The sequence below is a fragment of the Ursus arctos genome, unplaced genomic scaffold (genome assembly GCF_023065955.2).
Source record: "Ursus arctos isolate Adak ecotype North America unplaced genomic scaffold, UrsArc2.0 scaffold_15, whole genome shotgun sequence".
In the NCBI taxonomy this organism is placed as follows: Eukaryota; Metazoa; Chordata; class Mammalia; order Carnivora; family Ursidae; genus Ursus; species Ursus arctos.
This window is the reverse complement of record NW_026622819.1, coordinates 43,125,766-43,269,944: the sequence shown is the minus strand read 5'-3', so window position 1 is coordinate 43,269,944 and position 144,179 is coordinate 43,125,766.

Here is a 144,179-nt window from a genome sequence, read left to right as displayed (position 1 = left end):
TGTATGTTCTAATGTAGCATTTGGACTTTATTTTGAAACTGATTAGGAGCGACTGGAACCACCAGGATCAAAGGACTGCCTCAACTTGTTCATATTCACTTTTTAACACACCTGTGTAGGGCAGCCCAGAGCTTTAGTTGAATTAATGAAAAAATGTAAAATCAATGAATCTCTGTCATTTAGTCAAGAAAGTGAATTTATGAAAGATAAATAGCACTCAATCAAATAGAACTTGTGAAATAGATCAGGAATGGAGAGGAATTAGGATAATTAGGATTTTTGGCTATTTTCCTCCTTTAAAAAAATAACCACATGTTAAGATTATGTCAATACCTACTCATTACAGCAAATGTTAACACATAAAAATGTAAAAGTTCAAGTCACCTAAAGACCTTACCCACTGAGACAACCACTATCAATACTTCCGTGGCTGCTTGTTTCCACATCTCCTTATACATACTGTGAAAGTTAATAAAGGGAAATCTCACTAAAGGGGACTGAGGATACTAGAAGCGTTGCTGGGGGGGGGGGTTGCTGGGTGGGGCTGTTAGGGGGAGCCCTACCACTCAGTGTCAATTACAGGAAAAACTGTCAATTACAGACTCCTAACAGAAGAATCTCAGCAGAAAAGAATCAAGTACCAGCCCCCAGGGAGGAAAGGTGTACATTGCATCTCCTATAGGAAATCAACTATTCCAGCAAATCAATGAGAAACTGTCATCAACTGGACTCCTGCTTCTCTCCAATGCACTTTTGTTCAAATTAACCCCTCCCAACTTCCTCCTTCTTCTCTGTAAAATAACGTTTCTCTTTTGTTTGTTGGACTTGCCTATAGTTTTGCTATAACTTGCTTGTCCCAGATTGCAATGCTCTGCTATCCCCAAATAAACCCATCTTTTGCTGTTGAAATAACTGACAGTTTTATTTTTAAGGTTAACAGTATGTAGACATTCACATATCTACATTTATTTGAATGAGATCATAGCTTATGTGTTTTATCATGGATGTACTTTGTATTCCTTTTGTTGGGGGTAGAGTAGAGAAATATTGAACACATTTATCTACCGAACTAAGTGTCAAATGGAGGAAGACAAATGCAAGATTCAAGAGAACAGACATGGAGATGCAATAAGTAAAATCCAGAATATGGAAATCTCTCCAGAACAAATTATTAGTTTCTCCAACAAATAAATTGCACAAGAAGCAAAAATAGATGGGAACAAAAGCTTATAGCTCACAGAAGATTCAATAGACATGTCAACCAAATGCAATGTTCAAATAGATAATGATTTGGATAATGTTTGGATAATGATTTGAATAAACAAAAAGAATTTTAGAATCATGGGATATTTGGGCCCTGATAGGATATTTGATATTTTTTAAAACTCTTGTTGATTTTTTACATGTGATAATGATATTGTGGTTGTTTATATTTTTATTTTTTTTAAGAGTGGGGAAGCACAGCCAGTTCTCAGAGGGATGCTTTTATTTTGCCAGGTTAATGGAGACATCTTATTTAAATTGTCTATTGTTCAGTCTAAGAGCAAGTGAGATGTTCAGCCCACTGACCAAAGGCTTCAACCTTTTCTAAACTCCTAAAGCCTTCTGAAGATTTGGAATTCCATGAAATTTAAAGACTTGATCAGGTGAGTTTTGCAAGATATCACTAATTCTGCAGCAGGATAAACTTCTATTTCTTTCTTTCTTTCTTTCTTTCTTTCTTTCTTTCTTCCTTTCTTTTTTTTTTTTTTTTTTAAAGATTTTACTTATTTATTTGTCGGAGAGAGAGAGCACAAGCAAGGGGAGTGGCAGGCAGAGCAGGCGGAGGGAGAAGCAGGTTCCCTGCCGAGCAAGGAGACTGATGTGGGACCTTGGGATGGTGACCTGGACCAAAGGCAGATGCTTAACTGACTGAGCCACCCAGACATCCCAGGATAAACTTCTGTTTCTTGTTTATACCATCAAGATTTGAAATGAGGGAGGGAAAAAAAGAAATATACATTTTTTCCCCTCACTTTTTCTTCAGGTACTAATCAAATTCAGCTCACTAACTTTGAAGACCAAATCTTTCATTTTTCAGTATCTCACTCTACATCAGAAATGCACTTTTGAAAGAAAACAGATTATTTTATTTCTTGTCTAATAATCTTGTAATGTATTTATTTATTTTTATTATTTTTTAATTTAAATTTTAGGTAGTTAACATACGGTGCAATATTGGTTTCTGTGGTAGAATTCAGTGATTCATCACTTACACACAACATCCAGTGCTCATCATAACAAGTGCCCTCCTTAATACCCATCACCCATCTAGCTCATCCCCAATCTACCACCCTCCATCAACCCTTAGTTTGTTCTGTGTTAAGAGTCTCTTGTGGCTTGTTTCCCTCTCTCCTTTTTTTCTTTTCTCCCATCCCATATGTTCATCTGTTTTCTTTCTTAAATTTTACATATGAATGAAATCATATGGTATTTGTCTTTCTCTAACTTATTTCACTTAGTACAATATACTTTGTTCAGCCATGTCATTGCAAATGGCAGGATTTCATTCTTTTTGATGGCTGAGTAATATTCCACTGTGTGTGCGTGCGTGTGTGTGTGTGTGTGTGTGTGTGTGTGTATCACATCTTTTTTATCCATTCATTAGTCAATGGACATTTGGGCTCTCTCCATAGTTTGGCTATTGTTGATAATGCTGCTGTAAACATCGGGGTGCATGTATCCCTTTGAAATACCTAGTAGTGCAATTGCTGAATAGTACGGTAGTTCTATTTTTAACATTTTGAGGAATCTTCATCCTGTTATCCAGAGTGGCTGCACCAGCTTGCACTCCCATCAACAGTACAAGAGGGTTCCTCTTTTCTCCACATCCTCACCAACACCTGTTTTTTCTTGTGTTGTTAATTTTAGCCATTCTGACAGGTGTGAGATGGTATCTCATCATGGTTTTGATTTGTATTTCCCTGATGATGAGAGATGTTGAACATCTTTTCATATGTCTGTTAGCCATCTGGGTGTCTTTTTTTGAAAAGTGTCTATTCATGTCTTCTTCCCATTTCTTAACTGGGTTATTTGTTTTTTGGGTGTTGTGTTTGATAAGTTCTTTGTAGATTTTGGGTGCTAAACCTTTATGAGATAGGTCATTTGCAAATATCATCTCCCATTCTTTAGGTTGCCTTTTAGTTTTGCTGATTGTTTCCTTTGCTGTGCAGAAGTTTTTATCTTGATGAAGTCACAATAGTTCATTTTTGCTTTTGTTTCCCTTGCCTGTGGTGACATGCCTAGTAAGAAGTTGCTACAGCTGAGGTCATAGAAGGTTCTGCCTGTGTTTTCCTCTAGGATTTTGATGGTTTCCTGTCTCACATTAATTCTGTTTCAGTGAATGGGAATAAAATATCCTCAGAGATGGAAGAGTGGACACTGGGAACAGAAGGCAGGGAACAAGTGGAGGGGTGTGTTCTGGTTTCTTATGGACTCAGAGAGGCAGATGGCACAATCATCAGCTGGTATATGGGAAGTGGTTCTATCTGGGAGCTTAAGCAGAGCAGACTCAGAGGATCCTCTGTCAGGACAGCAATAGGCTGTCAACTGGGAATGGAAATAAAGGATTGTAGAGCAGCACTGAGGGTCTCTGCTGAGAGGAAAGAGCATGGACTGTACTTAGATTGAGGCAGCACAGTTAGGACTTCAGCACCAAGTCCTAAAGTCAGCAAAAGAGAGTAGAAAAAATATTAGATTTTCCTAACTGTTTTTATCCTGATGGCTTTTTCCCTTTCCTCAACGTCCCCAGGATTTGGTCTTAACCATGCACTTTATGACTATTGTCTACATTGCTATTCAAGGAATAGTTACAATTCACTGAATATGTGAATATGTGCCAGGCACTGTGCTAAGGATATTATGGGCATTAATTTACTGCATCCTCACAACTGTATGAGAGAAGTGATATCATTTTATCCCTTCAGTTATTCAAGAATACATTCAAGATAGTAATGTATGTCAGGCATTGAGTATATTGAGTAGACAATGGTCAATAAGACTAATAGATTCCTGCCTTCATAGAGCTTGTCATCTAATGGGAGTGACAAACTAAAGAATTAATAACAGGAAAGTGTGTGTTTAATTATATTTATGATAAGTGCCACAAAAGTAAAAGAGTGCTGTGAGAGTTTACAACAAGGAGACTTAACTTTCTCAGAGGTTTCTGTGAGAAAATAATATTGAAATAGGGACCTGAAGCATGAACAGCAGTAAACTGGTGAAGACACTTGAGGGAAGAACATTCCAGACAGAGAGAAGTCAAAGACCAGAGGGCTCAAAAGCCCTGAGGTAGGACTGATGAGCATAGGGGTAGTTCAGATGCCCTCTGTAGTCGTTCTTCATGTTGTGGGACTTCAACCTAAGGGCAAGGGAAAGGGAAAGGGAAAGCTAAGGAAGAAAGTAACATCATGCTTAGAGTGAACAGAAGTCCAAGAGAGAAAGGACAGAGTGGGTGGAGTCTAAAGATATTCAAGATGCAAATTTAACCAATGGAATTTGGTGACTGACAAATTTAGGGTATAAGACAGAGAAAGGGGTGTCAGGAATGACTTTCAAGTCTGGCACAAGAAACAGAGGTTGAGAGCAGTTGTGTTCCATGTTGAAGTTCATGCAGGTAGCTAGCCAGTGGGAGAGGAGATTCTGAAGCCCAGACTCAACTCAGTTTCCATTACTGGGCAATGTTGAATACTTATGGAGTGCCTGCAAGAATAGCTTTCCGCAGTGTTCTCATGACCCCTTTTTAATTCAAGGCCGTAATAACAGCCAAGGTCCGCGAGGTGATAGATGCAAAACTAAAAAATGACAATATGATGTGGTGAATGGACAACGTTCACTCACTGTTTCCTATTGAGGAGGTCTGCAGCACACAAATCACAGTCATGTTGAGAGTAACCACCAACACCTTCGTGGAAGAGGCAGCCTGGGTGGCTACACAGTTGAAGTTTAAGAGCCCTACTGTGAACTCAGGCTCTTCTCTCAATTACTTTCTATGCTAAGATCAGACACAGGGTGAAGAGAGGAACCAAAGATTTAGAGAGATAACAAAGCTAACCAAGATCCAAGGCTCAAGTGGAGTGGCCTGGGATTTCCAGTCAGTCTGTGCATACAGCCAGCGGAAGAAGAAAACCAGGGATTGACATCCAAATGAATTTTTGATGTACCTACTATAAGCCACAGACCAAAAAGATGGAAAAGTCCTAGAGCATAAATCATTTCATTAAATGATTTCATTAAACCCTCCTATTACTTCAGCCTTCACATTCTGCTACTTTATGAGCTGAATGGAACATAGAAAATCATCCAGCCCAGTTCACCCATGTTACAAGACAAGAAAATAGACCTCTGCTGATTTCCCCAAGGACACACAGCAAATTAGCAAAAGAACAGGAACTAAATTCCTTGTCTCCTAGACTCTTAGGGCAGTGTTCTTTCTTTTTTTTTTAATAATAATTTTTTATTATATTATGTTAGTCACCTTACAGTACATCCCTAGTTTTTGATGTAAAGTTCCATGGTTCGTTAATTGCGTATAACACCCAGTGCACCATGCAATACGTGCCCTCCTTAATACCCATCACTAGCCTATCCCATTCCCCCACCCCCTCCCCTCTGAAGCCCTCAGTTTGTTTCCCAGAGTCCATAGTCTCTCATGGTTCATTCCCCCTTGTGTTTATCCCCCCTTTCTTCTTCCCTTTCTTCTCCTACCGATCTTCCTACTTCTTATGTTCCATAAATGAGTGAAACCATATGATAATTGTCTTTCTCTGCTTGACTTATTTCGCTTAGCATTATCTCCTCCAGGTCCCGGCCATGTTGCTGCGCTGTTCTTTCTGCTGGGCCAGCCTATCCTTTCTAGAATACAGTCTGCCGGGTTCATCCAAAGTAATATTCCTGAAAATAATTGATTCATGCAACGAATACATGTTGAGAGGCTCATTTATGCCAGACAGTGTTTTAGCAGCTGGGAAAACAACAATGAACAAAGTAGATGAATATTCCTGCCTTCTTGGAACTTTTAATCTAGTAGAAGGGCAATAGCCAAGATAAATAGGTATAGTCTAGAGTATGTTAAATAGTGATGCATTTTACGGATCAAAATTATTGCAAGGTAGGGCATATAAAGTATCATGGGTAGGGTGAAATTTTAGGTAGAGTGGCCGAGGGAAATCCTACTGTAAAGATGTCTTTGGAATAAAAACCCAAGAGAGGTGAAGGAGCTAGACATGCGCATACCCAGGAGAGGTCATCCCAGACAGAAGGGAGATGAGCGAAGGGACTTAGAGATGGGGGCATGCCTGGGGTGTGGGAGAACGGCAGGGAAGCTAGTGTGGCTGACCTGGAGAGGATGAAGAGGAAAGGATTAAGATATGAGGTCAGAGGGGGAAGGGATTCCACCCCATGTGTGGCTTTGTGAGTCAAAGTAAGGACCTGGATTTTTATTTTGATTAAAATAAGAAGTCATGGGGGCCCCTGGGTGGCTCAGTCTGTTAAACGTCTCCCTTTGGCTCAGGTCATGATCTCAGGGTTCTGAGATCAAGCCCTGCGTTTGGCTCTTGGCTTGGCTGGGAGCCTGCTTCTCCCTCTGCCTGCTGCTCCCCCTGCTTGTGCTCTCTCTGTTAAATAAATCAATAAAATCTTAAAAAAAAAAAAAAAGTTACGGTAAAGGGGCAGTGCCAGGTGACATTGGCCAGTCTGGTGTGTTGAAAATAGGCTAAAGTGGGGGAAAAGGGCAGAAGCTTGGCAATTGGTTAGAATCCTGTTGTGATAATCAAAAGCCGATGGTGGATCAGGGTAGTAACAGGATTTGATGAAAAGTAATTGAGCTCTGGGTATATTTCGAAGGTAGAACAGATAAGATTTGCAAAAAGCCTGGAAGCAAAGAATGAAAGAGAGGAGTTAAGAATTATACCAAGGCAACTAGAGGGAGGGAATTGCCATTAATAAAGCTTTTTTTGTTGGGGGAGGGGGCGATATCATGAACTCATTTTTAGGCATATGTCTAATTTAAAATGCCTAATATACATTCAAGTGGAGATGTCAGGTAGGAAGTTAACTATGTGACTCTGGAGTCTATGGGAGAAATCTAGGCTGGGGATATGTACTTGGCTGAATAAGGATAATATTTAAAGCGAGGAGACTCGATGAAATCAACTAGGGAGTGAGCACACATATAAAAGAGAAGCCATTCAGAGACTGAGCCCTGGAGCACTTCAACATTCAGATGTCAGGGAGATGCAGATGATACATACAAGAGGTACAGAAAGTACCCAGAAGTGTGGGAGCCAACCAGGTGAGTGTGGCATCCTGTGAACCCAGGGAAGAAAGTCCTACAAGGAGAAAAGGATGAAGCCCCATGTAACATGTTGCTGCCACCATGCACTATTAGGACTGCAAAGTGGCCACTGGGTTTCACAGGGGGGAGGGGGTGGTGGTCACTGTTAACTTTAGTAAGAAGAGTTTTTGCAAAATGTTTGAGAAGGACAATCTGATTGGTGCGGGTCAAACAGAAGGAGAGAAATTGAAGACAGGCGGGTTCGCTATGTCTCTCAGGGAAGGCTGCTTCAGGAGAGCTAGACAAAGGGTGATATTGACCAGGGGGAAGAGGAGGGTAATAATAGCTTGTCCGCATGCTAATGGCTCCATCAGGGAGAGGGAGTGGCACAGGAGAGAGAGGGGAGCCTCACTGGAATCAAGTCCCTGCATAGGTGAGAGGTTCATGATGTTCTTTCCTGAGGACTTCCTGAGGTCAGGAGCTGTGAGTGAAGATGGAGAAGGTGTTGGGGGTTTGAGAAGAAATGAGGAAGTGTGAAATAATTATCAGGGACAGTGGGAAGGAGAACGGACAGGGGAAATGTAGCAGGATTTCTAGGCAGCGTTAAGAGCTTACTTAGTGATCACAAGTTTAAAGAAAAGTCAGTAATTGTGGTTAGGTTTATTTTGTGGCCTCGTACAAGTTCTGACCGAGTAGGTGAAGGGTTCCATTTAACCAAGATTATAGCTTAGGCAGGTGAATTTGATGAAAGAATATACATTGGGGGATTCAGGACATGGGAAGGGGAACTAAGAGGTGTCAAAGAGAATGAGTATAATGATCAATTATATAATTTAAGCTAGGTAGGGAGGCAAGTGAGGCCATGAGGCAAGGGACTAAGACAGTACAAATGCAAGAGTGTTAGGAGTTAGTTGGACGCTTAGGTAGTCAGGGCCAGGGTCCCCAACAAGAAAACGGAGCTGGGACAGCTAACACAAAACTGCACCAGCATCCTGTTTTGCAGCTTAGACATGGCCAATCCTGTAACAAGAAGACCAATGGATTGAAAATGCAGGTGGATTTGAAGGGTGGCTGGAGACAGGGAATCTAGGGAATGTGCTGGAAATACAGAAGGTAGTAGATGGACTTGAAATTGAGATTTGGGGGTATTTGAAATGAGAGGAACTGATGAGGTCTAGGTTATGACCATGATGATGAGTAGATGAGAAAGGACAGGACCATTAGAGGGGAGGAGGTTAAGGAACTGTGGGCAAGAGTGCTGGATGACCGTTGCTTGAAGCGACGGGGCGTTATTCAGAACGAGGATGCTGGGACACTGGAATTAGAATGGCATTCCTTACCATGTGCTCCACATCTCCTTCAGAGCAAGGACCACTCACTGCTACCTATTTATTTTTAATTGAGTTGTTTATTCGGTACTGGGTCAGGTGTTACTACTGTTCACTGATACCCATTTCACCTCTATTTCTAGAAAAATGGAGAAAGAAATAACATATATATGTGTACACACAAACACACCCATGCACACATATATATGACTCCTCCTTGATGTTAGGCATGGCCATGTGAATTGCTCTGGCTAATAAGGTATGGGCAGAAGTGACATGGGTCGCTAGAAGGGAACATTTACTTGCCAGAGTTTGATCTGCCAATCTCACTTGTCCCCTGCCATGTTGAGCTTGGAAACATGTGTTGACAAAACAGTAGTTGTCTTGTACCTGACCATGACATGGAAGCCAGCTGCCTTGGACCCAGCTACGCTTGCAGTGAACTTTGTGTGAGCAAAAAATAAGCCGTTGTTGAGATTTGGGTGTCATTTTCCAATAATGTGTAACCTAGCCTAAGCTGGTTGACATTTGCATCACTCTATAGCTGGCCTTGTGCCAACTGTTGAGGCCACAAAGATGAAGAAAGTACCTTCAGTGTCCTCAAGGTGGCAGGGGGTGAGGGACACGGTGGAAGAGACGAGGTCTCACACCAGGGGCAATGAAAAAGAGCAGCTGCAAAAGCGGTGAAGGGAAGCCTTTGCAAACAGGATTTGGGTCACAAGTTTTCTCACTTTTGCTTGGCATTTGGAACCCTCCACAATTAGACCTTATTTTCACTTTTCTTTTTTTTTTTTTCCCTCTTAAGTTTATTTTTTAATTTTTTTTAGTAGTCTCTACACCCAGTGAGGGGCTCAGACTCATGACCCCGAGATCAAGAGTCGTAAGCTCTTCTGACTGAGCCAGCCAGGTGCCCCTGCTCTCATTTTTCTGACTCTTCATTTGAGCTCTTGGGCTCCACTCAACAAATATGTATTGAGTGTCAGGTACTGTGCCAAAAGTTAAATGCAGCACTAAATTAAACAGACAATCCCTGTCCTCATGGGATTAACAGTTTAGTGGGAAAGTATGTTAAATAATGAATTTACAACTGGAGTGAATGTTATGAAGGAACAATGTACATCAGGGAACCTAACCTAGTTCACCCAGGAAATGAGCAGCAGATGTGGACGGGACACATTTCAGTCAGTGAATACAGCTTGTGCAGATGCCCTCACGTGAGAGAGAATAGGGCTTGCTCAGGACACCGAAGGTGATCTGTACACCTGAGGGGAGAGACAAAGGAAGTGAGTAGCAGGAGTTGAGGCTCTAGAGGTAAGCCGGGCAAGGGCCGATCACTGAATGCTTTGCAGGCGCTGAGATTTTGATCTTGAGCCTAAAGACAAGGGGAAGCAATCCAAAGTCAGATTCTTAGTCATATTCTCAAATTTTCATTTTAAAGATCACTTTGGCAGTAGAGTTTAGGATGAGTTTGAAAGGAGTAAATGTAAATGCAGAGAGAAATAGGAGGAAACCTCTATCGCAGGCAGAGAAAGAAAAGGTATAACATGAAAGGATAACTCGGAAGGGGGCTGAATGGAAGTGGGCAGCTACAAATTACATTTTGAAAGCAAAATTCAATTTAACTCGTGATTGCTGTTGATATGAGAGGTGAAGGAGAGGAAATTCAAAGATAATCCCAGTTATCTGAACAACCAAAGGGACAGTAATGCCATTGCTGATAAAGGAAGGCAATTCTCGGTGGGTGTAGAAGAGGGCATTCAATTTGAGGCATGAAAAATCTGAAATATTTGAGTGCACACATCTCTCTTAGGATAATACACTTCTCTGTACTTTGTGTCTGCATCCATGTCTGCCCCTTCTGTTTGATTGTTAAAGCTCTGAGAGCAGAAACCTTATCTGATTCATCTCACACACCAATTTCCTACCACCAAGCCCACAGGACTGAACTATGTATCAAGTATGCATGAGGACACCCAGACCCAGTGAACGAAATGGACAAATCTGGTTGTTTGAGGCCACATTAGGAGAAGCAGTTCAACTTGTTTCCACTCCAGGATCCATTGTTGGTTTCCTGGCTCTCACATTCCTCTGGCTTTGGGATTTGGTTCACCTGAGGTGAGCACACAGGAAATGGTTGTTTATTTCTCCGGCCATCTGAAGTATTTGTGCTTCTTTGATCTGATGGATTGGGCTGAAACAGGCACTGAAAAAAAAAAAGTTTGTATTCTTAGTAGATTTCTGATACATTCTGTTTCAAAAAGCTGCAAGTATCTGTGGAGTCAGAGCTCTTTCTGATAATGCTTTACTAAATATATTCTTTGTCTCCGTGAAGACCTTGAAGGTAAAGAGAAAAAGCAGCTAGTTCAAAATTAGTGCATCTATTGTTATGTGTACAATGTAGTTCGCAGGCTCCTTTAAAAATACATATGCGCTAAAGGATGACTTAAATATTGCCATTAGTACAGTATTCTTCAGCTTAGGGCTTTGGTTCCTGCTAAAAAAAAAAAAAAAAAATCCATCTCCCCTCCTCTCCATTTTCTCCTCTCAAAAGTGCTGAGATGTGCCTTAAGCTATTTGCATTCATTTACACATGAGTTCAGATAAGATCTAGAGTCTCTTGAGAGCAGGATTGCTTTAGGAAAACCATCTGGTGTTCTAGTAAAGGTGGTAGGGCTCAGAGTCAAAGGTCTGGGGGCCTTGCACTCTGCCTTGTACTTAGGTGGCTTTTGAAGAGATGAATTAACTTTTCTGGGCTCAAGTGTGTTATCTGAGAATTGGAGATTCTAATCCCCACTTTGCACATTTGATCCCAACAACAACCTTTAACAGAGAGTTTTAGAATGTCTGTCCAAATCACTACTTCTGTTTCCTCCCATTTCCACCCAGCCAGGAATTGATTCCCAAGCAGTTGTGTGTCCTCTTAGTGATTCACCTCACTGAGTTGAGCAGGCGAGATAGACCCTATATCTCAGCTGGACCAATCACATTCACTCTTTGGATTGTGTTCTTTTTTTTTTTCATTTTTTCATTTTCATTTTTTTTTAAAATATTTTATTTATTTATTTGACAGAGAGAGACAGCCAGCGAGAGAGGGAACACAAGCAGGGGGAGTGGGGGAGGAAGAAGCAGGCTCCCAGCAGAGGAGCCTCATGTGGGGCTTGATCCCAGAACGCTGGGATCACGCCCTGAGCCGAAGGCAGACAATTAACGACTGTGCCACCCAGGTGCCCCTGGATTGTGTTCTAAAGGTGACTGCTCATCTGTGTTCCTGGGCTGCAGCCACCCACGAGCCATGGTGTGTCCTTATGCTTTTTGAGTCAACTGAGGAGTCCTAAAATTGAATCTGCAGAGAGAGAGAGAGGATGAAGTAGAGGTTCCAAGAAGAGTTAAGAACTAGAGACCAAGGTATGCCTTGGTTTCTGCGAGCATTTCAGATCTTTATTCCTGGCTTTTCCTAATGTCTAGGAGTGACATTCCTGGGAGTTTTCTCAGACATTCCTGTATTTTTTTTTTTTTTTCCTAATTTGAGAGAGAGAGAGAGAGAGAGAGAGAGTGCGCATGAGTTGGGGGTAGGGGCAGAGAGAGAGGGAGAATTAGGCTCCCTGTTGAGCAGGAGGCAGATATGGGGCTCGGTCCCATGACCCCAAGATCATGGCCTGAGCTGAAGGCACATTTAACCAATTGAGCCACCCATGTGCCCCCCCCATTCTTTTTTGTTTGTTTGTTTTTAATTTAAATTCAACTAGCCAACATATGTCAGATGTAGAGTTCAGTAATTCATCAGTTGCATACAACACCCAGTGCTCATCACATCACATGCCCTCCTTAATGCCCATCATCCAGTTACCCCATCCCCCCACCCTTCTCCCCTCCAGCAACCCTCAGTTTGTTTCCTATAGTTAAGAGTCTCTCATGGTTCGTCTTCCTCTCTGATTACTTTCCATTCAGTTTTCCCTCCCTTCCCCTATGATCCTCTGCGCTGTTTCTTATATTCCACATATGAGTGAATTCTTACAATAATTTCCCTCTTTCTGTCTAAGCTAGCACAGGGTGATTTCTATTCCTTGCAAGCAAAATGTCCTTATCAAATTAATACACAGTGTAGGGAGCCACTAGGGCTGGGGGAAGGATGCCCTGTCCTGTGGGAGGGATTAGGCAGAAAAATAGCCAATTAGAAAGCCTGATCACCACTATTCAGTTTCCATCTACAGATTTTACCCCAAGTACCTCAAAATATTCCAGTCTAGTGGACATTTTTCACTCTAATCTTTTTTTTTTGGCTCTCTGTAACATTCAATGTCTTAACCAGTCTTTTCTTTTTTTCCTATAGTGGCATTATTATCTTTTTTTCTGCTTTAATATTTTTATAGCTTTACTGAGTTATAGACAATAGGTGGCACATATTCAAAGTAAGCAATTTGATGATTTTGATATGTGTATACACCTGTGAAACCATCACAAAATTCAGGGGATGAATATATCTATTACTTCTAAAAGTCTCCTGTGCCTGTTTGTAATCTCTTTCTGTTCTCCTTATCCCAGGATCCCCTGCTCTTTCATTATAGATTAGTTTGCATTTCTTAAAATTTCATATAAATAGATTCATATTGTATTTGCTCTTTTTAGAAACCAGTCCTTTAAAAATATTTAAGCACTTGGACTCTAGGGATATGGCCAAGAACTGGACGTAGTCCTTGCCATCAGAGAGGTTCAGTCTACCAAGTAGGTATTGAATAATTGCAATAAATCCTGTTGTGTGTTTTTATAAGAGGAGAAGGTTTATATGTGAAGGAGGTTTATAAGAGAAGGACTTAACTTAGGGGCTTATGAGAGATCTGATCTGAAGGTCTAATAGGAGTAAAACTAATTAAAGGTCAGAGTGGAAGTGGGGTGCAGACAGAGGGAACAGTGTGAGAAGGTTCAGAGGAAGGTGAAAACATGGCATATTTAAGAAACAGAAAGAAGGGCAGTATGGCCTGGAGATCCTCAGGGAAGGAACTATAGGAGAGGAGAGCATGTCACCGTTGTTTCTATAGCATAGATTCTCTTTCCTCCTTACTTCTAACCCCCAGCCAACCTTCCCTATAGTTCCTTATCTTCTTTCATCTGATTTGCTAAAACATCTCCTCCCCAGACAGGGAACTGCAGTACCTAGAGTCACACAGCTAGCTGGGATCAAGGTGAGGTTCTAACTCAGTTCTCCAAACTCTGAGTCCGATACCTCTGCACACCCAGATGGCAGGACAGAATGTCAGTTACCCAGGGCTTTGGAGCACCTGACACTATAGGAGACTCTGACATCATAGCAGAAATCGAGGTGAGTGGATGTGTCAACTGTCAAAGGCACAGGGTCAGAAGAAGTGTTTCACTGACATATAGATAGCCCCACGCCACTTGGCACTTGATTACCTACTGGCAGTAAAGCCTATTTATGCCATCCCTTCCATTTTTCTTCATTTTAATGAAGTAATTAATGCTATAAAAAGGTATGAAAATATAAATGTAAGAAAGCATGTTGCATGATTAATAATATATGCATATGCATGGCAGGGTGTTTTTTTCTGGCATACATATGCATGCATCATTAATTGAAACATAAGCATTTTGTTTTACTGCCAGGGTATCAGTACAAGTCATACTGCCTATATGTCAGCTGCCAGCCTGCCTCTAGGGTATGTGACACTGGTCACACAGGGGACCAGTAAGGGTCAGGGACCAAGTGCTGATTCAGAGGACTGGGGTACTGACTGGTTTCTAGACTCAGCTCTATACTAACTTGCTGTGTGACTTCAGTTATTTTTCTCTGGGCCTCAGTTTCTCCTTTTATTAAATTGGGGGTTGGTGTTCATTGGTAGTTTACATCAATAAAGGCAGTACATCTCTATATTCAAATAAAATCTTAAGTAGAAACTGATGTATAAAACAGAAGTGAAGACTCTAGTTAAGCTTGGAGCGGGGCTTCCCTCTAGTTCAAAACTCCTCCCTGCTCCTCCTGTGCCCCTCGAGGCTCTATAAATTAATTTGAAAAGTACTGGGCTAGATAATTGGAAAAGTCCCTGGCAGTACTTCCTTTCCTGTGTCAGGACTGTCAGCTACAGAGGGTCACATCAGGCCACATAATATGGTGGGGAACCAGGATAAGGAGTTGAGAGACCTGAGTTCACTTTTGGGTTCTGTCCACTGTTAGCATTGTGACCTCAAATCAGTCTCCTACCCAGCTTGCGTGGCTTGTACTTTTTATCTGCCCAGAAAGAAAGTAATCCTTGTCCCCTCTTATCATGGAGAGATACCCAACAAGGTAGTAGATATCAAAGTGCTCTGAATGTGAAGTGTACAGTCTTTTAAGAAGGGTTAAGGATGTGGGCTCTGACCCCAGCTGCTCTGCCCCTAACTAACCATGTGATCTTGAGCAAGTGACTTAACCTTTACTGGATGGTGATGTCCTCATCTATAAAATGGGCATCATAATATTATCTATGTATAAGTTGTTGAGCTAATTACACTTAAAAGCAGTGTCTACAGACAATTAATGTTCAAAATTGTTATTATTTGTATTATCATCAACGGTGGTGGAAAGCAGCTAGCTGGTCACTGAGGATGAAGGAGCCTAGGTTTTAACTTTGAACCCACTACCCCCTAAATGCAAGTCCTAATCAGATGAAGAGGCCCACCTGTGGGAGTTCTGTGGGACATGAGAGAGAGGAGATCAAATGAAACATTGATATTAAAACTCTTTGGGAAATTAGCTCATCTTTACAAATATCACATTGAGATACGCCTTCCAAAGACAAACATAAAAGAAATGACAGGATTGAAAAATGATCCTGAGGGTTAGATGGGGGAAAATCCCAGGTTTAACAGGACATTCAAATGTCTATCAGTTTTGGTTGAAGCATGATGAAAATAGGCACTGCATTTTAAGGTAAGCTTTGCACAGGATTTGCAAAGGGGAGATGGCAGATAAATTGTTTTACTTCCCCCACCCCCAGTCAACCCTACACCCGCAACTCCCCCCCAACTTCAGCTTTTGAAGTTGGAGAGGCTGAGAAACAGACCAGACACCAAGAGGTAGTTTTTAGAGAGAAACTGTAATGTGCCTTGAGCCTGCCTGCCAAGGGGGATGCCCTGCCAGGAGCCTGCCCTGCACCTGAAGCCTATGTAGAGGGGCTTTAAGGAGACTATGTGGAAAGTTTCTTTGTCTTTCTTGGACTCTGAAGGATAGAGAAGTGGGGGAAAGGATACTGCAGTGGACTGCTTGCTTATTCCTGAGGAACTGGTTGGCCAGCTCCTTAAATGGAAGAGCAAAGAAGAGGTTATGGAGGTGGAGGTCAGACAGTCGTCCCATAGGGAGGTTCTCAGGAACAGAAATCCCCCATCCATTCTAGTGGACTAAAGGTAGGCTAAATGGAATAGACATTGGAATGGGATCACCTTAGACATTTCCAGGAAGGCTGCCTGAAAGATTGAAAAGGTCTTACCCCAAAGAGGTTTGGAATATTGTACTCAATTCCCAGGGATTGAGCAAGGAACTACAAGTAATAAGGCAAAATAGAGATTCATTAACCTTCAAGGGATCTATAGATGCAAGATACCCATTAATAAAAGCTCTCTGTGATCATTTGTTTTGTTTCTTAAATTCCACATATGAGTGAAATCGTGTAGTACTTGTCTTTTACTGACTGACTTAGCATATACTCTCCATCTCCATCCCATTACAAACGGGGAAGAAAGGAGAGAGGCAAGCCAAGAAACAGACTCTGAACTATAGTTAACAAACTGATGGTTCCCAGAGTGAAGGTGGGCAGAGACACCAGTGAAATAGGTGATGAGGACTAGGGAGTACACTTGTGATGAGCACAGGATGATGTATGGAAGTGTTGAGTCACCATATTGTACACCTGAAACTAATATAACACTATATGTTAACTCATTGGAATTTAAATAAAAACTTCAAGAAAGTAAGATAAAAGCTCTCTGAAGCCCCCATCCTTTCCCCCCAGCAAAGAAGACATTCAACAGTGACCATCTCCCAGGGAGTGCAATGTCAGCTCACAACAATATCAGTCAAGCCAGTACTTCCCCGCTCCGCTATACCCTACACCCTCAGTCCTGAAGAGTCAGACCTATTGGGTTAGCAAAATAGAGGAAGAGTTGAAGCACAGGGGACAGAGATTGGAAGCCGTCTGCCATCTGTGCCCCCATCCATCATTTGCAATTTTCGACCTATAAAGGGTGTAGATTGCATATGGAGAGAAGTTTTTCTTTTAAATTTGAAATTTTAACTATTATATGGAACTAGATATTTTACTCACTGGATTGAGATTGTGCATATAATCCTTGGAAAAGCCATGAGACCACCCTGGGCAGGGAAAAGCTATACCCCTGTTTAAAGGGACAGAATAAGATAAAAATACAGTTGCTTGATGCACACATCTCTTAGATCTTGCTTTTCAAATTACCAGGTGATGAACTACATGTTATGAAAGTCAGGTCTCTTCTTTGCCCAAATGGACAGAAAAAAATGTGTTGCTGTTGTTGTTGCTTTCATTTGAGAATGAGTGAAAAAAAATCAGTTTCAGCCCTTAAGCTGTGTAAATCATAAGGCTGTAGCCAAGATGTCCAGGACCCAGCATTCAGTTTTGAACTCAGGGTTGTTCTGGGACAGGGCTAGCCTTGCATAGAGATTAAGTAGTTTACCAAAATGATGTAATATTAGAGGGATTTGAGGATTCCATCATATCCCCTCCCCTCTACTTAAAAAATATGTTTTTAATATCCATTCGATGCTTACAACATTCTTTTTGTTTCAAACATTTGGTCTCCAAGACAATTAGCATCCCCATGGGTGAGTCACGCTTTGTCATTCCCAGTCACTGATACCCCAGGCTGAGAGGACAGAAAGCACTTCTGAATGCAGGCTTTGTCGTGGAAGGGAAACAAAAGTGCATGAGGGAAGTCAAGGAGTCCCCTTAAAGGAGAAAATGCTCTGAATTTGATAACTGCTACGGACAAGCTCTGTCAACCACCTTCCAACGGACTCTGCCCCAGAAGTTAAGCTCTGCCCCAGAAGCCTCCTATCATTTCCTCTACTTTTCTTTTCTTTTAAATTTTATTTATTTGAGAGAGAGAGAATGAGAGAGAGAGAGCATGAGAGGGGGGAAGGTCAGAGAGAGAAGCAGACTACCCACTGAGCAGGAAGCCCAACACGGGACTCAATCCTGGGACTCCAGGATCATGACCTGAGCTGAAGGCAGTCACTTAACCAACTGAGCCACCCAGGTGCCCTCCTCTACTTTTCTGAGAATTTCTTTAAGCCATGATAGAGGAGTTGAACTGAACAATTGTATGGTAGCATCAGAATATCAGAAGCAAACCTGAGGACCGTCTAGAGTCACGAAGGTAACTACATTTCATTTGGCATGTCCATCTCCCAAAGTGATCTTGGCCCACAGGGTGGAGGAGTATATGAGGTCCTATTCCTACTGCGGAAATCATGATGAGGTCTATTAATGGAAGTAGGGAATGGAAGCACATACACCATCTCTTTCCCGGTCTGGATCTCCACAGTCTGCACCCACCCCAGTTTCTTCTCCTTCTGCCTGCTCTCTCCACACAGCCAAGGTCATTTGACTTCCAGTTTCCTCCTCTGCAAAATGGGGATAATTGTACCCATGTTATAGAACAATTGTGAGGTGTAAGTGAGCTAATGTGTGTGAAATGTTAACACACATCTGCCTTATAAAAGTGCCAAATAGATGGCAGTTATCAAATGTCACCACAGCTTTCCAAAATGTGATGTATTTCCATATTTTAGGTAATTTTAAGATGTTAAGAAAGGGTTCCAGCTGAGAGATACAATACCACACAGCTGTGAATTGTCAAGCTAAGGTTCAAAGTTAGATCTTTTTTGCCTCCAAGGCCTGTTTTTTCTTCCATGCAGTTTTTCTACAGTACATTTACCTACTAAACTATTCCGCCTTCTAGGAATTGAAATCTTAATTTTTGGATTGTGGTCTTGGAACTGGGACCCCATCACTTACCTGTCATTTCTTGGATGACATGCATCTACACTTTAGAGGTTCACCTGTTTTTGGAGTTCTTGTTACCACTAACTGCCTTCTACCCCATAATGAAGCTCCCAAAGTTAACCGATAGTCTGAACTAGGAGCTGATATCTGTCCCATCACCTCAGATACTCAACTCCTGCAAATGCACCTGTCTTCCCAGCTGCTATGCCAGTAGGTAAATCTAGGTGATTCATTCAGTGATTACAGAGTCCCAACTACCTGCTAGGTATTCTAGCATGCAAAATACCAACAGCAAACAGTTATAGCTCATGCCCTAATGGATCTTATAATCTAATGAGAAGGCAGGCACTGGAAAAAGTCACATCAATATATAGTTATGAGCTGTGATAACTGATATGAAGGAAAAGTACAGGGTAAAACAGCAGAACCTGGACTAGTTTGGGGAGTCACTTTTTGAGTCCCTCTTTGACCACATGTCTTTACTGATATTTTGGGACTATCCATTCTCACCTCATGCTGGTGTTGTAAGGATTAAATGATAGGATGATTATAAAGCACCAAGCACAGTTTGTGGCACAAAGAACATTCTTAAAGGTTAGTAGTGGCTGCGATTATGATCATTCTCATCTTCTACGTGAGAGGCATTTGCACCTCCTCAAGGAGGTAGAGCCATTAGTCAAGGGGTTCTCAGTTTCCCTCTCCTGCCCTAGTTAATTGGGCCTTATGTGGTTAAGTCTCAATACGCACAATACAATATGATAGTGTCCATTTTCAAGAGCCAAGTGAGGTGAGTTTTTCAAGGTCACTAGGGAAGTAGTGGCAGAGCACAAAGCCTGTCTACTAACTCCCCATTTAAGGATCTTTTTTTTTTTTTTAAATCACACTGCACCTCTTGTTATACTTCTTCATTTCAAGGTGATATCCCAATCAAAACACATTTTCAGAGGTTGGCAAAATAGCCTAAGATATAACGATCTAGTCTCCAAATATGCAACATTTTTAGGAATTGCTGGTTTTGTTACTTCTTTCTTTCTGTTGCATAACCAAAGCCTCCAGCAGCCCAGCCTCCAATCAGCAGCTCCTGATATCTATGGTCCCATCAGTTGTCTGAACCCAGAAGGTTCTCTCAGGGGATTTTCTCCCCAGGAATCCTATTGGGAAAGTCAATGACAGGTTGAAGATTGGGCTGTGCAGATCTAAAATACAATTTGATGCTTGTTTTTAATTCGTAGCATCAGAACCAAGCAGGGCAGAAAACAAACGTGAAATAAGAAAGATAAAAGGATGTAGATTAAAAGGGGGGGGGGGCGGGACAGGAGGAGCCTGGAGTGGTAGCAATTGCCACAATTCAGAACGGCTGGCACAGATACCATCTGTGTGGTGGCGGCAGCCTTTCCCAGATTCCCTTGCAGCCCCCCCAGATAAACATGCACGTGGGCCTCGCCTGACTGACAGATCAGGGGCTTTCTAATAGTCAAAGAATCAAAGCTTTGAGTGAGACTTGCTTATTCAAGGAGAAGAAATATCAATTTTTATTCCTTGCAGCAGCTTGAGATCCAATTCTACTTTATCGTTGCTGTACTTAAAGGGAATGAACAAACCATCCAGCTAAACACAAACTGCCACATTGCACAGTGTGAGAACCCCCTCCCAGCTCTTGGTGCTACCGGGTGTTGAAATTCACAACCTACCTTGCCTCAAGGTTTGCCCTTGATCCACAACCTCAGGTCATTTTGTACCCTCAAACAAAGTAAACTGGGCTTTGTCAAGAGATCCTATACCGTTCATTCATTAATTGATTAATGTAGCTACTGAGCATCTATCCACCTTTGCCGGGCACAATTCTAAGCACGGGAATACAGAATAACCCAAGAAACAAAGTCACTGGCCCAGTGTCCTTCTGGAGCTTACGTGTTAGTGCGCTTGGGTGAGTCATCAGTCTTACATTGATTGAACATCTTTTATCTGCTAGAATTTATGCCAGGTGCTGAGAAAACAAAAATTAGTGAACACATGGATCCTATCATCTAGTGATACTCAGACTCAAGGAGATCACCGTATTAAGTGGCAGGGAATGTGTGGGAGACAGGTGGAAGAGAGAGTAACACATTTAGCAATATATGGGAAAATGTATATATTTAAAAAAAAGTTTCTGAAAGGGGCTTGGATTCATCTTTCTGTTTCGGAGTTATTTGTGCAGAAAATTGTTCCAGTACTTCAAAATGCTTAGAAGAGTATCTGGCACACATAAGCCCTAGATAAATTGTTGTTGTCCGTGTTATTTTTAGCTAGGCATAGTATTAGGCACATAGTAAAATAGGGAATAGTAAACCTAGAGGCAGCTGAACCGATGAGGAAAATAAGACCAGAGAAATTAAGTAACTTTTTCAAGCTGGAAGTAGAATGCAAATCTCCAGACACCTAGTCTGGTTTCTCTCCAATACGATGCTCTTGCACACAAGACGAGCCTAGCAGTGGAATTCATTGCATAGGTCTCTATTTTTAAAAATGAATAATGAGTTTTTAACACGCTCTTTGTAGACAGGCCTAGAGAGTGAATGTGGCTGAATTCATCCTTTCTCAGCTGTATCAAACCTAGAAAATTCTCCTGGAGTAATGCTCAGGGAGAGAAAGCTTGGGGTTCTGTCACCATCTGTTCTAAGTAAATGCCACCACTGGTCTTTATTTAGCAATCGCCCTTCCTAAGATCTCCATGCTCGGGTGTAGAGGGGAAGGGGACAGGGCACAGGGCAGTGAGCCACAGTCAGGTGGGGAATAGCTGACGAATAAAACCAGAGCCGTCCACGGCCTCTGACAAAAGCCCAGAGCCTACTGAGTACACTATAGCTTGGGTTTGGAAAAACCCTGGAGACCACAATTCTTTAATTCCTGTAGCAGAAAAACACAGTTTGGATATTTAAATCCAAGCATATCATGCCTGTGGGCTATGTTTCCAAAGGCAAATATTATTGAGCGAGTAATTCCATTGCTCTATACCGTGGGTGGCAGTAGGTTGAGGGGACTGGGAACAGAGCCAGGACTGGGAAATACGGCATAGCAGAGACTCGGGTGAGGGGGAGGAATGGGGTCAGAAGCCAGGCGATCAAGTCACAAGTATTCCAGGGTAGATAATGTAGGGGGACCACAGTTTGTGCATACATGAACCCACCAGAAATGAAGTCTATGAAGTTCAGTGGCTCAACAAGGAGGTAAAGAACCTGGAAACTGAGCCAAGCCATGCAAACAGCAGCACTGTGCCAGCAGAGAGCAAAGGACCACAACATGGAGACTATTTCTGACCCAGGCTCACCTTCCCTCCACTTCTTTTTGTCCCAGTGAGAACTAATTGTAAGCAAGCCTGACCAAAAGCCCCTGGGATGTTACCTTTTAGCCATCATTTATTTATGTGTCCATGCTGGAGCAGGGAACATACAGAACTCTGGCTGTGGCATATTTGTGATGCTCAGCCTTGATGCAAAATTTGCAAGGAGTGAGGTCTTTGTAAGAAGTGGAAAGGGAACATTTGTTCATTCACTCAAGCGTTTATTCAGCACTTTCTATGTGCCAAACACTATGCCAGGACCTGGAGATCAAACTGATGGTCAAAAGCAGCCATGACTTCTGCCCTCAGACAGCATACAGACTTGTTGGGGAGAAGAGATAGTAATAAAAGATTTACAAAATGAGGGGAGTGGGAGAAACAGGCTTCCAGTTATAAAATGAATAAGTCATGAGAATAAAATGCGCGGGATGGAGGATAGAGTGAATGGTATTGTAACAGTGTCGTATGGGGACAAATCGGAGCTACACTTGTGGTGAGCACAGCATGGCATAGGCTTGTCCAATCACTATGCTGTACACCTGAAACCAGTGTGACTTTGTGTGTCAGCTACACTCAAAGAAACAAAACAATGGTTCATAAAATGAGAAAGAGACAGACAGAAGCTGGGGTGTGAGCGCCAAAGGAGATGTACCCAGTGCTGTCAAGGGAATATGAACTAGTCTAGGTGGTCAGAGGAAGCCTCCTGAGGAGGTGCCAATCTGAAGTTTGTAAGAAGAAACTAGGATGGAGCAGAGGAAGAGAATATTCTGGTTCTTCTGCCAATGGACTTCAGCAGGAAGGGGCATTGTAAGAGTAAAGGCCTACTTTATTTCAAAATTAAATTGTATAATTAATGAATTATCCATAGAGCAGTTGCTGTTTAACACTAAGAGGTAGCTCCTGTTATTCCCACCTTACGGATGGGGAAACTGAGGTTTAGTCAGATAACTTACAAGGTCCTAGATCCAAACCTGGAGGCTACATCACGATGGATTGCCAAACCATGAACTTTTCATATAACTCAATGCTTCTAATCAGAACTCTATGTGAAAACTTACCAGAAGGATTTGGGGTGCCAGCCCACTTTTTCCCCTGTAGCAGTATTCTAGTTAGATCTCAACTGTAGATTGTGTGTGTAAGCATAAATACATACAGTGTAAATTTTTCAACTTTTAGTAGAATACGCAAAGAGTACACACACACACACTGCTCATGTTTAAAGCATCCAGGTATTAAAAGGCACCCAGTCCTAAACCATGAGGAACAAATTTAATCTTTCTTCATTGGCTTGAACGGCCCTTCAGGATCTTAAAAATGTTCAGGTCATCATAATGAACATCAGTTATCAGAGTAGGGTAACTGCCCTGATGTCTACTTAATGGAGTGTTACCAAGTCATAAAATGCCAATATTTTAAACCCACCAAGGTCTTTAATTATCATTTTAATCAATTGAAGGGTTTGTGAAACTGTTCCACAAGAAACGTAAGTCTATAGGAAGTTAAGATGTAAACCGGAGGAAAAACATGTATTTGGTCAAATAAATGCTAGAAACACTTCCTTTTATTTTAAACCATCATGGCTCTTCTCATAGTCTATAATGCAGTACTGAGAATGTGACCCTGCAACAGGGGGGAAAGAATACACAGACTTTCCTGAAATTATTTAGCTACAAAATGGAACATACTATTCTTTCCTGGAATACAATTTCTGTAACAGAGCCTATTCTAAGCCACTTGTTTCATACACAGGTATATAGGCAGAGAGACTAGTTCTTCTCTTACCCAAGATTATTGCCAATTTTTTTCACAGGTAAGACCAGAATCTCTGAGAACTCAGGATGGATTTTAGGCATTGCCCTGATCCTTTCACACGTCGTTACTCGAACTGACAAACCATATTTTTGTGTGCGTTTGGGGGGGATGAAAATGTATCAGGTTTCCTTTTAATCCTTACTACTTTTTTCTTTCTGTTCTAGGGTCAGAAAGGAAGATGGCAGAAGTCCATAAATAATAGCTCTTCCAGGTTTAAAAAAAAATGAAGGGAAGAAAGAGGTACGATTTTAAAATTATCCAAAGACATAAATAATTTGCTATCATTGCCTGAGTTTTCCAGAACATAAAAGCTCCCTGGGGCTTTTGTCATTTGTCTTTTGGGTCCTGGTTACTGTCCATGGGCCTCAGAGTGGGCGGTGCACGTGAGCTGGGCAGCACCATCCAAACTCCTTGGTGATTTATGTAGAAACCCGTTGTTCCTCCAGCTTCGCTATTATGGCGTTTTCTGCTCCAGACTCTGTGATTATGAAATGTCACCGTGGAAACAGTTCAATATTCTCTTAAAAATATAAAAGCAACTGAAATGAAAAACCACCCAGAATATCAACCTCTCTTAAAGTCTAAGATCTCTATAGAATCAAGCAGATTGATTTTGTGTAGGGCAATGAGTATGCTTGTCCCTTAAAAATAATCTCTCTTCCACTGCATGATATGTCCAAAGTGCCACTAATAGGAAGGCATGAGGCCACTATTAGAGGACAGATTACAGCCAGCAACTTAGTGGAGACTGTCTGACAGCCAGAGGATAGCACAGACTTACAGAAACAGAGAAAGGTCTAATGTGTCTAGACGTTTGCTCAGGATCACCTACATACCTATTACGTGCTGGGCAACATTCTGTACACATTGGAGTATCTTAACAGACTTTGAAACTGAACAGAGTTAGTGTGATGGAATCATATACAGAATTTGAACTTACTGAATCAAATTATCTTCATGTGGTAAACTATAAAGATTGAGAGCAGGTAAGTATTAAAATGGTTACCTTTTAAATGATAGTCTCAATTCACCTCCTATGCATCCTTGGGTCAGAGCAGAGCTGGGAGAAGTCCATGTGGTGCTGCCAGAGTGGGTCTTGGGCCCTCTAGTGCTTTCACGGTGGGGACATCATCATACACTGGGATTCTCTTGGGTGAAAACACATATATTTTTGTTCAGCACAGGAAAAAGCAAGTGAGAAAATGCTCAACTTGATGACTGAATTGAAAGATTTTTAAGGATAATTTTAATAGTTCAAGATTTTCTTTTAACACAGTGATTAGATACCTAGCCCATATAAGATCAGACTTACTGCATCAGCCATCATTTGCGTGTGTGTGTACTTACATATATATATCCTGATGTCCCAAGTGGTTATTTGTATACTGTCACACAGTGGATGACAAAAAGAACCAAATTTCAGAGAGGAGCTGCCTCTAAGAGCCAATCCTGATCTTCTGTAAGATACGGACATCAAGGGGGTACTCACCAAGGATGGTAGAGAGTTCCCTCTGACCACCCAATACCCATTCTCTCTTTCTCCTCAGCAGGACACCCCTGTATTTGGGGGGTTTGGCAGTTTGCCCACTTTTAAGTCTGTATTTCCCAGCCTCCCTCCCAGGTGTGAGTCACATGTGCAAGTCAATGGTTGGGACATGAAAGGAAGCTGATTTTCCCAAAAGCAAAGTCCTTTTGCTTGTTTCATTCTTTCTTCCTTCCAGCTGCTTGGAATATTTACTTAATGACAGGAGCTTCAGTAGCCATTAAGGACTATAAAGCAACCTAGAGGAGAGTAGCCATTCAGTAAGGGTTGTAGGACAGGGAAAAATGGGATCTTGAGTCTTGGATGACTGTCTGCCCAACTCTCTCTTTTGCATGAGGGAAAAGTGAACTCATGTCTTATTTAAGACAATGTTATTTGGGGTATCTGTCACTATCAGTCAGAAAGAATTCCTAAATGATATACTGCAGTTTTCACAAACACTTCTATTATAGATCATTGAGCAATTATAGAAAATAATGCAATTTTGGAGATGGAAGAAACCCTAGTTTGTTCCAAGTGTCCTATTCTTCAGACTGAAATAATGAAAGCCAATTATTAAGTCATTAAAAAAAAAAACATTAATTGGGGCACCTGGGTGGCTCAGTCGGTTAAGTGTCTAACTCTTAGTTTCAGCTCAGGTCATGATCTCAGGGTTGTAAGACAGAACCCCACACTGGACGTCGGCTTGAGATTCTCTCTCACTCTCCCTCTGCCATGCCACCCCCCCACCCCGCTTGGGTACACACACAACACACACACACACACTCTCTCTCTCTCAAATAAATAAATAAATCTACCTTAAAAAAATTTATCAAGTAGGTAGGATATAGCAAGTTCAGGGAATCTAAGAGAGACAGTCCTTTCCTACAAAGAACCTATCATATAGGTGAGGAATTCAGTAAAAGAACTTATAAAAGTCAGCCAGATAAGAGCTATAAGGGAGGAATATACTAGAGCACTTTAGGAATATATCTAATTGAATTTGGAAGTGTTGGGTGACCTCAGAAAATGCTTTCAAAAGAAATGAGCCCAGGGATCAAGGGTCCAAGGAGGAGTAGAAAGTTAAATAAAAGGGAATTGACTGGCTAATGCCACATAACAATCTGGTGACAAGGTCAAAGCTTCAGCCCTAGGGCCTTAAATCCTACTGCTTTGTTCTTGCTACTCTATCAATTACTGAAAACATTTTTGTACGGAAATATCTTGATTTTATCCATCTCACTGACCATGAGATGATTTCCCATTTTGATAGTGAGCAATCACACTGGTGAGCACTGAGGCTTCAGGACAATTTGGGGAAAATTAATGAGACAAATTTTTTAAAATATAAAATCAGCTAAATTTCTATTTTAAAAATTATGCATTACAAAAGGGCAATCAATAATTTAGATGCTCAACATCCTTAATCATCAAGGAAATACAAATCAAAACCACAATGAGTTATCACCTACACCTGTCAGAATGGCCAGTGTCAGAAAGATAAGAAATAACAGATGTTGGCGAGGATGTGGACAGAAAGGAACCCTTGTGCACTCTTGGTGGGAATACAAACTGGCAAAACCCCTCTAGAAAACAGCATGGGGGTTACTCAAAAAATTAAAAATGGAGTAGTATATGAGCCAATAATTCCACTACTGGGTGTTTATCCAAAGAAAATGAAAACACTAATTTGAAAAGTTATCTTTATTGAAGTATTATTTACAATAGCCAAGATATGGAAATAATTCACATGTCTATGCATAGATAAATGGATAAAGAAGATGTGGTATATGTATATAATTGTGTATTACCCAACCTTAAAAAAGAATGAGATCTTGCCAATTGCAACAACATGGATGGACCCTGAGGGTATTATGTTAAGTGAAATAAGTCAGACAGAGAAAGACAAATACCACGTGATTTGACTTATATGTGGAATCTAAAAAAACAAAACAAACACAAAAGCAGAAACAGACCCATAAATACAGAGAACAAACTGGTGGTTGTCAGAGGGGAGGAGGGCAGGGAAGTGGGCAAAGTGGGTGAAAGGGAATGGGAGATAATAGGCTTCCAGTAATGGAATTAGTAAGTCACAGGGATGAAAAGTACAGCCTAGGGAATATAGTCAAGGGTGTTGTAATAGAACTGTATGGTGACAGATGGTAGCTACACTTGTGGTGAGCATGGCATAACGTATAGAGTCGTGGAATCACTATGTTGTACTCCTGTAACATTTTGGTCAACTACACTCAAATTAAAAAAAAAAAAAAAAAACAACAACATAAAAAGGGCAATAATTCAGCAAAGCATAAGGAAGAAAGAAATATCTAAAATCCCATCACAGCAGACCTGGTTTAAAATAACAAAATCTCTTAAAGTACTACTTTAATGTATGCCCACTTTACAGAAAGGAAGGGAGGGAGGCAGGGAAGAGGAATATATCTTCACATCTTTTAGTATCTGCTTTATTAAACATGCTCTATGGAATACCCTCAATCAGATAGGTCAGGCTCGTCCCCACCATACAACATGACGCTTCTATTCCAAGCAGAGCAATTCACCTTGTATCTATTTTATTTGTTTATAAATGAGCTCAAGGGCAATCTTGAATTCGAGCAGGCTAGATGAAAAGCCAAGGACAAGGGCACCTGGCTGGCACAGTCAGTTAAGCATCCAACTCCTGGTTTTGGCTCAGGTCAGGAACTCAGAGTCGTGACATCAAGCCCCGAGTTGGGCTCTGTGTTGAGTGCAGAGTCTGCTTAAGATTATCTTCTCCTTTTGTCTCTCTCTGTCTACCCCCTGCTCTTTTGTTCACGTGCTCTCTCTCTCAAATAAATAAATAGATCTGAAAGAAAGAAAGAAAGAAAGAAAGAGAAAAAGAAAGAAAGAAAAGAAAAAAAGAAAGAAAGGAAAGCAAAGCCAAGGGCAGGTAGACAAGTAGATGGGCCAATGAATTGGTATTCCCTGGTATTCCAAAACATTGAAGAGCTGCTTACAGAGAGAGAACACTGCATGGGGAAAATTGATTGTGCTGATGGTTGCACAACCCTGTCAATATAATAAAAGCCATTGGATTATACACTCGAAATGGAGGAATTGTATGTTATGTGAATTATATATCAACAAAACTGTTAAAAAAACCTTATGGACACTGTTATAAAACAATTCAACTGAGTAAATTTGAAGATCTAACTGGCTTTATTCAATAATTCATGAATCAGGCAGCATCCCATCTAGCAAATAGAAAGGAGTGCTGAGGGGCTACACAAAATGGAAGGCTTTTATGGGGGTCCTTCTAAAGGAAAACAATGGATTGTTTTAGGCAAGGTCTTCCTTTAGGAGACAAAAGAGGTCTATCAGGCAGATTGCTTCACTAGTGCTGACCAGGAAATTCCAGGCTGACCAGTTGAGATTACATTCCTGGAAGGGGCTGAAACTGCCATTAGATTAGGTATTAAGTCTTGGTTTGCTTAGTGAGGCTTAGTGAACGTGACTCCATTTTGGGCCTTTTCTTTATCATCATCTTCTTCTTTTTTTTTAAATAATACTGAAATTTGAATTTCATATAATTTTCGCAAGTCAAGAAATGCTACTCTTTGATTCCCCCTGCCAAACATTCAGAAATGTAAAAACCATTCTTTGCTTGTGGGCAGCAGTGGCCAGTTATATTTGGTCCATGAGCCTTAGTTTGGTGACCTCTGGTTTAGACTAATCAGGATGCCCTTCCAGAGGCAGGGAAGGGGTGTCCCTCTTCAAGGTCAAATGGAGGAAAAATTCATACTTGAAAAAATCAGAAGTCCTTTGGGGAGGAAGAAAAGGAAAATGGGTGATGAGAAGGCAAACAGCTGTGTCCCTTGAGGCTGTTTAGAAAACATTTCTTATTGGCCACACATGATCCTTGGGCATGTAACCCTTAATCCCAAGCACTTTATCAAAATATTCCTTCCAAACCCTTCTACTATCCCTAGGAGGAATTTTAATGAATAAGAATTTCTCCATCTTATTATATTTCCAATGATATGTGAACATCCTCATAGATGCTCCTAGGAGTCCAAGAAAGGGTACCTGTCTTGTCAGAGGTAGACATGGTGGACAAATAAGTCATTCTTAGTCACTCCCAGTAGGCGTCACTGCTGAAACAAAGCTTTTGGGACTTAGATCACTGCCTCTTGGCTGCCTCTGTGCCAACTAGTGTAAGAAACAAAGGCTTCTATTCTCCTTTTGCTTCTAATCTGGCTTCTTAATTTCCAGACTTTGAGATAAAGTGTGATGCATTACAAAGATCACAGACAGAAAGTCAAGACACCTGGCCTCAAATCGCTTCATGACCTTGGGGCAGTCCCCTGCCCTGCAAGATAGACAGTAACAAGCACAGCAAAAACAGTAAAGATAAATTGCTTTCCTGAGTCTGGAGGTTGAGAAGAGGATCTTTCTAGTTTGGAGGAGGGAAGAAGGTTTTTAGAGAAAGAGCATGTGAAATAAGACCTCAGGGAATAGTGGTAATTGAGAGGTCAGAGAAGGGACTTGAAGTGGCAGGAGTATGACAATGATTTAGGGTTCAGGGAGGGTGCTGGAATGCTGGGAAGGGAGGGATGTGGAGATAGGGCTGAGAGTCAGACTTACGGATGGATCAGAGGATGGCCCTGAGGAGGGAGTGGTGATTCAGCTGAGGAGGCTCTGACCATGGCTGGGAGGAGGTATGAGGGGTGAGGATGCTCACCTGGCACTTTGCCTCCGCCTCAGCTGTGGCCCCGAAGCTCTGGTTTCTTAAGTGCAAACCGAGAAGTTCCCTGCCACAAATCTACAATCCTTGTCCCCTGGCTGCAATTTCACTCATGTTCTCTTTCCCACTAAGAAGGACAGAATTGGCTGCTTCAGTGTGTTAAGGTAAGTTTATTTCACTTTAAAGTGAACAAAATTGAGTTCATTGACTTTATAAGGCTCCTGGTGCACGCTCTGTAGGCTTTCTCATCATTTTCCGCAGAAAAGTGCTTCCTTAACTATCTCAACCAAGCAGGCAGGTGAACAGGAGGCTGCTCAGTGTTTCCAAAGGGAGTGACCAATCTTCCTCTAGGAAAGAGAACTTTTAGTAAGGTAGTGAAGAGCTGAGGGCTGGGGGGTAGAGTTCCCTCGAGGATCATTGGAGGCTCCATTTTTCAGGCTAACAGGGAGTTAGGTACTGAGGAGTGTACGCTAACAACCTCAGGAAATTGCCTTCACTGGAGAGGTGTTTGCATGGCACCTTCCCTTCTTAGCAATGGAGCAAGTCCTTTAGTCATCTAATTGGAAACAACTGTGGATGGAGGGGGATGAAGGACTGGGGAAAGCAGGTGTTGCCAAGTGCTCACGTGTTCTGGGGAACCTGGGGCAGGGGGTGCCCTGTCCTGAGCCTCCAATAAACTGGGAAGGTCACTCCCTCACTGCTCCTAAAAATGTTTGCTCTACCCACGTAACATTGACCTGTGAATTCTTGAGAATTTAACTGGTTTGGTTTCTGCATGTTCTACTCCAGAAACATACTCAGACACCCTCTTAAAGATGCCAGTGCCCTTTGAGAAACAGTGTCTGTTGGAGAGCCAGAATTCAGTAGAGTGAAGCCTGTTGAATAGCTGCTTCGTGTTTCTGAAGCTCTGTTTCCTCATCCATAAAATGGGATAATTATAATCTACCTTCTAGTCTTGTTGTGAGGATGAAATGAGGGCTGTGGGCATGTGCCAGGCACATTCTGTGTGTCTTTACATGCATTGCTTTATCTAATCCTCTCTACTACCCTATGAGGCAGGGCCTGTCAGCATTCCCATTCTACCAGTGAGGAAACAGAGGTCCCCAGATACATGGCAGAGTTGACATGTAAACCCAGGCTCTCTGACTCCAGAGTCTGAGCCCCATGTTGTCCATCTTAGTACCTCATTAAGGCCCAACAATGAGGCGTTTGGAATTGTCAGTGTACACAATGTTATCAGATGCCTTTTCTTAGTATCACAAGGCTCCCAGAGGCTGAAAACCGTGGTGGCATAAGGAAGAGGGAGGGAGAAAGAAGAGAGGCCAGCGGGCAAGTGCAGGGCAGGCCGTTGCGTCTCTGGAATTGGGCTGAGTCCTGTGTGCTAGTGAGTGCTCCCAGGTTCATGCTCACGCATTCCTCCCTGATTGTCCAGCTCGGAATCACACCCCATCCAGGGGGCTGGACTCAAGACCCAGAAGGCTTGGTCGGGCTGGGTGGAGCAGCCAACAGCCTTGCATGCCAGGTGCTACTCTGATGTGCTTTGGCTTGGCAATTTAGGAAAATTGTGAGACTGTTGTGAGCTACCATTGCTGTGTCTGCAAGAGGGGAAAATCCTCTCTGCTTTGCCTCATGGAAAGGTTTTGTTTTGTTTTTTTCCTGTTTGATTATTTATTTATTCATTTGTTTTATTGAGATATAATTGACATACAGCACTGTGTAAGTTTATGGTAAAAAGCATGATTTGACTTACATTATGAAGTGATTACCATGATACATTTAGTTAACATTCATCTTCTCATGTAGATACAAAAAATAAAGAAAAAATATTTTTTCCCCTTGTGATGAGAACTCTTAGCATTTACCCTTAACAACATTCAAATTTACTATCCAGAGTGTTAAGTATAGTCTTCATGTTGTATATTATATCCCTAGTACTTATTTATCTTATAAATGGAAGTTTGTACCTTTTGACCCCCTTCATACAATTCCTGCCCCCCCCCCCCGACTCTGGTAACCTCAAATCTGATCACATGTTCAGCCTCCCAGGTGTTCCTGGTCCATTATACTAAGCAGTAGGCTGGGCTATAACTCAGCTCTCCTTCCTGGGTGGATGCAGACCAGGCACCAGGGCCAGCAAATCTCTTTGCTCAGGGGCCGAAATCAGGCAGACTATACCTCGCTGAATTTCCTGGTCATTCTGTGCTACCGTCTTGGTTCTGCAGATAAGCAAAACCACTGGTTGGGACAATTACTTGAGTACTGCAGGTAGGAACTCAGTTTGCTAACTTCTGAGTGCCGACTGTTGTAAGGCTCCCTCCCCTTCTTCATCACAATCGGATTCCAGGTAGTGGTCAAGCCCTGCAGATTCCATCCCTCCATCCTGCAATCTTTGTGGGATAGGACTGGAGTCAGGGCTCCCAAGAAGCAATCCATAATACTGGGGAACCTGGATGTCTACCCTGGGTTCTCTTTTCCCGCAGGAGGAAACAGACTCAGGAGAGACCTCTCAGCGTGGTGCTGCACAGGCCTGGAGAGGGGCCAGCCAGTCAGCCGGTAGCTGTTCCTCTTCCCCTTCTAACGTGGCCTGTCTCGGTCTTTGTTGTGCCAGGGGGCGTGGTTCTTCAGCCTCACCCTCATGTTCTAGGATTTTCTCAGTGGTGTCTTGTCCATGAATAGTTTTTAGTTCTTCTTTTTGTGAGGGAGAGCTAAGTCAGGAATCACCTTGTCACCATCTTGGGGACATCCCCTGAGGTTTTGAATGGCTGGTGCCAGTATGGAGGTGAGGAAGTATCATGTTAGGAAAACACAACATCCATCTGAGTAGAAAGAGAACAGTTGAGCTTGATTACTCAACTCCTTTAGCTTTTTATTCATTCATTAAATAAATATTGACTTAGTACCTACTTTCTGCCAGGCTCAGTATTAAGAACAGTGGAGATGTGAGCAAGATAATGTCTCTGTCCTCAAGAAGTTTATTCAAGACACAGATATGTGCACAGAGTATGATACGTGCCCTCTGCAGTCCCGTTACAAAGGGCCACGAGATGAGAGCATGATTTTGACAGCTGATAGGTTCTGATCAACTTCAGTCATAGGAATGCATCATCCCTTGTGCTATGCAGGGAATGAACTAGTGCTCTTTATTAGAACCAATCCCCAAGGATTTGGGCAAGAGGAAGAAAAACAAAGAAATCAAGATTACAATGTGATTTTAATTTAGTTTTTACACATTTTACGAGAGGACTGGAGGGCAGGACACCCTCTCACTTTCTGTGGTCCCACATCCATTTCTGGGAAATGATTGTAGATTCATAAGTAACATGTTCCAGATGGACCAACTTTGGAGGATCCCAAAGATCAGCATTCCTAATCTCAAACATAAGGACACAGAGCCCAGAAGGATGTGTCCAGGGTCATGTGAGAAAGATGTATTATACTCATTTCACAGGATGTTGTATGCTTGGTGTTACAAAGTTTTTAATAAGCTAAAGAGTTGGAGGGTTTTATGTTTTTTTTAAACAAAATAACCAATTTAATCAAGTTCTTGTGCCTCCAGCAATGTGGGTAGTTGAGTACCAGAGATGTATATAAACTACACAATAACCCTGGATATCAGCAGATCTGGGGAAACAGAGCTATCACTCTGAAGGGTCATATGGGCCAGCCAGAGGCATCAAAGTGATAGAGCTTAATACTCTCTCCTCAACCAGTAACATAAACTCAAGATGCAGAGCACTGCTACCATTTGTCCAGAGCATAGTATCCCAATATGCCTTCCTTCCCAGAATGGCCACCTAAGTTTCTTGTTACTATCAGCTTTATTATGGAGTAAATCAAATTATATCAGTGAAAGCCCAGGATAAATGACTATATTCAACAAAGATAAGGTATAATGGTTAATATTCATTAATTTGACACATTTATTGGATTCTTTTTAGGTGAAGGGCACTGTTGGAGGGACTGAGGTACGGCAGTGAACAAAAACCTCTTTGACCTAATGGAGTCAAATTATAGAGAAGGGAGACAAATAAGTAAATAAATATATACCTTGTTTTAAGCCAGTAATAAATGTTAATAAAGAAAAATAGAGTAAAATTAGACCAGTAAGAAGGGAGAAAGGTATCACTTTAGATAGGTGATCAGCAGCAGCCTCTTTGAGGAAAGATCATTTGAACAAGGTCTGAATGAAGAAACAAGGCATCAGGTAAATGTCTGGGAGGAAAGCTTTCCAAGAACAAAAACAGCAGGTGGAAAAACCCTGAGGCTTGTGCAAACCAGGTATGGTGTTCTGGCAAAGCAGAAATGGCAGAGAGGCTGAGGTAGAATGAAAAAAAAAAAAAAAATAAAGAAGCAGGAAATGAAGTTGGAAGTATGGCCAGGAGCCAGATCTTGCAGGGCTTTGAAGATCATGGAAAGAACTTACATTTATAAATGAGTGAATTGGGAAGCCATTCGAGGGCTTGATCTGATTTACTCTGCAAAGATCATTTTAGCTTTTGTGGTGGGAATGGACAGTAGCAAGAGTAAGGTGAGAAGCTGATAAACTGCAGTCTTCCTGCAGTCAGTTGGAATGAGAGTGCTGAGATAGATAGATAGTGTGTGCCTCGTGTTGGGAGTGGGGTGGGTGCAGGGAGGTACAGGACACCTGTGCCAGGGTCCCCACCTTGGAAGTTCAGCCTAGTGACCAGACTACCATTTCCAAGATGTTTGACTGTGTGCCAATCACTTAACTGGGGTGTCAACTTCCTCATCTTTCAGGTGGGGAAAAGGATCTCATAGAGACTTGTAAGTGTCCCAAGGGGCAGCATGCTCTCTGGCACACAGATTTCCCATGATGTGAGCCATTGTTTAGTTCACCTCTCAATTTACAAAGAAGCAAGCTCAAGTCCAGAGAAAGACTTTTGCTCAACCACCCAACTTGTTACTGGCCAGACCTGGACCAGACTCCTATTTCCTTCCCCCTTCCCTTCCCTTCCCTTCTTTCCTTTCTTTCCTTTCTTTCTATTTATTTGACAGAGAGAGAGTGACTGCGTATGGGGGAAGGGAGAGGGACAGAGAATCTTAAGTAGACTACGCTGAGCACAGAGCCCAATGCAGGGCTCCATCTCACAACCCTGAGATCATGACCTGAGCTGAAATCAAGAGTTGATCACTTAACCGACTGAGCCACCCAGACTCCTATGTTCTCATTCCCTGAGCAGCCATGTGTCTGGATGGCAAGGATGGAGAGGACTGTGAGGGCAGGAGAGATTAGGGAAGGCTCAGAGAGTTTTTACAGCTTGAATTGGGCCCTTTTGTTCCAGTCCCCCTCTTCGAGGATAAAGTATGGGGAATCAGGAAAGAATGGGTACATCATGAAGGAACTGCTCATTCTCTGTGCCTTTTCAGAAGATGAAAACAGGGCCGAACCACCTGAAGATAACACATCAGCATGGACCCTGTCTGCTCAGGAGCTTCTCACGTGGGCCTTCCCATCTGTTTTTATATGTACTTTTTCTTTATACCAAGCTACCACCTTTGTTGCATGTTAGGAAAGGTTGGATGGCTCCTTCCATACCATGTGGTTGTCTCTTCCCAGGCTGTGTGTATGTGAGAGGGTGGGTGGCGTTCCTTATCACTGAGTCACCTTACCAGTGACGCTTTCTTCACTAACTGCCCAAAGATACTTCATTGAATCCAAAATACTAGTGCAACTCACTCAGTGTACAAATGAGTAAACTGAGGCATAGGGGCCAGGAATTTACCCGAATCGGAGGTAGAGCTATGACTAGTCCTCAAGTTTCTCGATTCCTAACCCAGGGCACATTCCATTGTCTCATTCTGTGGCAAGATTGATGACTCGGCCCTGTTTTCATCTTCTGAAAAGATGGAACAGTAGAGATACAGAGAGGGCTGAAGGAATGATGGGGTGAGGGCAGCAAATGGATAAAGTAGAAGCGAAATCATCTTCATAGAGCCTAAACAGTGAATTATTGACTGTCTAAAGTGAGGATAAGTCACACAGTTTTTCTCAACATTCTTCTTTCCTTTTAGTTACCCTTTGTCATCTTGCATTGGTGACACACAGACCCATGTTTCACTATCTATCTCTGTGAGGGATGGCCTCAAGAAGGTCATTTATCCTCTCCAGCCAGCATCAGGACCAGGTGCAGATGGATCACTAACAGGGATTGGAAGTTAAGTCAGCGACAGCCTGGCCACAAAAGGAATAGTGTAGTGTCTTAAAAGGCAGGACTTTTTGTTTGAGTTTCCCCTATCCCCCTCTTCCCAGCTGACAAGTCACATACACTGTGTTTCAAGCTTTCAAGGGCTCCTCATAGGTCAGGTAGAAATAAGAATTCCAAACCTGTGGGGAACCTGGGTGGTTCAGTCGGTTAAGTCTCTGACTCTTGGTTTCTGCTCCGGTCATGATCTCCTGGGCCGTGGAATCGAGCCCAGCATAGGGCTCTGTGCTCAGCATGCACACAGTCTCTTTGTCCCTCTCCCTCTTTTCCTCCCCCAACTCGCTCTGTCTTTTCTCTGAAATAAATAAAATCTTTAAAAACAAATTAAGAATTCCAAGCCTGCCTGCAGCTAGGGGTTCAGTGAGAAGCTGCATGCCCCCAGGTGAGAGCTAGGGGCTTAGTGAACATACTGAAACAGAAGCAGTAGAAGAGCAGGAGGAGCATGCGCTCTGGAGCCGGAACTAGTCCAGTGTCCTTGTCAAGCCACCTAGGCTTTTGTGCCTCCGTTTCCTCAACTGAAAATGGAGATAACATAGATAACCCTACCTCTTGGGTTCTTGCTTGCCTTGGTTAGGTGAGAATGATAAAACCATTAGCCACAGTTACCACCACTGTGATCATTATTATTTTTTTTCTTAATCCTCAAGGACTTTTGGGAATTGTTTTTCCAACTATGATGAAAATCAGGAGGAAAGCTGTGCACTATTCAATGCAAACTTAAATCCTTCTTCTCTTATGAGGTCTTCCTCCCAGGCTCCCAGTCTTGCAAGTAAGAAGCAGAAGTATCCCTCCCCTGAGCCTACAGAACACTTTACTCATACCACCTCCGTATTACATACTGCGTGAAACCGTGTCACAGATAGTCTTTCTCAGTGCTCCTTGAGGGCAGGGCCTGACCTTTCAATTTTAGTCCTGTTTTCTGTGAGACAGAAGGAGCTAAGTCTATAGACCCTAGAGTTAGACCAACCAGACTGTGCTCCTTCCCAGTTTCATGGTCCTTGTTTAAATTATTCTTGACGTATAATTAAAAAAAAAATATGTACAGTGAACACACGTCAGAGATTTATTATCTTATTAAACAAGGAATCAGCAGCATGACTAAAGCTCAGTCAATGAAAGATCTGAGAACTGGTATATAGTCACTGAAATATGAAAACACTGAAGTAGGATAGCTAAGTTCTATGCAAAGGTAGTAGATGCCCAGACAGGGCAGTAAAACCTAACTTCTGGGGTTATCTTTCCTACTAGACAAATATATGCCTTTACCAGCCAAAAGGCATTTATAACTCTACATCTGCCACAAATTGACATCTAACATGAAAGACTCTGGACCTAATTAATGGTCAGTTGAACAAAGGAACATTTATCTTAAGAATCAGATAAACCTCAAGTGGCTCAGTTAGACAGTGTTCCAGTATTGAAAGGACACAAGATCATCCTTTTCCCTCATTTCTAAATTTTGGATAATTTTCAATCACTATTAACCTCCCTAAGACTCAGTTTCTGTATTTGTAAAATGGGGGTAACAATACCTATGTCCCAGAGGTAGTTTTGTTTTTAAATAATACAAGGTGCCTAGAGAGCCAGCACATTGTCTGCTGTGTTAAGTGTTGGCAAAGGGCTAGATATTAATGTCCAAACTTTGGAAGGAAAAATGATAATAGAATGTATACTCTCTGTCAGATATGACTCTCTATGCTTTATATATGTTTACATATATTCCATTTACCCTAAGAACAGGATTCTCAGGTAGGTATTCATTAGTTCCAGTGTATGTAAGGAAATTTAGATTACCAGGAGTTAAGCGACTTGCCTGAAGATCTTAGAACCAGGGAGTACAGAGTAGGTCCGTGATCCCAAAGGTCTTTCCATAAATGTTACTGCCTCTTTAAGAGAAAACAATAAAAATAAAAATCACAAGACAAAGATTTTTCAACAGCATTTACATTGAACTCCAGTTGATTTAGAAGCATTTTCATTTTCAGGTTATTCATCCAAATTTTCTTCCTTCCTACCCCCTCCCACCCAATCCCACCCCTAAACCAAAAAGCTTTTTTTTTTTTCCCCCTTTATCTTTCATTTAGCACTTCAAAGCGGGAAGGATGTGCCTCTGAGTGAAACATTGTGCTGGCAAAATGACACTCCATTTTCCAGGAGCCCTAACAAAGCCTTTTGATTTGAATGTCAATGCTGTGAGGATGATTAAATGTAAGATTCACTTTTACATTCCCCAGCTGCAAAATAAGTTGTATAGTTCAATTAGTTTGCCATGTGGTTGAGGATCCAGCCCCTCAAAGTTGCTATGGTGACGTGACAAATGGAAGTGGTGTTGGGACTAGGGTTGGAGCCCAGTGAATTTCCGGGGACTGAAGCTGGAAGGGTTACACTTTGGGAGGACAACACAATTGATTTTTCTTTAGAGCCCCCTAGAAATGCTGTGTTCCCACCACTGCTGTGATGCTTGGACTCTCTGTAATGACAGAAAATATATCTTTCCTTCTTGGAGAAAGAGCCACAGGTAGCGGTCTTAGTTGGTCAGTTGGTCTATCTGTCTTTCTCTGTCTCCAGTCATTTGCTCTCTTGCGACATAAACTAGGATCTAGAGAGATTAGTCTAGGGAGATCGTCAAGGCCTTATAATTGATAATGCCCTTAGGCCTCCATCCTCTCATTTTGGATGTCTCTTAGTCCCCAAAAAATGCCCGTCAGTCCTTCCCAGAGCTTTCTTAGCTTCATCTTCCTGGCTCAGTAGCAATTCCGGCAGAGCCCGGAAATGAAGTCAGGGAGCAAGACATGCAAACCTCTAGGGGAGAAGGTTTTCCCTTGTTTCCTTCAGGGTAGTTCAGAAAGCCATTTGTTTTATTTTCTATTTTCCAAGCTGTTTACTGAATTCTAAATCCAGGAGAGCAGAGACCATTTATGTATTAGTTCACTGCTACAGAGTCCAGCACCCAGTCTAGAGCTTCCTAGTAGAGGGCATTCACAGACGCCTGCTAAAGGAATGAACAATTGCATCTGAATATGAATCCTGAAGGCTGCTGGGTCTTTGGGAAGGCCACTTTATTTTTGCTAAAGGCCAATTCCCTCCTTTGTAAGCTGCAGGTGACCAGCCTCCTCTGCCTATTTCTAGGGTTATGGCAGAAAAGAATTAGTGGTGGACGTGTAGGAACTTTTTAGATGGTAAAAATTAAAGGGCTTTCTAGAAGTGAAAGGGCTTCTTGGTTGGGATGGATAGCGCATTTTGGATGTGTGGGTAGATAGAACAACTGCAGAGCCAGGCAAGATCCTGTCTCACACAAGGAAACACGTGAAGGCTCGAGGGCGCAAGGTTATCAATGTCCTCATTAGCATGGCATTGGAGAGTCACACCAGGAAGATGTTCTCTTAATCTGTTTTTCAGGAGCATCATAAGAATTCATGAAGGTTGGTAGAATGATTTGCTAACCTTAGATAATAGGTGTGACAGAAGTGTAAACTTAGATTATTAAAACATGAATTGGATTGTTTTCTGGATGACTCAAACAGGCAACAGGGTGAAGGCAATTTCAGAAGGTGCTTTTTGATGCCTGGTGAAGAATGGATGTTGAACTTTGCTTTTGTTCCTCTGCTTCCTTCCACAGAGAGTACAGTGCAGGTAGTAGGGGAAGGCAGGTAGAAACCAGTAGTGACAGTGAAGAAAACAGGGCTCCACGCTAACACATTACTAACTGAGGAACTGTGGGCGAAGCGTGGACCTTCCTGGGGTCTTCATTTCCGATTTGGATAATAAAAATGCTTTCAAATCTATTCCCTGAAACTGAATTTACCAGCTATCAGTTAGAATGACATGGGGAAAATGAAGGAGATTCTTTGAACCAATAGAATAGACAGACTTTGGGTTTAAAATTAAACAACTTTGCCTTAGGACCACACTTCTGAAAGCTTTTAATAAGTTCCTGTCAAATCTTGTGGGGGAAGAAGAGATGAAAGGCATAGGGGTTGTATTTCCTTAAATTATTTTATTGTGTGTGTGTGTGGTTTTTTTTTCTGTTAACACCTTGACAAGTAGTATTCTTTGACTACTTTGTGATATACTGGACCCAAAAGTAGTGTCTTGAGTGACTCTCCATCTGCAAGAGTCGCTCAGGGCAACCTCCCAAGACAGTACTATAATTTCAATGAGAGAACATTTTTTACACTTATTAGATCAGGTGTTAAAAACAAACGAGAAAGCGAAGAGACAAGCACATCTAGCATGCACAGCCAGGATTCTGCCCTTTAGACATCTCTTTGTCAATGTTTCAGATGCACTTAAGATCACCCTGTGCAGAGCCAGACTCAAAACTCTCCCCTTCTGCGTCACACCGGCCCTAGACTTTGTAGGATTTTGTCCGGATGTGGCACGGTCACAGCTCTCTGTGATAGTTTCTCTTTTGTCCTCCTCTTCAGATCATCACTTAGTCCTGTGTGCAAGGTCAAGTGCTGGCAGGCAAGTCTGGTTCTTACGGCCTAACACGTAATGTGTTTAAGCCTGGAGGTAGGTATTTACCCCAGTGAGCAGATAAGGATATTGGGGTGTGGGAGCTGAAAGAACATGCCCAAAGTCACATAGCCAGCCACTCACAGTCATGTTGAGAGATAGACCAGCCCTAAAGCATCCTTTTGGGTACCTGTTGCTGCTTCTCTGAGAGCAAACTCAAGTCCAAGTTTCCCCATTGTTCATATGTGGTTTTAAGAAATCCTGCCTTGCCTCCATTATAGTATTGATGTAAGTATAAAATTTAGGACAGAGATGGGTAGCACTTTAGAAATGTAAAAATTGCTGTACAAATGCAGGTTCTTATTACTTTACCAGGCAACAGAATTCAAACAGGCCAGGAGAGTGCATCTCAATTGCAATAATTTCTGTGATAACAGCTGCAGACAATCTTTGGAAAGAAGGTCCTGAGAGCTGTGTTCACCTCCTCAAATAAGAATTCTAATAAAATTCATGAAAGTCAGTCAACATCAAGTCATTTGAACTGCATTTCTGATTTCTTAGATGGGTCCATCCAGAAGCTGAAGCCCAGTTTTAACACTTTAAAGCTGTTAAATAGCATCTAGTTCATCTCTCATTTTACAGATGAGGAAACTGAGGCCTATAGCAACTTCAGTCAAGGTCAAAACCATAAGGCAAGTCACATTTCTATTTATCTCTTTCTCTGCCCAACAGCTCCTGACCTAGGCTGCTTTTCAGAGGTTTTTCTCCACTCTACATAATCTCTAAGTTCTTAATACTGAGACTGACGTTCTCCTTTGGCTAGTAAGAGGCCCCTGGCAGCCTAAGAGGAGTAAGGCCTGTGGGCACTTGCTCTGGGGGGAAGAAAAGTTTTCGTTGGGGCTGGCAGATACAGCCATACTCTCTGCACATTCTCTAGGCAAGAATTTAATTTGTGCTCCAGAGGGCCTGTGAGTCTGGTGACGGGGTTGTTGAGCAAGATTTCAAGGGGAAAAGAAAATAACATGAGTGAGGGCCTTTACTAACAGCATCTCCTGTTGGGAGGTGGGATGCCCCACCTCCATACTGAAGTAGTCAAGTCGTAGCCATCTTTCCAGATGTGGACCAAATATTGTCTAAAGGTTGTGTTTTTCCTCCCCAGTATTTAAAAATTTGTCTCCTTAGCTTTTATAAGCAATATTGCCCTCCACGAGAAATAAGCAACATGGATATTCTTGGAATGAATCATGAAAACCTGCTCATCGGCACCCCAATCCCCCCCCACCACACTCACAACTTACCTTTCCTTCAGTGTGCAAACTTCTGGGTTTTCTCTTTGCCACTTCCTTAGGAAGTGAGGGAGATACACAGCCAAAATGCCTGGAAGGGCAAGGCCAGTAAATGAATCTGATAAGCAGGCTATATTCCAGAGTGCCTGACCTGTCTATAGGGCGAAGCCATGAGCCTGTTCCAGCTACTGCTGCTGTGTGGCACTGGGGAACTCCAGCATTGTCAGATGCTTCAGTTTAGGACTGGCTCCAAATTCAGATTTTTTGAGGTGAAAAACTTTGATTTTAAGATGTGGGCAATGAATTCTAAATTTTTAGAAATGCTGCATAGGCCAAATGAGATACTGGTAAGCAAGATGCAGCCCGCAGGTTTACAACCTCTGATTTATTAACTGATGTATATAAATGGGGGCATGCTTTATGCATTGTTTTTGTGATTTACTTGTTTTCCCCGATTCTATATTGTTTGCAGTGATCTTTCTATGTCAGCTGCTATAGATAATGTCATAAATTTTAATGTTGTATAATATTCCCTGACATGGATAAATTATAGTTCAACTTCTATTCATCCTGTTGATAAGCATATAGGTGTTGATACTTTTTCAATATCATAAAGGATTTCAACAAATCTTACACAGGAAGTCTGCATGCATGAGGACTCTTTAGGATGATCATTGATTACTCTCTATCTTGACACTTCCCATCCTATCCCATTTCCCTCAACGGATATAAAAATCAGGAACCACAACTTAATCATTTGTGTACTCAGAATTTAATCAAGTATACAACCCCTAAAGAAATTAATGGACTCAAAAAAGGAGTCGTAAAAACAGACAAACAAAAAAAAACCTCATCAAATCTAATTTTTATGTCTGATTTTCCGAGTGACTTTTAGGCTCTTTCTTTCCATCTACAAAATAGGCCTAATTTTTTCATTCAACAGATTTCAAATATTTACTGAGTTCTGTCTGTGTGTTGGGTATTGCGTTGAGTGTGAGGGATACAGCTGTGACATGGGAGTTGTCTTCTACTGGATCTGCTCGGTGTTCCTCTTGGTTCTAACCTTCTTTGATGCTGTGATACCCTGCCATGCCTCTCAATCCCAAGTCCTAAGCAGGTTTGAAAATGGAAATAGTGTTCTACTCTCCCAGGAGCAAATGCTAAGAGCTCTCCACTGAACATATGTACTGTGGGGATTATTAAATGCTCTGTACTGACAAATGCTAAAGGCAAAGTTTCCCTAAGCAGGTTCCACTGTCAAAACATGTTATGCTTTGGATAAATTCCTCTGTCCTGTGAAAACTCATTATGAACCCCTTTCAAAGAACATGGCTTTCCCCAGTTAAGGTGATGGTAATTGGAAGGCATCTTCTTTTTTTTCTGTCGGTTGGGGAAGGTAGCGTGTCCCAACTTTGCTAAACCTTATTCCCTGAGGTCAGAAAAAGTAAAAATAGGAATAGTGAAAACATGTGGGACTTGATACAATAGAGAATAAGGCAATAAACTCATTAACAGTCAAGGCAGGGCACAGAGGAGTCAGCATCCTGTCGTAGAAATAGAATCACACTGGAAAGGAAGGCAATACAGTATGGTGTTTTAAATCTCTGGCTTTTGAACCAACCGTCCTGATTTCTTTGTTTATAAAATGGTGATAATACCACCTAACTCACTGGAATATTAAAGTCATCAAAATAAATATATTATTATTATTGGAGATGAAAATGACCTATTGCCTAGTTTTGTGACGTGGACTAGTTTAGGACCTTAGGAAAGACCTTTTCTTTTCAGGCACTTTTGTCATATCATCTCTAGAAAAGGGAACAAAACTGCCATATTGGGGTGCCTGGGTGGCACAGTTGGTTAAGCATCCACCTCTTGGTTTTGACTCAGGTTGTGATCTCAGGGTGGTGAGATCGAGCCCCATATTGGGCTTCACTCTCACTGTGGAGTCTGCTTGAGATTCTCTGTCCGTCTCCCCCTCCCACTCTTGCTCTCTCTCTCAAAATAAATAAATCTTACAAAAAAACCAACCAAACAAACAAAAACCTGCCATAGCTAATTCCAAAAGCTCTGATGAGGCTCCAAGAAAAGGGGTAAATGGTGCAAAAACATTTTATGACCTCAGCTAGGAACTGGCAATCAACCCAATGACTCAGGTTACACGTTAGAAAGTTATGAATTGGAATATTTTCCCAACATTTGAGGCTGATTGCCATCCCACAATTTTATCAGGAAATGAAAATGCAGTATCTGGGAGCAAGGCACATGACAACCTAATTCGATTCACTTTCTGGTCCATTCATTCAAATATTTGAGCATCTACCAGGTAACATTTAGGTTCTAGGGAAATACAATGTTGAGTAAAAAGGAATGAGACTTTGCTCTCATGGAGCTGAGTCAAATGGAAGGCACAGCTACTGATTAAATTATCACAAATAATCATTAGAAAGTGAAATGAGTACTATGCCAAAAGTAAAATTAAACAAACAAACAAAACAAGGGAGACCTAATTTTAATCAGGAGTTCTGAGTGTGTGGAAGACCATAGTGTTAAAAGGAGTGACGATTGCACATATGTGGTTATTAACCTCTTACCTATACAACTCAAATACTACCTCCTTCCTGATCCTGATTGTATTCTTTAAACAATTTCTAGTTATGACATGATATATAGAAAAGAACTCTAATTTTGTATTTAGATAATGTGGCATTCATTGAGCCCTTCTTATGTGCCAAGAAGTATTCTAAGTACTTTACAAGTATTAACATTTACTTCTTAAAAAAAAAAATCCTGTTTTTTTAAAATCCGCTTCTCAGACAAGGATATAGAGGTACAGGTGTCACAAGTTCAAGTCATAATTCACCTCTTAGGGAGAGTGAAGCCTTGAGCAGTGACTCAGAGGCTCATCTCGCTGCTCTGTATGATGGAGGTTAGAGTCCCATGCAGCACATAGGGTTGGCACAAAGATCAAATAGAATAATAAATGTGCTTCTGTATATTAAAACAAATTACCATGTACATAGCCGGGGTTATTGTTTGGGGTGTTCGGGACATAGTATCACAAGTTGGTGTTGGACGCAGCAAAAACACTGCCCATCAGCATCATTCCATCAACATTTGTAGCAAAAATTTGCCAAGCTCCCCCCTCCCCATTACTATATATTTATGTCATGGTATTCCAAGATTTTCTTCACACTTTTCTGGGACTTTTGACACTGTGCTAGTAATTAGAGAGGGCACTTAGCATCATTGATTTTGTGTATGGAGGGAACTGTCTTAGGTAGGGGGGTGGGGGGATGTCTTATATTAATATACACTTGCTGATCTAATTCCTTCTAAAATACCCCATGTATAACTTTATCCCACGTAATAGAAGGGGGTAAAAACCAAGGTGATGAGCATCCAAGAATGCTGACTGTGTGGACAAAGGCTGGGCAAGAGGCTAACGCAGTAGTCCCTTCCCCGAGGAGCTGATGACAGCGAACAAAATCCATGCCTCCTTAGAAATGGAGCAGAATCAAAACTGATAACATCACCAGGAATATAATTCATGCCACCATCTGTGATTGTTTCTGACACTCTTTCTGTAACACAGCACGAAGACCTTCGAGTCTGACATCCCCCAAATGATCCTGGCCTCTCTCATATGGTGGTGTAGGGAAAGCAACCTTAGTTACAGGTTCCCAGTTTCGAATTTGCTGAGAGAGGAAACCAGGTGGCTTATCGGGAGCCACACTGCTAGTCACTGGGACTCTTTTAACAGATTGGGAGGGATGGTACCCAGAGTGATAGCCATGTCCTGATCCCTGGGACCTGAGACTACGTAACCTTAGCCAACTCTTAAGATGGAGAGGTTAGCTTGGATTGTTCAAGTGGCCCCAAGGTAATCACAAGGGTCCTTTTACGAGGGAGGCAGAAGGGTCAGTGTGGTAGAAAGAGATGCATCAAAGTAAACAGAATTCAGAGAGATGAAGCCTAAAGCCAAGTAATGTGGGCAGCCTCTGGCTTCTGGTAAAGGCAAAGAACAGATTCCCCTGGAGAACTGATTTTAGTCCTGTAAGACCTACCTCAGACTCTGACCTCCAGAACTGGAACTGAATAAACGTGTGTTGTTGTTTTCAGCCACTAAATGTATGGTAATTCCTTCCAGCAGCAGTAAGAAATGGTTGCAGTGGTCTGTAATGACACAGTCCAAGTCTACAAGAGCGGGCAGGTGAGCACAGGGGAGGCAAATCCAGCGCTCAGAAGGGTGGGAAAACCTGGTTTAACTTGAGCAGTATTAACGGACTGCAATGCCGCCATCCATAGGTGAGAAAGGTGCAACGAGATGGCTGGATATCTGTGCACCTGCGTTTCTGCCAACTTACAAGGCACCAGCCAGCTCCGATCTGTCGATCAGCCATTCTCCTGATGTCCTGACTGCTGAAATCAGCATGTTCCCTTTGCACATGGCAGTGTCTCATAAGCCTGAGGTCTGTCATCCATCAAGGCTTTCTTTTGGGTTTCCAGAAGTTCCAACTGTCTATAAAGGCAGGAATCTGATGTAATCAAAATTAGGAAGGTGACCGGGATCCTCTTTATTTCTCTTCCTTCTGTTCCCCTTACGCCTTTGAGGTTTATTTTTTATTTTTTTTAAAGATTATTTATTTATTTATTTGACAAAGACAGCAAGCACAAGCAGGGGGAGCAGCAGCAGAGGGAGAAGGGGAAGCAGGCTCTCCTCTGAGCAGGGAGCCCAATGCTGCACTAGATCCCAGAACCCTGAGATCATGACCCGAACTGGAGGCAGGTGCTTAACTGACTGAGCCACCCAGGCACCCCTGGCTTTAAGGTTTAAATAACTATAAAAACTACAAGAGTTTTAAACAACATGAATATATACACTAAAACATGGAACACTTTTATACTCCCTCACCAATTCCATTTTGTACACAGCTCATCTTACACCTCCTGCTAATTTTTTTTTTCCTGTAACTTGTTGGTACCTATAGATCTTCTCATAAAAACTGATTACATCCTGTCCATGAAGTCAGTGTGCCCTAGGTTATTTGTTTCTCTACTGATGGACTTGTGAGTTGCTTCTGATTCTTCATGATTACACGCAATCTGCCGTGTGGCCTTATGAACATCTCTGCCCTGTTCCAGCAGGACAGAGCTTTACAAGTGGGATTGCTCCATCAAAGGTTGCACGTTTAAGATGGTAGAGTTTGCCAAATTGCTCTCCCGACAGGTTTCCCTGATGTGGATTCCCATTAACAGTCTATGAAAGCACCATATCTCGACACCCTTAAGATTAGACCCTGGGTCTGATTCATCTTTTTAATATTTGCCAATCTGATCTGTGCAAAATGCACTCTGGTTGTTGCTTGTATTTGCATTTCCCTGGTTAGTAATGAGCTTGAGCATCTCCTTGTACAATCATTGGTCATTTTTTTTTTCTTGTGTGAGTGGGATCCATTTTAAGTGTACTCAGCAATGAAAAGTAGTGACAAGGAATTGTCAGGCAGTGTCTGAGCTGCAAATCAAGGCCTTGCAGCCCAGGGCTCAGATTCCAACACATTCCTGGGATATTTATACAGCAGCCAAGAGCAGCATGCATACCTGGGAAATGCTGGGTCTATTTTAAACCTGCCAGGAAGAGGAAGAGTATCAATTCCATTGGCATGCTTATTCTTCTACCATTCTGTCAATTTGTAACCTTTGGCATATGCCTTCTCAATTCCCATTTTGTTTCTTCCTTTATACAGTGAAAAGCCTGGGGAAGGTGACAGATGTGGTCTGTTTTGCTCTCAAATTTTTAGGTTCTAAAAAACATTGATCAAATGACCACCGATTTTTGCCAAGAACCAGCCTGCAGCAAAATTATCAAGTCAGTCCAATTGGACTTTCATAGTTGCTGATAGTGTCTTAGAGAATGCAAACTGTCATTCTAGGCAGAGCAGCCCCATGGAAACAGGGAATGTAGAGTGCATGAGGAACAGAACTATGGCAAAGGTAGAGTAATATGGAACGAGGCTAGAGGGGATAGTGAGAGCTGATCCACAGAGGCCTTTTGGACCACATTACAGATTTTGTTCTGTTTCCAAAAGGCAAAGAAGAATCACTGGGTTGGTAGGGGCTTTAAACACGGGGAACAATCCTATCTAATTTGCCTTGTAAAAATATCACTCTGACTGCAGCACTGAGAATGAATTTGGGGATAAACCAAGAGCATGCAGTGAGACAGGAAGATCTTATCAACCAGATAAGAGAGTATAGTTGTATAGACACACCAGAGAGGTGGCGCTGGAAAAGGAGAGAAGTAGAAAGATTTAAGACATATTTGCCCCAGTGAGTTAACTGAACGGGGAGGCAGACACATGGAAAGAGGGCATAAGGTGCTTAACACTTGTAAGCAAACATCTGGTGACCATCCTTTTCTCTCAGTTCTAATTCCCCTTAGGCAAGGACTACTATATTTCCGGCAACTGGCCCAGAGTGGGCGCACAGCAGAGATCTATTCAGTAAGGAATGGCATGGCTAGAAGGGTTCAGAACAGCAGGATATCACTGCTCATCGGTGAAGTTTCAAGGGAGACGTGAGCCTGGTGCTGGTCTTTGGGGGATGTTAAGAGCACTGTGCCCATCTCACATAATGCAGCCCTGAATGGCATTGACTTTACATACCGAGAAACAGCCTCAGTGAACAACTAACCCGAAGTTATTGATTTAATGACTGGTGAAATGAGAGCTGAAACTCCCATCTGTGGGTCTTTGAGGCCTTCCTTCTTTTGACATTTTTGGACTTATACAATAGAATGTCGTGATAAGATTCATCTAACCAGGGGAAATGATTTTCAAACAGTGCCTGAAGAAAGAATAAGCTCCAGAGAGGAAGAAGACTTGTCTCCTTGGATTCACATTCTGTTAATTTTCAGATTTTCAGTTTTTAGTTACCATTTATTAAACAGTTAGTACATGCCTCTCCCATCACTGTCTTCTTACAGAGATCACATTCAACTGCCATGACCTAATTAGATAGCAGTACCATTATCCCCATTTGAATTTAGCAAACTGAGACTCAGGTAAAATAACATTGAAAACTGAATACGAGATATGTGGCACAATCATTATTGGAAGACACGTCTAACTGCAAAGCCCTCATCCCAAATAGCTACGTGGTTTGACTGAAGGGCCAAGGTCAAGGAGATCTAGGAAGAAGGAGTGTAATTACCTTGACTGATGCCAGGCTCAATATCTGTGTATCTATAGCATGTTTGGCTTTTTTTACTTTTATATGGTCATGGTATGACATATACATTCCCCACCCGACTGTAGGCACTTCCAAATGCTTCCTTATCTGTTGAAATTTACTATCTAAAGACAGCATAGCATAAGGGTATGACTGGGAATCTATTCTTGTTTTCTCTCTTCCTAACTCTGTGACCTCCCTAGGTATTATGTCAAGTTTTTGTGCTTGAGTTTCGACGTTTGCAAAATGAGGATAGTAGGAAAACTTCCCTCATAAAGTTGTCATGAAGAGTTAATAAGCACCTGGCACAGGGTAAGCATTCAATACAGAATGTTAGCTATTCTTCTCTCTCTAGTTCCAATAGCCTTTACCTAGTCAATATTCAAAAAATATTTGTTGAATGTCTACCATATGTCAAATATTGCACTAGGTATTAAGAATACAAGGGCCTTCTGGTTATCTACTTGTGCATAACAAACCAGCCCTAAACCTGACTGCTTAAATCACATTTTATTATATCTCATGATTTTGTGTGTCAGAAATTTGAGCAGGGCTCGGCTGGGCAATTCTTCTGGTATTTATTTGGCAGCTGGGTTATTCTCGAAGGTCCAAGATGGTTTTGCTCACATTTCTGGAACCTTGGTAGGGTAGCTGGAAGGCTGTGCTCAGTGAGGCTTCCCAGTTTCTCTACATAGCTTCAGGGACTCCCTCACAGTCTCTCTGGAGGAGCCAAAACTTAAACCCGAGTGGGTAAATCTAGAAAGCGGTCCTATACACCCGCAAGCTAACACACTTTTTTAAAATTAGGCCTCCTTGGCACTAACTTCTGGGCTTGCATACAATCCCCAGGTCATCTTCAGTAGGGGAGCATATCATTGGATGTATGAATATTGAATATTGAGTTCTGGGCCCACCTCAGTTGCTTTCCAGCCATGTGGCCCTGGACAAGCCACTTCCCTTCTCAGGCCTCCTTGTCTCCACCTATAAAATAAAGGCATCTTCATCTCCTGCCCATTTCTCAGGTTCACTTGGAGGACTACATTTGTAGCAAAGATATTACAGGGAGTTGGGAGACCCTGTTCCTAGGTCTGACTCATCTCACTTACAGTGTGCTGTTGGACAATTTTTTCTGTATTCCTGGAACCTAGATTTTGTGAAATACTCTCTACAGATCCTTTCAACTCAAATTTCAGAGAAGATATTGCAAAAAACACCATCAACATAGAGTCTGTTAAGCTGAAAGAGAGCATTGCTATAGTTAAGATTACATGGGATGGCATGTGCTAAGTGTGTCTCTGTGAGAGGCAGATCTACCTTTCCTTGGGATGAGTATCTTATAACTGGCCAGAGCTATGGATAGCATCTGTGACCTTGGATAAGAACAAAACCAAATGCCTAAAGCAAATAGGACTGTAGTGATGATCTTAGCCTGGTACCCTGGAATAATCAGCCAACCCATTATCCACTAAGAATCTACATACAACTTGATATAAATACCAAGCTTTTAAAATCATTGGCTGAACCATTTGGGTAACACATATTTAAAATTAACCTGATAGGGGCGCCTGGGTGGCACAGCGGTTAAGCGTCTGCCTTCGGCTCAGGGCGTGATCCCGGCGTTGTGGGATCGAGCCCCACGTCAGGCTCCTCCACTATGAGCCTGCTTCTTCCTCTCCCACTCCCCCTGCTTGTGTTCCCTCTCTCACTGGCTGTCTCTATCCTGTCGAATAAATAAATAAAATCTTTAAAAAAAAAATAAAATAAAATTAACCTGATACCGAAGCAACTTACATGCCCAGTGATAGATAAAGATGTAGCTTATATACATATACAATGGAATATTATGCAGAAATAAAAGAGGATGGGGTCATGCCATTTATGATAACATGGATGGATGGATCTAGAGGATATTTTGCTAAGGGAAACAAGTCAGATTGAGAAAGATGAATACCATATGATTTCACTCATATGTGAAATCTAAAAAATGAAACAAATAAATAAACAGAAAGCAGAGTCATACCCATAACAGAGAACAAACTGATGGTAGTTGGGGAGGGGAATGGGCAAAATGAATGAAGGGGAGTGGAAGATACAGACTTCTAGTCATGAAATGAATAAGTCACAGAAATGGAAGGCACAACATAGGGAATGTAGTTGGTGTTATTGTAATAGCGTTGTATGGTGATAGATGGTAGCTACACTTGTACTGAGCATAGCATGACTATAGAGAAATTGAATTGCTCTGTTGTACACCTGAAACTAATGTAACATTGTATGTCAACTATACTCAAAAAAAATTTAAAAATAAATAATCAAGAGTAGTCTAAATCTTAAGGTAAATAATGAATGATGAAATATATTTGAATCAGTTATTATAAATAAGGGAACTTTTAAAAAATTTACTTCAGTATCCCAAGTATTGAGAACGGGCCCTAGTACATAGTAAGTACTCAAACATGTCACTGAATAAAACAAATAATTAATGTTTAATGGAAGCATCATTGAGTTCTATCCGTTATCCATGTAATGGGAGTCTTTAAATTCATACTTTAAAAAAAAATTCCAAATATTCTACAGTCTTTAATCTTTCTGTTTGAAATCAGTTATTGCCCATATAGTTTTTAAATGAATTAATTTATTTTTAATTCAAGTATAATTAACCTACAGCATTATTTTAATTTCAGGTATACAGTATAATGCTTCAGCAATTCTATACATTACTCAGTGCTCATCGTTGCAAGTGTACTCGTAATTCCATCACCTATTTCACCCACCCCCCCACCTATCTTTTCTCCGGTAACCAACCACCAGTTTGTTCTCTATTAAATTCATGCTTAGTAGCAGCAAATGCCATTTATAAACAGCCCCAGTTTTAATTATTTTATCTGCTTAGTTGGTTATACTTAACTGACTCTTAATGAAGGACATATCATATAAGAAAGAATTTATATTCTAGGCAAACTGAGGCCTCGAGCCAAGAAAAGGCACATCAAGAACTTGTTGTCCATGAGAGGCTGCCCACAATGATGTTATATAACCTTGAGTGAACTTTACTTTTTGAGTCCTCATTGCTACATCTATAGAATTAGAATAAATTTAAAGTTCACAGTAGCTCTAAAAGTCTATGATCTTAAGAAGATTCTTATCTTGCCTACATGCAACACGATGGGATAAAGATAAAGTAATATTCCTTCTGCTCAAGATAAAACCTGATATAATACCAGTGGAACAAGGTATTAGCCTTGGGTTGTTAGTGCTAAAATTTTAGATTTGGTTCTTCCATTTTTCTATAAGATTTTAGGCAAGTCACCTTACCTCTCTGGGCTTTATTTTTCTCATTTGTCAAATTACTCATCTACATCAAAAGTTTTTGGGGGAGATAAACAACAAAACTGCCAATGTTTTCTGCCTGGAGATAATTTTGCTGAGTCTTCTAAGATTTCTGATGAAGAAACTAAGCCCTAGATAGGCAAGGTGATTTATCCAGTGTTCAGCAGCAAGTTCATGAAGACCTGGAGCAGAGAGCTTAGCTTTTTATTCACTCAGCCTATTTGTTCAGTGAGCGCCATAATAATAACAGCTAATGTTCATGAGCTAGTGTGTAATTCTCAGCATAACCCAATGATGTAGGTCATAGGATTGTTCTTATCACTAATAAGTGATAGAGCCAGGAATTAAGCACAGATGGTTTACTGTCTTAAGCACTAACTAAACTGATCTCTACCACCATGTTAGGTGGTAGAGATGTATATTAAAACATAATTTGGCACATTGCACAAACCATTATCTTATGTCAGCCTCAGTTACAACACAACAAAAACAGTGCTGTAATCAAGGGGTGCCAGGGTGTTGTGGGATTACAGGCAGAACCCAGGGCAGGGAGGGAAAGCCTGCATCATGAAGCCGCCTGAGGAGGTCTAGCCGTGGCTTAGAAATGGGGTTGGGAGTGGGAATGGGTGAAAAGGATGTCCCAGCCTGAAGGAAGAGCATGTGCGCAGATCTGGGGAGGAGAAGGGGCACAGGTCATTTGAGGACCCATGGAAGACAGGATGGGAGAGATGAGAGGGTGTGAAGAGTAGATGCCCGAAGAGCATGGTCCTGTGAGCCCTGGTTCAGAGCTCATGCATGATGCTGAGTGCGGGAGGAAAGGATGGGAGAGTCTTGGGTAGGACAATGATGCAACATGACCCACCACAGCGATTATACCACGAGGGGCCAGGAGTGTTGCAGGGTTGGCTGCCCTTCTTCAAATTCACCAAAAAGGGGCTTTGAAAGCACAAATACCAGGCATGACCTTCTTATTTCCTAACTTCTGCCACAAAGTCTGTCCCTCTGGTCCTCTTAGGGCCCCAGTGATGATAAATCCATATTCAGGTGATTTTCATCTGTGCTTTCTGAAACAGACCTGGAGCTCTGCTATTTCTTGCTCCCTCTCTGCCCATCGATGAAAGAGCTGCCGGAGCCTACACGACAATTTGCCATGAAGCTATTGGCAAGCTGGAGGTGTCTTTACCCCACACCAGGACCTCTATAATGTAGGCAAAAAGAACACTTAAGGATGAGCCACTTCAGAAGCTGAAAGATAGGAGACCAGACCCAGTTTGGAGGCATTTACACTTATTTCACGGTTAATACAGCATCTGGGGCACATTTTCCTACTTTTATGCCAATTTTTATGTGTTTCTGCCACACAGTCGGAAGCCAGGATCATAAAAAAGAAGGAAAATGGTACAAAAAAATAAAAGTAAATAAGCGCATTCTGCTTTAACACTCCCCAGAGCACTGAGTCCGGCAAGTTTATGAGTTGGAGAAAACAAAACAAAACAAAACAAAACAAAACAAAAACCTAAAGGAAAGGAAATACTCTTCCTTAGTATTTGAGTACATCAAGCAAAGACAGGACAGGAAGCTTGGAGCTGAGAGTAGGCAGAGCAGTGTTAAGTCCAGAATGCATCCCCAGTGGTCCAAGAGGCTGGGAGTCAACTAAACCTCTTCTATGGGTCTGTTTCTTATAAAATACAAGTTTGTACTAAGATGATCTCTAGAGTTCTAGTTCTCCAGTTATGCTTATCATCCTTCACACTGTGCTAGGCACAGGGGACGCAGGCATACATAGAAGACCCGAGGTCTGAGCTTAGTGAATCCAAGTGTACTGTAAAAACTCACCTTGCCTTATCTCCTTTAAAGCAGGATTTCTCTAACTACACTGCTGTGAACCAGACTGAACCCTTCTTAAAAACTGAAATTTAGAAAAAAAATTCTAATTTGTAGAAAGAAAGTAAATTAATGGACAGCACTCTCAGTGTTGAGGACTCCTAGAATAGATCTGTGCCTCCGTTTATACTATATAATGTAATTTAAAATGCTATTTGACTTAGCAGAAAGTGATATATGGGTATTTTGATTTAATATAATGTATTTTATGACCTTCCGTAAATAACTTAGACTTTGAAATAGGCAAAAGCCTGGTTAAACCATAAACTTCTATGTTATACTTGAATTTGGGTGTAGACTCTGACTTTCTGGCTGAGTTCTTGAGAAAAGCTGTCTCAGAACCTGTTTCCTCAACTACAAAATGGGAGCAATAATAGTACCTGCCTCAGTTATTTATTGTTGGGATTAAATCAAGTAAGGACCTATAGCATTTGGCACAATTTTGGGTAAAGGATGTGCTATGTAAGCGTTAGCTAGTGGGATGCATAACATGAAAAGTAACTGAGTGAGCTTGAACTGGGCTTTGAAGGAGGAGCAAGACTTGAAACCAGAAACAGAAATTCCTTTTTGCAGTTAGAGTTGATTGCAAAAATAGCCCTGATTCTTCATCACTTCTTCTAACTGTACCCTTTGAAATATCACTTTATAGCTCCTCCCATGAAGAGGTAGAATGTGTTTCCTCACCACTTGAGTATATAGGTAGTTTTATAATTTGCTTTAGCAGATAGTATATGGCAGAAATAGTGTTAGGCCAGTTCCATGACTAGGTCTTGCTCATTTTTGCTCATTCCTTTGGAACTCGGCCTCCACTAGAACAAGTCTAGCTGACCAGCTGCAGGATGAAAGTCATGTGCAACAAAGCTAAACCAGCCAAGCTGTCCAAGCTGAGGTCTCAGATATCTGAGGGGTCGGGCTAGAACCCCCTAACTGGTTTTAGCTGATCGCAGATGTGTAAGTGAGCCCTGCCAGTCCAGCTCAGGTCAGCAGAGATACCAAGAAACCCTTAGACATCTGAGCCATAATACATGATTGCTGTTTTAAGCCATTAGGCATTAGGTTGGTTTGTTACACAGCAATTTCTAACAGATACTGTGTTGGCGGTGGTAGTAGAGAGAAAGAAATGGGAAAATGGTTTCAGCCACCGGAGGAGATTATGCTGAGTAAAATGGATGCCATATATCTATTATCTGGAGAATATTAAGTTTTGTAGGAGGAAAAAAAATAGATCAGTTATAAAGTATATCAAAGTGTACACAAAAAGAAATCAAGAGCCATTTATTATAATCTGTGAAAACAAAATTTCTGAGTGAAAATACCACAAATTAGAATGTAAGGAAAGGGACAAATGATGTTTATAAAAAATGGCATTAAAGATTAATACCCTTAATATATAGAGTTTTAAGCTGTCTATCAAGAAAAATGAACACCCTCCCCCCAAACCCATTAAAGCCAAAAGAAAGGATTTTCCTTATCTTAGGACTATTGTACATGTTGTTAGCAGCCTTCTTCCTTCAACCTAACTGATTTTATTCATACTTTTTATGTTAGTGTCTTTTCAGAGAAGCCTTTCCTGAACCTCCAAATTATAATAGGCCCTCCTGATATGTGCTACCAAAGCAACCTGCTCTTCTCATTTCACTCCTCATTATTTGTGCAATGTCTGTTATCTCCACTGGATTGTAAATAAGGCACATGAATTGAAACTATTTTGTGCACGAGTATAATCCTGGCATCTGGCAAAATACCGGACATGGGGTAGACATTCAATAACTGTTTGAAAATAAATGAGCCCTTGAGGGTGGGTGGCTCAGTTGTTAAGCATCTGCCTGTGGCCCAGGGCATGGTCCCAGGGTCCTGGGATCGAGCCCCACATCGGGCTCCCCACTCCGCTGGGAGCCTGCTTCTTCCTCTCCCACTGCCCCTGCTTGTGTTCCCTCTCTCGCTGGCTGTCTCTCTCTCTGTCAAATAAATAAATAAAATCTTAAAAAAAGAAGAAAAAAAAGAAAAGAAATGAGCCCTTGAGTGAAACAAAATCACTTACCAAAAAACAAAACTAAAAACAAAAGCATGATTACGAACAGCCAATACCCAAGAATAAAAAGTGCAGTCAAGCCACACATGTAATCAAGCCATGCAAATGAAAACCAGATATTTAAGGGCACCTGGGTGGCTCAGTTGGTTGTGTGTCCAACTTTTGATTTAGGCTCAGGTCATGATCTCAGGGTTGTGCAATCAAGCCCCGTGTTGGGCTTGGCGCTCAGTGTGGAGTCTGCTTGAGATTCTCTCTCTCCCTCTCCCACTGCCCTCCATCAAATAAATAAATAAATATTTTTTTTAAAAAAGTAAACCAGATATTTAATATAGCTGAAAAATAAGGTCTCAAAATAATAAGGTTCCATGTTAGAGATGTTGTGATAAGAATTTAGAACTAAGCTAGTTATCAATTGATGCAGTTGTCACAGAAAGCACATTAACGAAGTACTGATTCAAATATTCACATCCTTTAACCTAGCAATTGTACTTCTAAAGGAAAAAAAAATCAGGTGTATCCTGTTGTATGACTAAAGATGGCTATTGATCCTAATTTTAATAGAAACAACATGTATGGTAGCAAAATTATTGTATTTAGAGATAGTATGGTTTAAAAGTGGAGCATTTGAGTTCTGAAAGGAAACAATTCTAATCCTGGGTCTATCACTTATCAACTGCATGCTCAGAGCCTAATTCCACCTTGTGGCTTCATAGGCAATGGTGGCAGTGCATTAATCAATAAATGTCTGGGATTTAGGAACTAGTCATTTACCTCATTGTCAGCTTACACACTCTGAGGAAGCTGTCACTGCATTATTTCATATTCCCAGTTTGCTTTTGTCTTCTTTACGGCCCCAAGCAGCTGAGAAAGTTGGATCTGTTTTGCATAGTGATGTGTTTAAAGTTATCTTAGAACTACCAGAGCAACAATGAGTAGCAGATAAGGAAAGGGACTTCCCTTCTTCCCTCTCTCCTTCTCTTTCTCTCCCTTCCTCTCCCTCCCTCTCTCCATCTCCTTCTCTCTCTTCCCCTCTCCCTCCCTCCCTTTCCTCCCCTACACCCTCTTTCCCTTTCCCTCTCACCTTTTGCTGCCATGGTTTCTTCTATTCTGAGCTACTTTTGTTTTCACAATTGAGTCTTTACCTGAACACAAAGTTTCCCTCCCTACAAAAACTGTAAAGCAAAAGCAAAACAAAACCAAACCAAAAAGGCAAGGTAATGGCTGGGACTAATAATGATAACTAATAGGTTTACTGGGCTGTGTGACATGTCTAAGTTCTTGACAAAAGATAAGACTAAGCCACTAAAAATAGACCAAAACTGAGATATTCTTAGATATTAGTGTTATAAAGCTAGCATAGCACCTCCACCTTTAAAAAAAAATTTCTGAAGCCTGGTTTTGTTATGGAAATGAACTTGACCTTAGAAATTAAACTATCTAGCTATTACTGTTTCACTGTTTACAAATTTTTGTTCACACAATGTATTTTCTTCAAGAGTAGATTGTAGGAAGTATGTAATTCATGGTCAGTAGTCTTAAATGGTTTAATTTGGGGCTCTTTTTTTAAAGATTTATTTATTTATTTGAGAGAGCGTGCATGTGGGGGAAGGGCAGAGAGAAGGGGAGAGAGAGTCTTAAGCAGACTGTGCTGAGCACAGAGCCTGATGAGGGGATCAATCTCATGACTCTGAGATCAGGAACTGAGCCGAAACCAAGAGTCAGATGCCCAACCAACTGCACCACCGAGGTGCCCTTAATTTTTGGCTCTATTATTTTTTAATTTTTTATTAGTTACTTATTTTTAAAAAAAAGATTTTATTTATTTATTTGAGAGAGAGAGAGATATAGCACGAGCAGGGAGAAAGGCAGAGGGAGAGAGAGAAGGAGACTCCCTGTTGAGCAGGGAGCCCTATGTGGGGCTCTATCCGCAGACTCTGGGATCATGACCTGAGCTGAAGGCAGACGCTTAACTGACTGAGCCACCAGGTGCCCCATTTTTGGCTCTTTAAAAAATAATTTGTTTTTTGGGGCACCTGAGTGGCTCACTTGATCAGTTAAGCAGCTGGCTCTTGATTTTAGCTCAGGTCATGATCTCAGGGTCCTGGGGTTAAGCACTGCATCAGGCTTCCAGCTTAGTGGGGAGTCTGCTTGGGATTCTCCCTCTTCCTCTGCCCCTCTCTCCACTAAATCAGTCAATCAGTCAATCAATCAATCAATCTATCTATCTTAAAAAATATAGTTTTTTTTTTTTCTATCAGGTGGTTTAAACTCTTTGTAAACCAAAATACCATTGTACACCCACTGGGAAATAACTGAACTGTTTTAATCTTTTTAAACTAAACTTTTTGTTTTGGAATGATTTTCAATTTACAGAAACACCTGCAAAGTAGGACAGAAAATTCTCATGTATCTCTCACTCACTGTCTCTCACTGTTAACATCTTAACTTTACCACAGTACATTTGTCAAAATTGTGAAGCTTGTTAGCTATTAACTAACTTTGTGTGGATTTCACTGTTTCTGTACTGTCCCTTTCTGGTCTATGGATTCAGTCCAGGGTAGGCACCACACTGCCTTCAGTTACAGCCTCTTCTGTCCCCTTTGGTCTGTGATGGTTCCTAAGTCTTTTGTTGATTTTCATGATGTTGACTGTATGGAGGAATATGGGCCAATCATCCTATAAAACATCCCTCAAAACAGGTTTTTCTCTGTTTTTCTCATGATTAGACTGGAGTTATGGGCTTATGGAAAGAAGTCCGCAGAAGTAAAGTGTTCTGTTATCGAGTATCATAGGGTCCATTGTATGGACATAATATAATGGACAATGTTGGTCTTCATCACTTGGTTTAGGTAGTTTTTGTCAGATTTCTCTACTGCAAAGTTACCAGTTTTGCATTTCCCTGCTCTATTCTCTGGAAGTGTGTAACCAAGTAAGGTCCACATTCTAGGGGGAAGCAAACACTAGGCTCATCTCCTGTTGGAAGGAGTATCTACCTATATTGTTGTAATTCTTTGGCAGGAAAATATCTCTCTTCTCCTCTGTTTATTTATTCAATAACTTATTTGAATTGGTATGGACTTACAAATATTTGTTTTATTTTATACTTTTTTAAAATATTTTATTTTTAGGTAATCTCTCTACCCAACATGGGGCTGAAATTCACAAACCCAAAATCAAGAGTAACATGCTTCACTGACTGAGCCAGCCAGGCACCCCTATTTTATTTTATACTTTTGTATAATGCACTATTATAACATTCAAATGATTTTGTTGCTTATGTTATTGAAGATTCGATTATTAGGAGCTCTTTCAGATTGACCTCTGTGTCTTTTTTTTTTCAAATTCTCTGTTTTGGTTAAAATACACAAACATAAAGTTTACTCTTTTTTATAATAATTTTTTATTATGTTAGTCACCATAGTATATCCTTAGTTTTTGATGTAATGTTCCATGATTCATTATTTGCCTATAACTTTTAAGTGTACGCTTCAGTAGTATTAAATATATTAATAATGTGCTACCATTACCACTTTCTATCTCCAGAACTCTTTTCATCTTGTAAAACTGAAACTCTATACCCCTTAAATAGTAACTTTCCATTCTTACTTTCTTCCTTGCCACTGGCAACCACCATTCCATGATCTGTCTCTATGATTTTGACTACTCTGAATTCCACATCTAAGTGGAACTATACAGTGTTTGTCCTTTTGTAACTGGCCTATCAATTAGCATAATGTCCTCAAGGTTCATAGATGTTGTAACATATGTCATAATTTTCTTTATTTTTATGACTGAATATTTCATTGTGTGTGTGTGTGTGTGTGTGTGTGTGTGTGTGTGTATACACCACATCTGGTGTATCCATTCATCGATCAGTGGACACTTGGATTTCTTCCATGTTTTAGCTATTGTGAATAATATTGCTATGAACATGGGACACTGCTTTCAGTTCTTTTGGGCATGTCTCCAGAAGTGGCATTGTTGGATCATATGGCAATTCTATTTTTAACTTCTTGAGGAGCTTCTGTACTGTTTTCCACAGTAGCTGCACCATTTTATATTCCCACCAGCAGTGCACAGGGGCTTCAATTTTTCCACATCCTTACCAATATGTGTTTTCTATTTTTTTTGATAATAGCCATCCTAAAGGGTAAGAGGTGGTCTCTCATTGTGGTTTTGATTTGCATTTTCCTAATAATTAGTGGTGTTGGGCATATTTTCATGTGTTTATTGTCCATATATATATCTTCTTTGGAGAAATGTCTATTTAAGTTTGTTGTCCTTTTATTTATTTATTTTTTAATATTTTTTTATTATGTTAGTCACCATACAGTACATCCCTGGTTTTTGACGTAAAGTTCGATGATTCATTAGTTGCGTATAACATCCCGTGCACCATGCAACACGTGCCCTCCTACTACCCATCACCAGCCTATCCCATTCCCCCACGCTCCTCCCCTCTGAAGCCCGCAGTTTGTTTCTCAGAGTCCATAGTCTCTCATGCTTCATTCCTTCATTCCTCCTTCTGATTACCCCCCCTTCTTTATCCCTTTCTTCTCCTACCGATCTTCCTAGTTCTTATGTTGTCCTTTTAAAAATCAGGTGGTTTGTTATTTTGTTGCTGAGTTTTAGGTGTTCTCTGTAAAATTTGTTCTCTGTAAATCCCCTATCAGAGATATGATTTGCAAATATTGTCTTCCATTCTGTGTATTGCCTTATTATTCTGTTGATTTGTCTTTTGTCCAATTTGTCTATTTTTTGTTTTGTTGCCTATGCTTTTCACATCATATCCTGGATAACAATGTCAAATCCAATGACATAAAGCTTTGTCCTATGTTTTGTTCTAAGAGTTTTATAGTTTTAGGTCTTACATTAAGGTCTTTGGTCCATTTTGAGTGAATTTTTGTATATGGTATTAGGTAAGGGTCCAACTTCTTTTCCTTTGCATGTGGATATACAGTTTTCCAAACACTATTTCTTTGAAGAGACTATGCTTTCCCCATTGAATAGTTTTAGTCAATGTCAAAAATCTTTCATCTATATATGTGAGGGTTTATTTCTAGATTCTCAATCCTATTCTGTAAATCTCTGTGTCTATCTTTATGCCTGTAGCACCCTGTTTTGATTACTGTAGCTTGGATTAAATTTGAAATCATGAAGTATGAAGCCTCCAGCTTTGTGTGTGTGTGTGGTTTTTTTTTCCAAAATTGTTCTGGCTATTCAAGGTCCCTTAGTATTCAACATGAATTTTAGGATGAGTTCTATTTCTGAAAACAAACAAACAAACAAAAACCCCACAAAAACACAAAAACCTGGGATTTTCATAATGATTGCCCTGAATCTGTAGATGGTTTTAGTTAGTTTTGACACTTTAATAATTCATAAACATGGGATATGTTTCCATTTGTTTATGTGTTCTTTAATTTCTTTCAGCAATGTTTTATAGTTTCCATTGTGCAAAGCTTCCATCCCCTTGATTAAATTTTGTGTGAGTGTGTGTGTGTGTGTGTGTGCGCGCGCGCACGCGTGCTATTGGAAATAAAATAATTCTCTTAATTTCTTTTTCAGATTGTTCATTGTTAGGGTACAGAAATGCCCCTGATTTTTGTGTGTTGATTTGTGTCCTAGTACTTTAATAAATTCACTTCTTAGTTAACAGCTTGTGTGTGTGTGTGTGTGTGTGTGTGTGTGTAATCTTTAGGATTTTTCTACACATAAGATCATATGATCTGTAAACAGACATAATTTTACTTTTTCTTTTTTAATTGATATGCTTTTTTCCTCCTTTTTCTTGCCTAATTGCTCTGGCTAGGACTTCAATACTCTGTGCAATCGAAGTGGAAAAAGTGAGCATCTTTGCCTTGTTCTTGGTCTTAGAGAAAAAGCTTTCAGTCTTTCACTGTTAAGTATCATGTTTGCTTTGTTTTTTTAAATATATGGCTTTTATGATATTGAAGTAGTCTCCATCCATTCCTAGTTGAGTATTTTTATCAAGAAAGAGTATTGCATTTTGTCAAATGCTTTTCCTGCATCAATTGAGATAATCATACATTTCTTTTTCTTTCATTCTGTTAATGTGGTATATTACATTGACTGATTTACATATGTTGAAGCATCCTTCTATTCTAGGAATAAATCCCACTTGGTCATGGTATGCAATTCTTTTAATATGTTGTTGAACTGAGTTTGCTACTATTTTGTTGAGGATTTTTGCATAAATATTCATAAGGGATAGTTGTCTATAGTTTTTATTGTTCTTTAAATATCTTTGTCTGGCTTTGGTAACAAGGTAATGCTGACCTCAAAGAATGAGAACATATTTCTTCCTCTTCAATTTTTAGAAAAGTATTTTTCTAATTGAGGTATAATTGACATGTATCATTATATTAGTTTTAGGTATACAACATAATGATTTGATATTTGTATACACTGAAATTATTACCAAAATAAGCCTAGTTACCATATGTCGCCACACAGCATCACAAAATTGTTTTTTCCTTGTGATGAGAACTTTTAAGATTTATTCTCTTAGCAACTTTAAAATACATAATAAAATATTATTGATTATAGTCACCATGATGTGCATTACATCCCCACACTTATTTATTTTATAACCAAAATTTGTTTTTTAATAAGATTTTGTTTATTTATTTGAGAGAGAGTGAAAGAAAGAGAGAAGAGAGAACACAGACAAGGGGAGGGGCAAAGGGAGAGGGAGAAGCAGACTCCCTACTGAGCAGGGAGCCCGACACAGGACTCGATCCCAGGACTCTGGGATCATGACCTGAGCCAAAGGCAGATGCTTAACCAGCTAAGCCACCCAGGTACCCAATAAACAGAAATTTGTACCTCTTGACTCCCATCACCCATTTTTCTCAACTCTTCAATCCCGCTCCCCTCAGGCAACCACCAATCTGTATCTATAAATTTTATTTTGTTTGTTCATTTGTTTTATTTTTTAGATTCCACATTTAGGTAAAATGATACACTATTTGTTTTTCTCTCTCTGACTTATTTTACTTAGCATAATACCCTCAAGGTCTGTGTTGTTGCAAATGGCAAGATTTTGTTTTTCCTTATGGCTAAGTAGTATGTTATTATGTGTCTTCTTTATCCATTCATCCATTGATGGACACTTAGGATGTTTCCTTATCTTGGCTGTGTAAGTAATGCTTCATTGAACATGTGGGTGTGTATATCTTTTCAAATTAGTGTTTTCATTTTCTTTGGGTAAATACCCAGAAGTGGAATTGCTGGATCATATGATAGTTCTATTTTTAATTTTTTGAGGAACCTCCGTACTGTTTTCCATAGTGGTTGCACCAATTTAAATTGCCACCAACAGTACAGAAGGGTTCTCTTTTCTCCATATCCTCACCAACATTTGTTATTTCTTGTCTTTTTGATAACAGCCATTCTAGCAGGTATGAGGTGGATGTCTCATGGTAGTTTTCATTTGCATTTCCTTCATGATTGGTGATGTAGATATTGAACATCTTCCCATGCACCTATTGGCCATCTGTATATGTTCTTTGGAAAAACATCTATTCAGCACCTCTACACATTTAATTTGAGAAGGTTGGTGTTAGTTCTTTTTTAAACATTTTGTAGAATTCACCAATGAAACCAGCAGGTCCAGGGCTTTTCTTTGTCAGGAGATTTTTGAATATGGCTTTATTCTCCTTACTATTTTTAAGTCTATTCAGACTTTTTCTTTGTGATTTAGTTTTGGTAGGTTTTGTGTTTCTAGGAATTTTTAAATTTCATCCTGATTATTTAATTTGATGGTATATAATTATTTGTGATACTCTTTTATAATCCTTTTTATTTCTGTAAAATAAATAGTAATGTCCCCACTTTCATTTCCGTTTTTAGTAATTCAAGTCTTCTCTCTTTTTTGTACTAGTTCATCTAGTTAAAATTTTGTCAATTTTCTTTATCATTTCAAGGAACTAACTTTTGGTTTTATTGATTTTTCACTATTATTTTCCTATTCTCCATTTCACTTATCTGTGCTCTAATCTTTATTATTTCCTCACTTCTGCTAGCTTTGGGTTTAGTTTGTTCTTCTTTATCTTGTTCTTTCTTTTCTTTGATTTGTAAGTGTAGATTTATGATTTGAGATCTTCCTTGTTTTTTAATGTCAGCATTTATAGCCATAAATTTCCCCCCAGTACTGCTTTTGCTGCATCTCATAAATTTTGGTATGTTATATGCTCATTTTCATTCATCTCTCAGTATTTTCTAATTTCCCTTGTGATTTTTTCTTTGATCCATTGGTTGTTTAAGAGTATGTCATTTAGGGGCCCCTGGTGGCTCAGTTGGTTAAGTGGCTGACCCTTGATTTTGGCTCAGGTCATGATCTCAGGGTCCTGGCCTTGAGTCCCACATCAGTCTCTGCACTCAGCAGGGAGTCTGCTTGAGGATTCTCTTTTCCTCTCCCTCTAACCCTTCCCTTGCTCACACACTCTCTCTCTAAAATAAATAAATAAATCTTAAAAAAAACAAGAGTATGTTGTTTAATTTTCACTAATTTGTGGATTTTCCAGTTTTCCTTCTATTATGAACTTCTAACTTCATCTCATTGTGGTTGGGGAATATACTTTGTATGATATTTATCTTTTTAAGTATCTTGAGACTTAATCTGTGGCCTAACATATGGTCTGTCCTGGAAATTGTCCCACATGCACTTGAGAAGAATGTGTATTTTGTTGTTCTGTATGTATCTGTCAGACATAGTTGGTTTATTTGTTGTTCAGATCCTCTATTTCCTTATTTATCTTCTATCTGGTTGTTCTATCCATTATCGAGAGTAGGGTATTGAGGTCTCCAGTTATGATTATAGAAATATTTATTCATCCCTTCAATTCTATTTTTACTTCATGTATTTTGATGGTTTGTTATTAGGTGTATAATATTTATCATTGTTACATTGTCCTGTTGTTTTGAAACTTTTATTAATATATAAAGTCCTTCTTTGTCTCTTGTAAATTTTTTTTTATTTTAAAGTCTATTTTGTCTGATATTAGTGTAGCCACGCCTACTCTGTTGTGGTTATTAATTGCCTGTAATATATTTTTCTATTCCTAACTTTCAACTTTTTGTGTCTTTGGATTTAAAGTGAGTCTCTTATAGACAGCATATAGTTGGGTCATGGGTTTTTTTTCCCCCCATTCTCTTTCTTCTCTCGTTTAACACTAATTTATTGTACACTATCTTTTTTTTTTTTTTTTGGCCTCAGACTGATATTTTCTTTTCCTTTCATGTATAGACATTAACCTAAGTAATATTATATTAGAAAGTCTTTCATTGATCGCACACCATGGTCTGTTGAAAGAAACACTCTTCCTTCCTTCCTGTTTCTTACAAGCACAGTTCAGGGCATACCAGCATTCTCTCAGTCAGCATAGCAGTAGTGTTATCTTCAAAAGCAGCCCTTAGTGTTTACTATGTGACAGGCTGTTTTCCTAATCTTTCCATGTATTAACTCATGTCATCCTCATAACAGACTTAAGAGGGAAGACTCTCATCATCCTGATTTTAGGATGAGAAAAAGAGGTGCAAAGAGGTTAAGTGATGTTCCTGGGTGACAGAGCTGGAAGTGGTTACCTAATCCTACAGCTGGACAATCTATCTTTTGATTGGAAAGTTTGATCAACTTACGTTTGAAGTAATTGCTGATAAAGAGGAATTTACTTCTGTTGTGTTTTCCCTGTCTTAGCCTTAAATCAGAATTTGTGACTTTTATTTATTTTTTTAAAAGATTTTATTTATTTATTTATTTGACAGAGAGAGACAGGCAGTGAGAGAGGGAACACAAGCAGGGGGAGTGGGAGAGGAAGAAGCAGGCTCCCAGCAGGGGAACCTGATGCGGGGCTCGATCCCAGAATGCCAGGATTACGCCCTGAGCCGAAGGCAAATGCTTAACGACTGAGCCACGCAGGCGCCCCAGAATTTGTGACTTTTAAATGAGCCTTCCTTGGGGTATCTTGATTTCCACCTTTCATTCCTACCACTTACGTAATTACCATGTCATTAGGCATTGGTACTGGATGTTCAGGTGCTGAACATACACAGATGGTTGTTTTCCAGTAATCTCTCACTGTCCATCTCTCTCTACTCCCAGTGAAATGGTTAGACCAAAAATAATGTACTGGTAAACAAAATGAAATACGGTGGGACTAAGCCAGAAACTCACTTCTCACCAGGCTCTGTTTCTAAAAACTCTAGCCCTTGAAGCTTAGGTAAATCTTCATTCTGTGAATATAACTAGCCAATTTTAAGTATGGGTCAATAGCTGCAAAAGAAATATGATTTTAGAGGGATTTAAATGCAATGTGTAACAGAAAAGGAAGTAGGTGGTAGATGATTTGCTATTGGATCATAGGTCTTCTCTGACATGAGACAAAGTAGTCTGATGGAAGGAAAGGAGAAGCTAAAAAGTTATACTATTATCTAGTTCTTTGTTCCTTTAATCTTTCATTACCATCTCCCCCCCCCCCCGGTCCCCTAAAGATTCAGGCGGCACCAAACCCATGGAAATACTGATGATGCTGAGTCATACATCCTCTCTATCGAGATTTTGTTCTCTCCACTCACTGAGTGGCATTTGCAGACATATTCAAAGCTGGCTTTATCTACATGCATTTTATGGTACCAGCAAAGCCAGGGGGTTCCTTCAGCCTGTTCCAGGCTCCCCACAGTATAATTCAGAAAATGTACATTTTCAGACTACCCCCTGCCCCATTTATGTACATTTAGTCAAATACAAGGCATGACTTGGATATTTTCATTATAAACAGAAGCTTCACTGTAGCTGCAGTGTGCCCTGGGATACCTGAACATGTGTTCTTAATTTTTAATCGAAAGGACATAGACTTAATCACTTGGTTGCCCCTTTTCAAAAAATGTCCTGGCCTGGCATCAAGAGACTTCAGTTCTAGTCAAAAGTCAGCCCTTAAAAAACAAAAAAAAAGTCAACCCTTAAGGCCATATCTTGACAGCCTTACAGCTTGTGGGAAGATAAATGAAAGTTGAGGAAGTACTTTTATTGGAAATGACAGGATTCTAGAAATCAAAGTGTGGTCAGAGTCAACCATCAAGGTCAATGTGGAATCAGGATCTTTGAGGACAATTGCTGGAGCCCCTAGCTGGTCCCCTGTTTCCTCTACTCCCTTGTCCTCCAATGCCATTCCATGCTGAAGACTCATTCATATATTCTACCAAATCCTATAGCATAGTTTCTCAAAGTTAAGTATTATGGTCACTTAGAGAGCTTATTAAATTGTGAATTGCTAGAATTCAATATAACTGGAATGGAGCCAGAACCTTCACTATTAACAAGTATTCCAGATGAGGCAGATGGCTTAAGAGCCACTGAGAATAAAGCTGAACCACAGAATGAAGTCCAGATCCCTTATCCTGGCATTCAAAGCTTAGAAAAATCTACTCCCAGTGATCTTTTCCTTATGTTATTTATCCTATATCCCAATTAGTTTGGCAACTAATAGGAATAAAAAATGCAGAATTCTTTTCTGTAGGAATTATGCCAATGTCCGAAAGTATTCTTCCAGCCTGGCCTCAGTCCCTACCCATCCATGATGTTCTCCCAGTCCTTACTAGCCTATAGCAATGTCTCCCTCTGCTGAGCTTTCACTGTATGAGAATTACTGATTCAAATCTTAGGGAAAGTGAAGGGAATGGCAACGAGACAAGTTTTCCTCGAAGTACAGTCATTTGAGTCGAGACTACAAAGAAGGGAAAAGATTTCTACCAGGAGAGTTCATACATAAATGAGAAGAGGCATTGTAGGTGGAAAATCCAGCAGAAACAAAGGTAGGTTCTGTGCACATTTAAAAAATAAGTAGTCTGAGTCTAAATCATGCTTAATGAACACGAAAGGTGAAGGTTAGGCCAAGGTCAGGTTACAGAAAGGACCTGAAGTACCCTTCAAGGCATTTGTTCCTGGCAAAGAGAATGGTTGATGATTTGGGGGTTATTGTCATGCTGGCTTACAAAGTACTCATCTCATGCAAACTCAGGAAAGGCAACAGAAGCTGCTCTGGAGACTGCTTAGGTTCAAACGTCAGCTTGTCTATTTCTGAACCGTGTGAACTTGAACCAGTTATTCTACTTCTTTAAGCCTATTTTCTGATCTGGATTATGACAAAAATAATAGATTTCATTTTATGGCATATATATATATATATAGATATAGATATATATCTCAAGGAAATTAGCTCTTAAAAATTATATAATAATAAATACTTAATACTCAAATAGCTTATAGGGAATGGGTACTATCCTTCTTTCCAAAAAATGAAAATAGTCTCAGAAGGTAATAACTTGTGTATGGTAACACAGCCAATAAGAACAGAATTGGGCAATATTTTGCCCTACGTAAACACTACATGGGACTTAAGGGACCATTTCTTTCAAGTCCCTCATTTTATGGTCAAGAAACCTGAGGATTAGAGTGGTGAACTGACTTGGCCAAGGTCGCACAGCATGCAGGATGAGCACGTCCCAGTGCTGGGTAATAAAGGAAATGTAAAGGGGAGGAAGACTGTTCTGCCCATAAAGAGCTTTCAGACCAGCAGGGAAGATGGTAGGTGTGGCAAGCAGGTCTGAACAGGAAGTCATAGGGTCTGGAAGGGCCAGGAAAAGGTAGTTGCCTGTGTGCCTTAAAATCTGGGCGCTCTGACCAATAAGCATATGAAGGAGGGCTACAGGTCAAGTATGATGCATACTGGAAATAACTTAGAATGCTTTCTCAGCAACATACGTCCAGGTTTTGAAAGAAAGCAACTTTGGAGCAGCCACAGCCTCCTAAAACTACTGTCTATAATTATATTTGCTTTAAAAAAAAAAAAAAAGTAGAAACTGGAGCAGCAGGGAACAGACCCTGTAGTTAGTCCCAAATCCTATCCCTCGCCCCCGCATACACAATTCCCCTGGGGCACATGCAGTGACAGCTGTCACTCCCCAAGCAGCTTAAAATCCCAAAGTGGCCTTGAAGCCTAGAGTAGAGCCAGCAACGTTGCCACCACCCCTGCGGGGGTGGCCTCACATAGTGTGCTGGCAGCCGCCTTTGAAGCACAGTTTGGAACCCAGAGGCACCCCAGGCCTTAGCAGCTCCACTCCTTCCCCTGACAGGCTACTGCTGGGCTTCAGTGTGGGCTCTTTTCTCACCTGACAAACTCTAAGACAGATCTGAAGGCTGGAATCCCTCTCCAGAGCCTTGTGGGGCCACCCACATTGCTAATCACTCCTGTGGCCTCATGGGAGAGCAGCGTAGGCGAGGAGGACCAGTCATTAAAAAGAGAGCTTGCTGAGAAGAGGCTTTTGGAGATGAACACCCTCACCCTGATTCTAGGAGTCGGCAGTCTGATTGTACATTTCAGGAGACTCTTAATTTGAAAGAGACTGGCATAGGCTAAATGTGTAACTCAAGGAGGAAAAACCAAGTAACTTTATAAAAATGAGAATTTTTGTTGATGAGAGAGAAATCCCCAGCCCTCTATGGCCTGCTACCTTTTCTCAAATTCCACCACTAAGGGCATAGGTAGGCTTTGCACCTTTAGGTCCCAAAGGTTTTTCTGGAAAGAATAGCTCCTGAGGCAAGTTTCAATTATCACCTAATATTATAAAGAGGAATTTCACTTATGCTCTCTTCCAAAATCTGACCAATAGTAAGGAACTAGCCACACTGAACACCAGTAGTTTGTGTCACATTAAACACATTAAATGTGGCAGCGGCAGGTGCTTTGATTACATTTTGCCACAACCATCCTTGTGTCCTTGTTCCTGGAACTGCTGTCAACTTCCTTAACTCCATAGAAATCAGGAAGATTTTAGTCAGACACAGCCTCTATTCATCTATTCTGCTGGCTCTATTCTGTCATCTCAGCAAGGTGGTTTATTATCATTTGCTCATAACTACAGAGAATGGCCATCCAAATTGTTCTTCTCAGAGCATGTTTGACCCTTAGTCCTGCACATCCTTTGAAGTCCTGTAGCCATGCCACCTCTCCCTGGCAGCCTTCCCTTCAGCAGCCACAGGGAGCTCTTTCTCCTCCAAAATACAGAAATAAGTAAATAAAATATAAATAGAATAGAATTTCGTATCATTCCTAGAAATCTAATAAAAGTTGAATTTGTTTTTACAGTGAGGTATTCTCCTTAGCTGGATGGTCACTGCATTTTTTCCACCCTTAGGAGTTGGTATGAAAGCAAAATCATGAACCGAAACCTTTACTAATTAATTGGTCCCTAATCAAATCAGCATCCATGCAACCATCTCTATCTGCTCAGTGTTAGCAGCAGTCCACACCAAAGGTTGGCAAATTTTTCCTGTAAAGAGCCAGACAGTAAATATTTTAGGCTCTCTGAGCCATATGGTCTCTGTCAAAACTACTCAACTGTACAATTGTAGCATGAAAGCAGCCATAGACAATCTACATGAATAGGCGTGGCTCTCTGTCAATAACACTTTATTTATGAAAACAGGCAGTGGGTCAAATTTGTTTTTTGGGTTGAAGTTTGTTGACTACAATGTAGACCATCATGTCATTTTCCTGTGACAATTTTCTCTTGATTGTCAGAGTGTAGACTTGTAACACAGTGCAGGTATAAAGTCAATTTTCAAACTGTAAGACTGCATGGTATATCTATCAAAGCGATGTGGGGTAATTGCCTGGGTTACACGTTAGCCATAGACGAATGAAAATCTGGCAGAATTAAGCCAGTGAGAGACAAAAAAGACATTAAGTATCACAACTGCATAGGAGCTTCAAGAACTTGAATATCAAAAGATGTAGAAAGGCCCTTGAGAAAACTGATGAACCATGAAATATTTTTACAAAAATTATTCAGAAGGGGGAATGAAGCATGAGAGACTATGGACTCTGAGAAACAAACTGAGGGCTTCAGAGGGGAGGGGGGTGGGGGAATGGGATAGGCTGGTGATGGATAGTAAGGAGGGCACGTATTGCATGCTGCACTGGGTGTTACACGCAACTAATGAATCATCGAACTTTACATCAAAAACCAGGAATGTACTGTATGGTGACTATCATAATATAATAAAAAAATTATTCATATTGTGATTTAAGAATCCAACATAAAGCAAAGGGTAGTATATTTTGTCAGAAAACTAAAGAAAATTTATGCCAATTGATAAGGCGGTTCATATTTAATGCATTGTATGAATTAGGACATTGTTGTAATTTTAAATTAAATGCTGATAAGTGAAAATATGTACCCGTTTTGTATATTTTAATTTTATTTTTTTCAAGATCAGTTCTTGGCTAAAATTTTTCCCTCATATATTTACAATAACAATTTGGTCCCAATTTTAAGAGTGTTTATTTTGAAGGGACATGTTAAATGTGAATTATCCTCACATAATAGATACTTCTTTTATGTGAAATCCTCATCTTCTTAAAGGAGACCTTGAAGTACTGGACAGTAATAACCATATCTAATTCATTCTTCTTTCCTACAGCTCCCTGTATATTTTATAGCCAGTAGACACTAAATGGATATATACTTCTTTTTTTTTTTTTTAAGATTTATTTATTTATTTATTTATTTGACAGAGATAGAGACAGCCAGCGAGAGAGGGATCACAAGCAGGGGGAGTGGGAGAGGAAGAAGCAGGCTCATAGCGGAGGAGCCTGATGTGGGGCTCGATCCCACAATGCCGGGATCACGCCCTGGGCCAAAGGCAGACGCTTAACCGCTGTGCCACCCAGGCGCCCCCCCTAAATGGATATATACTTCTTTTGTGACTCATTTTACCTAATTTGTCCCTTAAAAAAATATATATATGCAGTCCTCATGTTAGATGGTAGTACAGGGCCATAAAAATGAGTGTGCGTACTATAGCTAGGCAAAACAATCTTAATTACCAATGTAATAATTGTGATTATTCTAGGAGCTTCAAAAAGTATTTTTTTATTTAAATTCAGTTATGTTAATCTATTGTGTATTATTAGTTTCAGGGGTTGAATTTAGTGATTCATCAGTTGCATATATCACCTAGTGCTCACTACATCATGTGCCCTCTTTAATGCCCATCACCTAGTTACCCCGTGCCCCCATTCACCTCCCCTCCAGCAATCCTCAGTTTGTTTCCTAGAGTTAATAGTTTCTTATGGTTTGTCTCCCACTCTGATTTCATCTTAGTTTATTTTTCCTTCCCTTCCCCTATGTTCATTTGCTTTGTTTCTTAAATTCTACATATGAGTGAAATCATATGGTATTTGTCTTTCTCTGACTGACTTATTTCAAATACTTAGTATAATACCCTCTAGTTCCATCCATGTCATTGCAAATGGCAAGACTTTTTCTTGATGGTTGAGTAATATTCCACTGAATATATATGCCACATCTTCTTTATCCATTCATCTATCAGTGGGCATCTGGGCTCTCTCCATATTTTCAATATTATGGACATTGTTGCTATAAACATTGGGGTACATGTGCTTCTTTGAATCACTATTTTCGTATCCTTTGGATAAATACCTAGTAGTGTGATTGCTGGATCATAGGGTAGGTCTATTTTTACAACTTTTTGAGGAAACTCCATACTGTTTAGATCTTTCATCCATTTTGAATTTATTTTCATATATGGTGCAAATAAGTGTTCCAATCTCATTGCTCTGCATGTGGCTGTCCAATTTTCTGAACACCATTTGAAGAGACTGTTTTTTTCCTATTAGGTATTTTTTCCTCTTTTGTCAAGGAGTAGTTAACCAAAGAGTTGAGGGTCCATTTCTGGGTTCTCTATTCTGTTCCATGGATCTATGTGTCTGTTGTTTTTCCAGTACAATACTGTCTTAATGATTACAGTTTTGTAATACAGCTTGAAGTGAAGAATTGTGATGCCTTCAGCTTTGGTTTTTCAACATTACTTTGGCTATTCAGGGTCTTTTCTGGTCTCATACAAATTTTAGAATTGTTTGCTCCAGCTCTGTGAAAAATGCTGATAGTGTTTTGATAAGGATTGCATTGAATGTGTAGATTGTTTTGGGTAATATCACATTTTAACAATATTTGTTCTTCCAATCCATGAGCATGGTATGTTTTTCCATTTATTTGTGTATTCCTCAGTTTCTTTCATAAGTGTACTATGGTTTTCAGAGTACGGATCTTTTACCTCTTTGGTTAGGTTTATTCACAGGTATCTTATTGTTTTTGGTGCAAATGTAAACAGGATTGATTCCTTGATTTCTCTTTCTGCTGCTTCATTGTTAGTATACAGAAATGCAACAGACTTCTGTGTGTTGATTTTATAGCCTATGACTTTGTTGAATTCCTGTATCAGTACTAGCAATTTTTTGGTGGAGTCTTTCAGGTTTTCTATGTAGATATCATGTGGTCTGCGAAGTGTGAAAGTTTGACTTCTTTGTGACTTGGATGCCTTTTATTTCTTTTTGTCTCATTGCTGAGGCTAGGACTTCTAGTATTATGTTGAACAACAGTGGTTAGAGTGGACATCCCTTTGTGTTCCTGACCTTAGGGGAGAAGCTCTAAGTTTTTCCCCATGAGGATGATGTTCACTGTGGATCTTTCATATGTGGCTCTTATGATATTGAGGTATGTTCCCTCTATCCCTACTTGGTGGATGGTTTTTATCAAGAAATTATGTATTTTGTTAAATGCTTTTTCTTTATCTATTGAGAGGGTCATATGGTTCTTATCCTTTCTTTTATTAATGTAGTGTATCATGTTGATTGATTTGTAGATGTTGAACCACCCCTGCAGCCCAGGAATAAATCCCATTTGGTTGTGGTGAATAATCCTTTTAATGTACTGTTGGATCCTATTGGCTAGTATCTTGGTGAGAATTTTTGCATCCACATTCATCAGGGATATTGGTTTGTAATTCTCCTTTTTGGTGGGGTCTTTGACTGGTTTTGGTATCAAGGTAATGCTGGCCTCATAGAATGAGTTTGACAGTTTACCTTCAGTTTCTATTTTTGGGGGAATAATTTCAGAAGAATAGGTATTGTTTTTTAAGATTTTATTTATTTATTTGTCAGAGAGAGAGAGAGAGAGCAGGAGCAGGGGTTAGTGGCAGAGGGAGAAGCAGACTCCCTGCTGAGCAAGGAGCCCAATGTGGGACTTGAGCCCAGGACCCTGGGATAATTACCTGATCTGAAGGCAGACACTTAACCAACTGAGCCACCCAGGCATCCCAGAAGAAGAATAGGTATTAATTCTTCTTTAAATGTTTGGTAGAATTCCCCTGGGAAGCCATCTGGCCCTAGACTCTTGGTTGTTGGGAAATTTTTGATTACTGCTTCAATTTCTTTGCTGGTTATGGGTCTGTTCAGGTTTTCTATTTCTTCCTGTTTCAGTTTTGGTAGTAAATATGTTTCTAGGAATTTATCCATTTCCTCTAGATTGCCTAATTGGTTGGCATATAACTGCTCATAATATTCTCTTATAATTGTTTGTATTTCTTTGGTGTTGGTTGTGATCTCTTCTTTTTCATTCATGATTTTATTTATTGGGCCCTCCCTCTTTTCTTCTTGATAAGTCTGGCTAGGGGTTTATCAATCTTGTTTGTTTTGTTTTGTTTTGTTTTTAATTTTTTATTATGCTATGTTATTCACCATACAGTACATCATTATTTTCTGATGTAGTGTTCCATGATTGTTTGTGTATAACACCCAGTGCTCCATGCAATACGTGCCCTCCTTAATACCCATCACCGGCCTAGCCCAATCCCCCACCCCCTCCCCTCTGAAACCCTCCGTTTGTTTCCCAGAGTCCATAGTCTCTTGTGGTTCATTCCCCCTTCTGTTTTACCCTGCCTTCATTCTTCCCTTCCTTCTCCTACCGATCTCCCTGCTATTCCTTATGTTCCACAGATGAGTAAAACCATATGATAATTGTCTTTCTCTGCTTGACTTATTTCGCTTAGCATAATCTCCTCCAGACCCAACCATGTTGCTATCAATCTTGTTAATTCTTTCAAAGATCCAGTTAGGAACTTCAAAATTTTTGTCAAAACATTAAAACTCTTACTCTTGGTTATTCATATATAAGGAAATTAAAAAAATAGCAAATCTAATATTTGTATGATATGATTAAGATTTTAGAAACAGTGAGTATTAAAGTGTTTTATTTCTTAATGAAAAACTTAAGCCAGAGTATATTGTACACTTGAAACTAATATTATACTGTTTGTGAACTAATGGGGATTTAAATAAAAATTAAAAAAAATTATCTAGAGAAGTTTGAGCAGTGCCCTTGCCTTCTTTCTGTGGTATAACTTACCCTCTGCCTTGGAAAACTGTCATCCCCTTTTCTAAGTTTGGATTTGCTTTTAAAATTTTCTCCTTTTCTCTTTCAGTGTAATGAATTATCTCCAAGAGTTCCTTTAGTATGAAGTGGTTTGCTGGCTTCAGTTTTTATGGGAAATCTTCATCCTTTTTGTCATGAACATTTTCCCAATTAGTGTTGATAAACTTGCATATTTAGAGTCTGTTGAATGGCAGCAATGTCAACATTCCCACAGTCAAATCAGTGATTTCTTCTATTAACCCCAATACATCTGATTCAAGTTTCACTTCCAGCATTATCACTTTTTTTTTTTCCTTTGTGGCACTTTCAGCATTGTGGGCCAGTTCCTTTTTTTGATTATCCATTTCTATAAAATGTCACACGGGCTTATCACTTGAAGATAGGAAGGCAACACAGGTACACACTTTACTGTCTATGTATGAACTGAATACCAGATACACAGTGACCAATTATTGATAGACTTTGAAGGAGCAGTGTGACTGCTCACCCATTATGCCATGCACCTGTTATTTATGTAGTGATCAGAATGAAGAACTAGCCGCAAAGTGTGCACTCTATTCAATTATTCACAGTTAATATATAGTCATAACTGTATTTTGAACCATGTTGGGGGACTGGTGTTATCTAATCATGGCAACTAAAATGTGTGTGTATTCAAACTGCAAAGTGAGAACTACTTGTATATAACACAAAATTTATTTCCAAACACATGAGTGTATTATCATCTCAAAAACTTTCAAACTTTATTACTTTCTATAGGTATGCTCCCAACAACCACATGACACCATGAATTTTCTGTATTTCTCATCCAGTGAGATAAATTTGCTTTTTGAACAGTGATTCATCCTGTGCCTCACAATGGGGAACATAACTGTCCTTGTGCATGAGCAGATGGCACTGCCCCACCTTCTGGTGATCCAGAACACAAGGAACTTGTCTACACATCCCTCCTGGGCCCACATCGTGGGGTGAAATATCTGAATAAGTGGTGCAGGAGAAGAAGATGGTACCCATGCTGGGACAAGTTAGGGACTAACTCTGGGCTTGGAAACAGGGAACAGGCTGAGTAGAAGGTCAAGCAAACTTTATGATAGCTCACACATTATGATTTGAAGCATGATCAAGATGGCCTTTTGACATTTTGTGCCATTTGACTATGGAATGAGATTATCAGTGGTTGTTTCTGTCTCTAGAAATCCAGAGATAATGCCCACATACCTCCTGACCCTGAAAATTTTTCCAACATAACACCAATGCTCTGCAGCTCACATATATTATTTATCTATTTATTTATTTATTTATTTATTTATTTATTTATTTATTTATTTATTACAACAGGACATAAAGGGAAAGTACATCTGTGTTTTCATATGATTTTTCTTTCTGAAGAGAGAGCTGAGGTCTTGATGGTATGCAGCATTCCCAGACCCCCATTAGTCTCCCTGTGGGACCATGATAGACATAGTCACAGATGCCCTAGAAATAAGCTAAAAGGTTAAGATTTCTCCTGAGGTGAAGATGATGCTCTCTCTAGGCTTATGGAAGGCATTCAGTGATGGAACTATGTGGTTAAGTGGGAGCTACCTGAGAGGTGAAATTTGGTATTAAACAGTTCCCAAATCATTTATGTTGTCCTGTTTTCAAGCCTTCAGTAAGTTCTAAAAGGTCATTATATTTTGCCTTTGGATTATTACCTTGTAAAACCAAATTTCAGCAAATTACATAGCAGTGTGATAGAATTAGGGATAGAATTAGAATTAGGGAAAATGGTTCCTTGGTATAAACACGTGGTTCTATGGGGAAAGCCAGAGTTAAGCACATCTTTCCTTTTATGAACTTGCCTGACCTCATTCTTTTCTCCAGAAACCCAGAAGGAACAGACTATAATGCCTCATTTATGTCCTTATCACTCTTAGGAACACATCTGTGTCTTGTCTGCCATTTTGTTTTCAAGACAGTCCTGAACAATATGAGGTTGAGTGGCAACAAAACAGTTATAGTTTTCTTTGGAGCAAGAAAATCTAGGAAATGACTGCATGTGTTTGGTGACAGAGAAACTCCATTTCCATCCACATTTTTTTCTTTGGTTTCCTGACAATGAGAACAATCCTTACAAATCAAATGATAGAATGACTATTGTTAGTGGAGAATGGAAACTCAGTATATGAGAAGGACTGGCAAGAATTACTTCCAATAACTTAATTTTCCTGGTTTGGAAGAAAACGTGGTAAGAGAATTATTTAAAAAGATTACTGAAACACTGACTAGTTTTTGAAGAACCTTGTTAAAATAGAAACTGTCATAAGTAATTAGAGATAGACCAGGAGATTCAAGCAATACCTGACCAATGAACATAATGTCAATTTTGGAGGAAAATTTAGAATGAAATGTTTGAAGATTTGTTTTGTAACCCCTTTTAAGGAGTTGTAATTAGTGACAGCACGGTTTTACTCAGAATTACTGATTTATCCTAAAACATAAATGGAAAGCCATAAATCTTTCTGGATGTTCATTTGGATACATTGTTAATGACTCGTTTCTGCTGACATGGTGCCTACATCTAGTGGGGTGATATAGACAAAGAGGCAAAATACTTACTGTTAATAGTAAATATTGCAAGGAAAAATATAGTAAGTTTAGGACATAGTAGAATAAATTAGCCCCTCCACCTTTTTTTGATATTATTAGTCCAGAGCAAGTGGTTCTCAACTGAAGACAATTTTACATCAACTTCCCCCACCATGAGACACTTGGCATTGTCTGTAGACATTTTTGCTTGCCACAGATATGTAGAGGAGCTACTTGTATTTAGTGGGTAGAGGTCAGGAATGCTGCCAGACACCCTACAAAACATAAGACAGCTTCTTGCAACAAGAATTATTTGGTCTCAAGACTAAGACTGAGAAACTCTGGTCTAGAGCATGTATTCTCAACAGGGGCAATATTTCCCCCAAGGGGAAGAAAATTGGTTTTTAGGGAGTGAAAAACTTCACTATGTTTATGTATAAAGCACAAATACACATACAGTACACGGATAATATACAGTATATCTATGGTAAAAAAAATTCAAGGGGCTAGATGATCAGGGGAAAAAAGTCTCAAAGGGCTTCTTGGGGGAATGCAAGGAAAAAAGTTGGAAAACACTGGTCTGGAGCAGGGATCAGCAAATGTTTTCTGCATAGGGCTAGATAATAAATATTTTTGCATTTGTGGCCACATAGTTTGTGTGGCAATTGCTCACCACTGCCATTGTAGCACAAAAGTAGCCATAGACAATACATAAATAAAGGGAGATGGCTATGTTCTAATAAAACTTTCTCTGAAAAAACAAGAGAAGGGCCACTTTTGGCCCATGGGCCATAGTTTGCTGAATTCTGGTTTTGAACATCAGGAAAAAACAATAAAAATACAAGATACATACCTTATTAATATTCAGTTACATTAATGATAATTATCAATGTTAGTGTGTATATATGAACATTAAGAAAGATTCTGTTATATATCAGGGTGCCTGGGTGGTGCAGTTGATGAAGAATTTGAATCTTGGTTTCAGCTCAGGTTGGATCTCAGGTCATGAGATCAATCCTGGAATCAGGCTCTGCGCTCAGCACAGAGTCTGCTTGAGATTCTCTCTTCCTCTCCCTCTGCCCCTCCCACTTGTACTCTCTCTCTCATTTAAATAAATAAATATTAAAAAAAAGATTCTATGAATGAGCACTTAAGGGGATTTTCCCTTTAGATGCCATTAAATAATTGTCCTCCAAAATTTGATGAATGGATAGATACCAAACTTGAAAGAAATCCTGATGATAAGCCATAAAATAGTATGGCTGGCCTTTCTGTTAAAAACAAAATAAGTTCATGCAGCATACTTATCATATAGCGAGAGCTTGGGTCGAGGAGGGAGGAAAACTGCATTAAATGGAGGATTAGGGATCACAACAGACAGAAGTGGGGGGGGGGCTGATTTAGAGAAATATAATGAGGTCTGAGTATCAAACTTCAGTCTCAAAGAACACCTGTCTGCCTTCTAAGATATCATGTGGTATAATAAGAGCCATTGGCTTCAGGTTATAACATTTACATCTTCTCCATTTACTACTCAAATGCTAAATCAATGTCATAGAGTCTTGGTATATTTGATCTGTTGAACTTTACCTCTGGTACTGAACCACAGAGAATTGGCACCACGAGTAAACTCTAGACATAGATGCATGTAAGTCTCGACTCAATAGTCACTTAAATAAGGTAGTGTATTTCTCTATCATGTAATTGTCTAAAGGTGGGAAGTCAAGGGTATGGCAGACCAGCTTGGCTCTTTCAGATCATCCAGGAACCCCAGCTTCTTACCCATGAGCCTTATTTCACCTTATCTGTAAAATTTAATACCACAGTTGTACTGTATATCTGTTCATGTTCTTAATTTGTTGTCTTGCCATCCCTAAGATGTGGCCCCCCTTCTGTGCAATCCAGGATGGCTTGTCCCCAGGCAGCAGGATGCAAAGAGGAAGGGAGAAGAGCTCCCTTTAAGGTCGTGACTCAGAAGTTGTACCTATCACCTTCACTCACATCTCGTTGTCCACAGCAGCCACATGGTCATGTCTGATACAAAAGAGGCTGGGAAATGTAGTCTTTAAATGAGAGTTAAGTGCTCACATTATATCAGAAATGGTATGTGAACATTGAGGGCCAACCAGAAGTCTCTGCCACAGAATTTAAACAAAAACAAACAAGTTTTTGAATAGCTCAAGAAGAGAGATCAGTATTTTACAGGGACTTGAAGCCATGTCACAGAGGAAAGAAAAGGATATTTGTATCATAAAAGAAAAGAAATTGGGGAATCATGAAACAGCCTTTAAGTGCTTGAAAAAGAGATGGAAGCTCTTCTTTACATAACCTGTGAGGTCAGTTGCAGGATCAATAGCTAGAAGTTACAAGGAGAAAGTTAAGAGAACAGAGAGAGAAGATTATGAGTTCAAACAAAGTAGAGTGGGCTATTGGTAAAAGAGTGCATAATTCTCATCATCTGAGTTTCCAAACATTATTCTGTAAATTTAAAAGTATATATATTTATTGAGTACCTATATAATACCAAGTACTGGTATGGGGTGTGTGTGTGTGTGTGTGTGTGTGTCAGAGGGAGAGAGCGCGAATGAGCTGGAATAAAGTGCAATATAATAAACTAGTAGAAAAATTTAGGCACAGTATCAGGGAGTTTTCTGTACTGCTAAGATGTCTTTATATTTCAAAGACGTATGATACTCAAATACAAAGTTTTCCCTTCTCTCCTACCAACCAGTTGCCTAAGGATCAAAAGCAAGAACTAGTTTAAAGGATGGTAGCCTTAAAAAATTCAGATATTTAAAATACAACAATCCTTGTTTGTTTTAAGGACTCTAAATTAAATATAGTTTTGAGGGAGTCTAATTGGTGGTTACATTTATTCGCAAGTCTTGGCCTTTTTCATCCCTGAAGAAAACTATAATCCTCATGCTGGAATGCTCTGCAATCTGTCCCTGGGGGGTTCTGACACCCAGTGGGGAGCAATTTAAATGCTTGGGTGCCCTGATAGGAGCAATCCCATGCTCATAAGCACTGCTCGGGGTCCCTATATAAATATTTTTTTCAGCTTGTGAGGAAATCAGAACTCATTTATAGAAATAAAAGCAAGAGGTGTTTTGCAGGGAGTGGGAGAAGATAGACCCAGGACAGCAGAATGAGACCTGACCAAAAATAAGATGGGGTATAGATTCCATGTCAAACCCTACCACCAAGAAACAGTACAACCCTGGCAGACTCCTCTGCTTCTCTGGGCTTCAAAATTACCTCACCAGCAAACTGGGGGCTCATGATCCCAATCCATTCTGCTAATATTAGTTATTAGCTTATACCATTTCTTTAAAAATTGGCTAGAAAATCTATAGACAGGATGTGACCCTATGTCATACATCACAGTCCTCACCACTGCCTAATGCCATGCCTAGGCCCACTTTACTTTTGCATATTACTTTCTACTTTCTAGTTCTGCTAGGCATATGAGTTTGAAACCTGAACTCATAGTAGTTGAGCACTTTCTATGTGTCAGGCATTTGCGAACATTTGTATACATTCTTTCATTTAATCTTCACAGCAATCGCCTGAGGAGGGTGCATTTTATAAAGTAAATTCTGAGCTTAGAGTGTTTAAGTAACTTGCTTAAACTTGTGCACTAGGAATTAGTCGAGACAAGATTCTAATCTGGGCAGTTTGTTCCCAGAATTTGTACTCTTAACCACTACGCTTTGTTGTCTAAAAGCTTTCTAAAGTCATGAGAACTGCCAGCAGTGAGTGAAGGACTAAAGACCTCAGAAAAGAAGAAAAAAATCTGAATTCGAATCCAGAATCCACTGTTATCAACCTGCATATCTTGTAGGGTTCTTGTGAATTTTAAATGAGCCAAAGTACATAAACTACTAAGCATAGATAATTTGTTCAAATGTAGCCATTATTATGTTAGAAATGTTCTTGTACTATAGATATAAGAATAATTGTTGAATGGATAAAATATCATATTGTATTAAAAAGAGTGCCCTCAAACAAAAGTTTCCTTGATAAGCTGGTTATTGGCATATTTGATAATGCTATTCTTTGTTTAGTTTCCCTCATGTTAAAGGAACGTACTCCTAGACTAGTAACTCTCCACAAGGGTGATTTTGTTTCCCTGTACGACATTTGGCAATATCTGGAGGCATTTTTGGTTGTCAAAACGTGTGTGTGTTTGGGGGGTGGGATGCTACTGGACACTTGTACATAGAGGCAAGGGATGCTGCTAAGCAGTCTTCACTGCCCCAGACAGCCCCCCGCAGCAAAGAATTATCTGGGCCCAAATGTCAGTAGCACCAAGGATAAGAAACCTTGGTATAGACTAATGTAAAAGTTCCCTGAAGAGTCATTAACCTAGTTGCATAGACCAGATGTTATAACAAAAAAAGGTCATTCTGTGTACAGTGTTGCCATGCTCTCCTTTGCATCCCTCAACTTAAACCCGGCTGGGGCCCACAGCTCACTACTTCCAGTGCAGAGAATCGTAGTAACCATGCGGCATATTCCAAGAACTCCAGAAAGAAGAGACTAAGCCCGGGTGAGGCAGCACTCGCCAGCTCTCTGGCAGAAATCTGCGGGAGATGGGTTTTTTTTTTTTTGGATTAGACTACATGATTTTCATAATTTTCATTTAACTTGTATCCGTGTTGCCTATTTTATAAAAAGCACTGTGCTATGCACACAGGGAAATTTCAATCCATGGGAGGGATGGCTGAGAAATTATACCTTCCAAAAATATGCACGCATTATTCACTTGATTCACCCATCTGGCCTCTATCTTAAGTACCCAAATTTTGTTATACAGATCTAGAAAAACCAGCATTTTGTAAGTATTCTTTCTTCTACTTCAGAGATGGAAATTTCCTTGCCATTTGTTGATTTCCCCCTTTACTGTATATTCCTGACGTAAGAGCCCTATAAAGTTCCTAACTTCAAAGTAGTCTTTTGAGATAAGAGCCAGAGCTGCCGAAAGCCAGAGAAATATTCCAGTTTATGTGCAGCCCGTATGAAGATCAACCTCAGGTTTCTTTTGTCATTTGGTGGACTCAATTCACAACTTACTTCATTTAAAATAGGGGGAAAACAAAACAAAACAAAACAAAACCCCAAAAAACAAGGCTCAGCAAATTTAATACCAGTGGCATCTTAGAGTACTTTAGAATGCAGTAGCCATAAGTTGGTTAACCAGATGAAAGATTATATGTTTTATTCTAGTGCTATAAACCTCAAAATGTCCCTAGTAAAAAAACATTAAAGTATCATTATGGACATAAAAAAGATTCTGTTAAAGTGGTACCCTAGTGTTTCATATTTATTCTTTCATTGTGTAGCATTTGAAATCAATTTCACTTTCTAAAATGTAAGCAGTTTTCTCTCTAATTGGTAATAGGGTACATTGTGAGATGCCAGAAGCAGAAGGGTAGAGGTTGGATGACACCACGAGATCACCTGATTCGACCTTATGGTCTTATAGATGAGGAAAACGGAGGCTGAGATAAAAATGCAGTTTTGTTCTGGGCCACAGCCAAGATAAGGAATGTATCCTAATCCTTAAACAAGGATTCTTTCTTCCCCATCAAGCATTCTCTAGTAGAAGAAATTCAAGGTGCTTCTAACTACCTTCCTAGTGTAATTGACTCCTCATCACATTTTGGCTGGTTTGTCCTTGGAATTAAATTGAAGATAAAACATACCTGTGGGATCCTAAACCCAGAATGTTATTGATGATAAGTAGAATTCTGAGTATCCCATTATTCAACTATTATTTGTTCAACTATCTACTCTTACGCACCTACTATGTGCTAGTAGTTGTGCAGGTCAAAGGGATATAGGAATGCATAGGACTAACAAGGTCTCTATCCTCGTGAAGTTTGTATTCTACCATAAGAAACAAAATAAATAAAATAAACATAAAAATTGTGGAACTCAGAAAAGGCTGTGAAATAAATAGATTCTGATGAGATAGAAATTAGCTGGAGGTGAGAGGGCTGAAGCCATTTGGTGGAGGCAGAGCTCTTTCAGAAAAGGTGGTCATAGATGGGCTTTCTCATGAGGTGATATCTGAGGTGAGACTAGAAAGATGAGCAGTTTCTTCCAGGGAAAGAAAACTTCAGGCAGAGAGAATACCAAATGGAAAGATGGTGATGAGGTAATGGCCTAGGGTGTTTGAAGAACAGAATGGGAGCCAGGTGAACCATTCAGTTCATACTGAGAGAGGGAAATCTGGATAAAACATAACTTCTAGGAGAAAAGCAGAGGATCAGATCATGTAGGGCCTTATAAGACATGATAAGTACTTCTAACTCTATAAATCTTTATCATCTATACAAACTATAATGTATAGAAAACAAACATGAAAATAATTTGTGATATCAGAGAAAATAGAGGAGTAAGGACTTAATCCTCTTGCCCATAAAAGCAACAAGAATATGGGGGAATATTGCCAGCATGAACTTTTCCAGAGCTCTGGGAATTAACCAAAGGCTGTAGAAATCTAAGGATCATTTATTTACAAAATGGCTGAAAACTGGTAAGAATAGTAAGCTTTGTGGCATTTTAATTTGCCCTATTCTCTTCTCTCCCCTACCTCTGCATTAGCCTTGAAAAGGAACAAATGCAATTACAATGAAAACCAGCAACTGATAGCCACTAGAGAGGATGGAACACAGCTGAGTTCTTTCAAAGCTCCGTTCTAAAAATAATTATCATTTTCCGTCTCTAGTGGTTTCTTGGAAGAACTGACTTGCAAGACTGACTTTATTAGACCTGACTTGGAGCTCACCCAGTGTGAATAGACTTTGTGCTGAGACTGTTGCTTAAAAACAGAGGCATATATATATTTTTTAATCATTGCACCAGCATGAGGTGGTGAATAACAGGGCAAACAATAAGCTAATCAAAAATCTTAAAAACAAAAAGCTAAACATTGAGATGTTCAGAGAGGGCTTTAAAAGTCTCTGACATATTACCAGGAACCTAGAAGGCCACAAACATGGAGCTTTGTGCATGCCTGGGACTACGTACATGTTCAGGGATGATCTGAGAAGAGTTCGAGCTCCATCTCTGGCTCACCTGGAGGCTATGTGTAAGTGGAGGTGAAGACTAAAACACAGTTGTGAACTTCCTGGCTGAGTGTTGAGGATGTGCCCCAGTGTACACACCACAGAGCTCCTCAGCAAAGTCTGGGAGACTTGTTGGTTTGATTCATTTAAGGAAATTTCCACCTAATCATCAGTTTAGCACTAAGATCACTGAGCAGAGATTTCAGTGGCCACACAAAGAATATAGGCTTCAGAGAACCAGATCAAAAAAGTCACTCTAGAAACAGACAACCAAACAAAAACATCATCAGCAACAACAAAACATCAACAAAACAAACTTTTGGGAGGGAGGAGAAATTCATTTCTTGAGATGACGTAGAGTGCTGAAAGAGTCTGTCTACAAGAATTCTTAAATCCAGCAAAACTGTCCTCCAAAAATGAAGGAAAAATTAAGATACTCCCAGATAGGGGCGCCTGGGTGGCACAGCGGTTAAGCGCCTGCCTTCAGCTCAGGGCGTGATCCCGGTGTTATGGGATCGAGCCCCACATCAGGCTCCTCCGCTATGAGCCTGCTTCTTCCTCTCCCACTCCCCCTGCTTGTGTTCCCTCTCTCGCTGGCTGTCTCTATCTCTGTCGAATAAATAAATAAAATCTTAAAAAAAAAAAAGATACTCCCAGATAAATAAAAACAGAGAGTTGATTATCAGTAGAACTGGCCTACAAGAAATACTAAAAAGAAGGTCCTTCAAACTGAAAGGAAAGGACATTATAGACAGTATAGTAACTTGAACATTATAGTAAGGACATTATAGTAACTTGAATTCACATGTAATTACATAGATAAATATAAGACAGCATAAATGCATTAGTTGTAACTTTTTTCCCTCTATAATTTAAAATCAAAAGACAGCTGCTTAAGGCAAAAACTATAAATCTGTGTTGATGGTCACCCAATGCATGAAGTTCTAAAATATATGACAGTTACACAAGAGGGGAGAGGGAATGGAGCTGCGTAAAGACAACATTTTTTGTATATTATTGAAATTCATTTAGTATATCAAAGACACAGATGTAAACGCTAAAACTATAAACTCTTGAAGAAAACATAGGCATAAATTCTGATGGCCTTAGATTAGATGATGGCTCCTTAGATATAACATGATTATAGAAACAACCAAAGAAAAAAATAGATGTATTAGACACCATAACAATTGAAGCTTTTCATACATCAAGAGCACTATTAAGAAAGGGGAAAAGCAACTCAGTAAGTGGGAGAAAATATTTGCAAATCATATATCTGATAAGAATTGTGTAATCACAAATGTAAGAACTCTTACAAATCAATAATAAAAAGATAACCCAATGAAAAAATGGGCAAAGAATCTGAATAGATAGTTCTCCAAAGAAGATGTACAGATGGCCAACAGGCAGTGAAAAGATGCTCAACATTATTAGTTATTAGGGAAATTCAAATTAAATCAAAACCACAATGAGATACCATTCACATCCACTAGGATGGTTATAACCAAAAGACAGACAATAAGAAATGTTGATGAGGATGTGGAAAGTGGGAATGGATACTCCTTATACATTACTGGTGTGAATGTAGAATTTTACAGCTACTTTGGAACACAGTTTGGCAGTTCCTCAAAAGTTAAACATATGACCCGTAATTGCATTCCTAGGTATATACCCAAGATAATTAAAAACATTTGCCATATAAAAATTTGTACATGAATGTTGATGGCAGTGTTAGTCATAATAGTAAAAAAGGGGAACAACTCAAATGTCTATCGACTGTTGAATAGATAAATAAAATGTGGCATATCATACAGTGGACTATTATCTATCTATAAAAAAGAAATAAAGTACTAATACATACTACAACATGGATAAACCTTGAAATGATAATGTTAAGTGAAAGAAGCTAGACACAAATGACTACATATTATATGGTTCCATTTGCATGAAATGTCCAGAATAGGCAAATTCATAGAGATAGAAAATAAGTTAATGGTGCCCAGGGGCTGCAGTGGGGACAGGAGAGGGAGAAATGGGGAGTGACTGTTAATGAGTATTGGGTATGAGGCATCTTTTTGGGCTTATGAAAATGTTCTGGAATTAGATGGTGATGATATTGTACAGCTGTGTGAATATACTAACACCCACTGAATTGTGTGCCTTGAAAAGGTGCATTGTATGGTAAGTTAATGTATGCCACATTTTAAAAAAAAGTCGTTTGCAGTATGGGAGGGTATCACTCACCAGGTCCTGGAAAGGGTTTCGCTAATGTGTACTGAGTTGGACTGATCTTCATGGAACAGTCAGCAAATGGTGTGGAGGTGGATAAATCTGATTTGAATAGTTTATAGCTGAAGAATTTGAATGGTATAATTAGATTGATATGGAAATTGGGCATCCTGGGTTCTATTTAGCTCAGCCATCATTAGGTGATGGTAAACAGATTTAAAGTTCATGCTAATTGTAATTGATTTGAAATGAATACCTGGATCATTGTGTCGAAAAGGATTCTGAGGCTCAGCCCAGGTATTAATTTCAAATCAATTACAATTAGCATGCCATAAAGTTACTGTTTCCCTAAGTCATTCCATGATTTGGGACAGATATCTTCAAAATATATGGTAGACAGATTCTCAGAAAGGTGTGCTGAGTGATGTTTAGGCATCACTTACTTTTTAAAGCTTTGTGATTATATGATGTAATGATCCATTTGCCACATCTTTCAAAAATATGATTTATACAGTTTAAAAAAAAGAATTTAAGAAATACGCAATGTCAGTAGCAAGCATGCACAGTCTGAAATATTTGAGCTGGAGGAGTATATAAATAGCTGTGGTCGATGATCTTGCCTTGTTCTTTTCTAAATACAGTGCTTCTCAGTGCTAGCATTTAATTATGCACTGTACTTGGATAAAAATGGGCATTAGGAAAGATTAGCTTTTATGATGGATATGTTGGGTCCTAAATATGGCTTAAATCTTTGCTACTGCAATTGGAAAACCAACAACCCACAGATGAATGCTCATTTCTTGTGGAAGTGCACTGGGATATATTTGCTCTTGTATTATTTGAAGACATATGCAATCAGTACAAACTTTAACACATGACAAGATGGATGCTGGGGTCTCTATTTCTAGCCAGAATGTCCCACAAATCATTGCAACTCACTTGGCCTTGCCACTTTCTTACTAGAGACTCTCCTCCAGCCCACTGATTGCTTAGAATGACAGCTTGCAAGCCTTCTTCTTCCTTAATATATGGAGCAGATGATATTCAAATGGGTAACACATTCCCATCAGGGTATGTACAAATTTTTGTGGGGAGAGATTTAAATATAGACTTCTCTCTTTAATTCAAAAATAATGATGAAAATAGTAATGACAATTATTAGTATTTCACTTACTATGTGCCAGATGCAATTGTAAGAACAGTGTATACATTAACTCATTTAATTCAAAACATCCACATGAGATATTATTATAATTATCCCAAAGTCTGTGATGAGGCACAACTGAGGCACAGAGAGGTTAAAGAACTTGACCAAGATCATACCTCTAATAAGTATCAGATCGAAGATTAAAATTCAGGCTGTGTGCTCAGGTGACCATCTTTCTAACCATTAGACTGTACTTCCTCTTGGATGGATGCTAATGAGAGGGCTGTTTCATAAAGATGACTATAAATCCAGCTTGGTGCATAAAAAAGGAAATAATTTATAAACTATGGTAGTTTATCTACTGACAGCAATGAATATTTGAGATGGACCTTGCAAACTACCTTACAGAGAACTGTGACCCCAGTGTGTCACCATATTGCTGTTCAGAAGCCATGGCTTTGAGTATCCATTCACCCTGGCTCTGTCCTAGAAGTCTAGTACTCCTCTATCTAACCAGCCTTTCTTCTTTTGTATCAGTTTCTCTACCCCCTACTGTCTCCTGTGTCAGTGAGCCCTCTAATTAAATAAGAATGGATTTTCTTAGGGTCACCCACCAAGCTGTAGACTGTTTCCTTTTGTGCCAGAGATCTCATCCTTGATCAGTTTATCATATTTATTATATAAGACATATTTATCTGACTACCAGAAAATAATCTCTGTCCATTCCACACCAATCCAAACACAACTGGGACATAACAACAAGTTAAGAAGCAGAGGTTATTTATTCTTACTCCTGCCACTAAGTCACCTTCATTTTTGACTCACCTGGTCCTCTCTCCCTTTCATAAGCCTCCTCCCAATGTGCTCTCAGCCCCAGGGGTGCACATATGATCACCTGGGTGGCATAAAGTGTTTTCTGTTGCAGTGTTCTAGGGTTAGGAACATACTCTAAGTCAGACAAATTCCAATTCTTCCCTGAGATTTTTTTTTTTTTAACTGAAATTGTCTGGCAGGGAAGGACTTTCTTTGGTTTCTGGCTACGTAGCTCTGAGTATGAAAGCTACATAAAAAATGATTATACATTTCTGAGGATATTACCTTTGAGAATGAAGCCAAAACCTAGGATAAAAAGCAGAAAAGAGAGAGAAAAAAGCCATGTGTCATCGAAGTCTTTGTTTCCAGCTGTTTCTAAGGCCAGATCCTCTTTTTCCTATCTGGGAATTTGATTACATGAGACTACATATCCCCCTACTTCTGCATAAACTGGTTGGAATTTGGGTTTCTGTTGCTTTCAGAAATGAGATTTAGGACAGACTGACACTAAAAAGAATATTGACATATAGGAATAGTCTCATAATGGAGCAAAAAAGCAGAAAACCATGTCACACAAAGGAAAGATTGAAAGGAAAAGGGATGTTAAATCAGAGTAGAAGATTGGGAGTAGTTATCTTTCAATACCCAAAAAAGTTAAGTACTAGATATCTGTGCTGTGTAACAAATTACCCCAAAATGGAGTGGTTTAAAACAATCACTGTGTATCATCTTATTACATAGTTTCTGAGGGTCAGAAATCTGGGCTCAGCAGAGCTGGGTATTTCTGGCTCAGGGTCTTTCATGAAGTTTCACATAAAATGTTGGCTGTGACTACAGTCATCTGAAGGCTTGGCTGGCAACAGAGGATCTACTTCCAAAATAGCTCATTCACATGGCTTTTGGCAGGAGGACTCAGTTCTCCACCATGTAGACCTCTCTATAGGGCTTCTTGAGTATCCTCATGACATGGCAGCTGGTTTTCCCCAGAGTGAGTAGTCCAAGAGAAAAAGATGGAAACTGCAATGACTTTTTTGAGCTAGTCGTGGAAGTCACATTCTGTCATTTAATATTCTATTGGGTATATAAGTTTGCCCTACGCAGTGTGGGAGGTAGTTATACGAGGGCATAAATACATAGGCATAATACAAGGGCATAAAAGAGGCAGGGATCATTGGGGGTCATCTTGGAGGCTGGCTCCCATAGGCTATTACTTGGAAGAGGCCTGCAAAAATTTCATATAGATTGACTGGGAAAGTTGGCCCCCAGGGGAGACTCCAGCAAGTTTTCACTTCATATAAATGAAGTCAGTAATGTATTTTAAGTGATATTAAAGAAAGAATCTTAACTTTGCGTGGGTTATAAAAGAAGGAGTTGTAGCAGTGAATGACTTCTGGGATGTCTTCTATTCGTAAAATGTTATGATCTCACAGTAGTTCACAGATATACCTTTCTTCATTTAACTGCTGTAATACATTTTAGCAGATGTTGTGAAACCCTGTCCCATATCCCCTTAGCCTACTCTGGGGGTTACTGGTAGAAAGTGTCTATATATATAGTTCCTGTATCTCTTTATTTGAGGTTGTTTTCTGGTCAAGAAAAACCCTCAACTGATGAAGGATGGGAGTTATAAGATAAGTGCTCCCTTTCCCTGTTCTCTGGTGGAGTACTTCTAAGCCATAAATACTGAAGGTCTCACAGTGATATATCTTTAGTGAACAAATTAATACTGACTTTATTCCTTCTCTGTCTCACTCCCCAACCCCTCATAGTGCTTCCTGGAATCAACACGTTAGAGCTGTTCATGACCAAATTCTCTTCTAGAGGTCTTTTTAGGGGCTTAAACTAAGATACCCCTCTATTCAAAAATCTTACAACTGAGTACTCTTGCATGATTCTGCTTGTTTTGATATATATGCACTCAACATATAAACCTCCTACTCTTGAGCAACATATTTTATGTTTTTTGTTTCCTCACACCTCAGTTCTGTGCTCCAACTCAAATATAGACTGGAGGAGGAATCCCAGCATTGTTGGTAACTCAGAAGCAGCATGCTGGCACTGGATTAGAAGTCAGAAGACCCGGTGTCTAGCAGTTCTATTTTTCTCTAGCCATGTGATCTGTAAGTCAGTTGACCTCCCTGGTATCAGTTTGCTTACATTTAATTAAATGTTGATCTAAATTAGTGGTCCTTAAACATTTTTGAGCCCTTTAAAAACACTAGTATAAGTTTTATACCCTCTTCTCTAGAGAAAAACTAATATAACCAATATTTACACATGAACGTAAATGAATCTGTGCATAATCTCTGGTTATTAATGAGGCCACTGAGGCCTATCCTTGGCCTCTAGGTAGAGCCCTCTGGCCCCCCAGTTATAATCTTCTGGTTTAGATGCTTTTTAACTTCCCTATAAATTTCAATGAGTTATTGATTAAAGGAATAATGATTTCTTCTAGACTGAGACTCTCAATAAAGCATCCTTCCAGCTAAAATTCAGCTACTTTATTAAACCTAATGTTAGATTCAATGTCCAATCTATTGGAAATTTATGCTTTTTCTCCCAGATAGTGCAGCATCCCTGGAAAATAGGGAATCGGTCATTGCAGAGAGACACAAACAAGAGTATCTCTCAGTCCAAAACCGTATCAACAGTTGGTATTTTTCTTAAGCCTGTGGACTGCTTTCAGAAAACATGATTTTCTAAAGTAAACTTTGCCTGACCAAACTGCTCAAAGGGAAGAGGAGGGCAGGAAATACAGTCCTACTTCTCAGGAGTAGAAATCTCTCTGAACCACTTCCATAAAGCTTGTCGAAGTCTCTTCTCTGCTATCATAAGCAAAAATGATCGTAAATCTGGCCTAGAATAGTCTAGGAGGGAAGATTGCCTCAGGCCTTATAAGATACCCCATTTCAAGAACCACATGGCTTTCTCCACAGTCAGTAGCTTTGTCCAGTCTTCTTGTCAGCTACTGTAAGTGACAACATCTGAGTTGTAGGGTTTATTGTAATTGGGTCTCTAGGAGAGGTTACAACCAAATCCTCTGGACCACTCAGAGTCTCAGCTAAGGACATATAAGCCATTTCCTTTTTCTTCTCACAGTATTATTTAGGCCACTCCTTCTCTTTGGTGCCCCCAGAAGAAACAGTCATCCAAGTTCTTATACAACTGACGTGCAGAGCCTCAGAGGATGAAAATATCATTTCAGACGTTTAGAAAGATAGTTAGCAGCACGAACCTAGCCATGGACCCTTATGTTTCATCTAGTTAGAAGGCTTATATGTTTGCTACTCATCTTAAGCAGTGTCTAAGTATGTAATTGGATTTGACTAAAAACAAAACAAGTTTGCATTTATGCAAACAAAGATGTGGTAGTAATTGTTATGACCCAGTTGTCCTTCAAGAACTGGCTTATTTCTGCTAACGGATGAAGATTTCAATATGCAGCATTGGTTTACACTTTCAGAACAACCCATTGCCTCTTGTTTGGCGTATCTGCTTCAACTGGGAATAATAAACATAAGATCAGAAGATCATCAAGACAGCATGGTACTGTCACAAAACAGACACATAGATGAATGGAACAGAATAGTTGACCAAGTCTATGATCAACTAATCTTTGACAAAGCAGGAAAGAATATCTAATGGAAAAAAGACAGTCTCTTCAATAAATAGTGCTGGAAAAATTGGACAGGCACATGCAGAAGAGTGAAACTGGACCATTCTCTTACACATACACAAAGATGAACTCAAAATGATGAAAGACCTAAAGGTGAGACAGGAATCCATCAAAATCCTAGAGGAGAACACAGGCAGCAACCTCTTCGACCTCGGCCGCAGCAACTTCTTGCAAGACACATCTCTAAAGGCAAGGGAAACAAAAGCAAAAATGAACTATTGGGACCTCATCAAGATAAAAGTCTTCTGCACATCAAAGGAAACAGTCAACAAAACTTAAAGGCAACCCTCGGAATGGAAGAAGATATTTGCAAATGACACTGAACATAAAGGACTGGTATCCAAGATCTATAAAGAGCTTCTCAAACTCAAAACCCAAAACACAAACAGTCAAGTCAAAAAATGGGCAGAAAATATGAACAGACACTTTTCTAAAAAGACATGTGAATGGTTAACAGACACATGAAAAAATGTTCAACACAATTAGCCATCAGGGAAATTCAAATCAAAACCACGTTGAGATACCACCTTATACTAGTTAGAATGGCAAAAATTGACAAGGCAAGAAACAACAAATGTTGGAGAGGATGGGGAGAAAGAGAACCTTCCTACATTGTTCATAGGAATGCAAACTGGTGTAATCACTCTGGGAAACAGTATGGAGGTCCCTCAAAAAGTTAAAAATAGAGCTACCCTATGACCCAGCAATTGCACTACTGGGTATTTACCCCAAAGACACAGATGTAGTGAAAAGAATGGGTACCTGCATCCCAATGTTCATAGCAGCAATGTCCACAATAGCCAAACTGTGGAAGGAGCTGAGATGTCCTCCAGCAAATGAATGGATAAAGAAGATGTGGATTATATATACAATGGAATATTACTCAGCCATCAGAAAGGATGAATACCCACCATTTGCATCGACATGGATGGAACTGGAGGGGATTATGCCAAGTGAAATCAGTCAAGTAGAGAAAGACAATTATCATATGGTTTCACTCATACGTGGAACATAAGAAACAGCACAGAGGATTGTAGGGGAAAGAAGGGAAAACTGAATGGGAAGAAATCAGAGAGGGAGACAAACCATGAGAGACTCTTGACTCTGGGAAACAAACAGGGTTGCAGAAGGGGAGGTGGGTGGGGGATGGGGTAACTGGGTGATGGGTATTAAGGAGGGCACGTGATGTAATGAGCACTGAGTGTTAAATGCAACTGATAAATCATTGAACACTACATCAGAAATTAATCGATGTACTATATGTTGGCTAATTGAATTTAAATTAAAGAAAAAGAAGAGTATAGAGGTTCTGAGCATGAACTTAGAGACAAACCTGAAGTTAAATGCTTGATTTATAGATAGCAGCTATGTGACCTTGGATGAGTCACCTAACATCCAAGAATCGCAGTTTTCTCACCTAGGAACAATTTTTTTTTTACCTTGTAATGTTGTAGAAAAATTAAACAGGTAATGTATGTAAAATATCCTCACTAGTGCCTGAAGCACAATAATCATTCAAATAGAAAATGTTGCCTTTACTTAAAATATGCAGCAATTTTAATGTTAATCTGTTTATATTTTTTAACACAGTAAATAAAGTTCCCAAAAAGAAGATGTAGCAAAGAGCTTATTTCCACTTTGGCAAAGATTTGGCCCTGGATGGATAGTTTAGGGGCTCATCTGCTCTAGATAGAGACTGAACATATTGTTTGTAGAGCAGAGACAAGTACAAAAGAAAAACAGGTGTTGGCAACTATTCTATTGTAGCAAAGAAACACTCAAACATATAGTGTCTCAAACATATAGTGTCTAACTAGAGTAGCTTAAAAGGAACCTGTAAAAAATAAACACAGAACCAGAACAATACAGGGCGTAGGCAACTCTGTTGCACAGAGCCCTACCTCAAGCACAGAGGACACATAGTTTTAAATATGGGCCAGCAGATCCCCTCTTACCAGTGGGATCCTGGGTAAGAATGTTACTGGGAGGCCTCAGCATGATGGTATAGGATGATCATCACTTTATCTGTGAAATCTACTGTCTTGTACCCCTCCACCCAGAGTTCCTTGCTTTCCTCTCTCTGCTCACCTAACATTATATACCTCCCCATTGACCACTCATCCGAGTGGATTTAAAGGTCTATTTACACAAACATTATCTCCCTTAGACTGCGAATTGACAGGATCAGCGATCCTGCTTGTTTTATTTACCTTCTCTGGATGATGGAACACGTGACATCTGACACCAGACGTCAGCAGTTTATTAGTGACATGCGTGCACAGTCTGGGGAAGGATGTGGCATGCCATGCAGGGCCATGCGGGGGTTGTGCTCAGGAGCAGAGTGAATAACCAGGGGCTGTGGAGGCAGATTTTCTAGTTAAGAAGGTGGGGTGTCCCCTGGCTTCTGGGAGAGACGAGATTGGCTTGTTTGAATAATTCTGTGAGCTGTCAGGGGACTGAAACTTGCTGATTATTAGGGATCATCAGGAATGGTTTCTGGTCCCCTTGATATGCAGGGTTGCTTGCCCAGGGCACCTTATCTGTGGGAGCCCAATAGGAAAGGGGTCTTGTGTTTAGGCCACAGATGTCAAGGAAGTGAATAAATTTGAACCTTAATTTCAGGCCTAACACCACACTTGTCTCCCTCTGGATTCCTAGAAACTGGCATTCTAGCTGAGACCTAATAAACAACTAAGCAGAGTATGCATCTCAGTGCTAACTGGACAAATGGAGTACCTGAAACTGATGATGGTAGTGATGATTGGGACAGCAGCAACATCCTTTCATCATGAATCACCCTCACTGCCATTGTAGAGGATTCACCATGTGCCATGCACTGAGCTCTTCCCTTGGTGATCATTGGCTCATTCAGTCACAGGCTCATTTACAACCACTCCTGGATGTAGGTATTGGCATTATTAGCCTCATTTTATAGGCAATGAAACTGAGACTGAGAAGATAAATGACTTGCCCATGTCACATGGCCACTAAGTGATAGAACTGAGTTTTGAATCTAGCTCTATATACTCCAAAGCCCAATATTGTTAAATTTTTCACAGAAAATGATTATTCTTCCCTAACGACTGAATACCCTGAGGGTAAAACTTTATTATTATCTCATAGAAAATGCACAGAATTGTGATTGGAACCCGGGCTCTTCATAAGTAGTCCAGTGGCCCGTTATACCATAATTAATCATTCTGTCCTACCATTCGGGATAATACAATAAAAGAGTGCCCAGGTTTCCACTCACCTGGTGGCTCAGGGGCAAGGATGCCTATAATGGGATGGATATGGACAGGGACTGGATATGACGGTGGGGATCCAAATACCTGGAATATGACTGATAGTGCAGAGCGAAGGGGGCAACAAGCAAATGTAAGCTGATCCAAGGAAGCTGGGAATTAGCATACCATTAGCCACACAAATGGGTATCAGAAGAGACAAAGGCTCCAGGCAAGACAAAGAACAAAACTCTGGAAAAAAAAAAAAACAGTAATTATAATATCTTAAAAAACAAAAGACACGGAACCTAAATCTAGAGATGTTTTATGGGTTCTGAGGATCAGGAACAAATCCCAGCATAGCTCAGCTATGGAACAGGTAATGTATCCTCTGGTTGAGGTGGTGACTGGTGATAGCCGATGAAGAGATACTGCTCCAGAAGGACAGAACCTGGCAATATTTCTAGGCTAGGGTTGCACAAAACATGATCTCCAACACCTACTTTGGGATCATTTGGGTCATGTCAGAAATGTAGACCCCTGGCACCCTTACCAATACTGCCAATACTGCTAAATCAGAATCTCTTGGTGGTTACGTAAGGTCAGGAATCCAGTTGCAGAGAACTGATAGTTTATTAAGCTCTCCAAGTGGTACTCTTGCACACTGAATTTTGAGAACCATTGCCCTAGGCATATCCTAGGGGCAGAGCATATGCCCTAGGCATATCCAGGAGGTGAAAAGTTTCTTCTAGGGCTCCAGCTACTCCCCTACAAAGGTATGATTGATTTAGATGTCTCAGTACTATGTACTGTGGTGGTCAGTAACCTCAGTAGCTTTGTTGTCATTTACCATTCTGCCCTCCCTGCTCCATCCTTCAGTCTCCTTCCTCCCGCCTTCCTTCCCAATCTCTCTCTCCCTTCCTCCCTTCTTCCCTCTTCTTTCTTCCATATTGTTCCTCACTGCTTCCCTACTTTTTTCTTTCTTTCCTTCCTTTTATTTCTCTAAATATTTATTAGCATTCACTATGTGCGGACATTGTGTTAAAGTAATATGAGAGATAAAATTTGTCATTTATTGCTTCCTACATTCTAGGAACTTAAAATTTACATGGGGAGATAATAGTGACATCAACAAATAGGATTCAATGTGAACTATTCTCAGAGCCCCAAGGAAAAGGCTTATGAAGCACCTCCAGCACTTAGAGAATAAAAGAATCCCATCTGCCCAGGATAAGATAAGTGTAGAATCAGAGAAGGCTTCCCGGAAGAGGAGCGCTTGATAGAAATCTTAAATACAGGCAGACTTTGGATATGGTAAAAAGGGCATCCAGAGTAGAAGAAACAAAGGCAGAGAATCTGGAGAGTGGGGGCCATGTAGGACCAATTCTGGCTGTAGCAGGAATATTAAAAGGAAGTAGTAGAGCCTTGGGTAAAAAAGGTTGGCCCTTCCAAATGCTCCCTAATATTCAAGGATAATCTGCTTCATTTGTTGCCCTAAAATGTCCTAGAGCTTTGTTCAATAATACTCTGCTGAGAAGAAAAAAGAAATATAGAAAAGCTGTCCAATATTTATTAATCTGAGGTGGAGAGATTGTGCTATGTTGAGCTTTAGCAAATTTAAAAAAAATGGTTGGAGGAAAGAGTAGCAATGACATTTACATTAGTTGTAGCTAATGTGCATTGATTGGATTAAAATATGACATTATGAATAAAAAAAGGGCTCTGTTGGAAAATGAAATGCCATTGCTTTCAGGGAGAGGGTGGGAAATAGAGTAAGCAGCCCGGATTCTGTTTTGCCTGAATGCCCTGGGTTTAATGGGAGTAGGGTCATTGACTTAAGCTCCTTCTCTGAAAATGCATTAATAAAACACAGTTTTAAAGTTAAATAGAACCCATCTGGGACTTTTTTTTTCCCAAGGATGTATTATTTGTACATGCATAATGCATACATCCGCAAAGCTCACTTCAATTAGTTTTAAAAGTACAGTTTCTATGCAAAACAATTTATCCATTGTACTGCACAATTGAAAAATGTCTGCTTGTTTGTACAAGAAGCCACGTTCTGTGAATCAGTGCAGGTAATAAATTACAATCACTGTCACTTTCAAAGCCACAAGACTTAATCCCAACATATATCAGGGATGCAGCTGAACTGAGTATCACTATGTTGGGGCTGGCCATTGGCTGGCTAAAGAACCCCAGGTGTTACAGGGGACCGAGAGTTCCTTCAGTTGGTGGGCTCAGGCTGCTGTAGGGCAGCTGCTAAATTCTGGGTTTGTAGTTCTAAATGAAAAAAAAAAAAAATTCCCGATCATAAAAATCCTGCTATCAGGTGAAAAATACACATGCTGTCTACACTAGGCAAACATTTTCCTGAGCTGGAGACTCAGATAAACATAAACGTTAAAAAGAAAACCTGCTTGAATGTTTTTCTTCTTCCTAATTATGTAAATATGTATTACTTGCTTCCTTTTTTCTTCCGGGCTGCTGGCAGCTCGTACACTTGAGAAGGTATGTTTTATTCAGGAGAATAAAACAGGCAGGGACCTGAGACTTTGGTGAATAATAAATTGATTTTGACTTGGCCTTTTAGCTCATTATGAATCTTTAAAATGGTGAAATGTGCTTCTTTTTCCTCTCTGCTGAACTCCCTAGTCATATGTTGGGATGATGGGGTTGGAAGTAGGAGGTTTAATATCCATAAGGAAAATCTAGGATCGAAAGGAAATCTGGAACTTTGATTCAGAGGATGCAGATGTTGTACTTCTATCCACCATTTATTTCATTCCTCCCTCCCTCCCTCCCTCCCTCCCTCCCTCCCTCCATCTTTTCTTTGTAATGGTTGAGACCCTGGGCTTTGGAGCCAGCCAGCCAGCCAGCCAGAATTCAAAACCTGGCTCCGCCATTTAAGATCAGTGTGTTATTGGGCAGCTACACTGAAGACTCCCTGTCCTCGTCTGTAAAATGAGTAAAATTAATATCCTTTTAGGTTGTGAGAAATAAATCAGATATGCATGTAAAGAAAGACTTTGCACGGTGGTTGGCACCAATAAACTTTCAATAAATGGTAGCTTTAAATCAATTAATATTCATTAATAATCTACTCTCTGCCACACACTAGACCCGAATGTTTATATAAATCTGATAGAGAGCTACCACTCAAGAGCTTTATCGTTGATAGGGGAGATACGGTGTGTATGTGTGGGATTTTAGAGTAAGGTTGGAAATGATGAGATTGGTAAGAAATTATCAGATGTAGAGCCATGTTTGTTCAGAAGGGGTCAACCTTACTTCCTTTGTGGGGAGAGGGTGAAGCTCTGTGGAAACCATGTACTGGAGCTGGATTTGGGGGGTATGTAGGATTCATAGTGGAAGAGATTAGCCGGGGCAGGCCTCTAGCATGTATTGGCTACCTATGTAAATCTGCTACTCTAGAAGAACTTCACATACGTTATTTTACTTAATCCTCACTACAGTTTTTACCATGCCTGGGTATACTGTAGTGGTTGATAATATTATGCCATCTTGCTGTAGCTTAGGGAGGTAAAATGACATACCCAAGATTACACAAATAGGTTTAAAACCTAGTTACCTCCTTGGTTATATAACAATAGTAATAGCCTTTAGCTTGAGAAAAAGTTTGTGATGATTAAATGAGGTAATACATCAGAGCCCCTTGCACAGCATAAGCGCACATATAATAGCTAGAAAATTGTTTTGGGAATGAAGACATTAATGATAATTATGAAGCTGATAAAGATGTGGTTAGGTCACAAATCTAATTCAGTTGTGTCTGACTTTGAACACTAGATTCTTTCCATGGCTTTTGAAAATGGATGAAACTATGAAGCAGCTGGTTGAGGGGGCGCCCTCATAAATTGGTGGAGGGAATAATTCTTATTACTGGGATGTCTAGACCTAGTCTGGGCAGAGGTCCCAAAATGTCAGCGTATCTCAGGCAATACCTCAGAAATTGTCCGACTTTATCATTTTCGGACAGGAGTATGAGGTTCAGAGTGGTTAAGGCACTGTCCTAAGGTAACACAGATAGTTAGAAGCAGATCTTGGTGACAACCATAGCCTTTAGTCCTAAACTTAGAAAGGCTTCTCCTAAATTATAGATATCGGGGTCCTTTAAAGTCTAGCTCAACCTTCATTCCCTCTCCTCAACTAACTGTTTCTCTAATGCAGTGTTTGTTGTCCAGTAGAAGGAGAACAGTCCACAAATTGTGAGTCACATAGGTAATCTTAAACAGTAATAGCTGAAATTTATTTTGATATGTATTTTATTTAGCCCAGTATACCTCAAATGTTATCAGTATATTAATACAAATTATTGAGATTAATTTGATATTTTATATTTCTTTTTTCATGGTAAGTCCTCAGAATCTGGTGCATGTTTTATAATGATAACACATCTCGATTTGGACTGGCCACATTTTAAGTGCTCAACAGCCACATGTGACCAGGCAACTCAACTGCACATTATGGCTCTAACTCAGTTACCCACATGACAGGGCTTTCAATCCATGGAAACTTCTGCTCTTTAGAAGAAGTTTCTTCTTATTGACCTGCAATCCGATCCCCTATAACATACTCACCTATTACTCAATTCCACGTCTTGGAACTATTTCGAACAATGCTTGTTTCTCTTATGGTCCAGCACTTCAGAGGGTGTACACAGCCCAAGTGAATCATCTTACTTCAGGACCCTTAGGTCCTTCGGTCATTTCTCAAGGACAGGGCTTTGGACCCCTTCTTCATTCTGTACTCTGCTCTGAATGTACTTGGTTTATGTCCTGGGCACAGATGAACCTGACATTCCAAGGCAGGCCTGGCCAATACAGATAGGTCTACCAGTCCTTCAATTTAAATATTCCATTTCTTCTAATGTCCATTTAAAAGAATTAACTTTTCTGTTTGTCAGCCTCATCACGTTGTTTATATGGTATTTATATTGCCTATTAAATCTCCCTAATTATATTCACATGGGCTGTTTCTAAGCTCTGTATCTCCCACCTTGTATTTATGCCATCAGTGTTTGGACTCCAGGATAGGACTTTACATTTATTTGTTCCATTCCATCTAGCTATATTCAGCTCACAATTCTGATGTATTAAGATATGAGGCTGTTGCTTCTATCATTCTGTGAGTTCTCTATCTTTTTCTGCTTGGCATTCTGAAGTATGATAAGCGTGCCTCCTATAGTAACATCCAAAAATTAATTATTATGCTATTTGGGGCAGGAACTGGTCCAAGATGTTTGTTTTTATGGTTTGTATCTTCATATTTCCTTCCAACCCACCCTATTATGTCCTTGATTCCTTGTCTACTGTCTGGTGAACAATAGAGTTAAAGACTAAGATAGTTGAGACAAGACTATGCATCCAACACCACATGAATAATCCTATTGGTCATTTCTTAACCATTGAAAACCCCAGCCTCATAGCTGCTCTATCTCCTTCTATCAAGTTTTACCTTCCCTCCAGCTCAGCATTACACTGCCATAATATCTGTCTTTCCTCCATCTCTGATATTTTAAGTGCCAAAGGTCTGCTCTCCCATTCAAACATCCCATTCTTCGAGATCATTGAGTCCCTCTTCAAATTCATTAAGATCATTGGGCTTGTACCTCTTTCTTTATAAAGAATTATGAAACATTTAAAACATTGTACAAGTAACACAGTATAATGAGTTTTGTGTATCTGTTACATGTACTCAGAGCCAATTTTGTTTCATCCTACCTCTACATACTCTCCCCTCTATTATTTTGAAGCAAATCATAGATACCATATTATTTTATGTTTAAGTATTTATGAATATATTTATAAATAATAAGGACTGTTTAAAAACAAGGCTATAGCACCACACCTAAAAAGTTCGTAGTAACTACACATATCATTAAACATCCTGGGTCACTTTTCTCATGTCTAACAAGTCTTCTGAGAGTAGTATATGCTATGGAGGATATTTCTTTGACCGTGGCCCTGCTAGACAAAATAAGAGACTTTACAGTAGTTCAATAAAGAATATGAATCAAAAAATTTACCTATAAATTAGAAAAATTATAGGTAAAAGTACCTATAAATTACCTATAGAAAATTTTTTTAATTTAGAAATTTTTATATTATAAATATATATAAATAATAATATATAAATATATTTTTATATAACATATAAATATATAATATTTATATATATTATATATAAATAAATATAAATAAATATAAATATATATAATTTAGAAATTTTTATATGAATTACCTATAGAAAATTACCTATAGAAAAATTACCTATAAATTAGAAATTTATAGCTGATTTAAAATGTATTGTCTTGGCCATTTATCCATGCAGCTTGAAAGCAGAAGAAGGCAAGGGGGAGTGGCAAGGGAAGGATACTTAAAAGTTTCATTCGTTCCTCCGGGAACACCCGGTATGTTCTATTAGTGAAGTGTGTTATAGCCCTAGAAATATCCAAGCTCTCCTTGGACCAACTCCTGGAAAATGTACATGTGAACTGATAGCTTTCTGTGAAATCTTTCCCAAGCATCTCATATTTTCCCAGCAGGAACAGTAGTTACTTACCAAGAAGAGCAATTTGCCTCAGGATATCCAATAGCTGAATTAGTGGAAGAGTGAGGGGGCAAAGATCCATTCGGAAATAACTTTTGGATAATTATACCCTATTGACCATGAAGTTGAGAGTGATCACTCATCTCCCTTTCATCCTAATGCCCATTTAAAAGGCATTAAATGGCATTAATGGTAATTCCTTCCTTCCCTCCTTCCTTCCTTCCTTCCTTCCTTCCTTCCTTCCTTCCTTCCTTCCTTCCTTCCTTCTTCCCTTGCAACAGAATGTTCCTCTGCTGTTCCTCTGGTAGGCAATAATGTGAATTGAATTTAGCTCCTCAATACAGCTTTACCACTGTGGTCATTAGGACCCAGTGTTGCTTATGGGAAGTCACTTTTGCCAGGAACAATAGAGTCAAGGTGTCCATAAACTTGTAACAGTTTTATAAGTCACTGAGTTCATAATTTACTGGTGCCATCTGGAAGGGAAGGAAGACTATTTACTGTGTCATTGGTCCATAGGGAGATATGAGACATACTTTCCTGCCTGCTCAAATTCTCATCTCCTTGAAACTATCCCATATAGCGTCAGTTGGAATTAATCTCTCCTTATCCATTCTGTTATTATGTGTGGCCCTTCTATTATAACAGTTTTAATAGTCTGACTTGAATTGGTTACTTTTATGGATATCTGCCTCTTCCACTTATGTTCCTGTCAAATAGGGACTCTACCTTGTTCATCCACACATCTGTGCCCTGCACATACTAAACATAAAAGGTTTTTTTGAAATGAAATTCTGAAATACGTATTTGATGATATACAAGAGGTAAAATTAGCACTAAAATCCCAAATAGAGAAACTTTGAAAATTCAACTCAAACATTTGTTAATATCTACTAATATGAAATAAAAAATAGTGAAATTTATTGAGATGTTTACTATGTGTCCTATACTGTGTTAAGAACTTGGCACATCATCTTATTTAATCCTCAGAATAAATTGATGAGATAGGAACCTCAATTATGTCCACTTTCAAGATGAGGAGATTGAGGCCAGCCAAGTTAAGCACCTGCCCAGCACAAGTGGCAGGTGTTGTATTCGACAACTGGTCTGTCCAAATACAGACAATGCCAGAGTCCTGCATCATTGTCTTATGATATCTCTTAGTTTTAGTCAAGAGGTAAAATTACACATGTAAATCCTGTCTGTGCCAGTCTGTTAGAATACAATTTATATATACTTGTTCAGTTCACCGTGATTTGCCTATTACAGCACTCAGTAACAAAATGGTAAGAAAATCCTTGAATTTAAGAGCCGGGGGGGATCTCAGGAAGAATCTGGTCTGAATTCCACACGTATAGGTAAGGCAAGCAAAGCCATTTCGCGCAGATAAAAGCCCAGACTCTTAAGGGCTTTTAATACTTACTGCCCCCTCCTTACCTCCTCCTTCTCTCCTTGCTCACTCCAAACTAGCTTCCTTGGCCTCCTTGTGTTTTGGAGACACCTCCCCTCAAGGTATTAATCTAGGTATTCTCTTGGCCCCATGCTTCTGACTTCAAAATCCACTGGATGGCTTTCCACTTCTTTCGAGTCTTTGCTCAAATCTCACTTCCTTAATGAGCCTATTTAATGCTGTAACCTGGCCTGCCCCACCCCAGCACTCTCTGTTCCCCTTCAACTTTTTTTTTTTTTTAAAGATTTTATTTATTTATTCGACAGAGACAGAGACAGCCAGCGAGAGAGGGAACACAAGCAGGGGGAGTGGGAGAGGAAGAAGCAGGCTCATAGCAGAGGAGCCTGATGTGGGGCTCGATCCCATAACGCCAGGATCACGCCCTGAGCCGAAGGCAGACGCTTAACCGCTGTGCCACCCAGGCGCCCCTCCTCTTCAACTTTTTATTTGTTTCACAGGACTCATTATTCCCTAACATACCATTTACTTTACTTCGTTATGTTCATTTTTTTGTGTCCGTGTTTCCTACTGACAATACATTTGTAAGCTCTCCATGAGGCCAGGGATTTTGCCCATTTTTGCCTCTAATATATTTCCAACTACTGAGAATAGTTTGGAGTATCTAACAACAGTGGATGGATGAATGGATGGATACACAGCTAGTCAGTGCCAGGATCTGAACTAGAGCCTCGGTAGACTCCCAGCCTAGCATTCTTTCAATTCTTCCATGCTAAAGATGGAGTTCAGAGAGGTGACCTGGCAGGACACCATTTGAGATAGATAAAGCCAAAGACTGAACTGTAGAGAAGAACAGCTCCTCAATTCCTCTTTTATCCTTGGGAGAGAAATTTGGAAACCTCAATCAGTGAAAGGAGAATAGAGACCCAGGGAGAAAAGGATGCTGACATTTGTTGACAACGTACCATCAGCAAAGGCTGTACAATGTCCTTCATGTACTTCATCATATTTAATCTTTACGAAATAATAGTTCAGTTCTACAGTTGAGGAAACTGAGGCCTGGAGAGCTAAGTAAATCTTCTTTGACCACAGTGCTAATATCTAGACTCAAATACAAGTGAAGATTCTCAAGACCCAGACATTTCCACTATCCAGTACTACTACTTTAATGTCTCAAAGGAGGTAGAATAGTTTTTTTTTAAATGTTTACTAGTTACAACATAGGAATAAATATTTATAGCAGGTGTATAAGCAAAGACAGGTATTTTCATATTTATTTAATGTGCAATGAATTATTGAGTTTCTGCCACATTCAAAAGGCTGTACCTAGAAGTTATATGTAAGCTATCTATCAATTAAATATTTATTAGTACCTAGTATGTGGCAGGGACTGGGCTAGAGATTGAGAATGCTGATAACAAAACACAGGATGCCTGCTTTTAGATAATTCATGGTTGGGGTCAGTTTCTCAGTGGTAAAAAAGTGAAATGAAACTTAACTGAGGAAGGGAAGAATGAAGGGGGGATAAACAGAAGAGGGAATGAACCATGAGAGACTGGACTCTGGGAAACAAACTGAGGGCTTCAGAGGGGAGGCGGGTGGGGGATTGGGATAGGCCGGTGATGGGTATTAAGGAGGGCACGTATTGCATGGTGCACTGGGTGTTATACACAACTAATGAATCATGGAACACAACATCAAAAACTAAGGATATACTGTATGGTGACTAACATAACATAATAAAAATTATTTAAAAAACGTAAAAAAAAAATAAAGCAAAATCTTAAAAAAAAAAAAAAACTTAACTGAAAGGCACAATAGATAATCCATTCATTCAACAACACTGAGCATTTACCCTGCTCCAGGTGTTTTGTTAGGCACTGGAGACAAAATGAATGTGCTTGCTATGGTATCCCCCCCAATGCACCTATTGGAAGAACCCATCATTAATGATATAATCACACAGCTATTTAATTCCCAGCAGTAGTAGGTGCTATGATGGAAAACTACAGAGAGCTGAGCCTCTCTGTAAGAGAAGGACCTGCTCTAGACTTGGGGATGGCAGATGAGGAGTGATTCAATTAAGGCTTTGCTGAGGAGGTGTTGGGGTAAGCATCGCATAGTGCTTTAATACTTTTCAAAGAACTTTCTACTCTTACCTCACTGGGTCCTCACAAAAGCTTTGTTGAGTTAAGGGAGGCCTGGATTATCAACTCTATTTTATAGGTGGGGAGATAGACAAAAGCCAGGGACTGGAACATAGTTCCTCAAATTCCTGTTAGAGTGTTTCTCACTCTACCAAAGTCAGAAAACAGGTCTAATGAGACTCTAGGACCTGGATGGGGTTGATCTCCATAAGAACCAGCTTAATTGTCCTTTGTTTCAGGCTGCCACAGGGATGCCCCACTCCCCACCCAGAGTTATTTACATTCCTGATGCTAAGGGAGGGTCAGCAAAATGTGTTGATGTTTCATTGAAGTGAGTATCTGCTCTTGGAAATAATTCAAATGCTGGTGAGTGATCAGTAATCATATCTTAGTCTGCTCCAATCTACCCCCTGCCCATCAAGTTCTCCCATTAAATCAGTTGCTTGTCCAATTCCTACTTAGTATTCAAGATCCAGCTCAAATAGCACCTCTTCTGTGAAGCCTTCCCTGGCTCTTCTATTAACTTGATGGCTTGCCTTTTCTGTTTTGAAGGAAACTGATTCATACCTTCAATAGAGCACTTATCACATTGCATTATAATTACCTGCACTTTCCTAGGCTGGCTATTCCATTTAGAAATGAACTGATAGAATATCTATTAATAGAAAAAGATATTAACTCATTTCTCAGCCTTGTTTTCTCAGATTTCCCAACTCTTTGCCTAATCGTTTAGAGACCCTGTTGTGAGCAGTTAGTTCTCTTGTGCTCATGAATGGGTCTAGTCAGGTTTCACCTAATGGGTACCATCACTTCCTCCATGACTCTGTCCTCTTTGGTCACTTCCACTTGTTGAGGTACCCATTCTCTGATAATACATGAAGCTGCTTTCCCTCTGACTTCAGTGCCTTGTTGGGTTGGATTTCCTGGGAAACAGACAATGAGACGGAGTTGGGAATATAAGAGGTTCAGTGGGTATAGCACCTGTGAAAGGAAAGGGTGGATGCAGGGAGGGCAGGGGGAAGATGTCAGAATGTGAGGCCAGTCAAAGTTTCTGTCAGTCCAGCGGGGGCGGGGGAGTGTGGAACTCAGGAGCAACAGGCTCCTATCAGAAGAGCCCTGCACTGTACAGAAATGGCTGGGCTTGTCCCATTATTGCTCAGTCATTTGTGGGGACCCACCCCAAGAAGAGCATGCCCTTGGCTTGAAAACTGAGGCAGACCTTTAAGGCTCTTAACAAAGTACACTCCTCACAACCTGGAGTGAGTCTTTTCTCAAAGGAAGTCTGAGTGGAGCACATCTACCATGTCTGACACATGTGTGCTGTGTGCTGGAGCGGACTTGTACCGGAGCAGATTGTTAACTTTCCAGGAATTTTGCAAGCTGATTGTGAAACAGCCATTATTAAAAATAAAATCATATAAATTCACAAAAATATATTAAAAACAGAGTTAATAAGTACTCAAAGCTTATCTGCCTAATTATTTTTTGACAGCTATGCTCCTGAAGATACGTATGTCGATTGTATAATTACATTATATGATATAAAGGCACACAGTGTACCTCTTTTCCAACTCAGTGACATCATGTTTGGTAGCTAGATGTTGGCCACATTGGGAATATTTATACCATGGAAACTGGCAAACTCGACAAATCAGGGCTTGACTTACTGTTTTGTTGGTTGCCTAGACTTAAGAAAGTGATAGAGAAAATGTCAATTATACAGATTATATTTAGAGGTGTGTGTGTGTGCAGCCATTGCATTGTGAATAGAACAAACACTTTGAGGAAATGTCCTTCCAGTGTTCAAAAACTATTACCTAGTTCATTGAAGTCATTATTGATGAATCAATGAAGTTTTGACATAAGTCTTGCTTGATTCACTTTCATCCTACTCGTTAGCATAAGGAAAATATCAACTAGCATTCAGGTCAGAATTATGCTCATTTGTTAATTACAGCCATAGGTTAGTTATGGGTACAAGAGATCCACAAAAATCTAATGAAATTACCCTGTGAGAGTTAATTTGTTATATGTGATTTACAATAAAGAATATTGTATATTTTATTATTGATTACAAATTTTATGTTATACATTCTTAATATCAGTAAAATTTATATGAAACCTATGTATGTATAATGTATACACACACAAACACACACACACACACACACACACACACAGACACACACCACATTCTCCTTTCCTAGAGAGCCAGTTGTTAACCATGTACCAGCACAGCACTGCCCACAGCCCCTTTGCCTGGTACCAAGACCCTATTTTACTGCTGCAGTCTCCACTGAGTATCTTACCTGAGGTGCTCTAGCTCTCTAGAGGTGCTAATGGGCTGTGATCTCTGATGCTCTCAATGTGCTAAACCAAGCCAAGGTTCAGGCAGAAGTGGCCTTTATTGTCCTTTAGTGACATGGGTACAAAGGCAATATTGCCTTGTGCTTCAACTGGTTACAGAGTTTTAGTGAAACTCTGTTTCCGTTATGATTCACAGTATTCCTTCTCTTGCTAAGGACTCAGGCAGAGGCCATGGTGAGCTGAGTGAAAAAAGGACATTGGAAGAAGATGCATGCTCTGTTAAGAATTGTCCATCCTGGGTGGCTCAGTAGGTCAAGCCTCTGACTCTTGATTTCTACTCAGGTCGTGATCTCAGGGTGGTGGGATTGAGGAGTCTGCTGGAGGTTCCCTCTCTCCCTCTCCCTCTGTCTCCCCCCCCCAACCCCCAGATAAACAAACAAATCTTTAAAAAAATTAAAAAAAGAAATGCCCATCTCTTCTACTGGGCAAGGTTTTGTTATATGTTGTCTACCTCAATCTCTCCCCTGGAAGACTTCTCAGTACTTTTTTTTTTTTTTTATAATGATTTTTTATTATATTATGTTAGTCACCATACAGTACATCCCCGGTTTTCGATGTAAGGCTCGATGATTCATTAGTTGTGTATAACACCCAGTGCACCATGCAATATGTGCCCTCCTTACTACCCATCACCGGCCTATTCCATTCCCCCACCCCCCTCCCCTCTGTAGCCCTCAGTTTGTTTCTCATAGTCCATAGTCTCTCATGTTTCATTCCCCCTTCTGATTACCCCCCCTTTCTTTATCCCTTTCTTCCCCTACTGATCATTCTAGTTCTTATGTTCCATAGATGAGAGAAATCATATGATAGTTGTCTTTCTCTGCTTGACTTATTTCACTTAGCATTATCTCCTCCAGTGCCGTCCATGTTGTAGCAAATGTTGAGAACTCGTTCTTTCTGATTGCTGAGTAATATTCCATTGTATATATGGACCACAACTTCTTAATCCAGTCATCTGTTGCAGGGCATCTTGGCTCCTCTCAGTACTTTTTAATAAGCTATCCTGGGGATTTTAAGTTACTAATTGTCCAAAGTTTATTTGAAGCCAGTCATGGCCAGAGCTTAAGACCCAGCTGGGCTTCCATCACTTCACATGTCCTGTTGATACTGTATCCTCAAGGGAAGTGACCTCACCTTTCCATCTCCGGCACCCCCACATGGCATAATAGACACCTAACAAATTACTGTCTAATTAATGAGTGCCATGCAGCAGATAAGGGAAGGCATCAGATGTATTCACTTCTAATCATGGCATTTTCATTAGTATATGCAGAGACACATGCTCTCCTATGACCAAAGTCTTTTGGTCTGGGCCACATTTCATGCATGAAATGGTTATAATTGAGTTGGAGGTTTAATGGGTTCCATCCTGACTGTAGGGCATGAGAGCAGGAGCCACGTGAATCTTCCTGTATGTTCTCTACCAGGTGATCTGTGCTCCCCAAGTCCCATTTGAAAGCTTTCTTTTTTTCTCATCTTTTAGGCTGCTGCACCCTTTGTCTGGAAACAGTGATAATCCTTTGTTCCGACATTTAAAAACCTGCCCGGCCCTTCCTGTGAGCATAGGCCCTCATGCTTTGGCCTGGTTTTCATATCTCTTTTGTAATACCTTTTAAGGTCTTGGTGTCAGTGGAGGCACTGTCACATCCCTTCTATTATCATGAGTCACCGGTTGACCCAGGATGTCCCCAACGGGTGAGGCAAACATCTCAGAAGCTGTTCAGGTCATTGCCGATTCAGGGGATAACTAGGTCTGGCAAGATCACTTATGATGCAGGGGCTATGGATATAACACTCTCTAAAGGGAAGTAGTCCCTGTATCTTTTTCAACCAGAAAAAAGTGCAGATCACTCCCCCATTGTGTACATTTGAAGTCCCAGTTCATTTTTCCTTTCACAGCAATCACCACTCTGACCTTGATTTTCTTAAAAATAATCATTTAACTACTACTCTGAATCATTGTACTAGAACCTTTCCTTAAGATGATAAACAAAATAGATGTCATCCCTGCCTTCTTAGGATTTATAATTCAACAAGGAAAGTGGATTAAAGAAGATGAGTACAATGAAGTGAAGAACAGAGCAAGTTCAGAAAGCAGCTCAGTCCTTGGGCTTAGAAAAACCTCTGTGGTCATCACATCTACTCTGACACCCTGAAAGTTAGTTGAGTTGGGCTGCAATCATTATTAGTACAAATACCCTTATAGCCCTTCCTAGGTTAGACATTGATATATGCCTCGTGATATGCCCATTTAATCCTCAACCACACAAGGTAGTTACAATTATGATAAAATGGAGGCAGAGGGAATTTGAGTAACTTGCTGAAGGTCACACCCGTGCAAGTATCAGAACTAAGTTTCAAAACAGAAGTCTGGTTCCATAATCTCTACTTTTAGTGGCTATCCTAAACCTGCCTCTCCGGTGCATTAAGGTACACTTGATTGTTATTCTTTGAATAAATGAAGGAAGGAAGGAAGGAAGGAAGGAAGCAAGGAAGGAAGATAGGAGAGAGAGAAAGAGAGAGAGAGAACAACATTCTAGGGAGAGAAACCCTCAAATGCAAATATCCTGCTGCCAGAGAGAGGAGGATGGGTTGTGTCAAGGGAAACTTCATTGTGGCTGGAGTGTGTGGGAAGGAGGCACAGCAAGGTGTCTTCTGAGCTGGAGGGCTGTGACATTCAGTGGCCCATGTGAAGGATCTTGAGAATGATGTGAAGCTGTTGCTTAGTTTTATATGGGAGAGTGACTGGATCAGATAACCTTGTTTTCAGTGATCACTCTGTGCTGCAATGTGGAGAATGGATTGCAATGCAAAAAAGGATATAGGGAGAATAGTTAGGGGCTAGTTCAGTAATCCTAGTGACAGAGAGAAGGATCTGAATGGTAGCAGTGGAGGAGGGGAGAACTAGAAAGGTCCAAGCTGTGTTTAGAAGGTAAAATCAACACCCTCCCCTCCAGCCAGATGTGTTCCCTGTGTTCCTTACAACACATTGTGTCTACTCCTGCTTCTGTACCTTTGCTCACATTGTTTCTGGCCCCTGGAGTGTCCTCTTACTCTCCTTCTTATCTGAACCCCTTTGTTTCTAATGACCCAAACCCAGGACTGCTGTAGTAGTTACTTTGGTTCTGTCTCCATGAAGCTGGTCTTTGTGTTTTCAGTTGCCATTGTATCTGAATCTATCTTATCTGTCTATTCAGGTAAGTTTCTGGAGTGCCAAGCCAGTTACCGCACTACATGTTTCTCTGTAGTTCCATGGATGCTCTTACTCTGCTTTATGGTAGCCAGTTGTGATGTGCAGGGAGGTAACTGCTGTATGTTGTGCAGAACATGGGACTAAGAGTCAGATGTCCTGTCCTTCCCTAGCTGTATAGCCAAATAACAAGTCATCTTGGGGGCAGCTCTGCTCTCTCATCTGTAAAATGGGTACAATGCACTCTCCATTAACTGTTTCTAAGGATTTAAGCATTGTTGTTAGGCTACAACAAGTGATGAATGTGCAAAAACATTTTGAACTATGTACTTTCCAATTTTGCAGAATTTTGATTCATATAATTGTGTAAGTCAATTATATGGGTTGAAATGGAGAGAAACCCAACTCAGATATGGCTTTATGGGAAGGATACTGGTCCTGGGATAGCTCACATGATCAAAGATGCCAGGGCGGCTCTTCAGCCTTAGGAACTAGAACCAGGGACTCAAATGCTATCAACATTCTCTCTTACAGTCTCTATTTCCCTCCCTCCTGTGCTCCTCATTCCTTTCTCTTTCTATTTCTGTTTCAGTTGCCTACCCCTGTAGCCCTCAGGCTCTCCTCTTTGTTCTTCTCTATTCTCTGCAGGTGGGCCTTCCCCACATGGAAGGCAAATGTCCACAGGAAACACTGGGCTAATATTTTAGAGAAGTAAGAGGAAAAGGGACTCTTTCTGTCAGCTTCACTTAGAGAATTCCCAAAAGATTGGTCTGGCTTGTGTCATGGACCGATCCTAGACCAAGCACTGTGACCAGGGAATGGGAGTGTAAGAGCTAGTATTTTTTTTCCTTTTTTTTTTTTTTTTTTTTTTTTTTTTTAGCATTTATTTCGATGACCAAAGATATACAGTATTCAGCTCTGCAGCCCAAACCATCCCTTGAGGGTTGGAATCCCCAAGGGAATGGGATTGCTGTTAACAGATAAAGAAGAGAGTAATGCTAAACACACAAAACAATTCATGCCCACTGCAATTCATAATAAACGTATGTGGCGTTGACTTAAGTAGGCAAAGCTAGTTGGTATGATAGAAAGGAAGCAAGAAGCTGTGTTAAACATAAGCAGTATATCGTAAAATTAAGTCACCTTGCACAGACGATATGCTCAGAATAAACGAGCAGAGATGACCTACAAATTTCATCCAAAGACACCTGGATTGATAGCAACTCACAACAAAAGATGGAATTTTGCTGAACGGTATCAAGACAGATTGAATCATGTAAGATGGTGAGGGGTAGCATGTTAGAAAATGACAAAAAGGCACAAATAAATCAACACATGCCAAGGTGCAAAACTATTAGCGTCCTTCCCCTGATGGAGATAGATTCTAATTACAAACAGAAGTCAGTTGATTGTGTGCAGATTTTATTTATGATCAGATCTGATTAGACAAATGATGACAAATGAGAAATGGTTGTAAATTGCCCAGTGATAAGCTCTGTGTTGCTAGGTAACAAACCAACATGATTCCCAGTAGAACCAAAGAGAAAAGAGAAATTGAAAGAAGAGAATATTTCCCGAATCTCCACCCCCAGTCCCTTTTTCAGGGACTTATGCAGTGTGCTAAGCTTTTAGGATTTCCATTCAAGTTTTCGCATCTCATCAAAGTGAAATATCAGCCTAGTTTCAGTTCTATAATGTGAACTTTCTCCAAATAACCTAGGTTGAGTGAACTGGAAATGAGCAGACTTAGAAACAACATAATAGCTGTCTTCAAATATGTTAATTCTATTCATCAAGGTTCATCCACACTCTCCTATATGGAGGGCATTATCTAGACATGGTAGAGTGTAGATGAAAGTGTACCTAATAATACCTGTTCTTGTGATATTTGGGACCTGACACATGTAAACAATGAAAGACAAGACAATGCAAGAGATATGGGCTCTCTGGTGCAGCCCTGTCAGAGGCTGGTTCTGTGAGAAATGATTGAAGGCAATGCCAAAGTTCAACTCTCAGCAGAGGAGACTTCAGAAGGAGGGTGGACCCAAGACTCCATTCAAATGTAGAGGCATCTCCCATGGATAATGAAGGAGCTTACTTCTCTATGCCTCCATGGAAAGCACCACTGTCAATGAGTGAAAACTTCAAGGAGGTTATCTCAGTTCCAGGGCAAGGGACTTGCAACTAGACATTTCTGAGAGAAGGCTCTCTAGTAAGGTTAGGTCTTCAAACTAATCATGACTGCCTGTCAACAAGAGCCAATTTCACTGAGTGCCTCAATTTCCTAGAGTGTGGTGGGTAGTGAGGAAAGAAGTCTTGTGGTTTATATTTCCCAAAGTTCATCGTGAAGAATGCAAGGATTGTGAAATGCTCTTTGACAAAAGGAAGAGAGCTTTGTTATTTCCAAATAATGTTATTCATGTCTTGCAGAAATTGTGCTCTGTGGATGGTATTTTGGGGAAAAGTTGCTTTGTTATATGGGAGGTGGGAGTAATAACTGTAAGAGTTCTAAGGTGTGGGGCGCCTAGGTGGCTCACTTGGTTAAGTGTCCAACCTTGGTTTTGGCTCAGGTCATGATCCCAGGGTCATGGGATCAAGCCCTGCATCAGGCTCTGTGCTCAGCAGGGAGTCTGCTTGGGTTTCTCTCCTTCTCCTTCTGCACCTCTCTCTCTCTCTCTCTCTGTTTAAAATAAAATAAATAAATCTTAAAGAGTTCCAAGGTACGCGTGCCTTCTGACTTCTCAGACCTCAGTAATGGCATCCTCTTCCCTCAGATCCACTTCTTTCCAAGAAGTCGTTGGGAAGCTGTGCTCAGAGGGAGATCTGAGGGATATGGGATTAGGAAGCTATGAAAGAAATGTCTGAACTCTTAGAATCATAGTTTAAGCGAAAGCAAACAACAAGGCTAAAACAAAGTTCTAGAGAGGTGGTCTTGCTTCATGTGGAACACTACTTCCCAGAAGAAATCACCCGCCGTAAATCCTCACTTTGAGTGAGTTACTCCCAGACTTCTATGTGTACCCTGACTTCTTCCCTAGTCACTCACTTACTACTGGCCCCTCTACCTAGGTGCTCTTCAGGGGTTTGAAACTTCACCTGTGTTGATTATTTATTATTTATTTAGGGCTCACCATCTATTCAGAACATTTTTTTTTTCATTATGTATATTGCCTAACTGAACATTTGTGTTGATTTAAACCCTCTCCTGCTATCCTGGACTTTTTCCACCTTTGTTCATTGTCATTGCAATAATGATACCATCATTGTCTCGCACCAAAACAAATATATCAGGCCCCCAGTTGGTCTCCCTATTTCTACCCTTACTTCTTTAATCCACCCTCCACACAGCAGCCAAAATAATTTTTACAATATAAATCAGTCGTGCCTCTGCTTAATAGCGTTCAGTGCCTTCCCTTTGCTCCTTGTATTCATAGTGCCACAATAATGTTTCATAACAAACCACTAAACCACTGAAGTTCAGTGACTTGGAACAGACATTTTTTCTTATTCTCATGTCTGTGAGTTCAATAGATGGCTCCACGGATCTCAATTTGACTAAGCTGGACTTGGCTCCAAGCTGCAGGTTTGGTTCAGGCTTGCTCCCTGTGTCTCCCATTCTTTTGGAGGCCAGCAGGCTTACACCAGGCATATTCTTCTTATGGTGATGGCAGAAGCCCAAGGGCAAATCTAAATGCACAAGCACCTTTCAGGGTCCTGCTTATGTCATGTCTGCCAACAGGCCACTGGCCAAAGAAAGTCAGGTGGCCAAACCAAGGGGTGGGAAGTAGAGTCCTCTCACCATGAGGTTGTGTCAAGGGTGTAAATTTGCCTTACTTGTATATGGAACAAAGAATTATGACTAATAATTCTGTCTACCATGCACTTAGAATAACCTTCAAACACTTTACCAGGGCCTCAAGACCCTAAATGACTTGGCCCAATGTTGTCCAGTGCCACTTTTGGCCTCTCCCACTGTATTCCAGATACTCATCTTTCTTGTTGCCAAATATGCCAAGCCCTAAAGTCCTGAATTCGCTTTCCCTGTGCATAGAGGGAATGCTCTTCCCTAGTCCAGATCTAGAGCAGGCTGGTTCTTGTTGTCTTTCTACTTAAACGTTACTGCCATGAAAAGGCCTGACCCTCAACCTAGGAAGTCTGCCATGTCCCATTTCTTCCTTAATTCTTCCAACTGTTTTATTGTTTTTTTCAAAGCATTTATCTCTTCCCAATACATTGTTGTTTATGCATTTGTTGGTTGGATAATTTTCTGCTTTCTGCACTAGAAAGTAAGTTCCATAAGATAAGGCACCTTGTTTGCCTTGCTCAATTTTGCTTTCTTAGTATCTACAATAATGATTGTCACCTGGTTTTTGAATGAGTAAGAATATGTAAACACAGAAATTCTCCCCAGGAAATATCTTCCCAAACAGAACAAATAAGTTCTCTATGTGGTGACATTTCGGTCCCCTTCCTTTATTTCTGTTTGTTTACACCAATAATACATTATCCTATAATACATTGTGGGGGGGGGGAAGAAGGACATGAGTATGCAAAATCAATATTGAATTGCCAGAAATCACCACTGAGAGAATTAGTATATATCCTTCCAAGCTTTTTTCCGTGTGAATACATGCATATGCAATTATTTTGATACGCCTGTGCTGCTTTTGCTTTGTATTTGTCATCTTTTCATGTTAGTAATCATGGCTCTGCATCATTTTCCATTTGATGTATATTATTTCTTGCACAGCTGGGCATGAAGATCCTTGTGCTTAGAGCTTTGCACATATGTCTCATTCATTCCTTAGGATAAACCTTTGAGAAGCAGAATTGCTGGGTCAAAGGGTATTTGCGCTTTCCAAGGCTTTTGAAACACATAGTGTAATGATCGTTGTACCAATTTACACTCCTACCAGCACTGTTTGAGAATGCTGTGGCCACGTCATTTGACATTTCGTTGGGCACTTCTAGTCTAATTCAATGCAAAATGAAATTAGCATTTTCCATGCTTCTGGCATTAGAGGTACCCTAAAGCCCTGCAGAGCCTCACACTGCTCTTTGGAAAGTGTTGCTCCAGGTCAGAGTTTCTTTTCCATGGATCCCAAAAGGGTCCTCACATAGAATTCTAGGCCTTCATGAACTTGGAAGGCAAAAATAGGGCAGCTTTATTTTCACGAATCCCTAATTGTCATCGAGATTTCCTTCATTGTAAATATACACGACAGACCGCACAAGATTGGGGGTACCTGTGACTTTGTCATCCATAGAAATCACAGATATTTTTCATATCGTATTATTGTAGATATGCTAATATTTTTTCTTCTCCTTTTGAAATGATGGTAGTGCTAGACATCCTGCTGGAGCTCGTCACTGAATGCATCAGTGTAGGAGCACATACACTACTATTTCCAAATGTATCAATTTTAATATTTTAAATCTGCATTTCATATGTATTGTGCAGTGTAATCATATGTATTTTAACTTTGGTGTTAAAAACATGATTCTGAGAATGGGCCCATAGACTTCATTATCTTGCCACAGGGATCCATGACCAAAAACAGTTTCAGGACACTGACAGGTAAATGGGGTTGGTTAGTTAGTTACTTGGAGACTTGGTCAAAGGCCATGTCTAGGGCTGCCTGCCTAGAACTGGGATAGGTGATTTGCTTGGGGAAAGAACCAGCAGACAAGGGTCAGGGGAAGCACAGCAGAGTTGCAGGCAGGAGTCTGTTAAGCCTCTAAGCAGGAATTGCACACAGGTGATCCAGAAGCAAAATTCTGTCAGCAAATGTGTTTTGTTCAGCCTCCACACATTTTTTAAAAAACATGAATTTGAATACCATCAAATAGGGAAAGTACTCTCGTCTCTATAGTGCTTAATACCTCCTTTCATCTTCACGGAGTCCCCTTCATTCATTTTTGCCATGCCATGTTCCTTTTAGCATTTGAGTTTGTAACTGTCAGGAAACTGGTAGGAGAGACTGTTGGGAAATGTAGTGAACATCACTACGGTGAGGGGCCTGTGCATTCACTGTGGCCTCTACTAGAATAAAAGTCCCACGAAGGTAGTGATTCTGTCCCTGTTGTAAATTATCGTGGCACCAGCGTCTTGCCCACCAGAAACCCTCCATAAATGTTTGTCAACAGCCTATAGGGCCAGGGCCAAGTCTGCCACCTCCACAATGACAGGGACACCCAGTGCCTGGCGTATTGAGGTTTCAAGCACAGGATGAAGGGCACAGACTCAAGAGTCCAGGAGAAGGGTCAAAGCTGGGTCTTCTCTGCCAGAAAGCGAAAAGGCGGAATGGGAAAGTTTTAGATAGAAGTCATTTAAAGAAAGAGACCCATCTGTAGCAGAATCAGCCAAATACCTGCCTTACGTAGATGTCCTTAATTTCCCCACTTGAAAATATTGGTCCCAGAGCCTGGGGCAAGATTGAGTTTGCAAGTGGGCTAAGAGCGGAGATTAAGGAACCAGGACAGGGTTACGGTCCCTGTCAGAGAGACCTTGCCGGGCTAGCGTCTGCCGTGTTGAAGCCCAGCGTAACTATCCGTATCTGCTGAGTAAGTGACTAAACTGGGTTATGTGATATCTCGGCACTGTTTCTTTATGTGGCTGTCTGCTACACTGGGGATCAAAACATCAAATGCCTGCGGAGATCAGTCAGGACACATAAAGAGGTGAAGTGGTACCTATCGCTGTTGACTGTGGCAAATAATCCTTGCCTCGTCTGAAAGGAGGCAACAACCATCTAGTTCTTGCCAATTGATGACATGAAGAGGTATTAGTCTATTAAAAAAAACTACAACAACAACAATAACCAAAAAATAAACCAAAAAACAATTCTGATTTTTCACAAAAAAAATGTAACTTCTGCAGATTGTATATGTACTCACAGCCATCAGGTTTCAGTATTTGCCAAAATATAGGGTGAGGTGAGCGAGGCATTCCCCTTGTGTATAAAATTTAAAGTGGCATCAAAAAATTCAGGAATCAAGATAAATGATACGTTAAAGTAATATTTTCAAAAATGGCCCATGCTAAGCCATATGAAAGCCTGAGCACAAAGGCTACATCAGTAGTATTGATCCTGTCTTCACAGAAAACTAATGGTTTGTTTACCATGGATTATTGGCATTACTTTTGATTTTTAAAAATATTACTATTCATCATGATTTCTGAGGTTTTAAAACTTTTAGCCAAGTGCCTCACTCTGCCACACCCTGGTGTCCCCTTTTCCATTTATTTCCTACCCCTATAAATTGAGGTGTTTGGGGCAGATCAGTGGTTCTTAAACCTATCTAAACCAAAATGACATAGGAGCTCTATAAAATTATGAATTCCTGTGTCTGAGCCCTAGAGAGCCTGGCTCCTTAGGCCTGAGTGGGTTCTGGGGAAAGTTATGTATCTAAAGGGACCCCTGATCATTGATTTTGTTTGGAAACCACTGAGTTAGAGAATTTTGGGGCACCTTCCTATTCTAATGTCACAGGATTTTACCTTATGTTCTTTTACTACAAATACGCCTGGGATTCTGGTCAATTACATCAGTCACATCTTTATGTGCATTAATTCAGTAGCTTGTTTTTCTCTCGACATGGAGGACCCTGTAGCACAGAACTGGACCTGGGGCAGGGAGCTGATGGGAAGACAGTAGCGCTCAACAAGGGGCTGTCCCCTCAAAGAGGTTTCACTGAATCTAGGGCACCAGGAAAGCCCTTTGGTTCAACCATGAACAACAGGAAATTGGTTTTAATCAATCTCAAAATAAATGGAAGTGAGTGCCAGAGCATTCTCTCTTTGAAGAGATGTCAGGAACACTTTCAATCTTTTATCTTCCCGAAAACAGCGGGAGGAACGCCACTGGAATCAGCCCTGTAATTTCTACTCAGTAATTATACCTGTCACCACTTCCGACAGAGCAGATATAAATAGCCAGTTATCTTACTTTTTCTGCTTTTCTTTGTATTTTTCTTCCTCCAACACAGACTTGGGTGGCTGATGCTAATATCCATACACGACACAAAGCATTCGCAGAAAGAGCACTGCTAGACATTAGACCAGTGTTCCAAAAGCCACACTGGATGGATTGGGAGAATCTCATTTGCCCACAGAACTCTGGTCTCGAAGATTTATGACAGGTGACAGGGAGAGACAGGCAGCAAGGGAAGGGGTTTTGCTTTCCATTTCTATTTTCATTTCACTCCCCATAGGGAGATGCACGTGCAAGCAAGCCTGCTGTGCTGTGTGTGTTATTACACCCACGTACCTGAGCTCCTCTGTGCCCAGTGACTCACTGGGAGGAAGTCAGGGCTTCTGGGAGGTGGATTAACCCTTTTGGATCTCTGAAAAGCCATATAGCAGGATGTCACTGTCCTCAGGACTGGATACAACAGAAATATGCCAAGAAGTATTCCTTATGATGGTGGTTCTGACTTTTGCTGGTAATAACACTGTTTTACAGTCATCGAGCATTTTTATTTGTTCTCTAAAGGTATTTAACATCAATTGTTTGAAAGCTCCCACCAGAATAATGTGTTCTAGGGGAAAGAAAGTAGATTTTGAAATCAGACACTCTAGCATTGAAATCTCTGCTTTTCTACTTGCTTACTGTGTTGACCTTGGTTGAAATAATGTTTCTGAGTCTCGCTCTCCGAATCTATAAAATGGGGATAGTAATAATACTCAACCTCAGGGAATTTCTCTTAGAGAACTCTATCAGGTAACATTGTACAGGTTTTTGCCATTATCCGTCAAGTTAATGCTAAAACTTAAGTGGCATCAGACTTGTCCAGAGAGCTTGTGAAAACAGACTTTTGGGCCCCATTCCCAGGGTTTTTGATATGGTAGATTTGGGGTAGGACCTGAGATTTTGTATTTTTCTAATTAGTTCCCAGAGGCTGCTGTTGCTGAGACCACACTTTGAAAACCACTGATTGGCAACCTCTAAATACATTTTAGGTTTTCTTATTTTATGTATTCAATAAAAATTAATTGTTAAATACCCTCCCTGCTCCAGGCATTGTGCTTGATACAAAGAAGAGGAAGACAGATATATCTCTTCCTTGATAAAACATACTCTAATGGGGAAGACAAATCTCCCCCTACAACCACCACTTAAAAAAAAAGGCACATTCCAGGAACTTAGAGCAAGGCAGCAGGAGTTGAGTGACGGTAGAGGGAAGTGAAATGCCAACATCTACCACCGTTATGGTCTCCTTTGTACACTGAGTTATGCTCAGATGAATATCCAGGGATGGAGCCATGTTTTGTGGGGTCTTCAGCTTATATATTTGGGGGATTCACTTTAAGAAAATGGGTACAAAATTATGAGTACAAAATTATGGATAGAACTGTAGAATGGGGCCATACAAGAGAGGGGCCCTGAAACCTTAGTTAGCTCTACTGGCTTCTTGTACATCCTCCTCCATGCACATCCTAAAATATACCTACAATTGGAGTCCCTAACATCAAGGGCTCTATACATAACTGTGAGGTTGATCTGAAGAACCTGACCTCGAGCTAAGAGCACCTGCAAAGAATCAGATAAGTGATGCAGAGGGCACCCAGGCAAGGTGCTGGGAAACGGGACCTTGGTTGTTACAAGTGGGCAGGAGCTACTGGCCTCTAATGGGTGGAGATCAGAGATGCTCCCAAGTACCTTACAACATACAGGAAAATCCACCCCACAAAGACTTATCCCACCCCAAATGTCAGTAGTGCTAAGGTTGGGAAGCCCATCATAGGGCAGGAGTGCTCTCCAGGTAGGAGCCCCAGATAGGAGATGACTGAGGCTCTAGTATTTTGAGCAGCAAAATACTCCTTTCCCCTGCTACAGTGCTCTCCAGGTAGGAGCCCCAGATAGGAGATGACTGAGGCTCTAGTATTTTGAGCAGCAAAATACTCCTTTCCCCTGCTACAGAGCTCTTGGTTCCTCCCAGCCCTCTCTGGAACTCTCCTGCAGACACTTCCATGGCTGGACTCAACTGTGCTCAGGTTTCTGCTCAGGGGGTCCCCTTCTTGGATGCCTTCCCTAACCACACATCAAATCTAAAGTTGCCTCTTCTGTTTCTGTACCACCTAATTAATCATTTTCTCTGCCTTCTTTTCCTTCTAAGCCTTTACCTCCTGGCATCCTAGTATATCATTTGATTGTTTGTTGTCCGTGTCCCTCTTTTAAATGTAAGTCTCGTCAAAGTAAGGGCTTTGTCTCATTTATTTCTCTAATCTGGGAACCTTGTAGCATTGTTTGCACACACTTGGTGCTTAGTAAATAGCTCCTGAAAGGATGGAGGAAAAAAAGTTTTATTGATGGGCCAGGGCTGTTGAGTAAGTACTCAATGGATACAGCCTATTGTTATGAACATTGTAATCAGGATTATGTGTCCTACTTAGACTGCAATGTGATACTGACCAGAGGATTCTCATGATCTCAGCCTTTGGGAGAGGTGCTTATTCTTTGTCCCTGAGTCCTGTGGCTTGGCATCAGCTTCACATTTTTCAGTGCCTGCTTTGAGAATGAAGCCGACGGGCTCTGAAGGGACTGCCATCTATCACTCAGTCCTTCCATCACCCGCTCTGCAAATGGCAACCTCTGACAGGAAAGTGGGGGGAGCTGATTCAGAATTAATGCCCTGCATCTGGAGAGAGGCATGTTAAGACAGCAAATATTCAGGGAGGAAATCCAGGCTGTCAGATCAAGGGCAGGGAGGCAAACCCAGATGCCCTGGCTGAGCTTGACTTTGCACCTGGACAACTGCTTTGAGTAAGGCCTTCAAGTAAATGCAACTTGGATTTTTTGTTTGTTTGTTTTTTTAATTTGTAGAAGGGAGAGATAACCTGGGATTGGAAAATTGCCCAGATGGCCTATTCAGACATGATGCTGAGCAATGGGCGACATGAACAAAGAGTACAGTCAATGTCATTTATGCATTTACTGAGTGCTTACCATTTGCCAGGTCCTGTAAAGGAAGTGTTATTGTCACTTCCAGGAGTGAGGAAAATAAGGCCCAGAGAAATGTAATAACTTGCCCAAAGGAAATCAACCAGTAAGGGGCTATTCCTCTGACATTCAAGTTCATTCCCCCTTCAAAGCCTTTGCACATGCTGTTCCTTCTGTTTGATCATCTCTTCCTTCAGGTCTTTATGTGTCTGGCTGCTTCCATCACGTATGATTCAGTTCAGCTGTCACCTCCTCATGGAGGCCCTCCTTGATCACATTATTCAAGGGTATCTCCCCTTTCACTCTGTTATACGACTTCCCTTTATTCTTTCATCATTTCTCTCACTATTTGAAATGACCTATTTTATCTCTTATCCATCCAGCTATCATTTATCCTCCCCCAATAGAGTGCATCCTCCACTAAATCAGGGTTTTCTCAGCTTTTGTTCACTTTCCAGCACTCAGACCAGAACCAGCACATAGGAGTTGCTCAATAAATACTCAATGAATAAATTGGTGCTGAAGGGCCTCAAGCCAGATATGTCTGAAACTGAACCCTACATTCCTAAGCACTCATTGTCCTGTCTTGGTTAATGCCCTGATCCAATATGAGCTAAACTGAACTTACATAACTCACTCAAACCCGGCTTAAGTTTGGTCTTCTTCACTCTTCCAGACTCAGAGGGAAGCTCTAAGACACTAGCAAGTTAATGCTTCACAATTTTATTTTCAAACACTGTATCATTGTATCAAACACTGTACATTGTAAGATATTGAAGCATTACCTGCAAAATAGTGTGTAGGGGGCTTAGATAGTCGTGAGTTGAAAAAATTTTTTTAAAGATTTTGATAATTTATTAGAGAGAGAAAGCACAAGCAGGTGGGGAAGGGGCAGAGGGACAGGGAGAAACAGGCTCCCCCCTGAGCAGGGAGCCTGACACAGGTCTCAATCCCAGGACCCTGGATCATGACCTGAGCCAAAGGCAGATGTTTAACTGACTGAGCCACCCAGGTGCCCCCTGAGTTGAAATTCTGATTCCACTACTTACCGATGTGATCTTCAGAAACTTTCTCATTTTTTTGTGAGGGGGGGAGTACTTTCTGGACTGCCTTGATAGTGTGTCTCATCTGTGAGTTAGAATAATGGTACTTTAAAAGGTGGTTGTGGGGATTAAATGATGTGCCACATAAAGGTACAGAGAAATTCCTGGGACATGGGAGATGTTTAACAAATGCAAGTTGCATTTTTGCTTTAATAGAATCAGGCGACAATGGCTGGGTCAGTGTCAAAGCCCTGAGGACTCATGGTAGGGTATGTAAATCTAAGAGCTAGTCCTGTCAGGAACAAACCTTGGGAGAAAAGACCCAGGGGAAAGAATGGTTAAAGGAGTGTGTGTGTGTGTGTGTGTGTGTGTGTGTGTGTGTGTATTTTTTAAAGATTTTATTTATTTATTTGACACAGAGAGAGGCAGTGAGAGAGGAAACACAAGCAGGGGGAGTGGGAGAGGGAGAAGCAGGCTTCCCGAGGAGCAGGGAGCCAGATGTGGGGCTTGATCCCAGAACGCTGGGATCGTGACCTGAGCCGAAGGCATACATTTAACGACTGAGCCACCCAGGCTCCCCTAAAGGAGTATATTAACAATACTATTGAGCATCACTGTGTGTCCAGCCTTCTAACAAATGAGACACAATCTCTAAATCTAATATAGATAGTGTCTTTTCTTATTCTTTCATTTTTTGTTACTATTTTTTTTTCTCAATCCCTTCCTTCTTTCTTTCCTTCCTTCCTTCCTTCCTTCCTTCCTTCCTTCCTTCCTTCCTTCCTTCCTTCCTTCCACCGGCCTAGAATATTTTCCCAGGAGATATTTCCCATTACCCAGCACGATCATTTAAAAATACCTCCATAGCACATTTTAATAGCATCAAACTTTGAAACTTTGACACCATGGTGAACTCTCAGAGATAAACCAGTGAGATGTAGTAAAATAATCAAATGAATCGATCTGCTTTGCAAATTGTTAGCATGGAGCCAGCTCAATGTTGTGAGGTGTTGGAGGGTGTCTGCCAAAAATGATTTTGATTTCAAAGCAGTAGTGGTTTGGAGCCATTTATTTTTGACAACAGTTCAATAGCAGGGGCAGGTGGTATATTGAGGGCACTCCTGGCACAGAAAAATAAACCTTCATCAGGAATATTATAGGAAGATGCCGTTCTGTCTATTCAGAAGACCCTGCAACTATCTTATCCTGCAACTAGCTTAGAGTGGTATAAAGGCAGGAAAATACTGATTTAAAAAAAAAAAATGAACATTTCTATTTTATCCCCACTTGAACCATTATTTGGTCCAATAAGAGATTTTTCTCCCCATGTTTCCTGCTTCTCTCAGTGGGGTTAAGATGACCATCCGATATACATATAACTCATTGAGTAAAGAAGGAGGCTTTTTGATGAGGTCTAATAGCTCAGCTCAGTTTTTGAAGGTTGATTTTAAAGAAGCCACTAAATGGAGAAAGGGAATAGTTATGTGGCCCAACCAAAGTTATCTAACACACAGCTAAAGACAGCCAAAGTGATAAAAAGGATATTGAGGAAAAAATAATTTTAAAAACTGCAGATAGTACCTGTACCTTTGATGGAGGCAGGCTGGGTCAGAGGACCCAGAGGGGTTCCTGCAGGACCAGACAACAGGGTCCTTGGCTTCATGCAGGATGGAACGCAAAGGTGAACCCAGCAGGAAGTGAAAGCAGAGTCTATTGAAGACATAGAGAAAGGGATACAGTTGGAGTGTGTGGGAGACTCAGAAAGGAGAAGGAACATGAGTCTCACCTTTGTTTGAGGTCTGGGTTTTTTTGTTTGTTTGTTTGTTTGTTTGTTTTTAAATTTGTTTTTTAGAGGTGGTGCAGAAGGAGAGGGAGAGAGAGACTCTTAGGCAGGCTCCATGCCCAGGGCAGAGCCCAATATGGGGCTCCATCTCACAACACTGAGCTTATGACCTGAGGCAAAATCAAGAGTCAGTTAACCGATTGAACCACCCAAGCACCCCAGGGTCTTGGGTTTTTATTGATGATTGTGGTCTTGTGCAAGTGTCCTCTCAGGCATCTAGGAACTTGTCAGAACAAGGACAGGGGCCAGGTATCCATCCTAAGTCACACATTCCCTGAAGCCAGGGGTCTCGTGCTGGGATATCTAGTACCAGCAAGTTCTTTGTCCTCATGGTATCTCATGGCCCCTTGGCTCTTATACACCAAATGAAAGAAACAAATGCTGTTGATGTTGTGTCTTAAGGATTTCGTCATGGAGTAATAAAAGTACAACGATACTAAATAGCTAAATAGTCCTGACTCTAAAAGCATAGCTGCTGCTTATGAAGAATATTGACTTGAGAAATATAAAATACAACGTATTAGTGAGGCATTCACTCATGCATTCTAGATGAGATTTATTGTCAGCTGACTTGCTTTCCAGGCTTTAAGGTAGAATGAAAAATGTACAAGTCGAGTCCAAGTTGAGTCAAGAGGGTCAGAGTTGGGAATTGAGGGTAAAGTCATAGGGATCTTCTAGAAGATGCAGTCACTTGACCTGGCCCTTGGAGGATATGTAGAATTTCTAGAAGCAGACAAAAGGAGAAATGATGTGTTGAAGCTGGCTCATCGGAGCACAATGTGCACATCCCTTCCCAACCCTGTATTCAGTAACACTCAATTGGTAACTTGAAATTGGCCATAGTGACAGTATTTACACAATGGAAATTGCAAACACTAGAAATCAGTACCAACATACCATAAAAAAGAAAGTTAGGAATCCCTTGTTGTTGGGGGTGCCCCAAAGTATGAATGCACATTAGGAAATCTGGTGATATAGGATATCTGCAGGAGAGAAGTATTGGATGAAGCTGGCAAGGTAGGATTGAGCCAGATTATGGGAGTCTTTGAATGTCAATCCAAGGAGGCTTGATTATATTTTACAAGTATTCCTTCCATCAGAAAAAGCTTTGTGATATAATCCCATTTGTATTCTGGGGAGATAATTCTAGAGATGGAGTCACAATTAGACTGAAAATGTGAGAGATGGGAAGTGGGAGATCAGTACTAAGTAGCACAATAGTAGTAGTAAGTAGTAAGTAGCACAAAGAAATCTGATGGAGACCTGGACAGGGTAGTAACAGTGATGTGGGAGAGAATGGAATAGACAGAAATGACAGGAAGAGAAACATTTAGAAAATGTGACAACTGATTGAACGGGAGTTGCTGGGATAAGGTACTGGGTTGTGCAATATCACTTTGGGGACTGAGAGCTGATGGTGTTATTTACAAAGATGGGGAATACGGGGTACAGTATAAACAAGTAGAAAGTAGTAGCCTAAGTTCTAGACACGTTGGATTTGAAGATATTTTGCTCCTTAAGAAATTTCTGCCTAGATCTACAGAGAGAGGTCAGCGATATAGATAAATCAGTGATAATAAAGTCAAGAGAGAAGAAGATAGAACATAAGTAGATTACATAGAGCAAGGAGACACAAGGGAGATGATAGAATATTCTAGTAAAACTTTCCATTCACTCTTTCATTCATTTACTAATCCATGTGTTTAACAAACATCCACTATGCATTGGGCAACAATACATCCTACCTTGTCTAGGACCCCCCTCAGCTAATATCTTCTGATCCAGTACAATTATAAATAGCATCTACTTCTACTCTCAAAAGTGTCCCAGTTTGGATGATAAATCATATCTTTAATTGTGTGCCACAAAGAGTGCTGGCTATTAAGAATTAATGATTAGCTCACATAGACCCTTCTGTTAAGGAGCTCAACTAAATGTTGTTCTTTGTGTTGTGGATTGTGAAAGTAAAGGAAAATTTATGCCTTCTTCTCCTTCTTCTCTTACGCAATTTACCATGGGTGGGGGGAGGGATGTCACTATCCACATACAGAGTAAGTCAAGTATTAGAAGGCAGGGTACAAGTGAGTGCCAACACCATAGCATCCGTCAATAAGCACTAAAGTGCTAGGGAAAGAGATCCATCAATGGGATGGATGTCTTCATTTTGTCCTCCAGATCTGTTTTCTGACTTTTCTACCTTCCTGTGTGCACAGGGAGCCTGAGATGCATGGACTCGTCAATGGGCTCTTTGTTTTCTGATTTTCAGTGAACTTGGCAAATGGAAGGAACCAACAATAGATCCTAGCAGAGTGAGATTGGGGTACTTATTCCTCAGGCCTGCCCTTCATGCCAAGTCACTGTAGGTTGGCTGTATTCCTCCAACAAAGCGCTGCTTCATACAGGTGTACTCTCTGGGTTCCCGTGACTACTCCTTCTCCCTGAAGGGGTAGAAAGCTCAGAGGTGGACTTAGCATTGAGCTTCAGTGGCCTTTGCTTGCTCTTCCACACCTGGGGAATGTATTAATATGGTCATGTGTTTTTGGATACCTTGCTAAAATAAGATCTTATAGTAGTCAGAATTCTAAAAATGATCCCAAGGTTGCATGTCCTAATCCCTGGAACCTGTGAATATGATAAGATATGGCTGCTGTTATTGTTATATTATATGGTACTGTTGATGTTAAGATAAAGAAATTTTCAGGGCGCCTGGGTGGCTCAGTCAGTTAAGCGTCTGCCTTCAGTTCAGGTTGTGATCCCAGGGTCCTGGGATCGAGCCCCAGGTCGGGCTCTGTGCTCAGTACAGAGTCTGCTTGTCCCTCTTCCTGGTCTCTCCCCCCACTCATAGGCACATGCACTCTCTCAAATAAATAAATAAATAAATAAATAAATAAATAAATAAATAAAATCCTAAAAAAAAAGATAAGGAAATTTTCTGGGTGGTTGTGATCTAATCATCTGAGCCCTTAGAAGTGTTGAGCTTTCTCCAAGGGGTGGCAGAAAGAATAGGCTGGAAGATTTAATGCAGGAACAGGATTTGATGCACTCACTGCTGGCTTAAAGTTAGAGGGGGTCCCAGGAGAAGATATGCAGGCAACTTTAAGGAAGTGATGACGATCCCCAGTTGACAGTCATCGAGGAAACAAGGACCTCGGTCCTCTTGCTGCAAGGTACAAAATTCTGCTAACAGCCATTATAAACTTGGAAGCAGATTTCTCCCCAGAGCCTCCAGTTTAGGACTCAGGCTGACCCTTTGATTTCAGTCTTGTGGTATTTTGAGCAGAGAATCCAGAGAACTTTTGGCTTATAGAACTGTGAGCTAATAAATGCTAAGTTTGTGATCATTTACTTGCAGCAATAGAAAAGAGATATAGATATTTCAACTCTTATTGAATAATCCTGCCTCCTCTTCCTACTCCACCTTCCCGCTGTTTGCAATTCTCTTTGCATCACGTGATATGGAGTGGCCCTGGGAAGATGCAGGGTCTAACTAAGGGAAACTGGGGCTTACATTTAATTTGAATTTAGTGGGATATCATTTTTACATAGCTCAGAGTCACTTCTGTGAATAGTTATGGGTAGTTAACTTGGTAAAGGAATAGCTTCCAGAAACACTCCTATAATCTGCTTCACTGGTTCAGCTGGCGTCACCATAAAGAAACACATGGCCAGAGGTTGAATTGTGACATGTCCTGCAGAGCCTGGTGGCAGAAGTGACTAGGCCCTGAAGGAGAACTTGAAAGAGAGAGAGCCAATGGTAGTCTGTGAAAAATTCTTCCACATCATAGAGGACACATGTAAAAGAAACTTGGTAAACATTTTCCCATAATAATTTCAAAATAATTCTAAACATTTACATGACATTACCTAAAATAAGTTTTGATACTGAAGTAAATAAGAAGGAACCTACTGATTTTCTCAATTTCGATTTAAATCATGACAGTTTATGTGGCATTACCAATAACTTTTGAAGAAAATCATTGTAATTTGAGAAGGTAATCAAAGAACATGGCAGCTGGGGCGCCTGGGTGGCTCAGTTGGTTGTGTCTGGCTCTTGACTTCAGCTCAGGTCATGCTCTCAGGGTTAGGAGATGAGCCCCCTGTCGAGCTCTGCGTTGGGTTCCTGGTCAGTGGGGAGTCTGCTTGAGAATTTCTTCCTCCCTCTCTGCCCCTCCCCCTCACTGGTTCTTTCTCTCTCCCTTTTTCTCTCAAATAAATAAATAAATTAAAAAAAAAAAAAAAAGAACATGCAGCCAAAACTTCAGGGAAAAATTATTATAGCATTTCATCCAGCAGTTAATTGATATAGCGATACTACTTTCTTGACTTTAGCAGTTTTGTAGTAGTTGTCAGCTTTGTTTACACTTGGAAGTTATTGTGGTTTTTTTTTTCCCCCTCATTTGGAAACATTCATTTACATCGTGGATTTCATGCTTGCAACTCTGTATTCTTTTTTCTGAAGTTAATAAAGTGAGTAAGTAAATAAACCTCAGGTCCCACAAACCAGGGATCTGGCTGTAAGCTTCCCTGCCGCTGGTAGTCTCGGCTACCACATGCACTATTGTCCTGTTGGTTTTCCTAAACCTTACCTCCAGCATGGTAGAAAGTACGTTATTAAATTCCCCTCAACCTGCCCTGTGGAGTGTGCCATCTGTTTTCTACATATTAGCACCCCGATCCCCTCAGTGCTGTCTTGAGTCACCTTACAAAATGGTTAGGTTCCCATAGTGCAGAGAAGGAGAAAGTGGGCTTTTCTGGGTAATAGAGTTGCAAGGGCTGAGGAAATGACAAGGGGAATGGGAAGGACCCTGAGCTGGGCTGGAGCAGTAGTGGGCAGCCCCCGGAGGAGGAGATTGGCTCTATGCATACTAAAGCCGATCATTGTAAAATTCACACCCATAGCCAGCACTTTCCAAATTTGGTCAACTGTTGTTTTTGCCTGTAGTCTATGCAGTCTAATCTCTTTTCTTACCCTGTGCTGCTCTTGGAAATACTAACCACCGATAGATTTGGAAACTTCTCTCTGCTAAATTGCCGAACACCTAGAGGCTTATTAGGAGAATCAAGGTAGTATTTGTCCTTGTGTGTATTATATATGCATGTACATTATATGTGTGTGTGTGTGTATATATATGTATATATATACACACACACACACACAACCAAAAGGAGACATCACTGCAGGGGCCATTTCATAGAAGCTAAATTAGGCCTCTCAGTGGGCAAAGACAGTGCTTTTTCCCTAAATGATGGTTGATGGTTTCTGAAACATTGCAAAGGGCTAACTAGAACAGCCAAATATGGATACCCAATCCTTATACAGGACTTCTTATTAAGGTAGAGATGTACTGAGGGTGAAATTTAACAAATCCCTTGATTTTTAATAACTTAAAAAATTTAATTTATGCTCAGTGGAGAAAACCTGAAAATTTTAACAAAAGAAGAATAAAAATATAATAATTATAATTACCTATCAATATTTTACTGTATGATCTTTAAATATCTTTCTGTATATAACTACATTTTAGATGGCATCCTACAAATACTCTTTCATAGCTTCCTTTTTTATTTAGCAATATAGAATGGCTTTACCATGATTATAAATATTCTCCTCTACCTTGATTTTAACTTTTATCATTTTGCTTGCTGCAGAAATTAAACATCATGATCATTCCAGAAAGTGCAGAAACACATAAGCCGAAAAAGACACCAAACCATCCAGAACTGTGAACAGCATTATTATTAATGATAGTCCATATTAACATTTTAATGCAACATATTTTTTGATGACTGTATTATATTTCATCAAATGGATACTGTAATTTAGTGAAAAAAAATCCAGTATATTAGATAATTCAGTTGTTTTCAGTTTTTCACTGTTACCTGAGATGAACATCTTTGTTCATCCATGGCTTGTATGTCTATCTCCGATTACCTTCATGGGAAGAATTCCACTTTTAATGCTCTGAATGTTCTAAAGCTGTAGAAGTCTAAAAATGATAAATGGCTCTTAATTAGCCAGGGGCTCAGGGCTTTGCAACCTTCCTCAAAGAATAGACTCCCTAGGGCAGCCACATTATCTGTTGACTTGCTGGGAGAGCATTGGAACCAAAAGCCAATGATATTCAAGGAGCATAATATAGTATGTCCTAAAGTCTAATTACATCTCATTTATTACCAAACACATAGCTGGCATTTCAAAATGTTTTCCTTACTATATTTTAAATGTGTATTTAGAGAAAATCTTAATTTCCTATAAAATCTCTTCTTCTGCCTGTCCAATTCTTGTGGTCCTTCAAACATAGTTTAATGGTTCATAATATTTTGGGGGCCATTGAGGAGAACCTAAAGATTTTGGCTCCAAAAAAAAAGCAAAAACACATTTATTGTCTCCAAGCCCAGAGGTCTTCAAGGAGTCATGCTTCTCTTTAGCAGTTGACTAAAATGGAGCAAACCGTATCTTTGGGTACAGGAGTTCAGATCCCTCCCTTCTCCTTTCTGGGTCTCTTTTGGGGAATTTGCACACTTGCATTGATTGCTGCCTATCAGTTACTGCTCTGGACTTCTCCATCAGTCCCTTCTTGCAGCTTGTAAACATTTCTTCATACCACACCACCCTCTGTGATCTACTTTGATCCAGACAGGGGTGGAGGCCTCCCACTTAGTTAGCAAGAGCTAATATCAGATTGTAGCACTGACAAAACTTTGTAAGAAACTGGAGATTATGGGAAATTATAGTACAGAGATGGAGGAGAAGTGAAACTGAATACTGGGAATAACTGCTGTAAAATTTAATTACTGTGATCCCCCCACAGAAGGTCAGTCCCTCAATGTTCATTGCTTGCGTATGAGTCTGGTCTGCAGCCATGTTGGAGGGGCCAGTTAATCCCCATAGATTATAGACCCCAACCTTGTCTTCTCCACTGATTACAGGCCCATATGTCCCTCTTTGTAATGGGGATTGAAGAATGTGGCACTCAGTAAGAACTTTGCACGGAGGCAACTGTGACCCCCATGAATGATACATTTTTTTTTTATAGACATATATGCAGAAACAAAACGCTTGGCCTGAAGCATTTGGTATATGTCACTGTTTCAGAATTTTCTAAGAATAATGGGTAGATAACTCGCCTGAAATATCTGCAAGTAAAAGACTTATCAAAGTGTTCTCTCAAAACAAAGGGCATACGTGCATGAAGAACAATTTTTAGCTTCAGTCTAGAATAGAGAACAGATTTTTTACATCCTTCCCCATTCGATCATTTTTATAAGTTCAATGATAATTTTAATAACTCATCTCAAACAGCTAAAATAAATTACTAGCAGATTAAAATACTATTTTGTTTCCATCATGCAACTACACCATTGGGCTGAATATTTAGAATGTTTTAGGACCACCCCCTTGCCCCCAAGCCCTTCCATAAATTCAATTCATAACCAGTTGCTCCATCTCAAGCCCTTTTAATTATTTTCTCTGCCCTGTACTGACATCTACTTCTTCTGAAAAATGCCCACCTCACAAATGATTGATTACTTGCTGGAGTATTAGTCTATTTCACAAACATTGGTCTAGATTTTTGATTGCAAACTCTTTGAAGGCAGAGACCTTGTTTTTACTTTTATTTTTAGCAATGCCAAACACATCATCCAATAAATAATGCACTGTGTTTTCTTACTTCAAAGTTGCTATCGATTAGGAGATTGTACCATTGATTTAGTAAAAGCTCTTCAGAAAACAAACAAAAATCCCACTGCATTAAATGTACATATTGATTAGTAAGCTCATCTCAATTTTAGAAGCATTATGATGGGGGTGAAGAAAATAAAGAAGCTAATTTTAGATAGAAGATGTATGGCATAGTGTGAAATATGGACTCTCAGATCTCCGAGGACCTCAAAAGTCAATTATTCTAGCCTCTCGACAAATGCTGAAATCTTTCCAGTGCAGGTGAGTTTAATCTAGTGTTGATGGATAGAATTCAAGGAATGCATGAGCTCTGAAATTATAGGCAGAATTTTTTTTTCCATGTCTGTGTATAGATTCTTCTTAGGAAAGATCAACTTATTCTGTTAGCCTCTGAAAGCCATTACTGGCTTTAACACTCCTAAGAACAGTTAGTCTAGATCTCCTTTTGGGTGTTCATCCAGTCTCAGCTTGAATATCTCCAGAAAAGAGTTCATTCAGTAATCCATACTTCTCACTATTAAAAAGCCTTTGCTAAACTTGACCTAAAATTTTCTTCTGTATGCTTGGTTCTGGTCCAGAATATCTGTGTTTTTTGGGTGTTTTATATATAAATAATAATGTTTTATTATAAACGATGATAGACATTGATTAGTAGCTTGACTGTTATATATTGGCTTACTTAATATACAAAGGACTGATACAAAAACTGTGAAATCAGATTTATTTATCTTTTCAAATGAATTTAGGTTTTCATTGTTTTTTTGGTCTAATTTAGAATGTGAATAATTTAAGAAGTAGGCTAATTTGGTGAAGGAATAGTGCTCAAAAAACATTAACTGAGTGCATGGATTCCATCAATAATGAATGAGTGAATGGAAGGGAGTGTAACTGAAACATATGGAATACAAATTTATGCATGAATGAATTAATGTGTAGATTAATATGAGTAACTTAAATAACATGTTGGTCTAAGATTCCAGGTTTCCCATATGTAAATTATTGAGATTCCCTGTTGGACTATGTCAGTATTATTTATAATCACAAATAAGTGCAGTATATGAAGTTCGCTTCTGAAGATGGGTTCTTTCAATCCTCCATTCTCCCATCTATCCTTTCGTCCCCCCAACCAGTGCTTACTGACTTTCCCGTGTATCTTTAGTTAAGGAGAAATGGTATAGAGAAATATGTTGGACGTTGGGGAACAAGGGTCGACAAGAAAAGCCCATGCTGCCAAGTAACTACCACCAAAGCCACAGGGATCACAGAATTTTCCATTTAAAAGACACACCAGTGACTACATTTGTTTAACTTCCTCGTTTTATTGATAGGAAGAACAGAACCAGAAAAAGACATAACCAGTAAAAGCTCTATATTCAGTATATTCATGATCCCTAAAATGTAAAACAAGGAAAATAGGATCAGGCATACATGATTAAGAAAGCTTTTAGTTTAGGGAAAATGTGCAGCTGATCTCTTACGAACATAATATCCTTGGAAACCTGGCAAAAATTGACATAAACCCTGAAAAATAAACCATGAACATTCACTTACATACATACCCACACACATATTTCCCATGTAACTATTTTTGCCCTGTTGTCAAGAAATGAGGAGGTAGCATGTGGTGGAGAAACATCAGGAAGAATCAGAAGATTGAGGAGCTGGCCTTTGTTCTGCTACTGATGTGCCGTGTGGTCTTGAGCAGGTGGCCATCTCTGTCTCAAGTGACTCATCTGTAAACTGAGAAGGCCAGATGCAAAGGTCCCTGGATTTCTCAGGTGGAAGACACTTTCTGACACAACAACTATAAGCACTACAGCTTTCTGGGAAATGTTTTGTTTGTTTCATTGGTTGGTTTATTATTATTTTTAGAAGCATTGTTTAAGCCTGGGGGATGCAGGCATGAACTCTGCAAGGTAGTCTTGTCCTTTGGCAAACCATGGGACTCTTATTCCTGATGTATTATGACTATTTTCAGACTTTACCAGAAAGCCAAGTCTAAGGAGATAGTGCATTAAACTTCACATTTCTCCCAAATACCTGATAGAAGTTCTTTCTTTCTCCCCCCACCCCCTGCCCTGGCATAAAAGGAGTCATCTACTTGACTGCACATTTTGGGGGAAATCTGGTTGGGGGGGAAGTCAGGAGTCCATTATGCATTTTTTTTTTTTTTTAAATCATGGAGTCCCCATAAGGCATTGATTGGAACCAAATGTAACTGCTTTTTGCTGTAGTTGTTAGTTGATAATTATACATTATAAGGTGGGTACGAACAGCAGAGCAATTCAAAGCAGAAAAGTAACAGATAGTGATGAATATATTAAAAATTTCTTAGAGGTTGGGGTTGTAGGAAATGGGACGGGGGTTATACAGCAGGAAACATCGCAAGGACCCTGGGTCCTGTTCAGCTACTCTAAAACCTCCAGAAACAGACCCAGGAGAGGAAAAAAGTGAACAGAGGAAAAGGAATGAAGCCCTGACATCTATCGAGCATGTTACATTTGTCCAATCATGTAAATTCTTCATAAACACCAATAAGTGAGTTCTAATTCATTCATTCATTCATTCATTCATTCATTCATTCATTCATTCAGTAAATGTGTGTTCAAAATCTGCTACCTGCCAGATACTGTGCTGAGTACTGGGTTTCAGTAGTGAGCCAAACAGCCCTGACTCTCCTGGAGTTTAGCAATGGACCTCTATGACTTTCCTTTTTATTATGTTTAACTATTCTCTGAGATAGACAAGATAGTGTTCTTGCTAAGCTGGACCTGAGGCAAAGGTTTTAATGCAAATGGGTATATTTGGGAGTCCTTCCCAGGTAGGGGTGAGAAAGGGAGATAAGGAAGGGAGGGAGGATAGGAAGGCGTTTGTAAACAAGTGGATTACCCCTTGTGGGTAAGTGGGGTCCAGTCTTGCTGGGGAACTCTCTGAGAGACTATGTAGCACCCATCTCAGAATTGACCTATGCGGGGTGCAAGGAAGCTGAGGTGTGCATCCACTAGCTCCTGCCCCTTAGTGGTTGAGGCTGCTACAGTCATTCACTCTCTAGCATACTCAGTGTGCTCTGCACTCGGGCCTAGCTTGCTGCTGCCCAGAGAACCCCACCACGCAGAGGTGCGGGGACCCATGGGAGAGTCCAGGAACTGTCTGGGAGAGCTGGGAGCACATGGGCTGGGTGGGGCACTGAGAATGGTTACGTGATTATCCTCATTTTATGGAAAAAGAAACTGAGGCTTGAGTGGTCACCCATCTAGTAGGTGTTAGAGTTGATACAAAACCCAGCACTTTTACTGCACCCTAGTTTTCAAACAGGGTGTACAGCAATCCACCAGTCCCAGATGGAAAGGCTTGGTGTAAGCCTCTGGATGACAATGAATTAGTATCTGGGGAGGGATGGGTTAGAAGCCGTCCTGGGCCAGAGGCTGGCTGCCATCAGATGGGACCACATAGACTTGCAGACCAAGTCCTTTCTTAGTGTTTCAGAGTGAGCAGCCCCAGTGCAATACTGTGATTTATAAGACATATATATTTGGTCATTTAGATGACCAAAAGATATTTCCAATGTGCATCTGTCTTTTTCCACAGTTACTGATGCACAGCTTGGGATTTCTTGTGATAACAGCTATAAAGGGGTCTTTGTTATGTTAATGAGGTGACTTTTGGAAAGCCCTTAGGTAATTTAAGGATGGGGGCTTGTTATGAGGGGAACCAGTCAAGTGATCAGGGGGATGGAACTTTCAGTCCTGCACCCTGCACTGCTGACACACCAATGGGGAAGGGAGAGGGGGCTGAAGATTGAGTTCAATTGACAATGGCCAATGATTTAATCAATGCCAATGTAACGAAGTCTTCAAGAAAACCCAAAAGGACAGGGTCAGAGGGTTGGTGAACACTTCCACACCTGGGAGGTTGTGAACCCCAACTGCACAGAGACAGAAGCTCCTGGGCTAGGAGCCCTTCTGGACTGCACCCTATGTATTTCATCACCTGGCTATTCATCTATATCCTTTATCAAATCCCTTAATAAACTGGTAAATGTGTTTCCCTGAATTCTGTGAGCTGCTGTAGCAAATTAATCAAACTCAAAGAGGGGCTCATAGGAACCTATGATCAGAAGCACAGGTGATAACCTGGGCTTGTGACTGGTATCTGAAGGGGTACCCAGCTGTGGTGGGGGAAGTCTTTGGGGACGGAGCCCTTAACCAGTGATAATTCCAGGTAGATAGCATCAGAATTGAATTAAACTATAGGACACCCATCGGTATAGGAGACTTGCTGTTGTCTTGGGGAAACCTCTCTACACATTTGGTGACCAGAAATGTCAGAAGGGAAGTAACTAGTGTGAGTAGTAAAGCAAACACACAGGAGATAGACTGAACTGAATTTTTTCTCTATAACGTGGGAGACTGAGTTTTTCTTTCTTTCTTTTTTTTTCCTCTCTTTAAAAGATTTATTCATTTGAGAGAGAGAGAGAGCACATGAGAGGGGCAGCGGGAGAGGGAGAGTCTTCAAGCAGACCGTGTGCTGAGCACGGAGCCCGACGGGGGGCTTGATCTCATGACCTGAGATCATGACCTGAGCTGAAACCAAGAGTCAGACACTTAACTAACTGAGCCACCCAGGTGCCCCAAGGGCTAGTTTTTCTAATAAACCCGAGCTCTGAGCCCTTGTTGGCATGGAAAAAGGCTGACAGAGGAAAACAAGTGACTTCCTTTTTCACTCTGAAAGGTTATGAAGACTAACTGGAAGCACATGATGTTGAAAGCAGCTCAGTGTCATGGAAATTCATTGAGACAAGTGGCCAGGTCCCAGTTGTGACCAGCTTGTACAAACCACATCACCTCCAGAAGGAAGACTCCATTTCCTCGTTTGTAAAAGAGAAATATCATCCATGTCACACAGTTGCTGTTTAGATTGTCAGTATGATTAAATGAGTTACTGTGCGAGTCAGCCTAGCTCCCTGGGCAATAGAGCCTGAGTCACAGTCTATGCGCTAACACGTATTGAAGTGTTACCATGCTATTGGGCGTGAGGTTGAAAACTCACAACAGTCTAAGATGGAGGAAGAGAGTAGTGTGTCTGCTGGCTCCCCATTGGTCCCCTGTTTCTCATTGGTAAAAAGTTGCCTGTTAGGACATGAATTCCCCTATGCTGTTGAGTTTGATCACCTGCCCTTCCTGGCAGCTACGGAAGCCGAGTCATCATTTGTCAGGGTTGGAGGGCATACAACCCAGCACAGGAGCCCCATGACTCCCACCCCCAGGGAGGCTGGACAAGACGAGGCAATGGTGGATGTGGCCAGGGCTTTGTGACAATGGGAATGAAACATACTACCACTGCAGCTGCTCCTGGAACAGAGCAAAGAGCTGAGGCCTGGTGGCCAGGAAGGATTGAGGTCTGTGGAGGTGCATAAACTGGGTCAGGCACAGTATGTACAAAATACCTTTAAATGTGTAAAGAGTAAAGCAGGCCATTATTATAAATGACTCCAGATCCCCAGATTTCAGTTCTGGTGCCTAATTTTTATATTTTTCTTTCTTTCCTTTGTTGTCACTTGTCCTAGACAAGTATATTCTTTCTATGTATTGTAATAAAAATGTTTAATGAGCAAATCAATGAAGAATATTACCTAATTTTATAGGCAATCTCTAGATAAGGGCCCAAAGATGGTGTTTCTTTTTTTTCCTCTCAAAAATAAATGTCATTTATTACACACTTATTCCACGTACTGGACCAAACACCTCACACATGTGACCTCAATCTTCACAGCCCCATTACTCTCCCTATGTTACAGGCATAGAGAAGTTAAGGATATTGTTTAAAGTCACACAATTAGTATGTTGCCAGAAATGTGCTAGTGCTCTGTTCGCTTTTTGCATTTTAGGGTTCCCAGGTACGGTTTCTATGACTGAGGTAGCAGGAAGTGTTCCTGAGCAGGACCATCATGTTTCTGTGATCCTCGCAATGGCGGCAATCCTAAATGTTGCATCCCAATCACCTGATCACACATATTCCTATTCAAATTTTGCTCTCAGATCAAAGTTACAGAATGTTAAGCTCTACAAGGACAGAATCTGTGTCTGCTTCACCTTTGTACTCTCCAAGCTTAGAAGAGCATTGGTATATGTTAAGGCCATAATATGGTAGGACAGATCATAAAGGCATGGCCATAGACTCTGAACCTTAAGGTAGAGGTCAGGAGAGGTCAGCAGAGCACGGCCCACAGACCAAATCCAGTCTGCTGCCCGCTTGTATAAATAAAGATTTATTGAAACTTTTTTACATGTTATCTCTGGCTGCTTTTGTGTTTGTGTTACAAAGGCAGAGTTGAGAAGTTGCAACAGAGACCATATGGCTCACAAAGGCAAAAATATTTGATATGTGGTCCTTTATAAAAAAGTTTGCCCACTCATGCCCTAAGGTATGCTTGGAATAGATTCAGAAGCTGCAGTAAAAAGTTTAGATGAATAGAAAAGGATTAGGTTATAAAAATACCCTCCTCCTCCCCCTCCCTTCTTTGCAGATGAAAATAAAATATAGTTATTGTAATGTTATATTAAACGTATAAAAATTGAACCAAGTCAAACGCCTAACAATCGAGGTGTGATTTACATGCATTGTGGAATGCTGTGCCACCACTTAAGATGATGCCAGAGAAGTACAATTTGTAAACAGCAGAAAAAGGGTTATAACATCATACATGTAAAAAAAAAAAATCAAAATCCTAAATTCAATTTAATTCCACTTGTGTGCCAAAAATGTATGTACATTTGTAAGTTAAAGAAATGTAGAAGGAAACATTAGAACATTACCAATGTTCTGATGATAGAATTCTGGATCATTTTGATTTTCTGCTTTATGCTTGCCTGCATTTCTATTCTTTTCTACAATGCACGGGCATTTTTCCTCAATACGAAGTTGAATTTTGAAAACATTTAAAAACACATAGAATAATCTCTCATAACATGAGAATATGAAACAAAGTCCAGAACCATGTCTTTGTGAAGAGGGATGGCTAGTTAAGGGCCCTCCCAGCTTTTTTCTCCTAAATTCTCTTTCCTCTGGGGCTTCTTCTCCTTTAGAGTATTGTGGCCTCCACTACATCTGGCCCCAGGGAGCCCATTCCCCCTTAAAAACTGGAAAAGCATGAATCGAAACAACTTTTCATGTTTTCCTTTGCTCAGTTGAGACAGGCTGACATTTTCAAAAAGAACTTTAATGCTCAGAGAACAAAAAGGCAATAATTACGGAAAATACAAAAGGCGTAAGAGTTGTCATGTTTAAAACACAAGCTTCTAGTCCTCTGAAGGGCTGGTTTTTGGTGGAATCCAAAGCAAACCTGGCCCCTGCCAGAGACTTGCCTAATTCCCCTGCAGTGGGCACCATTACATTTCTGCCACCTGGAATTGGTCTTGGGCCAACAAATCTCCGTATTAGTCAAGAATAAAATATCCCTTGCTCTATCCATCTGGGGCTTTCCCACTTGGCTTTCCTCCAGGAGACATTACAGTTCATCCAGAGATGACTGTCAAGGTGAGAGACCCTCACACCACACAGAACACACACACACACACACACACACACACACACACACACATACACACACACACACTATATACCTGTAGAGAATGAAATAACTCATCATTTTGGGTATTTCTTGCCCCTCACATGCAGGAAAGAGGCCAAGTTAAAGTCCATCCAGTTCAGGTTTATAATGTGACAATTTATCACATGGCCAAATGCCAAACACTGCACATATGCAGTGACAGGACACTTTCAGGGGTCCCTATCTTAAAGTACAATGTAGTTATCCAGGAGGCATCAAACCCCAAAACTTCTCACCTTTTCCCTTGCTCATGCTCTTGAGTGCCCCTGTGATATCGTTCCCCGCTCTCTTGTCTTCAAGAATCCTTTTCTGTAGACCCTACAAAGAATGATTCCTCTCTCCACTGACAGCATGAAATCTTGCTCACATTATCTTGTACCTTCTGCCCTAAAATTGATCTGTGCCGAAACTAATTGCATCCCTTTCTTTTCTCTCTATAAGCTGCTTGCGAGTGAGAACTGTTTTTTTTTTTTTTTAATGTTATATCCCTCTATTCAGGTTTTAAAATCCTCTCATGTGTCAGAGAGGCTCAACAAATACTTGTTGAATTATTGAATAAACGTATTTTAGTAATTATGGAGAAAGCTAAAGAGATCAATTTAGGATCAATGCATGGAAATTCCCAGGAAATCAATTTATACTCAGTTTAAAAAAGAACTGTCTTAGTGTCCACACTGTTTCATGTTTAACGGATTTTTTTTTTCCTGGAAAATACCATTGGGTGTATTCTAGTCAAGGTGAAAGTCTACTTTTGAGGAAGATCGTAATGGGGATTCACACAAGAGATGAAGGATTGAACAAGATGTCCTCTAAAATTCTTTTCAGCTCTATCTTCCCTGTCGTTCTAAATCCAGATGCACACAAGAAATCTCATCGGAATAAATTTTTATCATTTGCTCAGTCTGTCAGCAGGTGAGGCTATTCCACATTGTGCATATCCATCATTAGCTATTTTTCTTTTCTGTACCTAGTCCTTCTTCCTCGACCATAGCTGTTAAACTCTATTATGTGACATCATAACATCTAAAAAGCATCAGCAACCACTGAATAGTAACTGACACTTCTTGAGAATCCATGAAGTGCATTATTTTATTTGAGGATAACTTGGTTTTGCGTTAAAATATTTGCTAGGTTTCTCTCACCCGTCTTCCTTTAAAGGGCTAGTTTCCTGAAGCTGGGTCTCGGCTTCTGAGTATTGCCTTGTTCTACTGCCTAGCCTACCTGTGCTACTGAAATACTATTTGCAGCAACCAAATTACTTTCTCTGAATCCAATTTATACAGTGACAGATGGGGGATTCCAAAAGGGAAAGTTTCCATTCATATCCAGCAAAGCATCTTTACGGGAAGAAAGTTTGGAGTGAACTTGGAGACAGAGAGAGAAATTTAACTTCTGGAAACTGTCATCTTCCATTTTTAAATTATTTCTTTATAAAGTGGTTGGGACCAGAATAAGTTTGTGCCTATTTTCAGACATTCATATTAACTATTAGTGAATGATGATGAATTTACCTTACTAAGCAATTTTGCAAAATTGGATTTCAGTTTTTTCCTATTCCCCTCTTTGAATGTTTGTATCATTCATGTCACAAGCAATATTTAATAAATAAATAATTCAAGAAATTAAATGCCCAATTTCTAATTTCACCCCTTTTCCTCTTTTTAAAAAAATCATATTTATAGAATTATTCTGGTTCCAAACTATTACATATGTGGGATTTTTAACATAAATGATCCACTATTAGGTCAATTTCTTTGTCTATTAGCTTATGTCGTTTGGATTTTCTTGGTTCTGAAAACCAGGAATGTTGTTTCAGCTGCTGTTTGACACATTTGTGAGTAAAATCACAAGATTAAAAATGCCCCATGAAGAGTACAAAATAGCATGTGAGACTTCTATGGGAACCCCCACATGGCTGTTGAAGAGTGGAAACTGAGGGCCTAAGATTGTAAGCAACTTGTAAAATACCACATGGAAGGTTGGTGACAGTAATAAAAATGATCACAAACTTTATTGGTCACTCATGATGCTCCAGTCAGTCTTCTAAATGCCTTTCCATTGTCTCTTCATTTAATCCATTCATTCTTTGAGATTGTTGCTATTATTAATAATAGATGAGAAAAAAATGAGATGTGGCAAGATTCAAAATTTTGCCTAAGGTTCCCAAGCTAGTAAGTGATGGAATCAGGATCTGAAATTGGGCAGAATGGTTCCCAAACCTTGCTTGTACACATTATGCTATTCTGCCTTTTTGTCAGAAATACGTGGACTCATTTTGTGTACAGTCTATAAATGTCTGCATATATATAGAAGAGGAGAAATACACACACACGTACACATACGTATATCCTACATGTATATTGTTCTCTTGCATTCGTGAAGCTCTGCCTCTAAACAGGGAAAGGATGACTAACAGTTCCTTCTGGTTGGTTGATTATCATAATACAAATTCCTACAAATGGAAAGCCATTGCCCTAGCTAATCTTAACATCCCTACATCAGTAGCTATTTCAAGAAAAAGCAATTCCCATCTGTTATAGAAACATATTTGGTGACAGCACACATCTCCTTATCCTAGTACCAGCCCATTGCAATGCAGTGATAAAAACAGCATGATTTTCTTCGTTAATTCTGGAAAGCTCTATCTAAGCCAACACAGGTGAAGGGACTCAGTGCCTTCTTGGTTGTAATCTGCAAAAGCATGACTATTAACCTCTGTCTCTCCTTTTGAATTCACCCAAATGGTCGGATGTATGTAATGATTGAATCTTTTGGTTTTATGTGCTTTTCTCAGAATGTAATAGACATCTGTTATTTTTCTGCTGAGCAAATTT